Here is a 101787-nt window from a genome sequence, read left to right on the forward strand (position 1 = left end):
TGATAACAAGCTACGATGTCCCTTGCACTCAGGGGCTAGGAATGGAGTTACTCAAGAAAACTCCAAACCATACTCCACCAGGCCCAATAAGCTAGTTCGATCGTTGATCAACATGTGCCTTTGGATTCTGGAACAAGGATTGTGGAGCATGGAACCAGGGCAATCTACCTCTCTGAAGCGAGTCACTACATAACCGCCGTAAATTATGTATGATCAAAGAACCTTTGCAGGCAAGTTTTCAAGGAAAAAAAAACTTTTTGCAGCAGAAGGCAACATATTTTTTTTTCCCTTCAACATCCTAGCACCATTGCAGGCGTAGAGCCATGGAACGAAGACAAACATTGCAGTGATTACACATTCAAATTCAGTAGTAACAACAGTTACATGATAATTCATTACACTTACACCCTCAACTGGCCTTGCCGGAGAAAAAACAACAGGCGAAGCAACCAGGAGATCACTACATACACTGATGACAATAATGAATAATCTTAACGCAACACTTGGATGTACTACTCCATGACCAAATGGAAAAGCTTCAGCTTAAACCCTCTCCGCTACGTTTCGACGTGACCCTTAAACCCTGCTCGCAGCCGCGGCGGCCGATGTCTAATATTCCATCGGATCCGCCGCGGCTGCAGATTAATAATTAATTGAATCCATTGACAAAAATTACAGCGCGTGACTGAGCATCTGCTTGCTGGCTTGATCACGAGAGGATGGAGTCCCAGTCGATCTCCCAGGACGGGTATTTGTTCAGGTGCAACGCGGCGGACTCGTCCCACGGCGCCTCCGTGAAGTCCAGGCTCGCCATCTCCGGGAGCGGCGTCGCCTGCTGCTGGTGCTGCTGCGGGAACGCCGGGAGGGAAGGAGGCGAGCCGGCGGAGTGCACGGACTCGTCGCCCTCCGTCGTGGTCGTCGACGTCGAAGCCTTGGGAGAGTCCGGGGCGGCGGTGGTGCTAGCGGTGGCCTTGGACGCGGGCGCGGCGGCGAGGCCCTGGCAGATGGCGGTGAGCTTGGCGTCGACGGAGGCGTCGAGCGGGCCCGCGAGGTGCGCGCCGGCCCGGCGGAGGGACGGGAAGTTGAGGCGCGCCGCTTCGCCGCGGAGGCGGAAGGCCGCCTTGTCGTAGGCGAGCGCCGCGTCCTCGGCGGAGTCGAAGGTGCCGAGCCACAGCCGCGTCCGGTTCCTGGGCAGCCGGATCTCCGCCACCCACTTGCCCCAGTGCCGCTGCCGCACGCCGCGGTACAGCTTCGCGGCCGACAACGGCGCCGCCGCCCCGGCCTGCTTCATGGGCTGCGCCCGCGGGCCGAGGAGCGACGCCGCCAGGCACCGCTGCTGCTGCTGCCGCAACATGAACTGCGCCTGGATCTGCTGGATTTGCGCCGGGCCCAGGTGGTTCAGCGCGAGCCCCGCCGCGACATCCACCGTCGACGTCAGGTACGGCGCCGCCGGCGTCGCGTACGACGAGGAGGAAGGCGGCAGGGGCGGGAGCTGCGAGAAGGAGGTGGCGGTGGGAGCAGGCGGCGGTGGCGGGAGCGCGGTGTAAGAGGCGGCGGCGGCAGGGTAGTAGTAGTACGAATCTTGAGGCAAAGCAGAGGGGTAGGGGTAGGAGAAGGGGGAGGTGGTGGTGGAGGTGGAGGAGGTGGGCGAAGAAGCACTCCGGATAAAAGGTTCGAGTGCTTTCATGAGCTCCTGGTCCGAGGACGACGACGAGGAGGAGCTCAGCTGGTTTGTGTACAAATCTATGGCTGCCATTACGAAGATGAGCTAAAAACAGGAAAAGAAAATCGAATCTTTTTTTATCCAAAAACTGAACCGAAAAGAGCTAACCGAAAAAGAATTTGAAAAAAAAGTGGCCTGTTTCTTCTGTAAAAGCGAAGAACAGGGATGGTTCGGTTGGTTGGTGCAGCCTGAAAGGGGGCTTAAAAACAGCCCCTTTCCGGCTTGCTAGACGAAAGAGACAAAACAAAAAAGGAAGCTAAAAGAAAACCTGAGAGTTCTACGAAGAACAGACAGCAATCAATCCAGGAGAGAAAAAAGGTTCCCCGGATCTCTGTTCTTCCCAACTGCGAGGAAGACGAAGACGAACAGTTGGAAATGAAGCTCCAGTCCTCTCCGGGCCACGCTTCCTTGCTCGATCAAATAGCACCAGCAAGGAAGGCTCCCGGAAAAGGCCTCCTCTTCCTAGCTTAGCTCCTACGAGAAGGGTTCAGAGAACAAACCTGTCGCCACCGTGCCCGCGGTGTCTCGCCGTCGTAGTCGTCGCCGTTGTGGTGTGTGGTGGTGGTGGTGGTGGTGGTGGTGGTGGATCGCTCAGCCTCACCGGGGAAGTGGAGTGGCTTCTGGGTTGGGTTGCTGGAGGTGGAGGGAGGGATGGGGAGGCTTGTGCGTGTGGGAGTGGGTGGTGGGGGCGGATGCGTCTCTCTTGGGGAATGGAGGCCTCCGGCGCCGGGGTTTATATAGCGCCGGGAGGTCAGTCGCCGGGGCTCGGCAAGTGGGCGGGCGGGCGTGGCGTGGCGTGGCGTGGCGGAGCCGTGGACGAAACTTCCCGCGGTGAATAAATGCGGCTGTCGCTGGCGCGCGGGCCCGGCCTGCCGTGCTGGCGTGCTGCGTTGGGGAGTTATCGGAATGTATCGAGATGAAAGCACTCCCAGGTGAGAAAAGGGAAAAGGGAGGAGCGCGAGAGAAATTCCGGTGGAACTTTCTTTCATAAGAACCATGTTCGTGAACCTACGTGGGCCGTCTCATTTAAAGATTTCTTTTTTCGGTACTTGTATTGGGCTATTTTATTTAGTGGAGGCGAGATGCCATTGATTTGCTTTGTGCTAAAGAATATATGATTTACCCTTTACTAGTTTCAGTAATACTACTGCCCTACGGTTTCATCTAGAACGAATGCTTATGCTCTAACCAACTACCATACATAAAAGTAGCTTGCGACACCTTAGAGAATCCATAACCGTGCACCACCAAAGGAAAAAGAAAAAACTCAGAGCTCCAACGAAAGAAATTGGCACTGGAATAGGGTGGAAAGAAATTGGCACCGGGAGTGGGCGACGCCGAAGCTAGCTAGCTAGCTAGCTAGCGTCCAGCTCCAACGAAAGCAACGCCGCGCGCGTGAGAGCTCACGCGGAAACTCACGGGGATCGCCACGCGCGCGCGCGCGCCCGCCGGGGCCCGAGCATGACCCGATCAACCGAGGTGGATGGCGTGACGGCGACAGCGGGGGGGCTCGGGCTCTGACCGGAACCTGAGGCGTGGATGCGTGCCACTTCACTTGCCGTAGCTGGTAGCTCCCCGCGCGGAACACGAGCGAGCGGCAGCGGGAGGCGCGCGGTTTCCCTAGCCTCTCGGCTCTCGGTCGCGGTGCACGCCCCCCGCCGCGTACTCGCGCCCTTGCAACGGCGGTCCGGCGGGATCCACCGTCGGACGCCACGGCACCCGGACCCGAGGGATCGACCGCCGGGGCAGGCCGGCCGCGTGGGGCGCCATGACGGAGTGAAGGCGGGAAGGATCGGGCCGGGGGAGCGCGTCGTCGTGCATGGCCGCGGCGTGGGCGCGATGGAGCGAGCGAGCCCCCGACCCGTACGTGACGCCGGCACGGCGCGGGGGTACGAGCACGACACAAACGGCGGGCGCGAGGATGGGAGCCGGATGGGCGCGCGACGCAAGTGCGCGCGCAAGCAGCGACGCGATCGGGGAGGTCCCGCGCCGATGGCGAGAGCGCCGCGTTGATCATTTCCCTATCCTATCCCCGCGAGCACGGCGCGGCGGGGCCATCCTCCCGCGGGTTATTGGTTCGTGCGTGGCGTTGCTGCTGCCCGGCGGATCGGGGCGCAAGCGCAACGACGTTTGGATCGATCACGGTAGTCGGTAGGGGGTTAGCTAGCACGCCGCCGGCATGCATCGTTGACGACGGGCCTGCGCTTGCACACCGGCCGGCTCAGCGCTCCCCCGGCGCCGTCAACCACGCGGTCAGCTGCTACAGGGCCGCGCAGACCAGCGTGCTCGTGCCCCGCAGCCAGCTACTGGTGCTCCTCCCCCGTTGACGCGACTGGGCGGGGCAGGTCGCTTGCCGTCCGGGCTCCCTCCCTGCACGGCTGCCGCGGTGGTGGAACTGCAAGTGGAAACCGGGGGTGGGGTAGTGGGGGTCTCCACCGCGAGCTCGGGACGAGACCGGTCACCTATCCAATGTGGCCTAGCTTGTCCCATGCGGCTCGTCGAGACCGAGCTCAAAGCGTGCTAGGACAAGAGGCTGTGGGGGCAGCCTCTTCCGATCCAAACGTAACACGCTGGACCCTATTTTCTGGAAGGACACGCGTTGGCGCTTAGTTTTTTTGGCTGGTTCCTGCTTCGTCTTAATCGTTATGAACCTTTTGGTGCTTGTGATTGAACCTCTGCTAATCGGGGTACTTTCCGGTATGCCCCCATAAGGCCATAGCTTTCTTTCTTTTTTTTTCTTTTGCTTTTTTTGTTCCAACGCTTAATATGGTAACTTCGACTCCAGCTTTATAAATTCTAATAATCGACGATTAGTGTATCCAAGTTACACGAACATATTCATACATTGATTCCTAGCAACTGATGGTCAGAATATACCTTCAAAGAGTTTTTCTAATCCTGATACGGCTAGTAAAAAGGAATTTATTTGTTGTTGTTTTTGAGGAAATAAAAAGGACTTTTTTTTTGTTGTTCCAGCTTTGCTTGAAGCCAAACGTTCCTACCTTTGACCATCAACTCCTAACAATGATGTAGTTTGACAACATGCAAATTATATATTATGAAAGTATTTCGCATGGTGAATCTAAAAACATATCTAATTTTGTAATGTTAAACAGTACATTTAATTCTTTAGAAATTTATGGTCAAAGATAAAATAAAGAGGATTTGACTTAGAACAAGGTTAGAATAAATAATATATTATCTCGCGGCCGCATTAAATCGGCGGTTCCAACTATGATTAGGTGGCGCAGTTTCAAGTTCTGAAACGGTTGTTAGGCTGCTCAAACCAGGCCTAATCAACTGTCACGACCTGTGCCCTGACCTATCTCACACCTCCCATTTACATGTGGGATGCAGGCCAAAGCACAAACAGTAGCGTGCTGTGCCCCTCCTCTCAGGGAAGCTAGCTGAATCATACGTTAGACCTCTAGCCCAAAGCCATCAAGCAACAGCGTGCTCATTTAGTCGTACCTAAGCTTGACGACGACCTGGTGCAGATTGTGGCATCCTACTTTGCACATTGATCCCCATCATCATTCATGTTTGTGCAAGATAACCGGCCGAAGCCTCTGGAACCACAAAATGTCTCCTGCATGCTACTTTATTGTGCACACATTCGCTCACCAACATCCTCCACTCGATGATCCTGTGCAAACGGATTTATTATCTATAATATCTTTGTTAGCAACAAGAGGTTATGTTAGTTGAGGAGATAGGGATGGAACAGTTCAAGGTTGTGTCATCCTCTCATCCTGAAACTCCAGATGAACCAGCTGGGAGCTGTCTGCAGTTCTGCACGTTCCTTTATTTTGGTTTCTTTTGCTTGTCCTGTGCTCTTTCTCGCCTTTTCTGGCTGAGGTGAGCCTACTTTGCCACGAAGGATCAAATGGATGGTCAGAAATTGTTCGAGGGGTCACATCAGGGGTTGCATGATATGTTTGCATAGATAAACTATCCCTCATAATTTCTCCAGAATAAATTATCTCCCTCGCAAGTCTATGTTGTTTCCAATGGACAAATATACGTTGAACTGGCTGTGTCGTTTCATTCTAGATCAAGAGGCTAGCAGCTAGCACCCTGAGAGTTTTTTTTAATCAACCACCAAAAATCAAAAAAAGTTTGAAGTTCGATGCTATATATAATCAACTACCATGTCAACCATAAAGAAATTAACAATAATCCATCATAATAAAAATGTATATGTTATTCATGCTTTATATAGATATTGTTTGTTTAGGTGTCTAAATGATTGAAAAAAAACTTAATGGAATTACCAAAATTGGCTCTATAAGACCATATAAATTATCTCTGCGTCATTGTCTATTTGTTTTTTGTTTTTTTCTCCCATTTATAGTTTCACACAGTTGTACGGGGAATCGCTTTGAGCAAAACTTTTGTAAAAAAGGGATAATGAAACAATGATGGGTGGCTCCACCAACCAGCAAGAGCAAAATAGACCTTTACAGTCACTCTTCTCCTAGAACCTACAATATCATTGCAAGGGTCGCCATATCCTACGTCAAATAGCTACTGTTGTAAATTGAACCATAGCAAAGCCACGACAATAACCTACACAGACGTCGCGAATTGATGACATCCTCTAAGCCAGTTTTGCTAAAATAATCATTTGCTACACATTAACCCTTTGGTTTCCACTTTATTATCTGCTCATAGATATAAGTCCATTTAGGATTGTCACTGGTCAAACTTTTTGTAGCTAGGACTTTGACCACCACCAGTAACTAAAATTTAGCATACCTATATTGAGAACAATTCATATTACATAGCTCTTTTTTAAAAGGTAATACCTTATCATATATAGATATCATATTGAAGTTCATGTGAATGTTCCAATGAACTTTATCTTGTGTGATAAGAGGAGGTAAGGAAAAAAAATCGGTTAATTAGAACTAGAGGATCGAGATGTAGAGTTTCATATCAAATACAACTGCATGTAAAAAAAATGTTTTTACGTCCTATTGCATCCAGCCCACTGAAATTAGATAGTTGATGCAGAAAACACCATACGGAATAATGTGTCGCTGACTCTACCTCTAAACTACCGGCTCTTGTTCCAACGAACGTATGGTCAGGTCAAATGGAACCCCACAACGACAAGCATGACGCCGAGCAAGGACAATTATATTGTGCGCGAGCTCGATTGGGAGCTGCAGGCAGCGAGCGCAAGCTTGAGGAAGACGGGGAAGGGGAGACGACGTGGAGAAGGGATACGGCAAAGGGAATGATTTGATCCGGATCCGGGAGCAGGAACAGCTAGCGAATGCCAGCCAGTCCGCCTCCGATCCATGCACCCCCCTCTCTTCCTCGGAGCTCGCCGCCCACGTACCAACGATTCCTCCGCTCCCCCGTCAATGTTCTTCCTCAGCTCGCGCCGCGGCAGCGCCTGACACGATCCCACGAAATCCGTGCGGAGTTCGTAGCGGCAGGGCAACTGGACGCTTTAAGTAGCGCGAAAGTAAGCGCCATGGCGAGACATCATTTGCAAATTGCAACGCAAGTTGGAGTACATGTATGAGCTTGTGAGTGCATGCTTGTTGCTGAAGCAGGTCAGAGCTCTTGTTTCTAACAAGTTAAAAATCCATGGTCAAGATCCACAGGGTTTGAGTCCACCCAGAAGGAGCTCGACCGGCGGCAATGGAAGTCGCGTGAGCTCCGCGACTTGACTCGCTGCATTTCTCATCCAAAGACCGAGCCGAGCGGTAACCAATCAACAAGCCGCGGCAACGACCGATCGGCTCGCCGCTGGGCAAAGTCAAGGCAGTGTGCCGCGGCTGCTCCGTCCCTGCACGCAGCATCGCATCCCCTCACGTGCGCGAGATCTCCCTTTCTGGCGACTCGCCGGCGCCGCAATCCCATGCGCAGCTGGTGAGCTGGAGCACCGGAATTCTGTCACCCTGACGAGGACAAACAGTTATACAAACGCTGCAAGGTCAGAGCTCGCGGATCAGGCAGACATCGCCGTCGTGCAGACCGCGAAGCTCCGATCCATGGCTCGCTGCATTATGTGCATTGATCATGCGGGCGGGGTATTTTAATCCTGCGACCGGTGGTTGCGAGCTCTGAATCCTGAAACCTCATCAGACGATCAGAGAGTCAGAGCCGTGCCTGTGCTCCAGCTCTCTGACTTTGCGACAGTATTTTAGGGCGCCTAGTTGGTTGCAATGCACCTTGCATGGGTGAGGGCGCGCAGTTCGTTGGATCATCGAAGCGTTTACCGCGCGAGATTCTTCCGGTTCCGCGGGCCGGGAGCAGCGCATCGAGATGGCGCGCCTAACGCCAGCTCGGATTGGCATCCAGTATCGGATTAGGGTCAGAGACTCAGAGTAGTGGTGTGTGTACGAGAGTAGCGCAGGTTCAGTGTTTCTGTCTTTCTGACGAAGTTCAGAGATCAGAACCCTACGTTGCGGTGCTGATAAGTTCAGAGCAATGGCACGTTTCAGCGCAATTCACCGACACCTTTTCCAGTGCGGAGCAGTGGCTCGGAAAGTTTACTTTGCTCAGTAACGGCGTTCCACTATCCTTTTACATGTCGAATGTCAACTACTTACCAATCATGTGTGGCGTGCAGCATGCAAGCCATTACTTAGGTTTTCTTTTCTTTTTTTTTTATCATTGCGGTGTCCTTTTTCAGAAGAACCTGACTCAGTGGACACGGCAATTTATCTGATGAATAGCTCAGGTAGCCATAATAGCATCAGTTTACTGAAGTTAATAACAGTGCATATACGTAGTGACTAGTAGGTTCCAAAGCTTAGGACACTACAAAGTACAAACCCCACAAATTGGTCCTGGGATGTAGCTAAGGCCGGATATCGAGCCAGCTCGGCTCGGCTCGGCTTAGCTCGAGCTGGCTCGTTAAGATAATGAGCTAGCTCGGCTCGGCTCGTTACCGTAGCGAGCTAGAAATTAAGCTCGGCTCGTTATCATAGCGAGTTAGAAATCAAGTTCGGTTCGGCTCGTTTGCCAGCTCGAGTTAGCTCATTTAGCTCTTGAGCCAGCTCGAATCAAGGTCACTGGGCAAAGTAGGGCGTCCGCCTGTGCCGTGTGGAGCCAGGCGCGCGGGTCCACCGTCCGCGGTGTGGAGCCAGGCAACGTGCGGGGCCGCCGCCGTGGCGCGGAGCCATGAGACGGGGGCAGGGGCGGCGTGCGGATCCGCCACCGCGGCGCAGAGCCACGGAACAGAGCCGAGTGCTGGGGTTGGCTGTGCGGCCAGGTATTCGGGAGTCGGGAGGGACTGAGGGAGAGCTGATATAGTTAGGGTTTTAGGTGGATTCTATACCATTGGCTGAACTATGCTGACATGGGCTGAATTAATTTTGGGCTCGAGTCCTGGCAGCCTTTGGCTCGTTTTGGCTCGCGAGCTACCCGCGAGCCAGCTCAAGTTGGCTCGTTAACGAACCGAGCTAGAACTTTGGCTTGGTTTGGTAATATTTTCCAACAAGCCGAGCCATTAATGAGCCGAGCGAGCTAGCCAGCCACGAGCTTTTCGTCCAGAAGTGTAGCGCCAGGTTCTCTTCGACTGCAATTTGGTTCCCACTAATATTTTTTTCTAAGAACTGATATTGAAGAAACTCCATGTTTTAAGCCCCAGAAATAAATTGTTAAACAAATCACTCTTTTTAGAAGCAAACTGAAAGCTTTGTATATATATATATATCTCTGATTTCCATTTTTTAACTGGAGTTTTCAAGGGTCTTTCTTTCAACCAAGGAGGAGGCATTTCCGGGCTTTGAAATTTTTTAGTTAGAGTAGTACCACCGAATGCTGGTTGTCCATGATCACGCTGAAACCAGATTTTGAAGGAAAGTACCTCTATGGTGAGCGTGCCGGTTCAAAACTGGGTGGGTGTCCTCTCACCTCTCAGCTGCGGCTCTAACAACCGGTTCAATTTAAAACCCGGTTCTCAAGTCTTTGGTTTCAAGTCTTGACAATGATAAACCAATATTTTCATCTGACCGAATCCGGTCACGCATAATTGGGTGTGCAAATGAATCCACTACTAACTTGTCGTGGTCTTGAGTAAATGCGCAAAGCTATCTTGATCAGTTTCATGTTCATGGTAAGCAATGGATCATCACAAGCTACCGGAGCGATCAGTGAAGACTGAAGAGGAGACTCCAGCTTTTATAAGCTTATCTTCCCTGGAGGGTCCAGCACGTCAAGGTAAAGAATTCACACTCACATCCCCGACACAAAGTCTTCTTCCCCATCTGCAAGGATTCTTCCTCTGGGTAACAAAACAAGGTACCCTTGACGAAACGGCACGAGAAAGAGCAGTACAAATTGACGAACACCGCTTTGTCACCATCAGGTCACACTGTCACAAATGACTATGAGAGAGTAGGGTAGACTTGCCTAATGTGATGGGCCTCTTCAACCTGCCTCCTTGTTTCTACGAAAAGAAACCGGGGGATCTACTGCATCTCACAAGCAATTTAGCTGAAACTTACTGCAATAGTTGGTGAAATGGTGATGGCGCATTGCTTCACAGCTGAAGTGAAACCCTATAAGTTTTTCCTGATGTTGAGACCCTGTGTGTGTTTGTTCTGCTGTTGCTCACTTCAGAAGAATCACCTAGTGTACAACAGCTCGCAGCTACCAGATTGAATAAGCCAATTCAACCAGTTATGATCAACCAGCAGCTGCCTCACCAGTTTAGTTTACAATAGCTCTTGATCATATCAGCCTGCCTACCATCTCACATGCAACAGAGCATTGACACTCTCAGTTGGGGGATACAGTAATACAGGATGAGTCAGCAAATCGCTCGACATGCACTCAGCTCAAGTGAGTTCATCATAGTGTACCAAGATTCAGAACTAACATACCAGGTACACAAGCAGATTGCATCCAACTGATGCAACAAGCCTAAAAGGGGGCCAAGCAGCAACTTAGTGACAAAAACTAAATGGGTCAAAAAAAATCCAGAACAAGACAATGCAGAATAGGTGATCTCTGCGTGCTTTTGGCTTCTAGACAGCTACAAAACTATGCTCTTTTAACTTAACAGTTACTGGGATAATCTGATAAGTGGATACTAGATTTTCCTAGTAGAAGAAGCCAAGGACCTTCCCTCCCACATTCTTTCTCCTCGCTTCTTCATGGTCCATGATGCCAGCAGAGGTGGTGAGAACGATGTAGCCAAACTGCAAAACAAAAAAAATGAGGTTCCTAGAAAACATGGTTCGAAGGATTAAGCTGCATAGTTTATTGATGTTTGCACAAAAGCTATTAGTCACTTCCAATGAAATACCTGACGTGAGGGAAGCAGCCTCGCTGTCCAGGACTCAATTTCCTTCACACCAACATCAAAGCGTGGGCTGATCACACCACATTTGTTGAGCCTTCCATTGAGTTCAACTACTATCTTACCAGAACGATGATCATCAACAAACTCAAACTCCCCAATGTATCCTGCAGTGAAAAGAACAGCATCATCAGTTACAGTGAGTTGGCAACAGCCTTACCATATAATTTAAAATCCTGAGCATGAAAAGTAGGCGCATATACGATGAATGATATGTAACATACCGTGCTTTTGCATGACGATGAGGAACTTAATGATGACCTTCGATGATGGTCTGATCATGACCTGGCGCTTGCCCCGCTTTTCAGCATTGTACATGCTCTTAAGGGCATCATTGAGCACACTTGCTCTCACCATTTCTGCCACAAATATGAGAAAAGAGAAAGAGCATCAGACTACATGATAATTGGTGAAGTTCATTATCAGTGTCAAGTGAGGCCATTGCAGCTATCAGGTGCTTCTTTTAGGAATATAATGATGTAGTGAACAACTACTATGTGACATATTAGGCAGAACATTAGTTTTGTAATGAAATGGAAAGATTTGTGTCAACAAAGACAGTAGAAAGCTGTTGATTTTGGATCGATATTAAGCAGGAGTACTGGCACCTAACAGCCTCCTGCTCAGCTCAAGAACATGTGTGGCTATCTGCTAGCCAATTCAGCCCAGGTGCCATCAAGGCCATAACTACTTATACTCTATAAACTCGAAGGAACAAGATTCAATTGGTGAGGACCAATAGAGGGCTATTGCAATCAAGCGAGCCTATCAAACATCATGTTCTAGTTGCAACTTGTAAAGTGAACTCTAAGTCGAAAGGGTTCAAGTTCTGTAGAGCACACATGCCCCCAAGAAAAGCTTGATTTCGCCGGCTAACGACAAAGAACGAAGCAACAACACGCTGAACAAAAGCACCATGCATGACCAAGGGAACCTTAACAAGGTTTCTCCTAAGCGATACAGCCATAGTTGCGCGCTCCCGTACAGCTACTACAAGAACCTTGCAAACAATCTCACCTCTACAGCTCTACTACGGAATAGCTCCGACAGAAAAGATACACACCTACGACGAGTTCATACCAGAGGCGGAGAAGAATGGGGGACAGAGAGAGGACGTACCTTCGAGCGGGGCTTCGGCGGCGGCGGCGGGAGGAGGGAAGGGCGAAGAGGTTGGGGGTCTCGGGGACTCGAGGGGTGGCGGCGAAGGGGGTCGTGAAGCTGGGATCTAGGGTTTTCAGTTTTCACTCTTGGATTTTATACGGTACGCATGGGCCCACCTGTCATTCTAAATATTGGCCTGGTGGGTTGGAGAGACAATGAAAATGGGCTCGTTGGGGCGAGTCTTTTCTTCCGTCATGGCCCACGAAGGGAACGAGAAATGGGCCACATTGTCATCTCTACCTTCATCGTCATTTTTAAGTGATTGCGATTTTCCTCTCTTTTCCCTTTTCTTTTCATTTTTCAAGCTCTATCAATCAGGTAGTTCAATATCAAGTTTTTTTAAGTTTTTTTTAAAGATTACAGAGTACAGCTCATACACTCACAATGCACGCATACTTATCCCTATGAACATACATACGCAAACTCTACCCCTATAAACATCTTTAAAGACTAAACCGGCAAATCCTTGAAATTAACAAAATCATCGCAGGCGTCTCGCTGTCGACGGGATTAAGCTTTTCAATAAAGCTGGTCAGGATTGATTGCCAAATAAAAAAAAGTTGGTGAACAGTGCTACTTTCATTCGTTTAGCTAGTCACACCATGCAAAACATGGCGAAGCCTGCATGAAGTACAAATTGTACAGTATCATAGGATTAGGAGTATGAAAGAACGAGAACACGCAGCTCTGCCAGGGATCAAATCTGTTATCTGTGACTTCGTGTACTACGAGAGTTTGTTCATCACACGCTACAACTACAAATTATAACCGCAGATCGATGATGTGCACAGCTACAGGCACCAAGTACAAACATCACCATGTCTGTTCTAAAACAAACACTCTCATGTAGAACCAGGTAGCCAGGTTCCTCATTCCTAGTTGCATGCATGTAAGAGATACACAGGAGCAAGCATGCGCCTACTTCTATCAGGTCTGAAGGGAACATTTCAACTCTCCCTCATGCGCGCAGAAGTTACCTGAGAGACTCAAGACAGGGGCAGAGAGCTTGTGAAGCATAAACAAAGTGCTTTTTTCGATTCAAGAACTGCATGGGAGAACCTGAATGCCTTCATTGCTGACATAGGTGAGTCATATTGGTACGTTGTACATGCTGGGGGCGACTTTCCTGCTAAATAAATTGCTCAAGTGTCATTTGCCACATTTGTTAAATGCTGGGATAAAACAAGAGGGCTTCTCATGATGCTTACCACTTCCAGAGGCCGTGCTATCAGCGGGCAAATGGCATCACAAAATTGTAGTTGACGGCATCAGGAGTCACACATGACACAAGGGTAGACCTGATTTGGTACCCCCATGCAGCGGAGCCGATCCATAGCTACAATTGCAGATGAAGCAAGTAGCCACTGCTCTTGGTCTGCGGGACTGCAGGGAGTCTCTCTGGACCGCCACAGAAGATGGCAGCGATCTATACACCAGTTTTCCAGATTGAGCTGGAGAACTTGCCATTATGTCCTCCAAGCAGAAAGTCTGTTAAAGGTATTGTGCTCCATGTGAGTAACTTCTAACTTCCCTACAGTAGTACCAAAACCTATAATTTCCATCATGAGTAATATGCATCACACTAAATCCATGTCTTAATAATACTCAATCTTGAGCTAAAAGAATCACACAAAAAAGAACTGCTTAGATAAATCTTGTTTGAGATAGTTGAATACTTTATGTGCAACTGCTGAGAGGTTAACCAAAAAAAAACTGTGCTGGCTGATCCCACCGACTACTGTGGTGCATAGTGACTTTAGCAAATGCAGAAGCTTGGTAATGGTATTATGGTATAAGCTATGGGACTAAAAGTATCCTCCTCACCTCATTTCAAGGGGCAGGATGCCACCGAACATGAGCTACACAGGCAGTCACTCAGGCAGATGTCAGACATGCAGCATGCCCTCTGATCATACATGGAAAAGGTTGGCTCTTTACCATGTGAACACCCACCCCCCCCCCCCAAAAAAAAAAAAATCTTTGCTCTCTTGCACTAGCTGGATACAAAGAGGAATAACCTCACCAGACCGATCAAATGGGTTCTGGTTCAAAAGTATGTGTATCAGGACACGACAAAAAGATCGTATGGAGTTAAAGCTAAGCTTGAGCAATCGTTCCTGCTGAGCATAACTAAGATGGTCAAAATATGACACTTGAATTGCTCTAGAAACTATTGATGTTTTAGTTAGATGGCTGCAAACCAGACAAGACAAACACATCATGGAGAAAAATTAATTTATTTGCAAGGATCAAAACATACCTTGAAAAAAGATTCAATCTCTCATTCCAATTGATGCGACAATTTAACTGCAAGAGCTGTCAGGCACAAGAATGCTAAGTATCCCATAATTACATGCCATTCCTTGGCTAACAAACAACAACTAAGAGTCACAGTCCCTTTAGTATCAAATGTAGTAATGACAAAACCAGGTACACCTCTTGTCTTCCATGTCATAGCCGGTACTGTTACTTCACGTGTCCCATCAGCGTGGAGAAAGTCTGAGAAGCTACCAGTATGAGCATTAAATATAATCCTGTACAAACAGAAACAATATTAGAACATCAAATGCCATTCTGAAGAAAGTAAACTCAACAAAGACTTTTATGCTAGCCACTAAAAACACATAACATAAAACATAGTCAACTTATAACAAGTAGTTCAACCCAAAAGCAATACACTTGTGAGGTGCAGCTATCAAGCCTCGTGGTAATATGGAAGGCTAACCTTGGTTTAAGTGCCTGAAGAATATACTGAGTTGAATTTGCTGGGAGGGTATGCAGGCGATCGTATATCCCCCTGATATGGTAATCACACAAATTCAGGGTCACATAGACAATACTAAGGTAATACTGGTGATTTCATAGGAGGAATGGACTAAGCATCTAATCATAATACACATGCTATCGATGGTTACCTTTGTTTTGAACTTGAGAAAACTGATGAATGATCTGAGACTATTGCCTCTGCAGATGTGGGAACACCAGTAACTTCTGCATCAAACCTATGCAGTGGAAAATGTAGCAAAATGACAGGACCAGACCCAGAATCCATGCTGTTCCGCCTCCAACTGATGTCAGTGGAACCTTCTCTTTTTTCACATCCCAAAGGGTAACATTCTGCTTCATTCAGACTTTGGAAATGATGGCTTTCCCTCTCCATAAACTTCTCAACACCAAACCGCAAGTTATTGTTGCCACAGAGCAGTGCAACCGCATTTAGTGACACAAAACTCACATTACTAATCTCAAAAGCACCACACCCACAAGAATCCAATCCAGGCAAATGTTTGGCCCTGCGGTGTACAAATTTTCCCTCCAAATTGGCACAATTGCCAACATCCTTATCACCTAGTACAGTGAGAAGAGGAAGACTAGAGTGCTGCCCCAACATCCCCTCGAACTGCTCAATAACAGATATCCATTTGCGCTCTGTCAACTCTGAACCCTTTGCTGAGATGTCCCCAAGGACTACAATCATGTCTGGCTTTAATGTTTGAATAGAATTCTGGAAAAAAGGCATGATAGCGAATGAAGGTTGTGCACACAGCAATAACCAAAAGTTCATAATCATCAGACTTCACAGCATTACAGTATCCACAATAGTTTAGTTTTTTCCCCAAATGAAGCAGAGTACATTACAAAGTGCAAACTATGACTGTTGATTAGCTTCCAATAAAACCAAATCAGTGGATATTTAAACAGTCAAACTTATCGAAGCTAAGGGCCAGCTAGACGAAATGTGGCTGGCCTAAATCTCTGCAAAACAAATTTAATTGTGAGGGGACTCACTGAATTCACATAAAGGATATGCAGCTCCACTACATTTAGCACCCCAGAGCAGCAGATTCGCATATGCATTAGCCCATCAAACGGCTATAGAAGACTAACATTTCAAGATATCTAAGAAATTCGGGACAGCCGCTCGCATCTGAATCTGATCACTCACAGCGAAGAACTTGTACATGACGTGGTCCCGGAAGAGCCTGTCGGCGTAGGTGGCGTCCGACCCGAAGAGCATCAGGTCGGCCACCATCATGGCCCTGAGGTCGCCGGGGCCGTGACGGGGCGGCCCCCCGGAGCAGGAGGGCGTGGAGAGCCAGTCCTCGAACGCGAGCAGCGCGGCGACGAGGAGGAGCGGAAGGGCCGGGTTGGGCCACGCCGCCATCGTCGACGAGGAGGAGTGCTGTGCCGCTGTGTTCCCTTCTGTGTCAGGGTTTGGGTCATTGGATGTGGTCGCCGCCGGCCATGGACAAGCAGTTGCTTGCTTGTTTACGGCTCGCGGTAAAATTTTGACCGGGTGCAATATTTAAAGATTAATGGCTCGTTTGGCAGGTCGGGATTAGCCCAGAAAGGTTTAGATTCCATTTTGGATGCTTTCACATGGTTCAGGCTGCAATGCAAACGAAATTTCTTTGTCTTGTGATCTACTGTAGCAACCAATGCATCATCGGATTGCTTCTTGCCTACAGTGTCCCATTGGAGTGCTTCATATGACCTGGCAGGCGACAAATTCATGGAGCCTACCTTTCTGCCCCTCACGGCCAAATATGCTTTTAAACAAAATCACTGAACTCATTCAGTAGGTGTTTTGGTAATTTCTGCAATCAGTAGGTGTTTTGGTATTTGGGGACACAACTCATTTTTTTATTCATCTTATAAGAATGAGCTACGGGTCATTCAAAAAACAAAGCTAGTGTCAGGTACTGAACATCAGCTCAGATATAAACATGCTAAACAAAAATGCTTGGGCAAAACTGAAAGCTAATACCATCATGTTACTAGCATCTTTAGTACTGCTGTAGCGACCATTCTGCTGAAGAAGAGCTAATTTTGAGGATAATTCAAGTCACGTGCTTGGAAGAAGAATGACTAGTATACTATACTCGTCAGCAAGTCTCTAGAACAACTCAAACCAGTTCCTCATAGACAATCACAACTTAAACTTGGACAATGACCAGTCAAAGATCGGTAGTAGTTCTATTGCTGAAACAAACCATGGACAGTTGCACTTCTACAATCCACCATCCACCTTATCAAGAATATTAAATATTTCAGGAAGATAGTGGGACTTTGGGGGGCACATCACGAGCAGAAGATGTAGCATAATAACCTGCAAGGCCAGGAACAGACCTTGCGACAGTCAACAACTTCAATTTGAAAGCCTCCTCTCCAATTTTATCCAATGAATAAAAGCTTAATTTGCGATACAACAATCCCTTTGCCTGCAGGACCTTCATGACAAAATGCCGGGGCACTAGCCGCTTAAACTTGGACTATGAGCAGCCAGAGATCAGTAGTTGTTCTACTGCAGAAAGAAGACTTGAGAATGCCTGCACCATCAACAGCTGCTAATGAGTGTGAATTGCACTTGCACCATCCAACGAAAAGGATATGAACATTTTCAGATGTTATAATTTGATTCCAGAGGGCACAACACCAGCACTAGCTGTGGCGTAAGCATCTGCAAGCCCAGGAACAGAGTCCTTGTGATAGTCGATATACTTCAATTTGAAAGTCTTCTCTCCAATTTGAGCAAATGAGAAAAAGCCCATTTTACTACTCAGCAATCCCTTTTCCTGCAGGACCTTCATGACACAATGCCGGGGCACTAGCCGCTTCTCCAGGCTGAATGATAACAGGATAGGCCTTTCAACAATGTACTGAGGCTCCATTCCAACCTCTTTTATCAAGAAGTGAATCTTGCGGAGAAGGAGCTCCTCAGACAATGGGAGAATACTTGGCATCCTGGACACTGCAATAGCAACTTCACTCTCGGAGCAACCAAGAGTACTCTTCAAAAACTTGAGCTTGGGAGCGACCTTCTCTTTGTTGATATATGAGAGAGATTTGATTGTGCGCTTGAACATCGGCGAGCTGCGGTGCACCCCAAGCTCTTCCGCGCGCAACACGAACTCCTTGACTTGCTCTGGGTTGAAGGTAAGCACCCGCGAGTGGAAAATATCTCGAACATTTAGACCGCGCTGACAAAGCAGCGCGATGTTAGGCTTGATCACCCTCTCCAAATCCGAAAATAGGATGGCTTTGTTCTTCTTCATGACCACGAGGAGCCGCTCAAATGAGCCATAGAAGGAGATGAAGAACTCCAGCTTGGGAACGATATCGCAGCCGCGGAGGGCGGGTGAGCCGAGAAGGAGGAAGCGAGCGATCTGGGGTGCGGACAGACCGAGGCAGTCGCGGAGGGCGTGGAGGCGAGGGCCGACGTTCTTCACCGAGGAGCGGAGGAGGAGCGGGTCCGCGGCGACGATGGAGGCGATGTCGGTCCGGGTGAGGCCGACGCCGGAGAGCAGGGCGAGGATGGCGTCCGGGTTGGATGCGGATCTGAGGCGGGACTTGCAGAGCTCCTCGAATGCCTTCTTGTTACTGGCTTTGGATGCTTTATCTAACGCTTTCTTGGCCGTCTCGCGGGCTTGAGCTGGGGCGAGGCCACAGGCGGCGACGAGGTATTCCTCGAGGGAGAAAGGGGTGGCGGAGGCAGAGGTGGAGATAGAAAGTAGGGGGCAGGTACGGTGGTGGATTGGGGAAGGGAGCGGGGAGATCGCGTGGAGCAGAGGTAGGAGTTGCCTTCGGAGGAGCAGCATGGCGGCGGCGGAGGAAGCGGCGGCGCGGCGCCAGTTCGGGAGCGCCGGATCCTGCCCAGTCGGGCGGCAGCGCCGATTCTCCGAGCGGTTGGCGGCGAGGGATGCGGCACGGCGAGCGGCGGGCCTCTTTTCCCCAATCTAGAGCAGAGCCGCCTCCTGCTCTGCCAATATTTTGGAATGCCAGTATTTCATTTAATTACAACGGCTCGTTTAATTACAACGTGGGTGGTTAAACAAACTCATTTTGGAATGTATAAAGAGTCTGATTGGTTAGATGCCAAGCTAAAATTATGGAAAGCCAAAATATCAAGGCATGCCAAAGTGTTGGCAAAACATTTAGGTATTCATTTAGTTTAGTGCTAAAACATGGCAACCAATATTTTTTTCCTTTTGTAATTGTTGAGAAGTTTGTAGTAACTTGCAAGTGTTTCGGTCACAAGTGCCAACTTTTAGATACGAACTAATCGGTAGCCAATTTTTATTGACGAGCCCTGATTTTAGCTCGGTAAAAATTAGCATCCAACCAATCAAGCTCAAACTTGCAATAAACTTGTTACTTGCGTGTTGATTCAGGCTGTCAAAATGCTCATGACCCCTGACATACTCGTGCTTAGCCTGCTTTAGTTCTGACCTAAGCTTGGTTATTCGAGCATCAGCATTTCTAGTACTCAACACTGCGGTTAAGGCTCATCCTTTCTAATATGCACCATTTGTTTCTCTCTCGAAATTTCTCCAAAATGTTTTATATGAGTTATTGTATTGAAGGGTAGTTGCTGAGTTCTGTAAATCGAGCTGCACCTACTTGATCTTCAGTTGAGTCTTTACAGCATATTTTTCTATGGAAGAGTAGCACTCAGCTCCCATGGCTGAACTTGAGCTTACTCGAGCTTTGACTGAGCCAAGCTCTAGCTCTTAATCCACCTATGCTCGTCTCGAGTCGGGATTCCATCTAACGATTGAGCCTCCACTTTCAATGGATTGTTTCAGTGACTCGTTCTTGGCTAAGTAGGAACTCCCTACATTTAGATAGTTATAGCTACCTTCCTGAATTATCAATGCTGACATTTAGTGATGATTTGCGAACGCAAAAGGAGGTAGGGTATACTTTGTCGAGTTTTTCATTGTGGGCCTAAACCTGTTTGCTTGTATGAACGACTACTGAACCATTTTTATATATGGCATATTAAACAGACTTCTAGAGAAATGCAGTTCGGAGGGAGGGGGGGGGGTGTAGGAAAAGCTGTGATGTGCCTGTGGGGATGCGCTTATACTAGAATATACTCGTTTCTTTGTTATTTCAGGTTCAGTAGCAGGTCAGTAATGATATGGATCAGTATGGGTTGGGACAGGGATCTGGAGTTCTTGACAGTCCACAAATCAAATGTCACAGGTGTGTGCCCAACTGAATTTTATTCATCAAAGTTCAGTGAAGAATTTATTCTAAAAAATTTTCTCTAAAAAGTTGTCAGGAAAGTTTTCTAAGTAAAGGCTCTTGTAAAAAGTTTTTGGTCCATGTTTTCTAGGTAAGCTGTTAGAAAATTATTCTAAACAAATTCCACTTACTATGTCATCTTCACAAATTTATTAAAAAAACATTTTTCGAAGAAATTCCTAGTGATAAGTTTGTGATAAGTTTTTTATGAAGAGCTCCATAGTAAACTTTAGTACCCAAGGTCAAGAAGAAAGTTTTACTTGACAAGTTTTCTAGTTAGGTTCTCTAAGCAAAGTTTCTTACCAAATCTTTTAATAAACAAAGAAGATATCCTTCACATACAACAGAAAGGTGTGAATATCATATTTAGTATGATTTCTTTATAAAGAAACATAAATTTCCTAAGAAATTTTTTCTTGATGAGCTTTTCATATAAGTTTTTTAACTAAAATATTTTAGTAAACATTTTCACAAAAGGATTATGTGTCAAAATATCTGGTTATATAGAATTTTATAAGAAAGTTTTGTTACTAACATTCCGAACAACTTTTTTGGCAAAACTTTCGTAATGAACTTTTTGCATATAATATTTCTAGATGGCATTTGTATAAAACTTTGTCTAGAAATTTTTCTTTTGTGTACATCTTTATACATAACTTTTTTCTACTAGAAACTTTTCATTACTCATATACTAAACTTATCATAACAAATTTTTTGTTAGGATTTTGTTTCTTGAATTTTTCTCCTTAAATTTTTTGTGTCCAACATTTTTTATCCAATTTTTTTGTTACATTTTTTTGTTTTAGGATCTCTTATGTTCTCCTTTCTTTATTTTGCTTATGTTTGTAACTTTTATGTCTAAAAAGTTTTGCCCCCCCCCCCCCCCCCCCGCTTTAACTTTGTTCTCCAAATTTTATTCTAAATATCTCTCCCAAGTTTATTCCCCATTTTTCATCCAATTTTTATTGCAAAGTTATTGTGTTTGTTTTTTTTGTAGTTTCTGTAATACAAATTTTGTTTTAGATAATATTGTTATTTGTCATAATTTTTTGTAAACTGATCTCATTTGTGTTTGCCTTTTTTTCAGGGCAAGTGCGAAATAACGGACTCAAAACAAAATCCATTGAAAATTGTGAGAATGATTCTAGAAAAGTTCTTTTTCAGAAGGTTATATAAAAATTTTTGTAGAAAGTTCTCTAGAAAAAAGTTTTATCTATAAACTTATGTAGAATAGAGAGAGTGTGTGTTTATCCTTTTTGCGCTGTTTGTTTTTTTAAAATTTTGTGTATATCTTTTGTACTTATTTTTATCTTTTTTTTCGACTCGTCTGAACCAGCGAGGTTTCTAAATCTTTTATTCCAATCATCATTGATGCAAGCGCATATATATATATATATATATATATATATATATGTGTGTGTGTGTGTACGAGTTTTATCTACACTCGCATGTAGCTACTCTCACCATCAGTATACTACTATGTGTATGTCCGCATGCATTTATCACTTTGAGTATGTTCATATACTAATTCTAAGATAGTTCAAAAAAGAATATATACAAAAAAATTCGAAAGCACACCTATTTTTTAAATATATTATAATTATACCTTAATATTGGTATATAAAATTAGTATGTCCACATACTGTATGTATGGTCACATACTGTCGGTACATACGTATAGGGGTACCTCCTGCTAGCGTGTCCAGGCCATTGGCTTCCCATAATCCATGCTCCCCCTTGGCTCTGGGCCATGTGGCACACGGCCTCCGGGCCTGACAGCTGGGACCACGGTCTCCGGACCCTCCCCGAGCTCCATGAGGTCCGAGGCCTCTGCACATCCAGGTGGGGGGAGAGCTCACGGGTAGCCCCTGCGGACCCGGCCTCCCCTGGGAGGTCCGGGGCCGCCACGTGTGATGGCCGGACCATCACAGACCAGCCCGTTCCAACCGGTCTCGGCGGCCCCGGGCCCCCCTTTCCCTGATTAGGGGTCCGGCACCACCACGTGTTGCCCAGCGGGAGGAGCGGGGCTGGCCCCGCCGCGTGCCTGCGGCCTGAGGCCCCTTACGGGTCGCCTCCTCACCTACCCACATTCAATGCGGTAGCTGAGTTGGGCGCGCCAAAGTCAAAAGGTGTGGCCTGCCACTGACACGCGGGGCAGGTAAGCTGACACCACGGTAAGCCTGCGTGATCTGAAGGCGGCGCGTCGCATCACCGCGCACAGTGGGCGGACTGTGTGCAGTCCCGTCGCGGCGCTGCGCGGGTGATGATGGCCTGTAATAGGCGAGCCAAGGCATGCGCTGTAACAGTGCGCGCACCACAGGACAGCCCCGTCTCGCCCTCTGACCGAAGGTCCCATCCCAACAGTGACAGCACGGCTTCACTGTTGGGTAACGCTGACGCCGGACACTGTACAAGACAAGGCTGTACACGGCCATATCCTGGCTGTGGATACGCACATCAACTTCTCGATCGAGAGGAGCTCGAGGAGAAGACCTCCTTATCTCTCGTAGAACGGCTCCTGTTGGCCGGGCCCACCTGTCGGGGTCCCGCACAGTGTAAGCACTCCCCTTGAACTATAAAAGGAGAGTGCACTCGTTAGAAAACATCCAAGGTTGCACACACACAAGCTTATGCTGCTTTCCATTCAGGCTCACGCAGCCAATACAACACCAAAGTGGACGTAGGGTATTACGCTCCGGCGGCCCGAACCACTCTAAATCTTCGTGTCCTTCCTGCGTTCATCTGTCCACCGATCGAGCGCTCCTAAGTCTCCTCCAAACCCATCCTTAATTAGGATTAGGCGGGTGCTTTCCGCCACCCGGCTGGAGAATTCCTCCGACACATACCTAATGTATCGTTGGATCAGATACGTCCTACGTCATGAGATACACATGTGGAAGTGTGTGTGTATATATATATATATGTATGTATGTATGTATATATATAAACACACACGCACGCGCAAGTATGCATGAATGCACGCACACGATCGCTGCATCCATGAGCTATTTATTTGTTGTCTAAATTATATATATATATATATCTTCTTTTAACCATTCAGAAACAGAAAAATAGTTTCTCAACCACATATATAACAAGTATTTATCTGTCCAAATTATAAAAGAAGATGGTTATCTACATGTACTTTTCTCAATGCTCGTAAATCTAAATATTCTACTATACCTAAAAATTTCATATCACTTCTATCTTGAATAATGAATCACCGGTTGCAGCAAGGCGGACTCAGGGCTCAGTGACCCTGAGTGTCCACCGGACTCCGGTGCAGCGGCACAATGGTCACAAGAGGCTCTGGTCAATGACCATTCAAGCCGAAGATGGAAAGACAGAGCTCTGTTCTGAGTTTCCACCACGCCCCCATCAGTTCTTGCGTCGCCAATGCAGTGTCTGGAGTTTGAGCCAGCCACGGAATTCAGACAAAATACACAATCAAACAGTACTACAAAGCCGTAAATGGCCTCTCCAATCTTCTGTTCAACCTGCCTACACACAACACTCCGCTACGAACGAGGGTTCGCAGACGCCGCCGCGCCTACGCCGGCCTGTCATACCCGATCCGCGCGTTCGCGGAGTAGTAGCTCCTCATAATCTTGCTCCCGTCGTCGGCGTCCACCTCGACGGCGAACACGCCGCAGACCGGCCGGTGGTCGGAGAACCTCGACTCGCCGCGCAGGTACTGCAGCTGCTCGATGCCGTCGCCGTGCCACAGTATCCGGTCGCACCTACGCTGACACGTAAGGCCTGCGGTAACATACGCTACACGGGCTGCAGAAGGAGAACGCTGGGGTGATCGATCGGTTACCATGCGGGCGTCCTCCGCTTCTTCTTGGACTTGGCCGTCTCGCCGGCGTAGGCGTCGGAGTTCTGCGTGTACTTGTACGTCGGCGCGAAGTTGATCTTGCCTTCCTTCCACCCTCGGAACACCCTTCCAGCTTCTCTCTCGATCATCAACTGCACGAATTATTGTTGTGTTAATGGTGAAAATGGCTGATCAAAGTGGCTGTTCATATTCTAGTTCATACCTGATCTTTCTCCAATAGAGTGTCCCAATCATTCTCCTCCAGCAAGGTTCTCGTCTCTTCGTAGCTCAGCGACACTCGATAGTTCAGATCGCCGAGCCATATGATCCGGCTGCTTGAAACCCAGATTAATCCAAGATTAAAGATTGCATTAGCAGTTCAGCACTGCAAGATTGTGGCGGTTCAGGCTTCAGAGGCAATTGTCAAGCTTACTCGTGCTCAAGAATCCTCTCGGGGATTCTGTGGCTGGCCGGCGACTTGCATGCGCGCGGGAAGTGCGCGCTCCTGAGGATCTCGGCGACGTCGGCGTTCCGGCGCAGCTCGTCGCCCTCCTTCTCCCCGGAGGCCAGGTGGCTGCAGACGAAGCAGAGGCTGCTGCGGTGCAGCGTCATGCTGATGGCGATGCAGCCCTTGTTGCCGAGCCAGCCCATGATGCCCCTGCCGACGCAGTCCACGCGGAGGTGGCCGATGTGCTCCACCAGCTCCCGCTTCACCCATACCGACAGGAACAGCCCCACCATCTGCTTGCTCGCGATCAGGCAGTAGCTCATGCCGCCGCCGCCGCAGCCGCCGGGCTCGTACTGCGATGTCGGCGTGGTGCCGTCCGCGTTGTCCGCCTCGGCGTCGCCGCACCCGCTGGTGGACGTCTCGCCGGCGGCGGCGCTCGTGGACGGCACGTCGGCCTCGGCCTCGGCGCGGTACACGGAAGCGCGGACCTCCGCCGCCTTGCGGCGCATGGAGGACGGCTCGGCGGAGCAGTTGCACGTCTTGACGAGCGCGCTGTCGACGCGGTAGCTGTTGCTGAGCACCTTGAGCGACGGCGTCTGGAAGAAGAGCGAGGAGTCGCGGCGGCGGTGGTGGTGGTGGTGGCGCCGGCCTTCGGGCGGCTCCGGCGGAGGCGGGTCGTCGTCGTCGTCGGGCTGCTCCTGGGGCTCGTTGAGCGCCTGGTGGATGATGGCCAGCCACCGGGATGCCGGCTCGTTGTCCTCCACGACCAGCACGTTGCCGGCCGTCAGGGGAACTATTTCCTGAAACCTACTCATGTAGTGCGCAGTCAAAATTCAAACAAAATTTCGTTTCAAAGAAGTTCAAACAAAATCACATTAAATACTTTGAGATGAAAAATGTGACCGTACCCCAAGACGTAAATGTCAGGGGATTCTTCAACTTGAAGAAAATCCTGCAGGTTAAGCCGATTGTTCGGAGTCTTCCCTCCAACATTCCAGGTAGCCACAAACATCCTGCATCCATGCAGTAAAGGTCATCGCCGTATCATCTTTTTGACAAGAACTGATCAACATCACAAAAGGTTCAAATCATAAAGAAACCAATTGGGCATTGTGAATTACTGGTACTGGCATGTATCATCGTTCTGCCTGTTGGGCAAATCCACGTAGTTCAGGCTCGCGCTCTTCAACCGCGCCCGTGCTGCACTCAGACTCTGTGGATCTGAAACATCAAGTCGTGAAAATTACCGCACCATGGTAACTCCCCCTGGATGAAATTCTTGTTTCACTATGGTGCTTAATTATCTAAAGTATTTTATGACGATTCCAAATGCATTAGCACATATTTTTTTGACAACGTGCCTTGGCACGCGTTTCATTAAGAGGGAAAATGTACTTGCACATATCATGTAGGCAGTGTTGAATGCAAATCAAATAGCTTTTTTTTTGAAAGATTCAAATAGCTGCAAAATGAAACTGAAAGATCATGCAAGAAACTAATTAATTAGAAAATGGATAACCTGAACCATTCAAGTCCCTCCCTTTCATGGCGAAGCCGCTGGTGTCGCGCTGGGGAAAAATTGGGGACAGAGGCAGCATCAGACATGCGCATGAGCAGTCTACTAGTTTCCGCCATGGTGCGCGGCTGTTTGTTCGTAACGACAGGAGACCTTGCTCACCTGTTTCCTGGCTGCAGTTTACGTGATCTGCTGCTTGAGGACGAACACGGCGGTCTCCGGCATGTCTGCCGCTCCGGGTTTGACGTGAAGGAAGCTCTGTTCATCCAAGCGCGCGATCGGGAGAGAAATGTGGGGGCTAGCAGGTGGTCGATGGAGAAGGGGCAGGGGAAATGGAAGGTAATTGGGTGGCTGGGAGGGACTTGTGTGAGAGGCTGCTTGAAATGCCAGGAAAGAAGGGCATGTGTTTCTTTGCTCGGTTTTTCTCCGTCCTTTCTCCTGCTCTCAAGGCCAGACAACAAAAAACTGTTTAGGGCCAAATTCTAAGATTCCGTACAAGTTCGAACAAAATTCTTAGAATAGTTGGCCTCCCTCCATCCAAAAGGGCCACGAGACAAAGTTGCCAGGATTAGGATTATAAATATTACCTTCCTCCATCCCCAAATATAACCATGTTTTCAAATTTATCCTAGAATACAGCTACAAGCTGTGCTTCGGGGCATGGATTGCCAAAAACACCTCTCATGCCAAAAACATACTATACCATGCAGGTTTACTTTGTTCGCATACAAATACATTTGACAGGATGTTGGTAGTAACTAACAAGATTGGTGGGCATGCAGGTGTGGCATGCATGTTTATTTTGGTTGCATGCAAATAAATTTGAACTTTAATCACTATGTCCTATTTCATAGCCATTGCATTGCATTAGGTTTCAGAAATTAGTTACTCTATTAGAAATATTTTCCGTCTTGATAAGCCTTTAACGTTGCATTTGCTTAAAAGAGGTTTTTCAGTTTAAACTAATAATTAGATAAAAAAAATTGTAAAGGGGCCATTCCTTTTGAGATCCTACTTATGTAGACGATACAGGAGGAGAAATTAGTTACCAAATAATAAAATTCTCGCCTCGGTTGTTTGTATAAGCTGTGACATGCTCGATTTGATAGGGCATTAGCTGGTGATTTATATCTTCATATAGGAGTGTTTCCTCATCCTAACACAACGGGGTGGTGGCGCAGTTGGCTAGCGCGTAGGTCTCATAGCTTGCTGAGTTATCCTGAGGTCGAGAGTTCGAGCCTCTCTCACCCCAAATAATACCAAGTGAGGATGATATGCTCTCGTGACACATGGGTCGTCACCTTCATCTGACCCATATCAGATGGCTGGAGCCTTACTGAGCTTGGACTTTTTTTTCCCTTTTCCCTTTTTTATTTTTTTATTCTAATCTTGGTTGTATGGAAAGCCCATGCGAATCTATCTTGGTTGATGCTAATGATTTGTTGTGGCCAAGCGGAGCTACGGATCCTCACACTATATGGATTCCAACTGAGCTGTCGTCCCTGCCGGCCGGAGAACGGAGGGCGCGCAGGTGAGGTGACCGGAGGGGAGAACGGACTCGGGCGTGCAGTGCAGGTGCGCGCGGCGCCGGGAGCACGCTGGCGAGGAAGGGTGACCGTCTCGGACTCGAGCTCGAGGCCCTCCCGAAGTCCGTGTCGGACGTTGGATCAGCGATTTCTCGGACTCACTCCGACTCGCCTGCGCTTCAGCCTCCACCACCGCCGCGCCGCGCCGTCCTTAAATACAGCTTCACTCCCCGGGAAGATCGCCAGCGGCGTTGTTGAAGATAAGAAGACGCCTGCCCTTCGCTCGCAACAGGCAAGTGGTTCGCTTCGATCAGACGATCATCGCCCGCCCACCACGTCGCGCCGATGAGTTTCCAGGACGTCGAGGCGGCGGGCCTCCCGCCGCGGCCCCCGCCGCCGCCGCAGGCCGTGGTGGCGCACTGCGTGTTCCAGATCAACACCAAGGTGTCCGCGCTCCGCCGCCTCGCGGACGAGCTCGCCTGCGGCGGCCGATGGGGCGACGCCCGCGACGTCCGGGAGCGCATCCGCAGGGCGCGAGCCGAGGCCACGCGCCTGGCGCGGAACACGGCGCGGAGGCTGGCCGACCCCGGCGCCGCGGCCGCCGTCGGGCCCAGGCTGGCCATGGACTTCCAGGCTGCGCTCAGGGAGTTCCAGTGGGTGCAGGGCCGGATCATCGAGGCCGACCGCCAGGAAACTGCCGCCGCCGCCGCCCGCCGTGCTCGTGCGCCGCCAATGTTCCGTCCCCCGTCGCCGCCCAGCTACGGCTCGTCACAATTGAACAATGCCGCTGCCGGCCCGGGCACACGCGGCGCCGATCAGCAGCGCGACATACAGATGCAGCAGCAGCAGCTCGTGGAATCACGGAGGACCCAGGAGCTGTCCCTGCTGGACAACGAGATCACCTTCAACGAGGCTCTCATCGAGGAGAGGGAGCGGGAGATATGCAAGATTCAGCAGGAGATCAGCGAGATCAACGAGATATTCAGAGACCTTGCGAAGCTCGTCCATGACCAGCAAGGGGCCATCGATGTCGTCGAGTCCAACATCGAGACGGCCGCCATGGAGACGAGCAAAGGGGAAGAGGAGCTCTCGAGGGCCGCGCAGACGCAGGAATCGAACTCGTCGATGAAGTGCTTGCTGGTCACTGTTCTTGGCTTCCTAATGCTGATCTTTGCGTTAGTTTTTATAGCGTAGTATGATACTGAAGCTTGGGCTGAGGAAATTCTTTTCGTTTTGGGGATGTAAAAACCACGCGCAATTTTTTGGTGCAAGAAAAACAGCCTGAAGTATGTTACTGTAGGTATGTTTTCATAAATGAATTGTCCAGAAAAGCAGCCTGAAGTTTGCTTCAATTGACATCTTCTACAGTGTTTTTTGGTGCAAAAACATTTGATGAAATAAATAATCTATAAAAGCCCTCCGATTAGCCTTCTCTGTTTCCAAAAGAAAACAATAAAGAGTAAAATAGTTTATTTTTTCTGAAAATGTATTCTGTATGTGTGTAAATGGTTCTACATATTTATGCAGAATGTCTATCATCACGTTTGGGGAAACAAAATTTGGAAAACCAATGTACATCGTTCCACCTCAACAAACTCAATTCAATGTACAAGATATGAAGTAGATGTACAACATATATACGATGCTGCATATACCCCATTCTAAACCAATTACATGGGCTTCGCTGTTGCGAAAGAAGCTCCTAGTTGACGCATCCTCTCTCTAGGTCAAAAATTCTGCTGATGCCAAGAGTTCGCTAAACCATTTCTTCAGAAAATAAAAGCATATTCGGCGAATATTTGAGTCACTACTGAAGTGGAAAATCTAGAAAGTCATGAGAAAAGAACATATGAGTTTCACTACATTGTGGGGATATTTGATGGCATTTGAAAATTTCTACATTTTTCACTGACCTTTTACTGAACCATGTTATCAAGCTTTTGTCTGTATTTAGCCAAGGTCTGCAATCAAGTTAACACAAACAAAACTTGTAAATTATCAAATGGTGATTTTTTCAAAAGGTAAATGGACAAAACACTTACAATAAAGTAATATGTAATACAGTTAATAATATAAGGTAGAAAATAATAGAAAAATATTTAGTAAAAATCACGACTCTTACAACAGATTAAATTTCCTGTTAGTTAGAACAATTGATTTGTTTTAACATGCATTACACTCAGCAAATTGATTCGTCTAACAGTTCTAGGTTGGGAAATGGAGTTAAGTTCTTTCTTTAGAAAAAAGACTAAAAGGAGGAAAACTCTTACTCTGGTATATGCATAAACGCTTGCCTCAGAAGGTCCTACTGGGCTTCCCCGTCTAATAAACTTTCCTTCCTTGAATATGTAAAGCATAGGAATGCCCGTAGATAGCTCAAGGCTTATTACCTGAGGGCACAACAGTCTCATTTCGACATTCAACATAATGCAACTCTCTTTCTTTTCAGGTTTTATTTCAAGAAAAAAAAGATGTCAAAGTTAGTACCTCCTGAGAAGTTAATTTGTCCAGATGCATTATAATTGAACGAAGTGAATTCCCGTGTGCAGCAACCATTACATGCTTTCCAGCCACAAGTTGAGGAACAATCTATTAGGCAAAAACAAAAACAGGTTAGATGGAACTAGCAAAACATTTTTTGAGGTTGAGGATAAATCAAAATGTTCTAGCCCTAAGTAATGAGGAGCTAGCACAATAGAAACAAAAATAGACACACACAATGCACAATTGAGGAATTTATTAATACAGTACATATATAACCTCACCATAGCTTTGGCAACTCATGATAAGGAAGCTCTTCATAGTACAGTAGTAACATAAACAGTTACCGGAAAGGAACCCAAGTATTGCATCGTTCAATTAAGTTGTCAAATGTTTATGACCTTACCTGCTCTTTGAAATAAGCAACAGCTCTCTCAGCGCACATTTCTAGGCTTTCACCATTTGGGGGAGGAATATCATAACTGCGGCGCCACTCATGAACTTGTTCTTGGCCAAATCGATCTGCAGTTTCTTGTTTATTAAGGCCTTGTAGCTCACCATACCTAGACATTAGACAATGCGATCGGATGTTTCCAGGGATGAAACTGTCAAACAGCTACTATGAGTTATATATAATTAATAAATTAAGGATAAGCAGGAGAAACAATTACATTCGTTCGTTCAATTGCCAAGCTGTTATGACAGGAATGGATTGTTTATTTGTTTCTTCACTGTATATCTGACTCCATCTGTGAGCTTGTTCATTCTCATTATGCATGATGATTGGGATCTGTTAAAACATAATATCATCAACACAATTTCTCAGCACAGCTGATGCACATGATAAAAGAAATTACTGAAACGTTTAACAAAGGAATGGCACACAACCTTCTTGCGCCGATGCTGCATCATGGCAAGCATTGCGGTCATCTGAGCACGAATCAGTGACGAAGTATATATCACATCGATCGGGATATTGCAAATCCTTTTCCCTGCCTCGATGGCCTCCTCAACACCCTTTGGTGTCAGGGGCACGTCAACGCAGCCAGTAAACAGATTTTTCTCGTTCCACAGCGATTCACCATGCCGAATCAATATAAGAGCACTTTCACCTGCGATGACAGAGACAACAGCTTTACAGAACTATTTTTATGCCCCAAAGAAACTGCTAATAGGTAACCACTATAAGAGTTGATTGCAACGGAATTTGTAAAGTTACTTGATTTCTTGGGGGTGTGGCTACTGTTGCCATCCGATGGTAGCTTAACCGGCTCAACGACAGAAGATTGCGAGCCCGATGCGCAGACTAAACCAAGTTTCCGGCTGCCAGAACGGCAACTTCCTTCATAAACCAAGCGCACATTGCCCGTCCTCTTCTCGAATCTAGAGTTCTGGGCGCTCCACCCGCAGGATTGCGTAGATGCTAGCGCATGATGAGATATAGCCCCAGCCATTCTAAAACAAAGAACAAACAAGCAGTTAGTCACTAGGCAGCTGATTGCCCTTGTGTAGGGAATTCAGGGAAAAGATTGAACAATACTCTATTTTTTTAGTTAGTTTTATCATGAAACAGATTGCATTAGCCCCTCAATTCGACCATTTAGCCATGGATCCAAACTGTTCCTGAAACCCATACAATATTGACAAAGTCTTCGCTTACAGCCTACTGCCTTTATTCTCAAAAGAACACAGCAATACCAGAACATACATGACCAACAAAAAAAAAAGGGATCAACTGAGTCCTCCAAGAAGCGCACCTCAAGAACTCAATGCAGCACCAGGCAGATGGAACCGGGGCCCTCCTCTTTATAGTCTTGTAGCCCTGGTTCTTGGAGACCTGGACTCCAAGAACTCGGCGAAACCAAGTGCGGAGCACGTCGGAGAGATCTAGAGCTTCGGGGGTGGAGGGGATCACCGGGAGCAACGAGGAAACGGAGGAAGAAGACAAGAGAAAAGTCTGTTGGTTCTCAGGGCTGGTCCCTTTCCCGAGCTCTTCGGCAGGTGCGTGCGTGTTGGTTTGGCTGTTGCCGGAGGAGGATGTTCTATTTGAAGTGGAAACACCTCAGAGAGGCGTATTGGGAGAGGTTGGCTTGTCTCCGCTGTGCTGTTAGGGAAAAGAGTGTCACGTGGGTTGGTGGCAGGAAAATGTGGCCATTTCTTTTGGTGTGCAAAACACGGTTTGGATCCCACACGAAATTACGGAGTGCAAAAATAGAATTGTTTTGACCGCATTATTACGAAAAATCCTTGCATTTGAAACAAGCAATCAAATAATTTGAACCTAGGAGAGGATGCGGAAATGGTATACCGTCTATAAGAGATAGCATAAACTAATTTTTCGTGATGCAAAGGAAATAAAAATAAGAGAAGGAAAGATGGTGTCCATTAATTAAGGGATGATCTGAAGTATTTTTCTATATGCAATATGTTAACCTCATTTTCTCTCATGCTACTAACTCATTATGTATTATGTACTCCATCCGTCTTAAATTATTAGTTATTTTAATTTTTCTAGAAATTTTACTATGCATCTAGACGGATATACGCAATAGCATGTCCATGATATTATCCATGATGGTATGAAAACTGCATTACAGGCATTTCACTACTGATACTGTACGTAAAAGAGAATAAGGTATATTGCATTTCGTGCACTTGACCACTGTACATAGAGGAGTAATAGTTATGGAAAAGAAATTATTTTTGACACCATGGATAAAGGAATTATTGCCGAAAGAGACCACCGTTGAACCACGAGGTCATGATTAGCTGATGCTGTAATTAGCAGCAGGTTAGTTGGACCGATGCAGTACACCTCGACAAAGACGACGACCAAACAAGAGCAAATGTCCGCGCTTGGAGAAGAAAATATGCCCTTGAGATCTCTCTAGTCCTTGGAGGGTATTTTTTTTCAAAAGGACGGCAATAGATTTGCCGAATTTTTATTAGATGGAAAAAAATTTTAAAATTACAACCATACTCACTCCAACTACGCAATACCTCCGCTGAGAAAAAAAAAACCACCAAGCAAGCAGCATAAGCAGCAAATCGAAGAAAAACCACAACGCAAAAGAGACACACCACTGTCAGATTGGAGTAAAACTGTTGATTACTTCCGTCGCTTGCTGAAACCGTTGGATCTCTTCCTTAATTAGATAAGGTATCTTTGTCACGGTCTTTTCTTCCTGTTTGAATACTCTTCTGTTACGCTCCTTCCAAATATTCCACAAAAAGTAAACAACGAGACCGTCAAAAAAGGATTCGCTATCTTTCGCAACACTAATCCCAAACTGTTCAAGCAATATTATCCTAGACGCTAAACGGTAAACAGACGATCATCCTAAGACGGCGTTTAAACGGAGTTAAACGGTCTAAATGGTTTTATACTATATCGTAAAATATACATATTTATTAAAAAATCTAATACTTAAATAAGATCACATATTTGTGTAGGTAAAACAATCAAATATTCTAATAAAACACTTATTTATGCCGGTAACAAATCAAATATATATTTATACATGTAAAAATTCAAATATACATATTAATGTATGTAAAATATACATATTTATGCCGGTAACGAATTAAGTATATATACCATATATGTAAAAAAATCAAGTTTATGCATATTCTAATGCCTAAATAACCTGTTTAGGCCGTCCAGACCCGTTTCGGACCGTACCGTACCGTGTAGCCTGTTTAGGCCTTTTTGAACTTTTTGACCGTTCATTGTTTAGCCGACCGTTTAGAGTCTAAACAAGACAGATACACTTTATTTACCGTTCAATTTCCGTTTAGATGACCTTTTAGGCGAACACTGGGCACAAGTGAATGGGCAATCTTTATAAAGATGCTTCGACGTCTCTAGTGCCGTGCTGCATAGTTTCCATAAAGGATCATGGGGCCAACCTCTTTTCTCCAACCTCTTGGAGAATATTTAGAGCCCATTTGGGAAGGTTTTTACCTGCTCCAGTTTCACCTGCTTTGCGCAAATCGAAATACTGTAGTGTGAAATTATTTTCTAAGTCGAGATAAAAATGAACTGGAAGATGGATGGAGCTCCATTTTTTTTTCTTTTTGACTTCACTGTCTGCCTGCCTCTTACGTCGCTTGGTTTGGACTCTGCTCAATTTTATTTATTTCCAAGATGATGTGTGCTAAGTGATGTAGTATTTAGCAAACGGTGGAATTTGACCAAGCGTGGATGCCACTATTGGCAAATTGACCGGCGACTCCTGGATCCTCGCGATTCCAGCTCGTTTCCGCTCTGTCGTCCAGCAACATTAGATCACCAACCAACGAACCCAGCCAGTCGCCAACCAACCTGGCCCCCACTTTCCCGTGGTCAAATGCCACGAGCGGCGCGCCGGGTCGCCGGCACCCAACCTGGCGAACCATTCGATCCTGGCTCCGGCCGGGAAAGCTGGGACGAGCGGGCCGGCGGTGCTGGATGAGAGGGGCCGGCGGCGGCAGCAGGAGGAGAACAGAGCCCATCTAACACAGCCTCTCAGCCCGCTAACGCTACGTGGGGCAAGCCTCGCCTCTCTCGGCCCGCATCTTCACGGGCGGCCCGCCCGGCTCGCAGCAGCCACGTGGACACCGCGCCGCGTGCAGCCCAGGCGCACGCACTCGTTCCGTACAGTACCCACCACCGCGCCGGTGGTTTGTTGCTCGCGGTTACCGGCTGACCGGTCAGCCCCGCCCGACAAACTCTCTCCTCCGCCCACCAAAGACCACCGCGACCTCCCCCGCATGCGCTTAACCTCCGGCGGCCTCGTCCTCTCGCGCCTCGCTCGCTCGCCGCTCCTCCCTCCTCCGCCTCCGCCTGCGCCACCCGCCGCCGCCGCCAGCCATGGGGCGCGTGAAGCTGCAGATCAAGAGGATCGAGAACAACGTCAACCGGCAGGTCACCTTCTCCAAGCGCCGCAACGGCCTCATCAAGAAGGCCTACGAGCTCTCCGTCCTCTGCGACATCGACATCGCGCTCATCTTGTTCTCGCCGTCCGACAAACTCAACCACTTCTCCGGCCGACGCAGGTACGTACGGTGGTGATCCCCGGCCGGCGCGTGCTCTTTCCTGCGCTGGATTCGGTGGCGCGCGTACGCGTGAGCGAGCTGACGATCGAGAGGCGAGAGTAATGGCGGAATCATCGTCACAATGGTTGTTGGTTTTGTAGTATCGAGGACGTGATCACCAAGTACATCAACCTCCCGGAGCACGACAGAGGAGGGTACGTTCGTGCGCATGAAGTGCCAATCTCCCTTTATTTGTTTTCGATCTCCTCGCAAAAGAACCTGACTCTCTTTTAAGGCAACAAACGAACAGAAGTTTGTGTTATACTTACCTATTCATTCTCCCATTGCTGTACTGCAGAATAGTTCGGAACAGAGAGGTGACGCATCAACAAATTTCTTTCATTTCCTTCTGTTTCATCGTGACTTGAGCTTCAAGGATGAACCTCGTTAACTACTGACTGTAACCGTCGTGTTGATTGTTCACATGCTTAATTCAGTATCTGATCAAGACGCTCACGCAACTCAAGCGCGAGAGTGACATAGCCGAGCAACTCACACCCAAGTATGTCATGTGAAACAGTTTTGGAAATTTCTTGTGTTAACTAACCTAGTCATGTGATTCTGAATCCTCTTTCGGATTTTAATTGGCTAATTGCTTACTTCTCTATGCTGCATTGCATTACTTGCTGATCTTGCATTGGGGAGCAGTAAAGGGCCAGTGGACTCCAACATAGAGGTAACCTATTCATCATCTCTCTAGTACGATCCAACAACGTACACCACAGATTATTCCTGATCATGCGCTTCCGTGTAAATTTGCGCAGGAGCTCCAGCACGAGATCAGGAAATACCAGCACCAGGTGCAGGCCTTGGAGGAGCGCCTCAGGTTTTTCTACTACAAAACCTTCCCAGCCATCTCCCTCCTCCAAACAAACACTTGGTTAATTTCCTCTCAACACTACACCTCGCGCAATCTCTAACCTCATCGATGGCCGGTATGGGCATGGGTCGTCTTCATCTCAGGATGTTCGAGCCGGACCTGGTGGCGCTGGCGTCCATGAACGAGGTCGAGGCGACCGAGAAGTTCCTCATGGAGACCCTCACCCGCGTAGAAGAGCGCAAGGTCAGTGCCCAGATCGTCGACCTCGGGTCCCTTCTCAATTTTCCAGCTCGTACGGCATCGCCGCCTTAAAACCCTAGCGTGATGGCGTCAAACGAGCAGGGTAAATAAATGGCCCGGATCTCTCGGCGCGATCGAATTCACTGATCCTGCTTGCGCGCATTCACTGCAGAAGTATCTGCTGTGCAACCACATGGGCCCGTTCGACCCCTCGCCCGCCGACATGCAGCAAGTACGTGATCGTTCGAGCCTCACATTTAGTGGTGATGATCGTCGATGGATCGAGCCCGTAATTACTGGAGCTGATCCGGTTGGATTAACGAGTGCGTGGTAATTGCTCACTACTAACATGGAGAGGCATCGACGCCGCCACGTATGGGTGCAGGTCTTCGGCCTGCTGCCGGCGCCGCCGCAGCAGCACGAGCAGCAGGGGGACATGGGCGTCAGCGCGTTCGGGGTCGGCGGCGACGTCGTCTCGTGGTTCGCCGACGCGATGCCGGGGGCGGGGCCGTCCATCTTCGCCGGGCCGGACCCGATCTTGGCCTTCAGGTGAGGGCCGGGCCAACCAAGCAAGATTCAGATGGGCTGCTCCCTCTTTACTAGGACTAGCATATACGATGGACCGGGCCGGGCCCGGCCTAGAGTGCTGATTGATGATGCCGGCGGCGGCCTTGTTATTTTTTCCTTGTTTCAGAGACCAGGCGATCTTCGACTCGCTGCGGCGGGACGCGGGGGTGGACCCGGGGATGGCGGCGATGTGCCACGTGGACCAGCACGGCGGCGGCCCCAGCGACGACTGGCAGCAGGCGTACACGTCGGCGGAGCTCCTCTCCGCGCTCATCCCGTCCACGCCCTTCCCCCTGGACGACCAGGTGGCGGCGCGGGACGACGAGCTCGACAAGACCTCCACGACGGCGCTGCAGCCCAGGTTCAGCGTGCACGAGCTCGAGGCCGTGATCCAGGACTCGATGGCCCCCGTGCTAGCGCCCCCGATGGTGCCGCCGCCGCCGCACGTGCACGAGCAGGTGGAGGCGTCGGCGGGGAGCTGCTCCAACGTCCCGCCGCCGGGCGGGGACTCAGCCGCCGCCGCGGCCCAGGAGCAGCAGCACGGCCTGCCCGACGGCGCTGTCAACATCGGCTGATGACGCGCTCGATCAGTCCATGTATTTTATTTTCCTCCTGAAATAAGAATAATTTGAACTAGGTTTGATCGTTGAGCAACTTACATATAACTGACGGGAGTGTTTTTTTTTTTTTTTTTTGAGATGCGCTGAAGACAGTGTGTTTAGCATGCAATGCAGCCAATCAGATTAACTTTTGCTTGTCATCCCAGCTATGTGGCTCACCTTTTTCAAACCCAATCTTAAGGAATCTATCGCATGGCCACTGCCATGCTTGGATCCCTCCGATGAGACACATATAAATTAAGCAACAAAAAAAGGGTCAAGGCCGGCTGCTTATTATTCCATTTTCTTCGTAGTCAACACCAAATTATTACCAAATGTTTAGAGAGTATTTCTTACTTTCTTAGTCCTTAGGACCACGGAAGCCAGCAGTAAATTGTTGCAAATTGATCACTAGATATCATTTTTTTTGAAAGAAACTAGATATCATATTTTGACATTCACAGTGTTAACAAAGTACTCAATAAAAGTCCATGTCGTCTCACGCTAACCAAAATACTCCGTAGATAGTAAAAAGGCTATAAAGATTGAAAATACAAAAATGATATTAGTTTATTCGTAATGAAACCAACTATCATAACATGTAATATTTTCTAATTTTGACCAAGTCTAAAAATTGCTATATTTTAGGACAGGGTAGCACCTAGATTAGTAAAATTCTGACCGAATCTCGCAGCTGACATATCGATGCATGCACATGCAAACATAGAAAAAAAACTTATATTCCCTTTTTGAGATGTGCATTTGCAAAGCTGGCACCCTCGTGACATCTCTGATCTTGGGAGTATGGAAGATCAAGGGCATCAAGGGGCTGTTTGGAGTTCCGCCTAACCTGCCACAGCCTGCCTAACTTGTGGCGCTCAAAACGGCCGCCACACCTGCGGCGGAAAAAGTGTGGCGCGCCGTGGCGGGTTAGACGGCACTCCAAACAGCCCCCAAATGCATCTTTTTTTTGCCGTACTGTTAAGTTCATCGGCAACTATGAACCCTATGATACGATGACAGTGAGAAACGGGGTAGAAATTCTTCCATTGTCACATCGATGTTAATGACATAAATCATGGAGAAGATTGCCAGGTTTGTCGTGATCAGTTGGGTTGCGAAATGGCCTCTAGAAATTACTTGACAATATCTTCATTTGTTACTGTCAAATGATTGTGATCCGACAATATACAACCTTTTAAGATCCACATCAAGCGACAATTATCTACGCATTAAAATTAAGAGATGAATGCGACACCCTCATGTATGCATCTCTCTGCACATAAGTTTAGGCTCCATATGGTGCACGGACCTTTCTACATTCCCACGGTAAATGAATTGATTCCAGTGAAAATTAATCCTATAAAATTCGCATGTAAGTTTCTACTCCAAAGGGGCTTTAACGAAATCTTAAACCTTTTCTGGGGTATCAAGTGCTATTTCCAAGAGAGTTTTGGAATTACTTCAGATGCTTTCCCCCTTGAACTCTGAGAAAGTGAAGAAGGATCTTGCACTCTTTTAGCGGAAAATAGAAGAAAGCTATTGGTAGTTAAAGTTGAGTCTTTTCGGGTCCCACCTAAATTCTTCCTACAATTTATAATCATGGATGAAGAGGAGGAAGAAGAATAGAAAGATGAGAGGGAGGAAGATGAGCCCCCCTCCCTCAAACCCTGGATCTGCCCCTAGTCACCCTTCTCCTCCCTCTCGCGATGTCATCCTGCCAGCCTCCATCCTAGCCTCCCATTTTTCTCTGTAAGCATAAGGATTATGAAGAGAATCCCTTCGCTGCTCCTCCCATGAAACTTACGGGCAACATCGATAAGCAAGTCTATGATGTTATTAATCACACGAATTCGAGGTATAGAAAAATATAGAGAGAGCAAGGCCAGCTCAAAATATGTGTGAAGGTTTATTTAGAAAACATAAAGGAAAAATCAAAATGAAAATATGAAGGAACCATAACCTTTAGAAGAAAAAAGAGACAAAGACAATGAAAGTAAGAAAATAGAAGATCAATGTTATAATTTTTTTGCATTATTTCCTTTCCGAGATATGTATATGGAAAGCTGGTGCCCCCATGCCATCTCGGATCTTGGGTTCATGTCAGATTAGGGCATCAAATAATTTATTATTTTATCGCACTGTTAAACATATTCACAGCACGCGATGAGTGCTACGAGGACCGTGGAATGTGGAGAAATTTCTCCGTTGTCACATCAAGATTAATAGCATAAATCATTGAGAAATTGACAGGTTTGTCAGGATCTGTTGGATTGCGAGATGCCCTTCTGAAGTTACTTGACAATATTTTCATATATGACTATCAGATGATAGTGATCCCACAATCTATCAGTTGACAAATCTCTTAAAATCAAATTTAGCCCATGTATACCAACTGGCCTCATGAAGTCCATGAAATAATTTTAGGTTATGTTGGAAACACGGGAACTTTTCAAATTCCTTGCAGAAAAAAATAAGTTGTTGTTCCTATGAAAGTCCTAGAATATTCACACACTTTTCATTACGGAGGGACCTTGCAAAATCCCGCAGAACATTTTGGTGGAGGACACCATTGGCCGTGGCTATTTTAATGAGAGATTTCCTGTCAGAAAAGTCAATGATAAGTTCGGATGCTCTGCCCCATGATCTGTGAGAAAGGACACAAGGATCTTGCATGCACTCTTCGAGTGCCCTTTTCTCTGGAAAACAAAAGAAAGCTATTGGTGGTTAGGGTTGAGTCTTTTCAGGTATTAAAGATCTGCAGACCGAGCACTTGAACTAACCAACCAACCAACCATATTGGATATAGCCAAGTGGAGACATCATATATATTGCACAATATCCAGGGTGATGGAATCATATGAGAACTTAATTTGTGTGATACAGTTGTACAAGCTCGTATGACTTGGTCAAACTCGAGTCATGTGCCGATCTTAATAAAAAGCTCTTTAATTGTAGCTATATCCCAATAACAAAAAAAGCTAGGCAAGTCTGTAACTTGCTTGGCTACCGTACTTGCGGCGTGCAATGGAGAAGGATATGGTACACCGGTAGGATTGTGCAGAACTTGACCATAAAATGGTTATGGTGAAGAGTGATTCAAAACATTAAACGGGTAGAGAGCCGTGCATGCCTGACATTATTTCTAGTGTCAGGGTAGTATCACTATCACCAAGGAAATGACACAGAAAGCACTTATATGCTGCCAATTGCAAGTGGCAAAGTTCAGCATGCAAGAACGGGATCGTGACGAAGCAACAAATAAAATCTAACGCTGAGCTTGTAGCAGCAATGTTTCCTCTATCTCTCACAATCACCCATCCATTTCTAACTGCCCATCGTTTTGCTTGCAATATAATAAGCAGGACCAGAGCGGTCTTTGGTCTAAATTTCTAACCGCCCATTACCAAACCTCTCTCTCAGGTGAGCGAAATCTGCGCCTCGATCTGCATGATGCATGTACTAGCAACCAGTAGATATGAGAGTTTAATTTTACACCTTAGACAAGCAAAGCAACTGCGAGCCTATTCCATGGTAAAATCACAAAGACTATGCAAGATTCAGCTCTAGAATATGTAGATGCTGTTTAGAATGTTCAAAACCTTATGTTAGAAACTTATTAACCACTGTACATGTAAACTACTAGAATGCACCATCAGATAAGGCCAGTTTGTTTATAGTGGTTTTACCATAGTTTTTAAGAACCTATGCCAATAGAAAAATCCTCAAAAGCGTATATATTTCGAAAGACAAGGGGAAGAAGGGAGCGATGAGTGCTAGGAATCATGTCGACATGCCGTCCTAGATAATAACAAGAAAACAAAGACGCATACTTCACACGTACAAGGAAATGCAAGACTGCAGGTGCTGCGCGCCAACTTGTTTCTACGCGATTTGTCGCCACGCCATGCCACATCGGACATGTAGACTAGTAGGAATTTTTAAAACGGGGTCCATGGCTTCCCCATCCACGGCAGGGCTCAGCTCCTGACTCCTGAGGGGGCACGCACGGCACGAAAGCCATGGAGCACCGAGCACTCCACGAGCTGATGACGCTGGCGATCGATGATGATGCCAAGTAAAGCTACGCTTAAGCTAATCATGTGATTCCCATCAAAGTGAGTGCCGGTAAGCAATCGCAGTAATCTAATCAGGTTTCGAATTGCGAGGTTCATCTGCCAGCAGTGTCCTGCTTGTGGTGTGTGATCGCTCAGGAGATGAATGCAACCAAGCACACGTTTCAAGCCCGGATTGGCACTGGCACCTCTCCCGTGGCGTGAGAGTGAATCTGTCCCGGCGAGAGGGGAAAGCATCGTCAACAACGCCAGCAAAGTGCTCCAACTTGCCGGGTTGCATCGGCTTCCTGCATGCTGCGCCCTCCTTTAGCTAGCTAGCTAGCTGCGAGACAGTAGGAGTATAGTGAGATTAAAAAAAATTGTCAAGAAAGGGTGCACAAATCTAATGTGCTATTCGTGTGCTAGAATTCTAGAGGGTTTCAATCTTTAGGAGAGAGTAAATAGGGGATGAGTGCCATTTTATCATTATATTCCGCTCATGAAAAAAGTTAAAATAGAAATATACTAAAAGAGGTGCTGTTAAGAATCACTCTGTGAAAATCAGCATGGCATGCACAATGTTGTTCTAGCATTAGAGCTCACCGTTAATCAAACATACTTACACATATTATTTGCCTAAAAATGGTCGTTTAGCGCATTTAATTAAACACTACACGATGGCCATCCATTCCCGTTTTATTTAGACCGTACATCCCATTTAATTAATTAACCATTTAGCCCACTTAATTGTAGCATCATTATTATTATGTGGTTATATTCAAAAGAAATATGTGATAATAAGTTTGCTGTAGATAGAAGCCAACCACAACCACTAGATCATAATTTTATACCATGGTATACCATGAAAAGTAAGTTGGGTTAAATTGTTCCTTGTGAATAGAAGTGCCTCTATATGTGATATACTATACCATGTTGCAAAATTAAACCAATAAATTAAAAGAAGCTCTTGTTGCATCTTAAAATGTGTTAATGGCACCTGATTGAAACATCGTGTGGCATGTTTTAAGTTTACGAGAATTAATGTTGGAAATGCAGGAAATAGCTGACTCTTGGTGATTAACATTTAACTGCAAAATTACCTCAATACTAATTTACCTCTATGATCAGAAAGTTGGTAGGGGGTGTAGTAGTCGAGCCTGAACATGTTGGTCGACTCATGAACATGCAATGCATAACCAGTGAGACTAGATATATTATTTTTACCCAATTGCGTGCAATGATAGAATACGAGATAGTTCTAGCAATTCAAATAGCAAAGTTTAACAAAACGGGACATCAAGCAAACAACAACTAATGTCTAATGCAGAGCTTACGATAGCTATGTTTCTTTGGGGGGACTTCAATATATAGTAGTAGCTAGAGCTATGTTTCACCACAGTCATTCTCCATCATCTCTTCAATTTTTAACTGTCCAATTGCCCATTTTATACCAACCCTCTCTTTTAGGTGAGGTCACTATGCATGATGTTCTGAACTACCGGGAGCCAGTAGAAGTGGGAAAAAAAACCCACACACAAAGGTTAAAATAATGAAGGTGTAACCGTTCGGGGTGGAAGAAGGTCCTTGTCTCCCATCCGCAAACCAAAACAACCACGAGTCTTTTCAATGGTAATATTCATGCGATCCTTGGTTGTCTAATAATAGATGATATCTTAGAATGTTAAAAATTCAAAATTTCGAAAGCTTCACCTAGTAACATATAACTAAAAATATTACTGTTGGTACAAACGGACAGGGGTACCTCCTGCTAGGGTGTCCAGACCCTTAGCGCGTCGCTGCCGCCTCACAGGTAAGGGCGCGATGGTGTCCGGCTCCGGCGTGCGCGACAAGCGCATCGTGGTGGACACGCGCCACCACATGCTTGGCCGTCTATCCTCCATCATCGCCAAGGAGCTGCTCAACGACCAGAAGATCGTGGTGGCCCGCTGCGAGGAGATCTGCCTCTCCGCGGGCCCCGTCTGTCAGTAAGTCATCTGACAGGGTCTCCAACCAGATGGGCGCAGGGTTATCCGTGACCTCGCCCTTATCCTATGGGTAACGGGGCGTACGGCCCGGGCCTGATAGCTGGGATCATGGTCTCCGGACCTCCCCCCGTGCTCATATAGGTCCGGCGCCTCCACGTGCCCACGAGGACAGGGTGCTCGGGGATGGCCTCCACAGGCCCGGACCCCCCAGGGGGTCCGGCGCCGCCACGTGTGGGAGCTAGACCCCTATGGGCCTCTCCACCCGAACTGGCCTTGGGGGCGCGGACCTCCCTTCCCCCCGGGAAGGGGTCCGGTACCGCCACGTGCCGTCAAGGAGGTGACCGCAGGGCCGGCCCTGCCACGTGCCCGTGGCAGAAGGCCCTCCGCGGGATACCAGCCGAACTACCGCATTAAATACGGGTAGGTAGGCTGCGCGCGCCCAAGGCAGGGCATGGTCTGCCCACTGACACCCTGGGCAGTTATGCTGATACCACGGTAAGCCCGCCTGTTTCCAAGACGGCGCGTCACTGTGCACGAGGCTGTTTCCAAACGGGCCATTCGTGGTAGCCAGGGAGTTGCTCCGCAACCCGCCTGGTGAGGCAGCCTCGCCTAATGCGCAGAGGCAATGGCGTGACGACGTCGACTGCCTCCTCAACTTGGCATAGGTTCCCCAGGCTCAGCGGGGGGATCTGCGTCCAGCCAGCGCCGTCGTCAGGGCGGTGCATCCGGCTCTGTGCACTCTCCATCAGTGAGCAGTGCATGGACCGACGATCTTCGGGCAGAGCTTAACCGCAGACGTGCGGGAGAGGATGCCCGCATTTCCATCGACCAGGCGCGCAACCGCTGACTGATCATGGAGGGTCGGGATCTCGCGCCCGAGCTCAATGCGGCTGTGGCGAGGCCACAGGGACCTGCTCAGGCACCGGTGTCTGGGTGGGCTGCACAGTGCTCGCAGACCACCTTCGTGCGGTAGCCTAGCCGTCCAAGTTCCGGCCGCACCTGCCGAAAAAGTATGATGGGTCAACCAACCCGTCAGAATTCCTGCAGGTCTACATCACCGCCATCACGGCGGCAAGGGGTAACGATGCCGTCATGGCAAGTTACTTTCATGTAGCCTTGACCGGGCCTGCCCGGACCTGGCTCATGAACCTTACTCCGAGATCCATCTAGTTCTGGGGTGAGCTCTGTGCGCAGTTCACGGCACACTTCACCAGTGCGTACCAGCAGCATGGTGTGGAGGCCCACCTTCATGCCGTGAGGCAACAACCCGGAGAAACCCTCCGGGCCTTCATCTCCCGCTTCTCCAAGCTACGTGGAACCATTCCACGTATCTCTGACGCATCTATTATCGCGGCTTTCCGTCAGGGGGTCCGTGATGAGAAGATGCTGGAGAAGCTGGCGACACACCAGGTGGAGACCGTCACCACCTTGTTTGCCTTGGTAGACAAATACGCCAGGGCTGCAGAGGGCCGTGCATGGCACTCTGCCCTTCAAGGAGGACCCACTCAGACGAGCGGGTCCAGTGTCGCTACCCTTGGCAGCGGCAAAAAAAAGAACAAGAAGAACCGTGGCTTTGATAAGTCACGAGTTGGGGGTCCGGTCGCTGCAGCAGCAGCGGCCGAGGGCCAGAACTCTCATGGCAAGCGCCCACGTCAACAGTGCACCGACCCCGGGTCGTGCCCTGTTCATCCTGGGGCTCGCCACAGCGCCACCGAGTGCCGCGAGATCCAGAAGCTCGCGGAGCACCTTAGTAAGAGGCGTGACCAAGCCTCCAGGGAAGGCTCCTCCCCTCCGCGGCGGTCCGGCAAGGAGATGGCCTCTGATGCTGATGCAGCCGCGACGGAGAGGGAGTTGGGGTATCAGACCCCAAACAAGGATCTCAAGGGTCTCTTCCACCAGTCCGACTCTGAGTCCGGTGGGAACGAGCGTCGCAAAAAGCTGTACGTCATGTACGGCGGCAGTTCGGAGCTCGTCTCTCAGCGGGATGTCAAAACCCTTCATCGAGAGGTTCTCTCGGTGAAGCCGGGGACGCCAAAGGCGGCGCCCCACCAGCGGTGGAAGAGCACCACCATCTCCTTTGGGCCGTCTGACTGCCCTGAGAACATGGCGGGCGCTGGGGTGCTGCCGCTTGTCACAGCCCCCACCATTGCCAACGTCCGGCTCCACCACGTGCTAATCGACGGAGGCGCTGGCCTAAGTGTCATCAGCTATGCAGCGTTCAAACACCTGCAGATCCTGGAGTCCAAGTTGGCCCCGTCACGCCCATTCTCCGGAGTGCGCCCAAATCCCATTTACCCGGTGGGGGCCATCTCCCTACCTGTCACATTCGGGACGGAGGAGAACTTCCGCACGGAGAACGTGCAGTTGAAGTTGCGGAGGTTAGCCTCCCCTTCAATGCCATCATAGGCAGACCGGCTCTGTACCGGTTCATGGCCGTTGCCCATTACGGGTACTTGGTCCTCAAGATACCGTCCCAGGCACGCGTCCTCACCGTGCAGAGCGACCGGACCGCTGCCGTCATGGCGGTTGAGAAGCTCCATGCGTTGGCAGCAGGGCTTGCCCCGGTAGCTGGCGCAGAGGGGTCCGACCCCTCATCCTCACGTGCCAAGGCTCCGGCCAAGGCGCCCAAGGTCCATCCGTCTGATACGGACGATGTTCCCATGAAGACCATCCAGGTCGGAGCGGAGGCTTCCCAGACCACCCGTATTGGCGGGAACTTGGGAGAGAAATAGGAAAGCGCGCTCATCGTCTTCCTCCGGGCAAATGTTGACGTGTTCGCCTGGAAACCGTTACAGATGTCCGGAATCCCTAGGGAGGTGATTGAGCACCATCTGAAAATCCACCCCGATGCCAGACCGGTCCGGCAAAAGCCACGGAAGCATTCCATCGAGCGGCAGAACTTCACCCGTGAAGAGGTCCGCAAGCTGCTGCAAGCTGGCTTCATCGAAGAGGTCTACCACCCAGTGTGGTTGGCCAATCCGGTCGTTGACCAAAGGCTAACGGGAAGCTTCGGATGTGCATCGACTACACCAATCTCAATAAGGTATGTCCAAAAGACCCTTATCCACTTCCTCGAATAGATCAAATTGTAGACTCCACCTCCTCGTGTGACTTGCTGTCGTTCGTAGATGCCTATTCTGGTTTTCATCAAATCAGAATGGCTAAAGATGATAGGAAGCATACTGCTTTTATAACAGTGGATGGTCTTTATTGTTATATAGTAATACCATATGGACTGATTAATGCTCCACCCACCTTTGCTCATGCAATGAACATCACTTTAGGTGATTTGGTTAGATATATAGTAGATGTGTGTGTTGATGACATCGTTGTCAAGACTAGAGAATCAAATTCCCTTCTAGAAAATTTAGCTCGAGTCTTCGACAAGCTACGCTCGACTTCTACAAAGCTTAACCCCGAGAAATGCATCTTTGGCGTTTCGGCGGGAAAGCTCCTCGGGTTCCCGGTGTCACATCGGGAATTGAGGCGAACCCGGATAAGATATGGGCAATCGAGGCAATGAGACCCCCTGCGCGCCTCATGGATATGCAGATGTTGACGGGGTCCCTTGCAGCCCTCAGCCGCTTTATATCAAGGCTGGCAGAGAGGGCCCTTCCCTTCCTCAAACTGATGAGGGGTCCGGTCCATTCGCATGGACTGAAGAGGCAGAACAAGCCTTCCAGGAGATGAAGTAGTACCTCACCTCGCTGCCGATCCTGGTAGCACCGGACCTAGGTGAGATGCTGTTTTTTTACCTTGCAGCGACGACTGAAGTGATTAGCATGGTGCTGGTCGCTGAGAGGTCCGAGCAGCTCCTGCAGGGGGCCCCCGTGATTCCCCCTGTAGGAGGTGGAGGTCTGGCCTCCACCAGTGTAACAACCGACCCTACTTCGGAGGGTCCGGCCGGGACCCGGGGCAGAACCAGAAGACCTGGGGTCCGGCAAGTCCCCAGCTCAGGGTGAAGGACCCAGCCTTGCTAGCAAGGTCAAAACTGTTCAGAAGCCGGTCTAGTATGTCAGCGAGGTCCTTCACGAAGCAAAAGCCAGGTATCCTAAGACGCATAAGCTCTTTTATGCTATACTCATTGCGTCCAGGAAGCTCCGCCATTACTTCTAGACCCACAAGATTGTGGTGGTGATCTCCTATCCTTTGAGGGCCATACTCCATAATTCCAACGACACGGGCAACATCACCAAGTGGGCAGCATAACTTGCTGGATTTCAACTCGACTTCCAGCCCCATCATGCCATCAAGAAACAGGTCCTTGCCGACTTTGTTGCGGAGTGGACTCCGACACCAGGCGTCCCAGGAGGTCCGAGCCAAGGGTCGGACCTCACACCAGAAGCCAGGGCTCCAGTGTTCACCGGACCCCACTGGACGCTCTTCTTCGACGGGTCCGCACGCAACAAGAAGGCTGGGGCTGGCGTGGTCCTCATTGACCCACATGGCGAGCAAGTGAAGTACATGGTGCACCTCGACTTTGAGGCCACCAACAATATGGCGGAGTATGAGGCCTTAATCTTCGGACTCACAGTGGCCCTGTCCCTGGGGGTCCGGGAGCTCCCGATCAAAGGGGACTCCCAACTCATCATCAGGAAGGTCTGAGGAGAATGTTGCTGCAACAACCCCCAGCTCGCAGCATACCTCATCCATGTGAGGAAGCTGGAGAAGGACTTTGATGTGCTGGAACTACAATACGTTCCACGTGAAGGCAACTCAGCGGCTGATGCACTCTCCGCGAAGGCATCGACTCAGGCACCTGTGCCAGAGGGTGTTTTCCAAAGACGTCTGCTGAAGCCTTCCGCCCAGCCTGCCGGACTAGGTGAAGGGGGTTGGACTAGCACCACGAAGCTAGCGGTCTCGGCGGCGCTCCATCCGTTTAGCCCGCCAAGGGTTGTGTGCACCCTCGAGGGTCCCGAAGACCTCCGGGAGCCACGCCTGGTTTCTTAGGAAGGTCCCGATGCATGGATCTCCAAGGTCCGGGACTATCTGAAGGATAATTTCCTTCCTGAAGACTAGGCATCTGCTGAGCGCATAGTGCGGTTGGCTAAACGATACATGGTGGTGGAAGGGGATCTCTACCACCGTGGCGCCAACGGCATCCTCATGCGATGCATCACCCAGGAAGAGGGCTGCGACTTACTCGCAGAGATCCATGGAGGCGAGTGCGGAAGTCATTCTTCATCCCGCACGCTGGTCGGTAAGGCCTTCCGGCATGGCTTTTATTGGCCGACAGCGCTCCAGGACGCAGCTGAGCTGGTAAGGTCCTGTAAGGCATGCCAGTTCCATGCAAAGCAGATACACACTCTAGCTCAGGCACTGCAGATGATTCCACCCTCGTGGCCCTTTGCTGTATGGGGGTTGGATATCTTGGGACCTTTCCCTAAGGCCGTCGGCGGGTACCGGTACCTCTACGTCGCCATCGACAAGTTCACCAAGTGGCCCGAAGCAACCCCTGTGGTCAACATTAACAAAGCGTCAGCAACAACCTTCCTCAAGTCAATTGTGTGTCGGTTCGGGGTCCCGAACAGGATTATCACTGATAACGGGCCTCAGTTCACGAGCCAGTACTTCCAAGAGTACTGCGAATATATTGGCATCCAGCTCTGTTTCGCCTCCGTGGCACACCCCAGGAGCAATGACCAAGTCGAGCGGGCTAATGGTGAGATCCTCAGAGGACTCAAGATCCGAACCTACAACGATTTTGAGAAACATTGCGCAAAATGGGTTGACCAGTTTCCAAGTGTGCTGTGGGGGAACCGGACCACACCCAGCCGGGTGACTAGGGAGACCCCTTTCTTCCTGGTCTACGGGGCCGAAGCGTGCCTTCCCCAGGAGATCACCATGGGCTCGCTACGAGTCCAAGCTTTTGATGAGGACTTGCAGGAGCAGCAACGTCGCCAAGACGTAGACCTCGTCGACGAGCGAAGATGGCGAGCAGCAGTCCGAAATGCACGGTACAACCAAGCGCTCCAGCGTTATCATCAACGGTTCGTGCATAGTAGGGAGCTCCGGGTCGGGGACCTAGTCCTAAAAAGAGTCTTAAACCGAGAAGGGTTACACAAACTCTCCCCCAGCTGGGAGAGGGTCCCTACAAGGTAACAAAAGTGTGCCGGCCCGGATCTGTTCTCTTGGCTATGGAGGAAGGCATGCAGCTATCCAACCCGTGGAATATTGAGCACCTCCGTAAGTTCTATCCTTAGGGGCCTAGCTGAGAGAAAATTCTTTCCTTTGTAAATGGTAGCATCCCTGTGCGGACTAGGGTGGTGGAGGTCCGTTCTCGTAAACCCGACCTCTGTTGTCCATCGCACACTCTGTTTGTACCAGTTTATTAAGGAAAAATTTATTCTCAGTATGTCCTTAAGGCTTATGCGATTCTGTTTTTTCCTTGGTTCCTGCTTCGCTAACCCCCACATGGTCCCTTATTCACATGCCGAGCCCGAGGCCTGCTTTGAGTTGCTACTTTGCATTTCTGCTCCAGGACCTCTGCTTCACAGGGGGGAAGGTTCCGGCTTTCTGGGGATTGGCTTCAGGGAAACGTGCTCGTCCTTTGCTGAGGTCTAGAGTGCTGTAGCCACTTAGCCTGGTTCCGTACCCTAAGCCTACACACTCTACCTCCCTAGGATAAGCATCGTAGTACCTCGAACCACTTACCCAAGAGACCAGACCCCTTCAACTCTTGAACCCAGGTCCTGGTGCTCTGATTCGCTATGCAACTCAAAGGACCCTCGTTGGCAAGATCCGGGACCCCATGGGAAAGATCGCTAAGCACCGATTCTAAGTCATGCGCAGGACCTCGGTTTAATGGTAGCTAGTCCCTATCCATTGCGACTACTTCCCAGGGGGCCAAGGGACCTCGGCAGACCTAAAAGGACATAACAGAATCGGCAATCGGAAAAATGGCTAAGTTTTCTTGCAAAACAGACAAGTCTTATTATGTACAAAATATTACAAGTTTCACAAAATACTACATTACATTACATAAAAAAGGGAGCTACTCCTATTGTCTTGGTGGTCTGGAGGGATCCCCTCTCCTTGCAGGTCCGGGACAGCGCTGGATGCGGGATGCCACCATGCCCGCCGCCTCCTGCACTCCTTCCTGGGCAGCGGTTGCCGTTGCCTGAACGGGGCCAACCAGGACTGGAGTCAGTGGAATGGCGGGGTTGTGGCTCCGGAAGCAGGTAAGAAGGTACTCCGCCATCGTCCGGTCAACCGCTCGCCCTTCGGTCTCCAGGCGGTCGAGGACGGTGGACTCCATGTGCTGTAGTCGCTCGGCAGCAGAGTCCAGCACTGGAAGGATGGACCCAAGTGAAGGAGGGGCCTCAGCGATCTGGATGGGACTTAGCCCGAGAGCATCCAGGGAGGAGTTCACTTCACTGACCCATCTCACAACCCGGTCGATCCCGGCGCTTCGCTCCGCCAGGAGCTCCTCCCCTTGGCCTCCTTTTCCCGGAGCGCCACCTCCCTCTCCTCGAGCGTCGTCCCTCTCTCCTGGAGGCCCATCTCCTGTTCCAGGAGGGCGGCGCGCTGCTCTTCGATCAACTTTAATGCTGCCTTGGCGTGGTTGGTCAGCTCGAGAGCGGCCTTCGTCCTCTTCTCCGTCGCGAGCTCCCACTCGATGACCACCTTCTCCCGCTAGACGACCGCTTTCTCCCGCCGGGCTGCCGCCGCCTCTCGCTCGAGGACCTTCTGCAGCTGTACCTACAGGGCGTCGCGCTCCTCCTCGAGCTGGGCTCGCTCCTCGGCGTGGCGGGAGGTGACCGTCTTGATGCAGTCCCCCAGGCGGTGCTCCTAGTCGGAGAGCCGAAGGCGCTCCACCTCTAACCTCTCCCAGTCCCGTCGAAAGCCCGTCTCTGCCTCCTCCATCGCCCGCTGGGCCTTGACCAGGAGGCGGGGAAGAGGGATCTCCACCGGGCTCGGAAGAAGCTGTCTCCCGCGCACCACTTCCGGCGCGTTCCCTTGTGCAGGCTGCCGATCGGAGCTCGGGACCTCCTCAACCTCCGGGGCAGCTGCCTCCGCCGTCGCCGCAGCCTCCTCTGCAGCCGGCTCTGCAGAAGGGGCCTCTGCCCTAACAACTGGTGCCGTCCCCGCAGCTGGCTCTTCGGCCGTCGTGGCAGGTCGAGCTGCCTCCTCCTGGGGTGCAGCTTCGGCTTCTTGAGGTGTGGCCTTGGGCTCCGGACCTCCGGGTCCGGACCCTACTGGTGCTGGCGGGGGCGAAGACCTTGCTGGTGCTGTCGCTGACTTCCCAGCAGGGGAAGACGGACCTGGCTGGGGGTCGGACCCCTCGGCCGACGAATCACCAGCAGGTGCAGCAGGCGTGTCTGGAAAAAGGGGCCTGGCACACACCAGCGTGGTTAGGACCCAGAAATTGAATGGAACAAAGGAAAGTATGAGTAAACTGCTTACTCGAAGTCAGGCCACACCCAACCTCCCTGGGTGATCGGGGGATCCTCCTTTCCTGTGGAAGACTCCCCGGTCGTCTGGTGGGGCCCTCCCACCGAGGGCGCACTCGGCGGTGCACTTGGCGGTGGGGGTGGAGCCTGCGGCCTTGGCTGTGGCGGAGGTGGTGACGGAGTTGCCTGCTGCTGCAGAGTTGGCTGCGACGGTGGTGGTGGAGCCCGGCTGCTACCATGCCTCGCCGGCGCCGCTGTCCTCTGGCAGTTGGGGGTGCGGCTCCCCCACGAAGGACCCGTCGCCACGCTGGAGCCTCCGTGACCGGGACCCCTCCTCCTGGCCGCTCCGGGTGGTGGCCGTTCCCTGGGCCTTGTCGTCCTTCCGGGTCGGGGTGAAGCCCACACTGTGCTTGTGGCGCAGCTCCGGCTCCGGCTCCTTTCCTTTCCCTTTCCCGGCGGGGCCCGGACCTCCGTGGCTGGACCCGCTGGGACTCTGGTCGGTGCGTTGCTGGCGGTCGGGCAAGGTGCCGGGGATCTGGATCCCACGATTAGGGTCACTTCTCACCTACCGGACCGCCAGGCCGCCCTCGTCGAGGGTCGGCATCGACGCTAGGACTGTCGACCGCGATGCCTGGTCCTCGCACAGGGCCTTGATCCCTCTTGGGAGGACCAGCGACTTCAGGCTGTACGCCTTGCCGGTCATCGCCCGGATCGCAGCCTCCAGCTCCGCGCAGGTCAGATCCGTACCAGGTCCTACAGTAGTTTCCTGCAGCAGTCGTTCGACCCCGTGTACATGCAGGCCATCCTAGACCGCTGTTGCAGGGGCGCGATGCGACGCCTCAGGAAGTCGCCTAGCACCATCATGGAGTTCAGGCCGCCCCTTGCCAGAGCACTGACCCAATTCAGGACCGGGACGAGCTCCTCCGGCAGTGACGGCTTGGCCTTCCAGGAGCTCCGGTCACTAAGGGGCCCTTCCGTTGGCAGCTCCAGGCGGTCGTTGGCGTCAATCTTGGCGATGACCCAGCCGTCACACCAGTCCTCCCACTTGGCGCTGGAGAAAGCGCTGATGTAGGAGTCGGCCGTCCCTTGCCGGAGCTGGAAGTAGTAGGCGTCGATCGTGCGCTTACTTCTCCCTGACCCGACCAAGGCGTAAAAATGCCTGAAGATGGCGACGTAGGGACGGACCCCCACGAACATCTCCATGAAGTGGGCAAAGATGGAAACGAGGAAGATGGAGTGGGGGGTGAGGTGCTGAAGCTGAAGGCCGAACTCCTCCAGGAGTAGGAGAAAGAAGGAGGAGATCGGCTGCACTAGCCCGCACATAGCGCAGGAGTTGAAGAGGACGAACTCTCCTGCGGCCAGGTCGTTGAGGGGAATCGAGCCTGCCCGAATCCTCCCGACGAGCTCCGGCGTGGTCCACCGCAGAAGGCGGCACACCGAGTCCAGCTGGCTCTCACGCTGGAAGCGGCAGGGGTGGCGGAGCAGAGACATGGCGGTGGATGCCGTTTTGCGGGGACTCGGATCGAAAGGAGGCGAAGGAGGAAGAAATGCCGAGCGCAAAAAAGCAAGTCACAAATGAGCGGATGGAGACGAAGGGGCGCTGCGGCGTCTGGAGAAGGCAAGAGCGTAAGGGTAGCCGATCTCTGCGGCGCCCCCCTTTAAGCAAAGCTGCTCACCTTTTCGAACTCCACGGCGACCGAGGAGAAGCCGAAGGGTTGCCTACACCAGGCTCCCGTCTCTCACCCTCTATGGTCGGTGGGCCCTGGCCCGCCGGTCAAAGGAGCGATCGCTGGAGGCGGGGGGAAAAGGCGGAATCCGAACTGTCAGAGCCGCGGGACGGGCTCGAATAAAGACAAGAACCTGAACCGTCTGGCACGCGGAGCCCGGGTGGAGGATGGGCCCCTAGGGGATCCGGCCGAGGGGGAAAGGTCTTTCCTGCCCCTTCTCGACGGGCGCAAACCGTCCACCCGGCGCAACGCCAGGATATGGCCCCACCTGCGGGTTCATATCTCACCCGAGGTGAGCCCGGAGGCCTCTGTCGGTACATACGGATAGGGGTACCTCATGCTAGGGTGTCCAGACCCTTAGCGCATCGCTGCCGCCTCACAGGTAAGGGCGCGATGGTGTCCGGCTCCAGCGTGTGCGCCAAGCGCATCGTGGTGGACACGCGCCACCACATGCTCGGCCGCCTATCCTCCATCATCGCCAAGGAGCTGCTCAACGACCAGAAGTTTGTGGTGGCCCGCTGCGAGGAGATCTGCCTCTCCGCGGGCCCCGTCTATCAGTAAGTCGTCTCGCAGGATCTCCAACCAGATGGGCGCAGGGTTATCCGTGACCTCGCCCTTGTCCTATGGGTGACGGGGCGTACGGCCCGGGCCTGACAACTGTGAACATGGTCTCCGAACCTCCCCCCTCCCCCCGTGCTCATATAGGTCCGGCGCCTCCACGTGCCCACGAGGACAGGGTGCTCGGGGATGGCCTCCACAGGCCCGGACCCCCCAGGGGGTCCGGCGCCGCCATGTGTGGGAGCCAGACCCCTTTGGGCCTCTCTACCCGGACTGGCCTCGGGGGCCCGGACCTCCCTTCCCCTCGGGAAGGGGTCCGGTACCGCCACGTGCCGTCAAGGAGGTGACCGCAGGGCCGGCCCTGCCACCTGCCTGTGGCAGAAGGTCCTCCGCGGGACACCAGCCCAACTACCGCATTAAATACGGGTAGGTGGGCTGGGCGCGCCCAAGGCAGGGCATGACATTCCCATTGATACACTGGGTAGGTATGCTGACACCACGGTAAGCCCGCCTGTTTTCAAGGCAACGCGTCACTGTGCACTGTGCACGAGCAGGAGGCGTGCAGTCAACTCACAACGCCGCGCGCGTGAGCAAGGGGTGATGATGGTCTGTTGTAGGAGAGCTGAGGCGTGCGCTGCCACAGTGTGCGCGGAGGCAACGGCGCGGCGGGTCAGCGTAGCCCCTTCACCTGTCAGAGGGTACTAGTCCAACAGTGACAGCACGTCTTCCATTGTGCGTAACACTGACAGTAGGCACTGTGCCGGTAAGGCGGCACAAGACCATATCCTGGCTGTAGATACGCATATCAACTTCTCGATCGAGAGGACTACAGGAAGGAGCTGGAGAAGAAGATCACATATCTCTCATATTACAGGCTCCAATCGCCGGGCCCATCTGTCGGGGCTCCGCATAGTGTACGCACTCCCTCTGAGTCTATAAAAGGGAGAGTGCACTCGTTAGGACAACAACTTCTTCTAAGTTCAGGCCCAACAATTTTCCAAGCTTTCTCAATCAATATAACACACAAGTGGACGTAGGGTGTTACGCTCCGGCGGCCCGAACCACTCTAAATCTCTGCGTCTTTCCCGTGTTCGTCTACCATTTGATCGAGCGTTTTTAGGTCTCCCCCAAACTCTTCCTAAACCAAGATTAGGCGGGTGCATTCCGCCACCCGGCTGGAGATTTCCTCCGACAATTACAATTTATCACATAAAAATGATAGGTCTATCTTGGAAAATACTTTTAACTCACTATATATTTTTTTCATAAAGTTTTATAACCATACACTAAGGGAGTTAGGGGGAAAATATCCATAGGAACTTGGAAGCCATCCCCCGATAATATTCCAAATAAACGACAAGTAGAGAGAGAGAGAGAGAGAGAGAGAGAGAGATGTGCTAGGAATCATGTCGACATGCCGTCCTAGATAGCCGAGGAAAAACAAGTATAAGCCGTCAACAATGGCACACAAGTCGTGCACTAGCTTGTCGTGACGCCATTTGTCGAGCACAAACTATACCCATAATCAATTTTAAAAAGCTGTAGGGATCATCGATGGCTTCCCCCATCCACGGCAAGGGGGTCCTGGGCTGGGGGACAGGTTCCTCATGACGAAAGCCACGGAGCACCAGATCGACACCCCCCACCACCACGAGCTGCCGATGATGATGATGCAAAGTAAAAGCTGGAGAACGCTTAAGCTAACTAATCCCATGATTCCCATCGAAGCGAGCGCCGCTAGCTAGCTAACCATCCAGATCTAATCCGGCTCCGAACCGCGAGGTTAGCGCGTGTTGGATTCCGGGTGACTAAATCCATCACATCAGATGCTAGGATACCAGTTAGGAGTATTAAGTATAGATTAATTACAAAACTAGCTACATAAATGAAGTCTAATTCACGAGATGAATTTGTTAAGTCTAATTAATTTATCATTAGCATATGTTTACTATAGCACAACGTTAAATTATAGGCTGATTAGGTTTAATGGATTCGTCTCGCGAATTAGTCTTCGTCTGTGCAATTAGTTTTGTAATTAGTTTATATTCAATATTTTTAATTAGTATCAAATATCCGATGTGGTAGGGATTAAAATTTACTTAAGTTGATCCAAACACCGCCTTAGTGACGACGCCACGTCATGTACCTGCCGGCTCTCTATTGATGCACGTACGATCCGGAACTGTGTCCATGTGGTGCGGTGTGACCGGCCGGTCGATCGAGAAGATGGCGCGAGATGAGCACACGTTTCGAGCCCGGATTGGCGGCCGGCTCCCGCGAGGGAATTTGTCCCGGCAACAGGGGTGCATCCGCGAGGCAGCAAAGGGCCCCAACTTGCAGGGTTGCATCAGCCTGCTGTGCCCCTCCATTGGACGAGCTAGCCGGAGCATGGTGAGAGAAAAATGCATGCGTGTAAAAGGGGAATAATAGTTCACAAATCTTGCGTGTTATTCGTGCTAAAAAGGCAAGTCTAGTGGTGGGTTTCAAAGGAGCAGGTAATTAGGCGATGAGTGTTCCTTTAATGCTCCCTTCAGAAACCAGATTCGGATTGGAGATCCTAAAGCACTGGGGTTAACTAACACTCGCCCAGTGCAGGGCACCTTGATTGGCACTCAGCCAGCAATGCCGATGTTCTTTCGGAAGAGCCTTCACTTTTAGCATTAGAATCAGTCACTACTTCGCACCGAAAATTTCCCGGGTGACTTTTCGAATGGCTCGTTCGCATTTTCTTATCAAGTAGCTAGCTTGGGCATTTCCGAGAGGGCAAAAGGATCGGCAACCAAGAACTCTCTGTGTGTGTGTGTGTGTGTGTGTGTGTGTGTGTGTGTGTGTGTGTGTGTGATCGATTCGTGTACAACGAGCAGAGCACAGCTAACAGGATGGTGGTACAGCCGGTACGCCGGGGCGCTGCGGCGCTTACGAGCCCGTCAACTCTTTTCCCTTTTATGGTAGCCTCCTCCTCCTGGGGCCGGTCACTCTCCGACACGGCGCGAGCGCGTGCCCATCAGCTCAACAGGCAGCTCGCCTGCCCCGTGGTGACAGGCCCATGTGATCCAGCTGCTCCTCGGGCACGCGCCGCGCTCCCTGCACCGGCGCTGGGCATCGTCGCACCCCGCGCCCGACCAAAAGCGACCCGGCCGCTCAGACGAATCGCGTCGCGTCGCGCGCGCGCGCGGCCGTGGGTGTGCCCGCCCGCCCCGCTCGGCGCCGCCGAGGCGTGCGCGCCGGCCGGCCGGGATTCGTTCGCCGCCGCGTCTCCCACTGGTTTCCTCCGCGGAAAAGAAAGAAAAAAAGCACACGCGGCGGGGATGCGCGGGGATAGTGGCCACCGCCCACCGGCGCGGCGGATTCGCGGGGGGTGGTGGATGCACCGAGGTGTCGGCCCCTCGGGCGCTCCTCCTCGCCACCCCACAACCACAGCCACGGCTCCTGATTCCGTTCCCTTTCGCTTTCGGTTTCCCTTTCCGTTTCCCCCCTCTCGACTTGGTTTCTCCGTAGTTTCTTCGGATTCTAATCCTCCCTGAATCTGACGGACGGACGGACTTGGCGTGAACTGTGAAAGGTTTTGCACGATGTCCCTGTCAAAAACTGAAAACCCAAGGATGTGCAGTGCAGGACCTTGCATTGTGAGACTGTAGATTCTAACCCTGGCTCCGTCGCAAGCTGTGTGCGTGCGTGAAGTAAGCCAGACCGGATCATGCTTCTTCACCTGCCGTCTCTATGGAGGTCTCTTCCGGAAACACGGCCAGGAGATGCTCTGAAGTCGCTAGGCCGCGATGAGATCTCAGGTATGGTGGCCGTCCTCACAGGATTCAGATCTTGAACAACTGAAGAACCTGTTGCCTTGACAGTATTTTAAGTCGAGTGTCTGTCGGAGCTAACCAAAACTGCAGCCATCTCATCGCGAGCCGCGGGGCTCTTGTCAACTGCAAGCTACATTTGGTAACCCGGAGCTGGCAAGGCAAGCCCCTTAACAATCCAGGGGTTAACATTAATCCAGCTGTGAGATTCTCTCGTAGGTTGCTTCATGCCCAGATCTTGATCCAACAAGGAGTTGCTACCTAATTTGGCAGCGCACACATGGACTAGCCTGGGTCAATATCAAGAACAAGCGCGGCCAACATGTCAGTGTCAGCATCCTCTAAACAAAACTCGCATCAAATATCTTGAAAAGTTTAAAAAGAAGCAAGCAGATTCGCCAACAATTTGGAGAACTTGTGTTCTTCCTTCAGGAAAATTTGACAAAACAGGAGCAGATTCCAGGTCCTAATCTGCACCAGGATTCAACAGTCCCCCATATGCTCAAGACACATCCCCACAGGCACAGATGCACTGCAAACCTATTGCAGACATGCATGCCTAGTTCCAATCTCTACACCCTTCCCTTCCCACCAATATACACACAGTAACTCCACAAATATAGGATATACATATGCTGATGGAGACTAATGCATTTGGGCCCTGTACAAGGGTTCCAAAATTTTTCTTCATCTCCTCCCTGTGACCATGCTATGCAGCCGCTATGGTGCTGCTTTTGCCGGACGGGTCTGAGCCGCCACCGCTTCCGCCACCGGCCGGAGTGGAGCACTTCTTCTCCCTGAGCTCGTCGAGGTTCATCTGGTGCTGCCTACACTCCTGGCTGCAGAAGGCCACCTCACCCCTGAGCAAAAACAAAAAAGTTTAAGGCCAAATGATGGTTGATTATATAAAACATTAGAATCTAATCAGTTTCTGCTGGATGAGAGATATTTTGCTAACTAAGCAGATCAGCTAACACTCTTTTTTTTTTTGCGTCACAAAACAGGGGGGCAGATCTTGAGTGTTGGACTAGTATTATGTTGGAGACCCATTCACATCCCATGAATCCGTGATGTTGAGGTTGGTTACTAAGCAATGCCACTTGCTCAGGAACTCAACCACTCAGAAAAGGAAACAAAGACTTGTTTTGTTTCTTGTCATGAAAAAACGAATTCTCTTTCACCCACAAAGTGGAAAGTAGTGCGCAAGAGATGTTAATACAAAAGTGCATCTGTGATTTCCAGCAACCGAAAGGGCAGCTGGCTCTTAGTTTCTCCTCAACTTGTTCATTTCATTTTTCATTCTGTCGACTTCGCCCCCTGAGCGTGAGTGAATCATCATGCATCACCCAAGCATCTGCAACAGCGAAGACAGAGGGAATCTAACGCGATAAACACGCAGAATATTCTCCAACGTCAGGGCGCAACCAGATGAAATTTTTATCTCAATAATATTCTTACTCTCTGTTTCAGAGAAAAGAGAAGAGAACTACTATATGCTGTCTCTAAAATCAAAAGGGAAGCCAGATCATCCAAAAATATCTGGTGATCAAAAAGCACCAAGATCAATCAGTTCCCATATGCCAAGATCACGAGAAACTAGTTGCACTGCAACAATCTTGGAGAGGAAACAACAACGAGAAGCAGACTAGCTGAATCTTCAGGACGCAGAGCAGCTGAGAGACTCGAATATTTTCAAACAGAGGCCTACGGGAATCTGAATCTCAATCCCAGAGATAGATGAAGAGGGAAAAAAAACGCGAAGGCTTACGCACATGTAGATGAAGGTGTCGCGTCCGGGACCGAGGCCGCGCTTGCAGAGCCCGCAGGCCTTGAGGAACGCCGCCTCCGGCACGGTGAAGCAGTCCGCCGACGCCGAGTGCCGCCTCATCCCGGCGCCCAACGCGGCCGCCTCGCCCCTCGCCGGCCGCGCGGGAGCGCGCCCGGCCTCCATCTCCTGCGGCTGCGCGAGGTCGGACAGGCTCGTGGTCCGCCGCATCGCGGACGGCGACGTCGTGGAGACGCCGCCGCCGCTGCTCCGGGACGCGGAGCTGCTGTTCCGGGGACGCTTCCTCGTGGGCATGGTCACCTCGGACGGATCTCCCGGTGGTGGCGGCGGCGGCCTGCCCTCGACGTCTTCTTGGGGAGCGAGAGGGAGAGGGGGAGTGGCGGGGCTACGGAGGAGGGTCAGGGCTCGGGAGGTGGTTAAAAGAGGAGGGAGAGGGGAGGGGGAGGGGAATCGGGGGATCCCCGCCGTCCATCGGAATCTAATCAACGGATACCATCCCTCACCGGCGAAGCGATTCCGACCGATTTATTAATTTATTACGGGCTCCTTTAATTAATACGTTTCCTTTTTTAGGGGGGATATGAGTTATGACGTCAATATTTTGGGTTGGGTGGCGTCGCACTCGTGTAGGCCCTACGTGGACACCTCTTGTATCGCTCCAATGCGGGGCGGAGTCGCCGGTGGAGTGGAGGGAGATGCGGGAATGTGGGGCCCGCTGTCAGTGACGGAGGGTACGATCGTGAGAATATGGCTTTTAACACAGAAAAATGGCATAGTGGGGGGTTTGTAGAAAACCAACCTGGTAAAAAGGTTGCAAGTTCCTCGCATGGCAGCTCTCCGCCCACTTTTGTTGCCAAAGCAATGAGATTTTTACACATTCTTTCAACAGGGTTTCATCTTGAAGCAACCTGGTACAGACTCCGCAGCCTGCAGCATCCACCAAACCAAAGCTGAACCTGAAGAACAGGATACAGCGAGGCAGTCGTACGACGAGCTCGGGCCGTCGCAGGCGCGTGATCTGGCGAGGAACACGCCAAAGCCGTCGCTGCCAAAAGCAAGCTGAGGTTCGCTCCGATCTGCAATCATTCAGGCTCACATCCCCCTCCGAGCATCACCCATCTGATTATCTATCTGAAGCATGGCCGGTGTTGACAACAGAGCTGCCTGAAAGGAACAGAGTACTCTCGGCTCTCAAAAAGGAGAGCGCTCTTTCTTCATGAGGTCAGTTTCTGGTTGCGGTGTTCTGATGCTCTACGAAATCCATGAAGTTACAGTTGCGGAAATCTTCGCCAACACTAGTAAGCTGATGGTTCGGACAGCTATGGCTTGCACTCGAAAGCATCAACTAGTCCTGACCTAGTAAGGTTTTGCTGTCGTTGGTGCTAACAAAAACAAGGTCCAACCTATAACGGGGGTTTTCATTAAGAAAAAACGTTTGGAAAACATGGTTTTTTTATTATGGTTTTGTAGTCCAAGATTTTTTTCCATTTAAAAAAACAAGCAAGGGTGGCCCACCCAAATAGCACGGGAAGCTAGTTTTTCTTTTTATTCTTCCATCTCCGATTCCTAAATTTTATGCATATATGCGGATGGCTGCTGTATCTTTTCCCCCAACATGTGACATGTATGTGCTCTACAGATTTACAATTGCAGTTGGCAAGGTACAACCTTCTTCTTTATGTTCGCAATCCTCTATGGTTGACATCTCTCTCTCTCACTCTAAATCTGACTCATGTTAACTTTTTTCTCTACTTTATTTTACTCATAGTTTTTCCATGAAACTAATGCTATTAAATTGTGCTTCTCCATGGCCATGCTAATGATTTTTTTAAGTTGCTAACACACTTTCTAAATTGCACATTAACGACTTGTTTGGTTGGGCCTTATCTTCTTCTAAAATTGCTTTAGTTTTGGCTTCAATGGTGAAACCATATTTTTCCTAAAGTCGAAACTGTTTTTCAAAAATATTTACCAAAGTAGCTTCTCAATGGTAATATGATAATTCTAAAAACAATTTACAACTTAAGGAGTGAGGAAAAGCCAGTGAAACCATTTTTTTTCTCCTCCTCTCTATTGTAAGCCACTTTGGGATTTCATTTAGATTTCTTGGATGAAGCTATTTTATGATGATGTATTTGGTAGAACTTTACCAAAATCTATTGGAGAAGCCCAGCAATAAACCCTAATAATCGTCAGGTTACTTTGTTATCGTCAAAGATACTGGTGTTTGAGATATTGATAATATGTTATAGTCAAGTCACTACTTAACTTTCAATACATGATGATTGATTTGTAACAATGAATGTTTATTTATTTATTTATTTGTAACTTCATTGAAAGTAGAAGCATGCATCTTTCTAACGTTTTTCAAATTAATATCATAGGAAAATTGAACGTTAAAAGTGAGATGCCCGTGGGGCTAGGACCTTGTGATGAGTGATTGAACAACACAGTGTGCGTGTGACGTTTCTCTTGGTTGGTGTCGTTGCAGGTGATAGGTGGAGACTGAACATGCGGCGACGTGTGAAGAATGAAGATATGATGCCACGCCGATGGACTGAGAGCGGTGAAGGGTGGATCAAGACTTGCGTTCGAGGGATTTGAGATCGTGCGGTGTATGTCTACTGTACCTGACGACACAGCGAGAGAACGTTGGTGGGCGGTTTCTTGGTTAAGCCACAAAACCAAGATCCCGGACGTTCGTTGCGGCGGACGTGGCCGAAGACGGGGACAATTGTCGATCGCGAGAAGATTCCGGATCATCGTGCGGCGAGATCACGGGACGCCATGGTGCTAGATGGAAGGATCGCGGACATCGAGATTGTTTGCCGTGGAGGATGATATTGCGTGATACGCGCCGATTACGTTAATTTAATTTACGTAATGGCAAATTTGTAATTTACGTAGTGCCACCCTATGGGTTATAAATATGTGGCACCTAGGATTGAGGGGTATGCGTTTTTAGGGTTTCTGGGTGTTTGCTACAGTAGCCGCCGTGAACAGTTCCGCCGTGAACAGTTCCGCGCAACAGTAGCCGCCTCCCTGAAGCTCTTCTTGCGTGCACTCCTCTCTCCAGTCTAGCCTAGGGTTTAATTCCTAGTGAGGGATTTTTGTTGATCTCTCTAATCAAGAGAGGGAGGACAATCGGGCGGAGGCTAGATGCAATTTTGTAAGAACAATTACTTGGTTTAATCATTAAGTATTGTTCCTCGTTTCATTGCATCGTGCTTATTTGTTTTTCGTCAGGTTTATCGTCGGTTTCAATCTAGGTTTTCTTGATCCGTATTTTATACTTGATTGTCTTGCATAATATTTTGGGAATAGCTTTCTAGTGATCTTGTGAACCTATGTTTCGAGTTTCCTCGCATTTGGATCTAATTTGTTAAAGTTCTTGAAATTTGGGAGTTTGATTTGTTTGCTTCCGTGCGAAATTATTTTGAGTTGCTCCCATTCACCCCCCTCTGGTCGCATTTTCCGGTCCTACAATTGGTATCAGAGCCGGTTAAGGTTTTCTCATACCTAATCTGTTGTGAAATCCACTTGTGGCTATCATGACTTCGTCTTCACATCCACCTGCTTTTGATGGAACCGATTACCCATACTGGAAGGCTCGCATGAGTGCCTTTCTCAAGGGGAAAGGGATTGCGATTTGGAATATTATAATTGATACGACTTATGTGATTCCAGCTGATCCCTCAAATGCAGCTCACGCTACAAAATATGAAAACAATAACAAAGCTGTAGATTTTCTCTTTGCTGCTTTGAGCAAATCTGAATTTGATCGTGTTTCTGACAAACAAGTTGCTCATGAAATTTGGTCTACTCTACAAAATTTTCATGAGGGCACCAATGCAGTGAAGATCCGGTTATTTGAAACTTACAGGCGCGAATATGATAATTTTATGCAATCGCCTGGTGAGTCTATCGAAAATCTTTTCGCTCGATTTTTGAGTCTTGTCAACAAAATGAAAGCCAACATAACGGTTATGCCGTATGATGATCATGCAAGGGCTCTCAAATTGTTGCATGCACTCGACTTGGATGTTTGGGGCACAAAAGTGGAAGCGATTGTTGAGTCTACTAATTATGAGACTCTTACAACTGATGAGCTTTTTAGTAAGCTTAAATCCAAAGAGATCGACATCCAATTTCGGAAAAAGCTTAACAATCCCACAGCTGGTTCTTCTTCAAATATTCCAATGGCTTTGGTTTCTGGGAGTACTAACACTAATGCTAATCTTTCATCTACTCCTAGTTTTGCTTTGTCCTCCTTGTGTCATATTGCAGATGATGAGTTGGAGGCACTTGATGATGATCAGCTTGTTTTGCTCACCAACAAGTTCAAGCGGGTATATGAAAACAGGCGAAATAGAAGGCGTTCAGAAGGATGCTTCAACTGTGGTGAGCGTGGACACTTCATTGCTGATTGTCCAAGCAAGGTGAAGGCACCGGAGCATGGCAACAGCTACAGGCGCCAGGAACAACCAAGGGACAGGAAGAACAAGAGTGATAGACGTGGGAGAAAGAAGGGACAACACAAGTTTACTGACAAGCAAATCAAGAAGGCTGCACATGTTCTCTTTTCTTCGCTGGGTAGCTTTGATTCAGATGCCTCCTACAACTCTAGTGATTCAGAGTCCGAAGATGAGAAGCCCAAAAAGACCAATGATGGAGGACTCTGTTTTCTTGCTGACATCAAGGGAGGCATGTGCACTATGGCTTTAAATGAGGGTGATGCATATGACTGCAGCAACGACTCTTCTGATAATGAGGTACAAAATTCTGCTGAAGAAGAAATTGAAGAGTTGACTAAACTTGTTGATAAACAAAATAAAATTCTAGCAAGACTTAAGGCTGATCATGATAGAATATCTGCTGAATTAAAAACACTAAAAGATGCTACACCTGCTGCTGTAGAATGTGAGGAATGTTCTATTCATATGGTTTCTATTTCTGAATTGCAATCTAAGCATGCTATTTTAGTTGATAAATTTGATTGTGCTAAGATTGAATTGGAAGAACTTCGCTCTCGTTCTGTTTTACTTGGTGCTTGTGCTACTTGTCCAATTTTGCAAACTGAGTTGAATGTTGCTAAATGCCATATTGTTCAATTGGAAAAACACACTTGTCCTGTTTTACCTGAGTGTTTGACTTGTCCTACTTTTGTTGCTGAAATTTCCATCTTAAAGAAGGACAATGCTGCTTTAGAAGAAGAAAACATTCATTTAAGAACAATCCTTGGTTGGTGTTCTGTGCGTGAGCCCCAGATTGGTATGACTATTGCACAAATTAAAAGGGGTGAGCATTTTGGTGTTGGTTATGATTTGAAGCGTACTTTTGGTAAAAAGAATGCAGATGGTGAGAACAATGGGCCTACTCCCAGTGAGAAGAGTCCACCGGTCTCACCTGAAGGTTTTGTGGTAGAACCTCCCAAGTCTGTTCCTAAAAAGCAGGTTTGGAGGGTTAAACCCAAACACTTCAAAAGCCTGAATAACACATGGCCACCAACTTGTGAACATTTGGATAACCTTAAGCCTGATTTTTCTGGTTCCACTTCTAAGGCTAAGGTTGTCGTTGCTCCTACTCAAAATATTTACCATTGCGATTTTTGTGATCGTGATGGTCATTTGGCGGAGTTTTGCTTCCGTAGGAAGCGTGCTGAACGACGTGATCGGTACCCTGCACATGGTGCCTATGATCATAGTGACTCTAGACGTGCGCCAGTTGTTCGCTTTTCTAGTTTTCGCTCACGTAATAATGCCCCTGCGCCATATAGGAATGACATGCCACGTTTTCCCCCTCGTGGGCATCGTCGTTCTTTCGAGAGATTTGATTTTGCTAATGCTTCTTTTGAGCAAATGGCCCAGCACTGGTTCTCATTGCATTATCCTAACCCCAGTGTTGAGTCATTAGCTCACTCTCGTGTTCGTTATTGATTGCAGGATGGAGGCGAGGAGAACATATGGATAATGGACTCTGGTTGTTCACGTCACATGACCGGAGATGATAGATGGTTCTCCAGCCTCACCCCCGCGAGCGGTAAAGAATACATTACATTCGGGGACAATAGTAAAGGAAAAGTGATGGCACATGGCTGTATCAAGGTAACCAATAAATTCATGCTAAAGGACGTCGCGAAGGTACGGAACTTACATTATAACTTGCTTTCTGTCTCACAACTTCTTGATGATGGTTTTGAAGTGCGTTTTAAGAAAGGCAATTCGCGAGTTCTAGATTCTATCGGTAACCTTGTTTGTCAAATCTCCCCCTTTGGACGAATTTTCATGGTTGATTTCTCTAAATCTTTTGGACAAGCTCGTTGTTTGGTTGCTCATGGTTCTCTCCCCATTTGGAAGTGGCACCGTCGTTTGGGTCACTTGAGCTTTGATTTACTATGCCGTTTGAGTTCGATGGGTTTGATAGATGGTTTACCGAAACTCAAGTTCGAGAAAGATTTGGTTTGTGCTCCTTGCAAACATGGCAAAATGATTGCGGCTTCTCATGCACCTGTGACTCAGGTGATGACAGAACGACCGGGTGAGTTGTTACATATGGACACTGTAGGTCCAGCCCGTCTCCGTTCTGCTGGTGGGAAGTGGTATGTGCTTGTCATTGTGGATGATTTTTCTCGTTATTCATGGGTGTTCTTTTTGGAATCCAAGGATGAGGCTTTTCAATTTATTCATGATCTTGTTCTAAAGCTGAAAAATGAGTTATCCAATAATGTCGTTAGAGCAATTCGCAGTGATAATGGCACAGAATTCAAGAATGCTCGAATGAAAGCTTTTTGTTCAGAACAGGGTCTTGATCATCAGTTTTCCTCACCGTATGTCCCCCCTCAGAATGGTGTTGTTGAAAGGAAAAATCGAACGCTTGTTGAGATGGCTAGGACAATGCTTGATGAACATAAAACCCCTAGACGTTTTTGGGCTGAGGCGATCAATACCGCTTGCTATGTTGCTAATCGTATTTTTCTGAGAGCTTTTCTGGGGAAAACTTCTTATGAGTTGAGATATGGTCGTTGTCCAAAAGTTTCTCATTTTCGCGTATTTGGTTGTAAATGCTTTATTCTGAAAAAAGGAAATTTGGACAAATTTGAATCACGTTCTTCTGATGGGTTGTTCTTGGGGTATGCTTTGCAAGGGCGAGCTTACCGGGTTCTTAATCTTGATACTAATCGCATCGAGGAGACATGTGAGGTCACCTTCGATGAGACGATGCCTTGTTTCTCTTCTGCTTTTGAGTGTGCAGGTGATGATGAGATTGGACAAAACATTTTTGAAGATGAGGTTGATGGACTTGACGATGATGATGATGCAACAGAGGATCCAGCTGTGCTCGAGGCAACTCCCATTCAGACGCCTAGCAGCACGATAGACGATGGGCCTTCAGAGCTTTTCACATCCACAGCAGATCCTGCAGCTATACCTACTGTTGATCATGAACCAGCTACCATTGAGGGGGAGGCAACTTCTGTTCGAACAGCACCTCGACATATTCAGCGTCGCCATCCACCTCAACAAATGATAGGTAACTTGAATGAGCGCACGACAAGGTATAAATCTAGAAATCAATGTGTCCTTGCGCATTCTGCATTTGTTGCCTCTTTTGAACCCCGTGATGTTGGACATGCGCTATCTGATTCTAATTGGGTCAATGCCATGCATGAGGAGTTAGAAAATTTTGAACGGAATCAGGTTTGGGTTTTGGTTGATCCACCTTTTTCTTGCAAACCAATTGGTACTAAATGGGTTTTTAAGAACAAACAAGGGGAAGATGGTCTTGTTGTCAGAAACAAAGCCAGATTGGTGGCTCAGGGTTTCTGTCAAAAGGAGGGTATTGATTATGGTGAAACTTTTGCTCCTGTTGCTCGTTTAGAAGCTATTCGCATTTTGCTTGCTTTTGCTGCTTCACGTGGTTTTAAGCTCTATCAAATGGACGTGAAGAGTGCCTTTTTGAATGGGTATATAGAAGAGGAAGTTTATGTTAAACAACCCCCTGGTTTTGAACATCCTAAATTTCCTAATCATGTTTTCAAGTTACAAAAGGCTTTATATGGGTTGAAGCAAGCACCTCGTGCTTGGTATGCTAGACTGAAAACTTTTCTACTTGAAAATGGGTTCAAAATGGGTTCTGTTGATAAAACTTTATTTCTCCTCAGACAAGGCAATGATTCTCTAATAGTTCAGATATACGTGGATGATATCATTTTTGGTGGTTCGTCTCATTTTCTTGTTGCAAAGTTTGCAGAATCAATGAGTAAGGAGTTTGAGATGTCTATGATGGGTGAGTTGACCTTTTTCCTAGGATTGCAAATTAAACAAACACAGGAAGGGACATTTGTGCATCAGGGAAAATATACAATAGATGTCCTGAAGAAGTTCGGCATGGCTGATGCTAAGCCAATTTCAACGCCCATTCCGACTAGCGCAGCTTTGGATGCTGATGAAGATGGAGAATCCGTGGATCAGAAGGAATATAGAAGCATGATTGGGTCGCTTTTGTACTTGACTGCGACGAGACCAGATATACACTTTGCTGTGTGTCTGTGCGCTCGTTTTCAGGCGTCTCCCAGGACCTCTCATCGACAGGCAGTGAAGCGCATAATGAGGTACCTTCGTTTCACTCCTGAATTTGGCCTTTGGTACTCTGCTTCTTCGACGCTTAGTTTGTGTGGATATTCGGATGCTGATTTTGCTGGGTGTCGTTTGGATAGAAAATCTACATCGGGTACTTGCCAGTTTTTGGGTTCTTCTCTTGTTTCTTGGTCCTCTAGAAAACAATCCAATGTTGCTCAATCTACTACAGAGGCCGAGTATGTTGCTGCTGCTAGTTGTTGTTCTCAGCTTTTATGGATGATAGCTACCCTTCGCGATTTTGGTTTGTCGTTTTCTCATGTTCCTCTCTTGTGTGATAGCACTAGTGCCATCAGTGTTGCTAAGAATCCTGTGCTGCATTCTAAAACGAAACATATTGATGTTCGTTATCATTTTCTAAGAGATCATGTTGAAAAGGGTGATATTGAGCTTAAGCATGTTGATACTAGTCTGCAGTTGGCTGATATTTTAACTAAACCACTCGATCAAGCCACGTTTGCACGTTTGCGTGGTGAGTTTGGGGTGTGTTATCCTTTCTAGTATCAATGTTTTTGTCGCTTCGGTTACATATGCCTTATACTTGTTTCAGCGAATTTGTGATAAACGCCTTTGGAGAGGTTGTGATGCTTTGGGTGACCATATTTTGTTTTAAAAACAGCACACAGATACTTCATGATTTTATCAGGCTTGTTTACATGTTCTTGTTCTAGTATCTGGTTGAATACTCGACATATATCTTGCTCACGGTTCGGTTTTGGCTCCTTTCAATGGGTCAAAGACCGGTTTGTCACTGTGAATGTAGCTTCTTTTGGGCCTATGAAAGAACAAATGTTCTTTGTGTCGCAAAGACACACATGAACCGGGCACTCTATAGTCCAGGGGCTGTCAAAAGATCCCAGATCAGCAGGGACAACAAAAGAAAAATGGGTTCAGTATTCAGCATATAACATTGGGAACAATATATATATATATATATATATATATATATTATGATGCTGAGATTTGGGTTTGTATATACAGACTTGTGCTTTAGGCATGGCAGCCTAAGTTGGTTACTCACAGCTTGCCCCAGTCGCAGGTGTTGTGTGTGCCACGGGTTTGTCTTTCATGGCATAGACCTGATTCAAGCATTTGCAGTGAACTTTGATTGGAAGCTTTGTTACCCGTCGTGTGAGCTTGCTATATGTCTTGTCTTCAGCTTGATACTGGCTTTGAATTTGTTTGCATGGTCTGACTAATTGGTTTTCAAAAGGTTCAAATTTAAATTTCTATGGTCATTGCATAGTGCTGCTGCTTTTCTGAACGGCTGGTTTTGCTGGTTCGCTGGTATAAGTATTTGATATATGTCTCTGAAGCTTCTATCTGTGCCGTCCCCTCATGTATCTTTTACTTGACGGAGTGCTTTGTCAACAAGGGGGAGAATGAGTGACACAAATTCATTTTGCAGGGGGAGTTAATTATTTTTCTTGCTGAGATTATGCTTTTGAAATGTTGCTGAGTCTCAGGGGGAGGTTGAGTTTGAGCATTTTGATAGGGGGAGTTTGTCAGCTTTGGAGCTTTTCAGTTACTCTTGCATTTGTCTTGATTGTGTCGAGCCTAGCTTTTGTTGCTAGCCCATGTCCGTGGGGATCAAGTTTGTTAGATTATTTTCTTTTCTTTCTTCTTTTACTCTATTTTTGTTTGAATAAATTTGTGTGGTGTGGTGTTGTCAATGCACTCATCAAGGGGGAGATTGAGATGCCCGTGGGGCTAGGACCTTGTGATGAGTGATTGAACAACACAGTGTGCGTGTGACGTTTCTCTTGGTTGGTGTCGTTGCAGGTGATAGGTGGAGACTGAACATGCGGCGACGTGTGAAGAATGAAGATATGATGCCACGCCGATGGACTGAGAGCGGTGAAGGGTGGATCAAGACTTGCGTTCGAGGGATTTGAGATCGTGCGGTGTATGTCTACTGTACCTGACGACACAGCGAGAGAACGTTGGTGGGCGGTTTCTTGGTTAAGCCACAAAACCAAGATCCCGGACGTTCGTTGCGGCGGACGTGGCCGAAGACGGGGACAATTGTCGATCGCGAGAAGATTCCGGATCATCGTGCGGCGAGATCACGGGACGCCATGGTGCTAGATGGAAGGATCGCGGACATCGAGATTGTTTGCCGTGGAGGATGATATTGCGTGATACGCGCCGATTACGTTAATTTAATTTACGTAATGGCAAATTTGTAATTTACGTAGTGCCACCCTATGGGTTATAAATATGTGGCACCTAGGATTGAGGGGTATGCGTTTTAGGGTTTCTGGGTGTTTGCTACAGTAGCCGCCGTGAACAGTTCCGCCGTGAACAGTTCCGCGCAACAGTAGCCGCCTCCCTGAAGCTCTTCTTGCGTGCACTCCTCTCTCCAGTCTAGCCTAGGGTTTAATTCCTAGTGAGGGATTTTTGTTGATCTCTCTAATCAAGAGAGGGAGGACGATCGGGCGGAGGCTAGATGCAATTTTGTAAGAACAATTACTTGGTTTAATCATTAAGTATTGTTCCTCGTTTCATTGCATCGTGCTTATTTGTTTTTCGTCAGGTTTATCGTCGGTTTCAATCTAGGTTTTCTTGATCCGTATTTTATACTTGATTGTCTTGCATAATATTTTGGGAATAGCTTTCTAGTGATCTTGTGAACCTATGTTTCGAGTTTCCTCGCATTTGGATCTAATTTGTTAAAGTTCTTGAAATTTGGGAGTTTGATCTGTTTGCTTCCGTGCGAAATTATTTTGAGTTGCTCCCATTCACCCCCCTCTGGTCGCATTTTCCGGTCCTACAAAAAGGTGGCAATTATCATTACGTAGTTGTTATACTCTAAACTGCCAGAAAACTGCTAAGCAAGCCCCACCCATATGTAATTGAGACAATGGTTAACTTAAAGGAAGTTGCGTCAGTAGTGACAATAATATAAAAAAATTTGGTATCTGTGCTCTTTATTTAAGCAATTTTCTTCCAAATATTATTGAAACTAAATAACAATTTTTATTTTCCCCCATAAATTAGTTATTTATTTACTTGTTATTTATCCGAGATGATTTTTGTCATATTACAACGATATATATTCACGTATCGGTTCCTGTGCATCACATTTCAAATATGATTGCATACTAACGTGTCAGAATGCACTTAACATACACAACGAACATGTATGTCTTTCCGATCCGATTCCCTTGCACGCATCTCATATCTCTCGATCACCTTTTGTTTCGTTCCACAAACTAACCGGCCGGGCACCTCCTATGCCTCCGACATCTTTGGCTTCGGTTGGGACAGGCAGACATTGGCGCCACATCCTATGTTCTATTGCTTGGCACTATCACTAGGTCTTCTAGAGGTAGCTAGCGCTGATGATGTTCCTTCGATCTAATAACAAAAGTGAGATGCAATCTTAATATCATGCTTGTCATCTTTAAAATATATCTCCTCATCTTTGGCATCTAGAATTTTTTGTTTTTCTAATTCTGAATTTATTTATTTACTAATCGTATTGGGTTTGGACTCTTTGAAAATATCCTAATTTTTCCTTTTTTTAATTCTAAAATTAGCTATTTAGTAACAGTATCTTATAACTCTTGAGTTAGTTTGGACAGTTAGATCTTCATAAAATCCAACGATACAAATTTTTCTCCCTTTTAGATTAACGTGAGAATTTCTAGACCCTCTCGGCGGCCTCTGCAAGCTTGATGCACGCAGTGATGTTGCGGTCGACCCGGTCCACTCCAACGATCAGATCGTCAGCATTGATCTATGGACCTGGGATCACTCCGAGGTGACTCGCGTGGTTTCCAATTAGATCGGAAAATTGAATTCCGCCGAGACCGCCAGCGAGGTCGTCGGCATCGCGACATGATGGTGTAATAGGCACCTCCAGCTCCTTGGTATCAGCCATGCGCTGTTGTAGTCACGTGAACCATTAGCGATGCAGACTCAGGAGCCGAAAATGAAAGTTATGCCCTCATCGAGCACGGTTCTGGTGAAGTTGAAAGATGCCATCGAGTTCTCCGCTGGATGCTCGATGAACACCCTTGCCTGGCACGCGCAGCTATCAGTGTTTTACCTCCAAGCCTACCAAGGGATACCCCCGAGGTGGTGAATTGTAGGTGGATGTCACCGAGATTAGGAACTCAAAGGTGCAAGGAACACAAAGTTTAGACAGGTTCGAACCGCCGAGAGCGTAATACCCTATATCCTGTGTGGTGGTTTGTATTGCCTTAAGTTATGTCTGTTTGAAGGGGGCCCTGCCCGCCCTTATATAGTCTGGGGGGATAGGGTTATATGGAAATCTTAGCTAGATACGAGCTAAAGAGTCCTACCCGAGTACTACTCGGATATTTTCCTTCCTTTCCGACTAGTTCTACTACGATATGAATAGTTACAACTGATGTAAGGCGTGGGCCATATCCCATCCCTTATTCTATAATATGTACGCTATGTGCACAGTTCGATAACCCCGGGTCTTGACAAACGTGATGATTTATTGTAACACTCCCTTATTAGTATAACTAGAACGATGGCCCGTGCTGATAGCGCGGCTAGGAGATATATTTTTATCGTAATAATTTTTTATTCTAAATAAATATAAAAACCATAAATTGATATCTATTTTATATATTTAATTTTTATAACAGACTAAGTCAAACATATTGTATAGGACTGCCACTGCAATTGTAAGCTACACGATCCAAATCTGACTTACTACGATGGCCATTGATTTTGTAATGAATTTAATCAAATGTTCTCTAATTGATTTAATCCAATATTCTCTATTGAACTTCATTAAATGTGTGCTCGAAATCATTACAGTGCAGTTGCTATGACCCTATCGGGCATGGCACCCGACAGCTCAAACCCCAAAACAGATGGAATGTGATTCTTTTGGAGTCCTTTTCACTTCCCCTTCAGTTATCACTGCAATTATTTTTCATTTATCTTTTACTAAAAGAAGAAGATCGTATTTCTTTGTTTATTCGCCTTCTGCATGATCTAGTTTATGGATTGACTATCATTACCGTCCTAGCTCATTGTTTTGCTTTATTTTTTGCTATGTTTATTCTAGTAATGCAGATGCCTAGAACGTGGTTCAAGGAGTCTACATCAACCTGATGTAACAATATTGAATTTAACAAATTTTTGCTATAGAGAAAAAATGATATTGCTTTATTCACCAACCATGTATGATCAGTGGCGAATGCAGAATTGAGTTAGGGGGCTCTCTTATTCTTCTTCCTCCTCTTGCCTTCCCTTCCCTCCTTCTTCCTCCTCAAATTTGTAGGAGGGGCTTAGGAGGGGCTCCATAGAATTTCTGAAGGCTAGGAGGGGCTCGAGCCCCGCCAGACCCACCGCTGGATCCGTCCTTGTGTATGACCCTCTCTTTCTCGTTCCATCTCTTCCTATTCCTCAACTCCATGAGCCAGCACTACCATTCCACAATCTAATGTCCACCGCAGTTTATGTTGTCCTCAACCATCTCAAATCAGTATCCAATAATGTTCCTATGGGTGCTTTTCCCATGTGACTTTAGTACTACAAAATGAGAACAAAGAAAATTTATCTCAACGAAACTTCGTTTTGCAATCATACTCTGAAAGTGTACAGCATGACATGCATATGCTTGGCTTTCAAATTTGATCAAGTCGATTAAGGTTTGCTACTACCATTTAGCTACTGAAAGTATTTCATAAAAAAAAAGCTACTGAAAGCATATACAACGCGCATGTGAAGATTCTTATTATAGTCTAGATGTTGAATGCCATGCACTTACAATTAAGCCAGTAACAGTATCAAATTACATAGCAACCCGTACATGACCTTGTCTGTATTGTGCCAGAGATAGGAACTGAACTGATCTGAACTCAGTGACAATCACCTCCGTTGCATGCTTTCGTGTCCGGAACGGCCTTGAGCCCAGCAAATGCTAGAGCGCCGCGTGCACCGCGTATGATAATCAGTACTGTAGTGTCGACGTGGACACCCAATCCGAGCTAGCAAGATTCATGAAGCGCACCAACGCATACCTCATAACGAGTAATACTGCTCAGTCTTTGCCCTTGAGCACATCTTGGTCTCGCGTGCAGGGAGCCTTTCGATGACACAACTATGTATGGCTGAGACTTTGATCGGATCACCATGATTGCTTCTCTCGACCTCCCTGCCATGGTTCTGTGTGCTAAGTCAGATTCCTCAGTTGCTGGATTGAGCTTAGCATCCATGTTCAAATGGTCGCCGCTATTGAAGATTTGAGCTTCACCCTGCATATCCTTTCTTCTGTCGAATTGAGCTCGCCCCCATCCAAAATAAATCTAGTTTGCATATATTTACCGCGTACTTCTAGAGACAGCACGATAAATGGAAGGTCACTATACATGGGTCTATTATTTCTATGACAAATCGGTCAAGATCTTCTCGTATATTTATTGTTTTGATTCAAAATTTAACTATATGTTAGATATATTTGATATTTATCCGTATCAAACTGGTTTCAATTTTTTTATATTTTTTTACTAATTATATTCGGCATGGACTCTTGATTTAGTTATTATTTGGTTTCCAAGTGTAGAGAAATATCTTTTAATTTCCTAGCTTTTTATTTCGAATTTAAATATATTATATATCGTATTCGATATGGACTCTCCAGGTTAATTTACGGTATAAATCCTTCTCTTTTTAAATTAACATGGGAATTTTTAAACCCTGATAGCTTCTTTTAACATTTTTTTATTAATAATATAATAGATAGATAGATAGATAGACCGATACGTGGTTTTTTGGGAACATGATGTGCCTCAATCAGGCGATGCTGTCACAGCAACTACAGTGGAGTAATGTCTGCCTCGTCAGTGACCACGACGCCATGCGAGCCTTGGCTGCTGCCGCGATGATGCGACTAAGAGACGCTGGACGCGACGCCATTCGCGCGTCGTGAGGGCGCGCGCACAAAGAGGCGATCGCATAGGCGGGACGAGGACCAGAGCCCAGAGGCCGGAGCCATGACGCTGAGCTCGGAAAGCTGGCCCGGCCACCACCGGAAGGAAAGATGGGTGAGCTCATGCCAGCGGCTGCTTTTGGTGGCCACTGGATCCTGATGGTGTCACCATGAACTCCACTACTCCGGGGGCCGGCCCGGCCGGGAGATCATGCGTGCACGAGAAGAACGCGCCGAGGCCGATCTGCTCGGTGAGCTTGCTGGTGATCTGCTGCGCCCTCGGTGGAGAAGATGGCCTCCGCAATCCTCGCGTTGCCTAGCTGTGCTCCATGATAAGTGCGCAACAGCCAACAGTGACAGAGCAGGACCAAAGTGGAATACGGGAGTCCGTGCTGTGTGTTTGTAATGTCCCATTTGGTTTCAGAGAGCTAAATTTACTCCCGTCATATTAAAAAAAATTTATCATTCAAAAGTATTAAATAAAATTTGTTTATAAAATTTTTTCACTGATGAGTGCTAATTCGTGAGACGAATCTAATAAGTCTAATTAATCCATAATTTGCAACAGTGATACTACAATAACCATTCGCTAATAGTGAATTAATATACCTCATTAGATTCGTCTCGTGAATTAGTTCAGAGTTCAGCAATTAGTTTTATAATTAGACTTTATTTAATACTTCTAATGATAAGATTCTCTTTGGTGTGATAGGGCTAAAATTAGCCCTCCGGAACCAAACACATCCTAATAATGCTGTAACAATATCTAATCGGTCGCTGCATCGAAATTTGCAAATATGTACCTAGCATTGAATCCACCTAGACTGTGAAATCCACCTAGAAATTCAAATAACCTCGACTATAATCCAGTTTCTACAGTTCATCAACCTTAGATTGTGAAATCCCTATAAGATGACTCACAAAATCGCAAAGCTTCTATGTTTATGAGACAAGACAACCACATCCACAATTAGAGTGACTCCAAATAGCTCTATGTGAAATTTAGATTTTAGATTTTAATAGTGACAATCTGTATAGGTTACCGCAAACTGAGCGTGGTATAACTGATAAGGTTTCTTGTAGTGGAATCTGCCCATCCGGATTCGAGTTCTAGATTCGGTATGGGTGTTCGCAATTTTCTGAATTTATTTCAAATATAGGAGTAGAATTGTGTGCATATACTCATAGAGGTTAGTGTGCGTGCGTGTTTGTAAGCATGTGCGCCTATCATGTTTCGGAAAAAAATCTATATACGTTACCTTGTAAAACTTAGGGTGGATCTCGCCAAATAGACATTAGAGATGCGCTTGTTCCGTCTCGTAGCTATCCTCACCTCGCACGGTTGTTTTTGGTTGTGTATTTCTCCCCTCTCCCTCCCTGCTTCAGTTAAGGTGGTTGGTCTTAGGAGTGGGCTCTGAGTTTGAGAAAGACATCTCTTCAAGATAGCAACCCTTGATAGCGTAAGAGAAAACTAGCTCACCTTAAAACATTTTGTTTCAACTCATTGGTGCATGCAACCCCTTATAATATAAGACTTGGCTAGCATAATTTGAATCTTGGCTGGCGTAATTTAAATAAAATGTTGCCCACTCTTATTCTACACACGAGACATGTGACAATGTCAAGTATAAGTAAATTACATGTCTTTTTTCAATAATCTATGCTGGTGAGAAGAATGTTTTTCAATTAAAATATTCCGCTCAACTTGATAGGCTGTCTATATTACCATATCATTAAAATAACATCTTTAAAAACTATACTCTACAACCCATGATGTCTTGATGTAGATTTTAGTTAAACTCACTCTCTTTTCTCCGCCTATCATATTTGTTCTCTATTTATTATAAAGACACTATCTCACTTCCAATGCACAACTTATAGTGTCTAGCGTATTGGTTCACGTGTTGACATTGGATCTTGCATGAGTATCAGTTTCTTTCTCTCTTCATTCTCACATAATAAGTGCATATAAGCTAAAAGTCCTATGTGATGGTATAACTAATACTATAGAAACCATCCTACATCGAGGAGGGTTGAGGATGCCCTAACACCAGTCTCAGTGGGGGTTTTATAAGGGGTTTTATAGGTATTAAATATCATTCCACATCAGCAAATTTGCTGACATGGTAGGGTCATTAAGAGAAGAGAAAATGGGAAGTTTCATGGGATATGAGGGGAGTTTCATCTCCATGACACTCCTCCGGTACAGTTACCAAGTTCTCAATCTTGGTAACTGTGCAATGAAACTATGCATTGAGACTAACCTAAGGGTAATCCCAACGTATAGTTTGCATGAGTACTGTCTATATTGCCATATCATTAAGACACCACCTTTAGAAACGACACGATATAATCCATGATGTCTTGGTGTGGATCTGTATTAAACTCTCTCTTTTCTCCGCCTATCATATTTATTTTCTATTTATTATGAAGACATCACCTCACTCCCAATGCACAACTTATAGTGTCTAACGTATTAGTTTAGTGTTGATATTAGGTCTTGCACGAGATTCAGTTTATTTCGCTCTCCACTCTTTCATTTATTATAGTGCTAGGTAAACTAAAAGTTGTATGTGGGAGTATAAGAGCATCTCCAATAGGAGTCCTAAATTAGGTCCTATCTTGAAATATAGGGCTTAAGAGAAAAAAAAATAGCCTCCAACAGGAGTCCTATTTTACAAAAAGCTGGCAAATCAATTTATGACTCAATCTCCCGGGTCCTAGATATAGGAATTAATTGGTTGGGTCCTATCTCTCTTTTGCCACGAAATCTAACTGACACAGACTTCTTTCCCCAATACCTCCGCTCCAATCTTGCCCCAATTAGTTGTAAATGACATGATTTGAGACCCCGCTGTTGGAGTATAAACTTTTTTTAGCCTTAAATATATTAAATATGTCCCTAATACAAATTATAGGATCTAAATATAAGACTCGTGGTCGGAGATGCTCCATCCAGTGCTACGAAAATATCTTACCCGCCCACCGCCCAGCTAGCGCCGGCCCAAATCGAGCCAAAGCGTTCCAAACTCCGAGTCCACCTGTGGGCCCTACGCGCCGACAGAATAAAGTGCCCCGAACTCGAAGGGTTGAATCCCCGATCGAAGCCATCCAGTGACACGCTGACACGAAACTCTCGAGCTCCCCCCACCCAAGCGCGACGATGCTGCTGCCGCTGCTGCTGCTTTTCTCCGTCCGCGTCGACCCGGCCGACCCCGACCTCGTCGCCGACCTCCAGGATCTGGTCCGCGCGAACGCCGCCGCCGCGGCAGCACCACCTCCGCCGCCGCGGCCTCAGCCGGAGCCGCCGGCGCCTCGGGGCCGGCCGCGCTGGGCGGAGAGCGAGAGCAGCCTGCCGCCGCCGATCTCGTCGCTGCGGCGGCGCCCGGCGCTGGTGCGCACGCGCACGGGCGACGGGCGCCTCGTCATCGCGCATCGCGGCGAAGGGTCGGTCGGGCGCGGCGGCCTCGTCTGCACACGGCGGCGCGAGGGCGAGGGCGAGGGCGAGGGCCACCTGACCATGCGCCTCCTCTAGCACGACGGCCTCCACCTCCCGCCGCGTTCGTCGAGCGCGCGGCGGCGTGAGCCACGCCCAGGCCAGGGCTCGACCTCACGGCCTAGCTGCCGGACGGCTTAGGATGATGTGATGTGTTACTGTGCTTGTGTAACTGTGTATGTGTCTCTAAGCAAGATTATCATGTTGGAAATAAAACTGATATTTCGAGGAACCATTTGTCATGACCCAACAATCTAGTCCTTGTTATGGTTGCTGTGATAGATCAGTACATAAACACTGAAACTACACTCGAATCGGTCGCAATAGCATGATCAATTGAGCATTCAGTAGCCATCTGTCTGCATCCTCACCACGAGAACAAACATGGCCAAGAAACTTGGGAACAGATATTGGTTATGAACAGCAGAACTCCATTCCGTATGACAGAACCTAACAGCATATATTTATTCTGTTTACACCCTTTACAAAGACAAAATCCCGGGGTAAGAAAAAAAATAAACGAATGAATCCTGTTACAATCAGTACAAAACATCTGCGAACTCATCTGTTTATATCTCACTGGAAAAAGGTACGGCAAATGACAACTTTCTCTGCCTGCTATTTACAATGATACACAAACTGGGTAACCTTTAGCAGAGGACAAAACAAGAAACCACCCTGGATCTCTTATAGAACTTTTAACTTACACAAGAACACCTAAATTATGTAGGTATACAGTTATTTGTTTGACCACTGGAACTCGATTTCCAGGTTCCTATTGGGACCGCTTTTGCTCTCAGGTAGCAGGGTGTACTCACCCGCGACTGAGCCCAGCATGACAACCCGGTCAATTTGGATAGTCACTTTCCCGAATGATTTCTGCAACCACAAATCGGAGAGATTGAGGATCCAATGAGAATGACATGGACCAGAAAAGGAATCTAAGATAGTCAACGTAATAAATCTCCGATGTTTTCATACCTTTCCGAATTTGCTGTTGTTTTTGCAGGAGATATGGAGTTTCTGGCCTTTGGGAGGGCTGTCAAAGGCCCATGCAAAGGCTTCATCCCATTCAGGAGTTGCGCCAGTGGATACAATCTGTGTATGAAGTCGTGCAAGTTAGGTCAACAATGCTTGCATGCAATAAAACTAGAATGTTCAAAGCCAGGTGTAGTGTGAGGTGAATGGCTTGTCAGGTCACTATTAAGAAGAAAACTAGTAGATGCGTCGATTATAGGCGCACACTATTCGTATAGCAAAATGGACTACCATTCAATATGCTTTGCTGCAGGCACATCGTAAAGGCACTGAAACTATGGAGTTATCTGACTATAAATTTTATTCCACTATGATGCTGTTCACAAGTTAAACTGCAACTTCCAAAGAAGGTCGTTTTAAGGTGAACTGGAGCTTTAGTTTATTCCAAGTCATGACCTGGTACAACCACATCCTTAAATTTGAATACTTCACAGTTCACAGCAGTGTTTTAAAGGCAACAAGACGACCCAAGGCGAGCTGGGTCCGCCTGGACGCCTAGGCGAGGCCTTTAAAACACTGGTTCACAGGCCTAAGAATCAGGAGCAGTAGGACTAAGTAATGAAATAATATGCCTTAAAAAGGAAATTCCAGTTAGGCTCATCACATAAAGCACAATGAGAACACTATTCTCCGCACAGCATTGTCTGAGCTTGATAGCCGACTGTCGGATTTTGCATCAGTGGCCCGGAATAGAAATGGAGATAAAACCAATAGCAAAGAAACATGCTGAGAAAAAATAAATGTAGGCTGTAGCAAGTTATTTTATGGTCAGAGATGTATACCTTTGTCAGCCTCGGCGTATTATTTCCAAGAGTAAGCTTGCAGAATGCACTAGGATTTCCAACCGATTGTCTTAGATTGTTGCCGCGCTTTATGGTAACTGTAAGTGTCCCAGGCAAGCATTGAAGAAGCAGTTCTGCTTTTTCTTGAAACCGGGGTGGGCCAGACTGTATCAAGTACTGAAGTAAAGGAATAGCCTCAGAGGCAGCCACTGACTGAGCTTTGAATACTTCAGCTGGGCAAGCTGACCAAGCTTGCCTGAGAAGATATAGTGAATCCAGTGCTGCTTCTTGAGTTGCCTCAGAACCAGTTTTAAGGGACGTTACAAGATGAGGAATGCATAACGTAGCAGGTTCAGTGACCCTTAGACGAGGGAAGTTGCTAAGTAAAGCGTTAAGTGCTTTAAGATACTCCTCATTAGCACTTCCAGATGCCCATATATCCTTCTCAATAGAAGCTGCAAGCAAACATCCACATTAGATGCATACACTCAGGGTATCATGACAAAATTATGTTCCAGGTTGCCAGAAGAAATTTAGCTTACTTTTTAGCCGAACTAAACACAAAACCAACTGTTCTGCTTAATAATTGCAAAAAAATAATCTCAGATTCGAACTGGAAAAGTAACTGTGAACTTCACAAATATGAGGACCTTGATTCCTGTATTTGCTATATATTACCTAGAACTTACTTATATTCAATGCTGAACATGGATATTAACATCTTTATTATGATAGGCATATTGGATAATAATGAAGTTAATATGCAAAATGAATATGACAGATACAAGAAAGAAATATTATTTTACCAGTTATAACTCTCACTGTTTCACTGGTTGCATACTCTTGTATAGTGTGATTATTGAACAGAAGTTTGACAAACATTGCTGCCTGAACGGAAGTGTCAGGATTGCTAGAACTGATAAGGTCAAGCAGGACCTGGACACCACCAGATTCTGCAACTGCTCTCTTATTTGCTCGGCTGTACATAACTAGATTCTGCAAGGCACAAATTGCTACCACTTTCATCTCTTCAGTTGGTTGATCTTCGAGGAGATTAACCAAAGCACGGCATGCTGCAACAGCATCAGTAGAACGAGCAAGACCTTCGTTTTGGAACAGATCTCCAAGAGCAAGAGCAGCAAGCAATCTTCCTTGTTGAGACTGTGTCTGTGGATCCAGAAGGTACATGGACAAAGGTGCAATAGCATTTTTAGCAGCCTTCGCCTCCCTTATTCTTACATTGTTAAGCAAAGCCTCAATGAGTCTGGCAGCAGTTTCCTCACATTGATGACTCCTCAGGAGATCTAGCAATGCTTCCACAGCACCACTTTCAGCCATTGCTTCTGCACTTGTTGAATCATCACTCTCCAATACAAGCAGGGCATTCAAAGCACCAACAACAGTGCTTTCCGTTCCTGATCTGAGCAACTGCACTAGTACTGCAACAGGAACCTCAAGGAAAAACTCAGTACTGTACTGCAAAATGCTAGACAAGACGGATGCTGCAGATTCCCACACAACATGAGGCAAAGGTGGGTCAGATTGCAACAAAACCTTGGACAGCTCGAAAACACCACCCTCCTTTGCAATTGTATTTGGCCAGGCTATTGCCAGGTTGGCAAGAGCTTTTATAGCTCTCTGCTGTAGATTTGGCAAACCTGATGAAAGAACTTGAATAAGAGGAGTAATAGCTTGCTCTGTTATTGTATCCTTCTGAAGGTGATCTTCTAAAAGAAGATGGGATAGGAGTTCTGCAGCTAATTGTTGCACAGCTGGTGGGGATGAATTCAATAGGGTAATGACTGGCTCAATAGTTTGGCGAGGTGTCAAGTTATAATCAGCGCGGCATTCAGGATGCTCCAAAATATTCACAAGAACCTGCAAAGCGCTATACTGCCCTTCAGGACCCATGTCTGCCTTAGAGAGCAAAGAGAAAAGAGGCTGTACTACTTTGGCTGCAGATGGACCTTTTGCTATGCTAGCATTGTTTGTCAAAATCCGAAGCATTTCCGCCAATGCAATGCAAAGAAAATCCGGAGCATCATGGAGAATATCAAGAATACTCTCAATTACACCAGCTTTCACCATTTCCAATTTGCAAGCTGGTCTATCCTTTCCAAGTTTCACCAAAGCTCTAGCAACCGCCTCATGAAGCATGTAGTTTCTGCCATACAAAAGACCGACAAGAGGAACAACAGCTCCATGTGCTGCCACTAATTCTGCTAGCTGCTCATCATCTAGAACCCTATCCAATGCACGAACCACAGAAAGCTGGGCAGGGTTCGCTTCGCTAACCAGTAGACCAACCAGGGGTTCCACAAAAAGTGCTGCCGCCATTGTTGAACGGATCCTTGTATTTGCAAATAGAACACAGCATAGTTCTGCAGCATCTCCTTTCAACTCCGCTGAACAGTCGGAAGAAAGAATACGGCACAGAACATCCACAGCATTCATCTCAACATCTGCAACCGCAAGTGCTCTCGAGGGATTGTCACAGAGAAGCCTAACAAGGGCTGATATAGCTGCATGCTGCTCCCTCTCCATGCCAGTACTCAGAATCTCCACAAGTGGTTGAATAGCCTGCCTAGCTGACTCACTGTTCCTCACATGGTCAGCAGAAAACAAGCTCTCTAATGCCTTTGCAGCACTGTAACGTGAATTCCTTGCTCCTAGACGGAGGACTGCCACAAGTTGGTTAACAACACCAAGTGCTGACTCATGGTGCCTTATTTCTGCACTACTGAAGAGAATGCCCAGCAATTCAGTTGTAGCTTCTTCAGTTGCATCTTGTGGGCTAAGAGATAGATATTTGGTAAGTGCTTCTAGGATTCCAGCTTCAGCCATTAGCAGCATGTTTTGGGGGCAATCAACTGCCAACTGAGTCAGAAGACCCAAGGCCAAGAAAGGAGCACCAGGTCTTTCAGGAATGGGTTTAAGTAGATCCACAAGAAGAGGAATAGATTTTCTGGAAGTTGCACCAACCCTGATATCATCAACTCTGAACAGCCTCTCTAATGCAATTTGATCAGGATTAGGCACCAACATGAATTCCTCTGATAGCTCCAAAAGATCAGCTATATCAACATCAGCGCATCCAAGCAAAGATATAAGTCCAATGGCTGCACCAGAATTAGCAACAGCCAGAAGAGTTCCTCTGCTACCATTGCAGACCAGACTTGACAAAGCTTGTGCAGCAAAGTACCTGTATGCTGGCTCATCTGATCTTAACAAGTTTGAGAGCACAGGAATGGAGTGTAACGCTGAGTCTGATCGAATTATTTCTCTTTCTTGGAATAGCAAAGCAAGAAGCAAGGAACAGACCCATGAGGTGCTATCTTCTTCACCCTGACAAAGAACATGAACATATGTAAGGGCAGTCACAGGCTTGCAGAAAATCTAAAGAAACTTAAAAAGCTACATGCAGGAAGAGAATAAATAGTGGATAAGCAAAAATGACAGAAGAATATGAATTCAGACAGATTCTTGAAGCATGGATATTCCATATGAAAATGATTTTAGGCAATTCCAATGTTAAACTTATTTTTTTATATATATAAAAAAAGATACTTAATGCCCTTATGTGCAAATGCCAAATAAGTAAACATGCGGTAGTAGTGGTATCCAACCAATAAGATGAAAGCAATTCACACAATTCAAATTTACTTCTGGTCATGTCTGATTTTGAAGTGTTTGACCAAAGGAGATATGGTGACTTATAGAACGAATAATGAAATGCCAAATAGAACTTCATCGAATATTCAGATGTCATTGCAGTACTGAATATATCATGAGTATCGAAAGAGTGGAATAAATAAATCAGATTGACCATCATGTTATCTGTGCATCGGCTTATAAGACATACTCCCTCCATCCCAAATTACAATTCGTTTGGCTTTTCTAGATACATAATTTTTGCTATGTATCTAGACATAGTGTACATCTAGATGCATAGTAAAATATATGTATCTAGAAAAGCCAAAACGAATTGTAATTTAGGACGGAGGTAGTATAAATGTAATCAAGACCAGAAGTAGAAGCAGAATGGTTGAACCAACCAACATAATATCTGTTTGGCAAAGATTGTGCACAGACAACACCAATGACTCCCCCAATTATAGAGGTAAGTAAGTACAATCCCATGTTTCATGGTTAAGTATCCAAATTTATTACACTGTCCAAATTAAACTATTTTTTCTATGTAAAATAGATGGAATCCTTACAACCAATTTGGTCAAATGTGATACTCCAGTGTACCAATAATTACTTTAACTTTACCTTTACCTTTACCTCTTAGCGAGGTTCTCATAACTTGATTACTCTACATAAGCATCAATGAGTTTCTGAAACCAAAACTTTTTTTCCACGTAATCTCTTGGAAAATTAGGACATTAAAGTACTCCCTCCATTCCAAATTGTAGGTCGTTTTAGCAAATCCATATACATAGTTTTTGCTACGTATGTAGATATAGCATATGTCTATGTGCATAGAAAAATTTATGTATGTAGAAAAGCCAAAGTGACCTATAATTTAGAACGGAGGGAGTATAATAATATATTGGTGTTACCAAATTAACCAACAATGTAAAGCAGAAAGACTGTTCTACGGAGCTAACTAAACTATACTAGCTATAATCATAGTTTGTGTAAAATTATCGAAGCACAGGAGACACTAGCTTTCATGCAAAGGATTACAGAAGTAATGGAAACAAACAGCATTAACATACCACATATTGGAATGCATTTTGTGAAATCTTCTCAGTGAGCATTTCAACTGCTCCAGCTTCTAGGATTTCTGCTCTTGTTTTGCTGTCATGACGAGAAAAGACAGCAAGAAGCCATAGTGGAATCATGTTGCCTGAGATTACAGCAGTACGGCACACAGTTTCACCATCATTGTTGTTTTCTTTGGAGTGTCTGGATATCCTAATATCTGATATGCTATCACCACTGCCACTTTCAGCAGGCGTGTTTGCCATATGGATCATATCAATTAAAGAATGAATTAATTGAATATATAGACTTGAATCATTCAGAATCTCTATCTGCTTCTGACAATGCTCTTTTGCTGCACAAACAAGAAGAGCACATCCACCAACTTTAACTTTAAGCACGTTAGAGCCAATGACTCGCCGTGTGATTGATGACATGCAACCTGGAGTTTCAGAAACCAAACCACCCACAACATCATGTTGGTCGGAACACAGTCTTGCCACAACTTCTATGGCTTTATCTTGTAAGGAGGGAGCAGCATCAGCTATACATGAAACAAGGGGAAGTATTGTGTGGGGATTTTCTGCAAGAACTACCCAGGGAGCCTTGGTGTGCCCACTTGATGCCTTTGATCGTGATAATAGCACCAGTGCATCAAGAACTTCTGATGTTGCAGCAGCTTCACCATTGGCAGCTTCCAAGAGTCCAGCTAGAGCAAGGACACACCCAGAGCGGTTAATAGTATCTGAAAGCAGCTGGTTAATAGTTCGACACTGCAAAAGACGAGCTATTGCTGCAGCTGCATGAGTTCTTCCATCAATAGTTCCCTCTCTTAGCACACGTGTTACACGGAAGAGAATTTCTTCAAAAGACACCTGTAGAGATAATCCCTGATCAAGAAAAAGATTAGCCAAAGCTCTGGTCGCTTGTTCTGCTACTTCAATAACGGAAGAGTTTGCAAGTGAGGCCAATGGAGATAAAGCATCCTGTCCAATTGCAGTAACCTCTTTGTTTTGCTTGATTGAAAGAAAAATGGCAGCAAGGCAACATGATGCACCCATTAGTATTTTGTCAGACTGAATATCAAGCAGCTTCATAACTGACCCAAGTGTCTTCACAGCAATATGAGTTTCTCGCAGGTCCTTGCGGCAATGGAATAGACCAGCAAGAGCAGATGCTGATTTAGCCTGAGTTTCTTCCTTGGGTGAGCTAAGAATTTTAATCATTGTCTCAACCGCGTCATTTGCAGCACTTCCCTCATGTAGAATATCATTGAGTGGTGCAACAGAGAGCAAGCTTTTCAAAGCATCCAGAACATAAACTTTTGACTCAGGCTGTTCACTTGTCAAAAGAGCAGATAACTGACTAATAGTTCCTGTATCTGACTTGTGGATGAGATGATTCAGTGTTTTAGAAGCTATCTCCTTACCATTATCACTTCCATTTTTCAGAAGCCATAGTAAAGCAGGAACAGCATCTGCACTTTCAACACATGCTCTTATGTCTTCACTGTGATTGCATAAATTGCCAAGGATGATCGCTGAATCTTCTTTAGCTTTTGGAGATCCAGTTTCTAAAATTTGTACAAGAGGAGGTATGCCACCAGCAGCAGTGATAGCCCATTTGCTCTCATCATTCTCCTTTGATAGAAGAGCAAGCAGAGCAACAGCACATTCCTGCTGCTGTTCTGAGGAAAGACCAAGTAAAGAAATCAATAGCTGAACACCTTCACGACCTTGCAGAGCTTGCCATAGATCACAGTCCTTCTTGCAGAGAGCAAAAAGTGATTTCGTGAGGTCATCTTGCACCTCAGTACCTGCCATGGTTATTAAACCAACAAGCAAGCGTTTCGCATCAGAATCTGCTAGCGTCTTGCAGAGAACCGGGTTACTATACAAGCTAGCCAAAGCTTCAATTATGCGCTCCTGCACAAGGAAGGGCACCTTAGGCTTAAACTGCTTCAACAGTGTTTTCTCAATGTCAAGAGGATCAGAAGCACTGATAGATTCCGCATTTGCGTCATATATCATCAAGGCTGAGGCCAATGCACCAAGAGTATCTGCAATCTGTGCAGGTGAAGAGCATGACTCGAGACTCTCACCAAGGCTTGAGATTACATAAGATAAACCACCAGATATATTTGCCAATGCACACATTGCATTCTCTTGCAATGCCTGAGCAGATTCACCTTGCATGAACTCTTTTGATGGAGCGATAGTAGCATTTATAAGAGCAGGAATACCATTAGAATTAGCTATCTGACGCCTGGCCTCTTTACTCTGTGCAGAAAGGGACTTGAGAGCCCCAGCAGCTTCAGCTCTTATGGAAGTTTCATTTCCAGGACCAAGTAACTTTAGAAGCTGCTTTGTTGTTTCTCCAGATAAAACTTTAGAACAAACAGAAGAGTCTTCCACCATCAAAGACCCAAGAAGATAGCAAGCATTTGCAAGGGTGTTTGTATTTCCCGAACTGACCAGCTTTACAAGTATATCAACTCCGCCACATTGCACAGTTGCTGACCAAAACCCCTCTGTGTTTTTTGATAAATTCTTCAGCGCTCCAGTTAGAAGGCCATCCACCAAACTCTCATTTTTTAGAGTAATTTTAAGCTGCTCCCATAGTACCGGAACAACATTTTCCGTTGAGAAAATCTTTGATCCAACATGATCCCTTATCCCACCTTGTGAAACAGCATAGATGGTTTTGGCAGCTGCAGTTTGGCTTTCAGCTGACTTTGATCTGAGAAGAGCAAGCAATGGTGGGATGCAACCACCAAGTAGGACTTTCACCCTTAATTCCTCTTCCTTGCAAAGAGACCCAAGAACAGTGGCAGCCAGCATCTTAACTCCGGATGGTCCAGACCTAAGAAGAGATACAAGAATTGGAACGGCCTGTGAATGTGACCCAACAGCTCCAAATGCAGTATCACGTGTTTGAACAAGATCTAATAACTGCTTCAAAGAGCTCTCTTTCTCTTGAGTGGATGAAGAACTCTGCCGTAACTGCTCAATACAATGAGCAACACTTGAAAGCGTCTCCTCATCCTCCACATTAACTCGGTTCCTGCAGGTACAGAATTATAAGGCTCTGAATCTCAAGCAGCTCCGACGCGTTGTGTGAGCACAATTTTAGGTATATTAGGAAAAATGATACTAAAAGATGCATGATTGAGGTGAATTCCTTAAAATATTTTTCTGGAAAAAAAAAACTCATAAAGGATTGGCTGATAAAAATAATCACACAACCCAATGTCCATTCCAACACGATCCAAGAGATTATAAACTAGCAATCCCCAGATTAATAATTTCATTATTATTAGTACTGGTAAATTTGCATTGCATATAGAGTAATTATAGCATGGCAATTAGTGTTTCCCAATAGTATTCTTAGTTGGCTATCAGTATCCTGTAAAATCTAGTTGATAGACCACTGTAGGTATATACTGCCACCATTCTCTTGTCATTCTAGAATTAGGGCAACTAACCATTACAAACTTTGACAAAAAGACATGAATAAAGTTGTTCAATCTGTGAAATGAAAATCATACTGGCAAATTTCTCACCAAAGAGCACTTTGATGCCAGTGTATTTTTTCATACTCTTTTGCTAGAACATAATAAGAAAAATCAACGGCAGGAGCAGTTAAGTTTTACTCGACGCAGCAAATATTGGTGATGTGTTGGAGCAAGTGTTGCAAGCTCTCCTACAACTATTTATCAAATTAAATTGTTATAGAGAGCAGACAATCACATATCTGTTAAGTGGACGAAAAGAAAAATCGAAATATTTACTGGATCACTCTTGAAGACTAAGACTGTATTGAATGATATGAATATATACTAAAGAGAAAGTTATAGAAACTTTACAGTCAAAAATCAACTACTCTATTTTTTAAAAAAAATAACAATAGGGGGCTTGTGACAAGTGAAACTGCCATGTTAGAGATCAAAATCTCCAGTCTCGTTTCTCTCTTAATAACGTAAATTTGCACTGTGCGCCGCGAAACAGAGTCAAAACTTACTTGCCCATTTTCATGACTGACATAGGAGTTGGTGGCTCTGATTCTTGAACTTTGTCCACATGTCTTTCCTGTTAATGGCAACAGAAGCAGTTATTATCAAGAATTCATGATGTGAAAATTCAAAGATCACTTCTGAAATTTACATGAGTTCATATCTCATCACGGAATGCACTGGACCATACATACATTCTATATTCCAGAAAATTGACACTTCAATCACAAAAATAGAGTGCAATCCTAAGAGGTATCAAATAATGGAAATAATGCCTTATGAAATAGGTGGATGCTCAACTTAAATAATGTGTTATCAGATTGATTGCATGTGTTTGTTTTTCAAATTGTAAACTAGATACAAGAGACTCAGCATCTTTGAAAGCAACATGAATAACAGCTATCTTGCCATTTCAAAAGCCTGCTACATCACAATATGTGCCCAAGGTGCATATTAAACTACTCGTCATTACTTAATTTTAACTAAGATAAACTTGGCAGATAATAGAAAAACCAAAATTGAAACAATAAGAAACTTATTTTAGAGTCAAGTTTTTCCCCCTGATTATTTGGATTTAAATTTCTGGTTTGTGCTATCAAACGTATGACACAGAACATGATTTTATATGCAAAAAAAGTAGGACTGAAGGGAATAATGATGGAACGTAACAAAGGAGAGAGGAAAAGGGTGCATTTTCAATCCGAAACAAATAGCAAACCTGAGATTCAAAGATTAAGATGATGCAATGATGCAGTAATGATATGTGTAATCAAGTAAGCATTTTCCGGGTGCTATCACTTCATTCAAGTAGCTTAAATTACATCAATGCTAGTTTCCAATTCTTTCCAGTGGTCATAGATGCCAAAAGGTAACATACTGAAGACACATGACATGACTTTCAATTAAAACAGCACTTGTGTTATTTGTAGAAAGATCTAAGATCTTTTCAACGGTTCAACCCATTTTAACTGAAATCATTTATAGAACAGGAGATGTCCTTGTTTTCTTATTGAAAAAGGATAGTTCATAGGGCATAAGAGCTTCCAAGTTTCTCAAGACGGATTTTCAAACTACTGCTCACTATCAAGCTGGATTAAAAAAGGACCCTTAAAAATACATAATGAAAACCCCACTTCTTAAATATTTCACAAATTCGCGCGGGAAATACTTTTCTCCAGTGGACTGAATACTGATCTCACTTTCAAAGCATATCATACTGTAACACAACGTACAGTTAAATCCAAAATGGATGCCGCAAAACCTCACATGAAACAACCAATTCCTTCCAAGCAACAGGAGGACAGAATTTCGGCTGATGAACATGAGAAAGTGACAGGCCACCAATCGACAAGCTCAGAACCACAAGAATCCGAGAGGAGACCAACCAGATCTGCGCCGCCATGGCTGCCGCCATTGGTTCCATTGAACCGCCACGCCAGTGCTGCCGCCATTGTCAGCTGTCAGAACTCCGCGAGACTAGCAGATCAGGCTATCCGCTTCCTCAGTGCCGAGCTCTCAACCTGAAACAATTGGGAATCAGATCCACCTCAAAGACGACCCAATCAAGCGGACCATACATCAAATTAACCCCCAGATTTCGCAGCGAGCTTAAGCGGCTAGCGATGCGTGATTCCAGATCCAACCATACGCGAATGCGAGAGCCACCGCTACTACCCAGTGGAATCGGACACTCCCCGATTGCGCAAAACCATCAGACCAGCTCCCACGAATTGCAGCATTTGGCTGCGATTGCCCCGCGAGCTCCTCACTCACCCAGCTAGATCACGCGTCCCCAGCCGCTACCAACCACTCGCGACCCCCGGAGCCTGCCACCGAACCCCGCACCCGAACCTGCTGCGCTGCGCTGCACTGAAGCGGTTACTACTGCCCGCCAGTCACGGCGCCGCCCAAGACCCCAACACCGACAAAAAAAAACGCCCAGAAAAGCCGCGAAAAATCCGGGGAACTCAGACCAGTTCCTCGAGAGGGAGAGAGTGGCCGACCTCTCATGGAATCGCCGCGCCGGGGAGGGAGATTTTGCGAGCAATCTCACGGGAGCCGCCCTGCTATCTCGCGGCCGCAGATCCAGCGGGGAGGGAGGCGCCCATTCACAGACGCCGCCCAGCGCGTCTGTTACTCTCTCCTTTTCTTTTCTGGGCGATTTAATTTCGCTAATTTCCGCGGCGTAAAAGGGCTTGGCGTTTATATAGCAAGTGAGCTCTCCTCTTCCCAACGACTGCCGACAGTGGCAGTGGGGAAGCAAGTTGGCTTGCAGCCAGCCATGGTGCGCCACTTTTGCAGTTTCACCCCTCAACACAATTTTATTGGCTACACGCCCCGCGTGACGGCATAAGGAGTAGAGGCCCATATTCAGCAGATTAAGGGACTTAGCTGGGATTATCATGTTAACGAGGGTCAATATGCAATATTGTAGCTTTTTTTTGTTGTTGTTGGGCTTTCGTGATTAGATTAAGCAGGGGGGATTAGTTAATTAGGGAGCACGATACGCTGGATGAGGGTGGTGGTTGGTCAGTGCCAGTCTGCATGGGCTGGCCGCGGGGAGGGTTTTTTGTGATCGCCCCCCAGAAGACAAAAAATCAACAGGTGGGAGAGGTATTTGCCAACTCCCGAATAGCTGTAAAATCAGTGATACCCATGAGAGGATCGAACACCAACAGTTGGGCATTTCCTTAAAAATTGTAATGTTGGGAGAATGATTGTGCATATGACTGTTTTCTTTCCTGCAAGACGAGTGATTAATTAATTCCCCGTTGTGTCTTGTCCAGGATGTAAAATATTTTTCCAAATTAGGAACAACACTTGTTGGATATGATTTCTAGTTCGAGACAAGTAAAAAGAAAAAAAATAAATACATCAGTCATACCAGCTATAAACCAACAAACCGGGTCCAGGAGTCATGCATTTTACCTTGCCGTGTTACCACAAACGATGTCATCTATCAAAAAGAAAAAAAAAAGACACTATCAGAGGTCACTTGAATCAATCGCGTACACGTCGATCATGTAACAAGGCCTTGAGTGGGCAGTAAACAATACGATCCGTGATGGAATTATCGTAGAGTACGCAGGCACGTTCGCGACTCTGAGTCTCTGACAGTTCTGAAGCGGAAAAGCAAGCTAGATCCTTCCTCTGCTCGGGATCGCCCTCCCTTTTTCTTTCCTTTTTGTGCCGGGGATTGCCTAATCAGTAGGTTAGGGTGCTGGACCATGCCTGCGGCTGCGAGCGAAAAGACAGCGCAGCCCCTCGCCGCTGCACCCCCCCAGCTCTGCTCCGGCGTGGCCATGTGCACGATCATCACTCCATTGTTGACTCCGAGTTGATTAAGCTCGATTGTTTGTCAGGTTGTTTAGTAAACCCAAATGGTAGCTCCAAGCCAAGGAACAGTAACATCTGAACTAACGGCGGATGGCCTCATGGTCCTTTGCATGCACTTATGTTATGCACCCAAAGGAGTATTCGGTGTTAATCTTGTGCTAGCTAGCTAACTTTTTTTTTTCCTTCCTGACACGAGACGTTGGAGTCAAAAGACAAAAAAAAAGGGGAGAATTCACTGTGAAGCCTTGGCTCGGCGGGGCTCGTTTTTCCTCCGGATGGATGGCGATGTGGACGGCGCAACTGCCGGTGGTGGCGACGGCGTTCTTTGGGTGAATGGGACGGCGCAACCGCATCACGGCCGCGCCCAGGACACCACTCGCCGACGATGAGGAGCTCCGACGACCCTAACTAACCCATTCTCGCGGAGCTAACAAATTAGTGCGTGCGCGTACGCTGCGTCGTCTGAGGTGGGCGGCGGCTGACGACTGCGACGCCGCACTTGTCGTGTCGCTCGCTCCGGTCGATTCGAAATCATGGTGTTTCGTGTTCGTGCTCCAACGTCCATCTCCCTGATTCCCCACTTTGCAAATTTACCCATGCATTTAGATTTAGATGCTCTCGAACAACCACATTTTTTTAGAAAAAAAGGCGCTCGAGCATCCACAGTTGACGACAACAGATTGTAGCCGGCCGGGAGAAAAGATGGAAACCATCCGCAGATCAGAGACCCCAGGGGGTGTCGTGCTCTTCTTCCTGCTTGTTGTTTCACCGCGCACGGAAGCCCAGCACGTGGCACCGACAGTCGATGCTGGCGTGGCTAAAGCTGAGCTAGCTGCCCAGCAATCTCCCGGCTGGAACGGCCTCCTTTTTTAATCCCCTCTTCCAGCTGACGACCTGCTGCTACTCCTCAATCGCTCACCTCACCCGGGCTCTGCTCGCCATGGGCGCGCCGCGCCGAGCACTCATCTCCCGCGCGGTCCCCAGACGTCAACTCTGTTCGCACGACGGCCACGGAAACCGCCGCGGCGCGCGCGAGCGCGACGGCGCAAGCAGGATGCGGCGACAGCAACCGGAGAACGACGCCCGGACGGCTCGATGTAACAATAGCAATTCTTTTTTTTTTTAGACCCATATACCAATAACAATTCGACCCGCCGTCTCGCTCAACAACCGAAGCCCCGCCGGTGGAGCGGCGCGACGGGATGCTGCTCCACCCAACCGACCTCAACGGCCGCTTCCTTCGCCGCCCGCGTCCACCGCCTCCGCGCCATTCATGGCGCGGCGGACACTAACCAACTCCACGACACGCCTGAGCGCCGACGCGCCGGGCGCCGAGGTGAAACTCGCCGTCCCGTGCTCGGAAGCGCACCCACCGACGGGCCGAGCCGACCCTGGGCGCCTCTGAAACGTGGCCGGGCTGTTGGGCTTTGTCCCGTGGCGGCGGCGGGATTATTGGGTAACTCCACCGCCGCCGGCTAATCATTCACCGGCCCGGCGATCACTGATTAGCGCCCATGCGCCCGGCGATCCAGTGCTGTGCAGTCACGCTCGCCCGGAGTAGCTTGGCTCTTTCGATCCGCCTCCGTCTCTCTTCTTTTCTTTTCTGCGCATGTGGCTTGGGGCCTCCCCTGCTCCCGTCCCCCGGTGGTAGGTGGGCGCCCGCCCTCGTGGAACGTGCGCGTACAGTTGTCGCCCGCGCCGAATAGAATCTTCCGCCGCGTGCTCCTCCACCCGGCAGCCCGGCGCTGCGCTGTCCGGAAGCTTTCGCCATTCATGGGGGAGGCGACGCGCCGGCAGCCGAGCTGAAGCTGACGTCGCGCGGAAGCGTGCTAACAGAACCGAAAAACCGAATGCCCAGTCCCTACTAGTGCTAGGTAGCCTAGGCTTAGTAGTTGCGCAAATGTGATGATACGATCTCAGCTGTTTACACGCACTGCACAGTGGGGATACTCTGGCTAGCAGCTTACGAGTACGAGCTGTTCGCCTGTTCCTGGATCCATAAAGCAACAACATTTTCGCAAAAAAAAATTCTGAAAATTAACATTCTCACAATTTTCCAACACTGATTTGCCGAGTCACTCCAAAGATTCTCCAAAAAGGAAACAAAAAAGGAGACGCGTATGGTGTGCTCAGAGAATTGGTGCTAACTACCACAAACCTCTGGGCTTCGGCCCAGGAATATCAACGTCGGGTACATATGGGCTCAGTATTGTTACACGGCCCTTTCTTCTAGCAATAAGGTTACTTGCTTGTGCAGTATGTCCTCCCAAAAAACCTTGCTTCTACAGTAGTATTCGGTTCTAAAAAAAGTTTTTTAACGTTAAGAAGCTGATGCTAGATGATAGGTGACAATTTAACAAGTACATGGCCATAATCTACACTGCTTCCTTCTGCAAAACAAAAAGAAGAAGAGAAAGATAAGATACATCTACAGTGTTTCCTCTAGGCTTGCAAACATGAGCTGCTTCCTCTTCATAATGACTGATTCCAATGCATGCCTAGTACATTTTAGTCCAACTCATTTGCAACGGCAACGTCGACTTCAAATTTACATTGACATACCCAGTGGGAAACAACAACCAGCGCATTTCATTACCACCATATCCATGCAGAGTACCAGCTGCAAAATTCACAATAACTATGCAGTAACGAAGACTCGAAGAGCATTTGGGGTTTCACATCTCCATCTCATCAAAGTCGTATCCATATCAGCACATTCAAGCCGTTGGGTTCTGGGATTATTTGTCCTTGTGCAGAATCTATGGCACATTAGGATCCAAGAGTTTCTTAAACCCTTCTCGTGCCATATCCCAGGTATCCATGTCTCTTCGCCGGAAATAATCCAGCCGCAACCAGTAAAAAGAGAATTTCTTGGCACACTCCTCACCACCAATCAAAATTGATGGACACTGCTATGATTCTCTCGCTATAATCCGGTATTGATCGCACCTACGAATTCGACGACGACGGCGACTACAAGAATTCCGTCCTCTCCGGTGACTACAAAATTGTTCCTACGGCCGCAAAATTTTGCTCGAGGCGCATGCGACAGCTGCATGCTTGCAAGCTTGCAAGACATGAGATTCATTCCTCTCAATGCACCATCCTAGGCAAGCTCATCCGCATCCCGCGCCGCGACGCCGCGCGGATCGCGCCCTCGAAGCACGCCTCGGCCGGGACCGGGGACGCCGCCGGCGCCCGCGCGGCGGCCTCCTCGCCCGCCGCAGGCTTGGCTTCCTGATGCCCGTCCAGCGGATGCGACCACCGCCGCGGACGCTGCTGGTGCGCGGGCGCCGCCGCGCCGCCGTCGCGCTCGTCGACGAGCTCCAGCACGAGGCGGCGGTCCTCGACCTTCCTGGCGCCGACGCGGTGCGCGGCCCCCTCCCGCGAGATCACGAGGCGGCCGTCGGCGGTGCGCTCCCGCGCCAGCGGCCGGAGCGACGGGATCGGCGGCGGCAGGCGCCGCGGGCGCCGCCGCCACCCGTAAGACACCCAGCACCCGCCCCCCTCCTCCCCCTCCCTCCCGTCGCAGCCATCCCCCACGCCGCCGCCGCTGGCGCTGGCGAGGCAACGCACCGCGCGGGCCGAGGCGGCGATCGTGCGCGTGGCCACGTTGCCGCCCCACGGGGAGGACGAGGAGGAGGTGGGGGCGTCGGAGTCGGCGGCGATTAGGGTCTGGAGGCCGAGGGGGCAGGCGGTGGCGTCGCGGGCTCCGGCGGCCGGGAGGAGGAGCATCGCGGATTCGCCGCGTACGGTGGCGGGGCGGATAGGGAGATCTCTCCCTGGCTATTTGGAGGTCGCCCTCCGAGTTGGACTCGGCGCGGCGTCCTTGGATTGGCTCATCCGTTTGGACGAGCTATTCGGTGGACGAGGATGACGTGTACTTATACCCGGACGGGGGCCGTGGCCCGTGGCCCGTGGGCGGCGGCGTGCCGGCGTTGGCGAGGGTTTGGTTTCGAGTATCCCGGGATCGGACGGTGATTAGGCTAATCAGCCGGGTTCGCCGAGATAAGGATCGTTTCTTCCCTTATTATCTATGCAGGTTTTGCGTTTTCACTGCACAACTTGTTGAAAATTGTTTCTCCTTTTTTCTTTGAGACCAGTTGAGATTTGAGATGCGCGAGATAAGGATCGTTTCTTCCCTTATCAATGCAGGGACGTGCCGTCGCGCGCCGGCGAGGCCGGGACCGTCTACAGCTGGATTACGGCCGGCCCCGGGGCCGCCGCCTGCGCCATTGGAGCCCGAGCTCTTCGCCCACCGGACAACTTCTGCTTCTGGCCGCAACTGAGCCCTGCATCTCGCCAGCGTGACCCGTCGCGGTGGGCTCGGAGTCGCCTGCAACCTGTTCGACGAAACGCTGCAAGGTAACCAGCCGTGGAGCCTGGCACTCTGGCTGCTTCTTCGACAGTTAGGTCACGGAACAGATGGTTATGGAGTGTGGATGATGGTGGTCTCGCCGCCGGTTCTGCATTCTGTGCGGCGTTGGCACAATTGACCTGGATACAATTTATAGGGAGCATTTTCTGCGCGAGAAATTGGACAGATTACAACAGCAGCAGAACTTGCTCTGGAGTCGAGGGCTCATGCTACTGCTATGCATCACCCTAGTCTATTTTAAAAAGTGCTTCGGATGTCTGAAGAAGACTGTGGTGTGTCTTTAGTTTTTCTATTAACTTCCATGTTAATGAACACCGAAGACGGGAACCTTTTTCGCTGTGACCTGGTAACAGCAGCATCTCTGAAAGCATGAAAGCTCATTTTTGGAAGCTCATGGTGCTGACAGAAATGAGGCGCAGAGCTTCAGGATCAGCTCGCAACGTGCGATGGATTCCTAAATCCTAAATTCTCTGCATGGTCATCGGTTCCATCAATCTCATTACACATCAGAGGAACTTGCATATAAATAGAATCAGAAGGGAGAGGAAATTCAGTAACCAACTAGTCACAGAAGTAAATTCTGAAGATTACCAGCTTATAAAAAAACAGATAAACACAACAGGGATATGTTAACTATCTCTTCTTCGTGGTACAAGTCTCCATCGACAGGTGTCAAAATTAAGCTAAGACCTAAGAAGTTTGGAGGAAATCAATAGACATCAGTTGGTCACAACAAGTTCAGGCTTCTCCAGTGCTTGATCAACAGAGCTAACAGGCTGCATAGGATTGGTTGGGCACAGTGTCAAAATTAAGCTAAGACCTAAGAAGTTTGCAGGAAATCAATAGACATCAGTTGTCACTTCAAGTTCAGGCTTCTCCTTGCTTGATCAATAGAGCTAACAGGCTGCATAGGATTGGTTGGGCCCAGTGAAGAAGGCATCTGCAGGCTCCATGCAGCCGCGACGCAGAGAAGATGATGCCACCTGACCGGTGCCGACGCCATTGTACGGTGATCCCATCTGGCCGAAGAAGCTTGATCCCACAGCATCGGCATGAAGATATGCTCCCGTATCCGTCACTGCTGGCAAGACGCACGGGTCGGTTGAGGGCAAGTCGCCGAGGGAACGCATGAACTCGTCGATGTCAAAGTTGTCAAGAAAGCCCAAATCCAAGGAGGTATCGACGGTGATGCCGGGGTTGAGGTCCTGGTTCGCCGAAATTGACACCGGCGCTGCTGCGAGCTGGTCTGCACCAGTGGGACAATTACCATCGGCGTGATCCACCATCACCATGGAAGAAGAATAGCTGGGCTGCGAAGTTGACATGTCGAGCGGAGCGTCATCAGCCACACGCCGCCGGGCCGCGGTTGGAGCTGCTTCGTCGGCGAAGGAATCCGCTTCTCCCCTCTTTCGCTTCTTGCCGTGGCCGCTGAACCGGATGCGGTAAAGCCTCAGCTGTGACTCCGCCAGGTGGTCCGGGGCGGTGATCGCGTACTCGTGCATCACCCACCCCGTGCTGCCCTTCTCGCCCCCTTCCTGGAAGCTGAGAGCTTTCTTGCGCCACGCCACCTCATCCGCGCCGCCGGGGCCAGGGATTCGCAGCTTCTCACCGTCAACGCAAGTCCTCTCGCCATTCCAGAACCCACCGCCTGCGCATGTCCGCTTCTGCCGCGAACCCTTGCCGCTCTTTGCCTGCCCCAGAGCGAAGAAGAATGCGTCGTCTTTGCATCCGTTACGCTCGAGGAGCTCCCACGGCGGTGCGCTCAGTGGGTCGTCGTCGAGGATGAGGCCGTCCAGCGGGAGGGCCTGGCCCAGGATGCGGCGGAGGAGGTAATGTGCGACGACATCGCCGTCCTCGGGAGCAAAGAGGAAGCCCGGCGGGAGACCGAGCGCGCGCGGCACCTCCATGGCGCCGCTCTGCTTCCTCCCGTAGCTGCTGCGTCGGATGTGGTACAACCTCAGGGGCGAGCGGGCCAGATCCTCCGGGGCGGTGACCGCGTACTCGTGCATCACCCATCCCGTGCTTCCCTTCTCGCCGCCGCCGCCGCCGTGGAAGTTGAGGGCTTTCTTGCGCCACGCGGCCTCCTGGTCGCCGCCGCCGGGGACGCGCAGCTTGTTGCCTTCCGCGCACGTCTTCTGCCCCTCCCACCAGCCGCCACCAGCGCAGGTCCGCTTCTGCCGCGTCCCCTTCCCGCACCGCGCCTGCCCCTCCGCGAGGAAGAAAGCTTCCTCCTTGCGCCCGTTCCGCTCGAGAAGCTCCCACGGCGGCGCGCTCAGCGGGTCGTCCTCGAGGATGAGGCCGTCGATCTGAGGCCGCCAGCCCAGGAGGCGGGGGAGGAGGTAGAACTCCACCGCCACCTCATCCTCGGGAGCGAACACGAGGCATGCCGGCAGATCGGCCACGCGCAGAGCCGACTCCATCTCCATGCGCCGCGCTCAGGGTGGTTTAGGGCTCAAGCGCTAGGATTTGGGGGAGAGGGAGAAGGAGAACTGGCGCGTACTGGCGGCGCGTCCCTTGGCCCATATATATTGGGATTATTGGCGGCGTGAGGGAAGCGGATCTGGGGCGGGGCGCGCGGCCGCCGGTCGGACAGGGGGACAGCTGTTTTTTTCTGTTCGGAGGAATCGGATTCGCTTCAAAATATGGAAATATTTTCCTTCCTACTGGCTACAACTCGAATGAATTACTGGGATCGCCACTCATAAATCTCTTTTCTCTGAGAACATGTTTAAAATATTATCCAATAATTCAGAGTATTGTAAAAGAAGTATACATTCATTTTATCTACTAACAGTTTTTAGGTAAAATATTTAGAGGTGAGAATCAGAATAATATAGTAATATATGACTTTGAAAACAAATGATATTATTTATTATTCTGTTTCTTCCAATGATCTTGCTTAATTTCTGTGTAATGTTAAGAATTGGACTTTGTTCGAATAAACAAAGATAGATAGATCTGAAAAAAAGTAATTTTAGGTACATACTTCCTAGATAAAAAAAAAAGAACAGATCCACTTTTTTTCACTTGAAAAGCGGCCAATGCTTTGCCCCATTTTAATTAAACAAGATTGTTATCAAATCAGTTTTCAGCTCATACATGTACTCCTAGTTCAACATTACAACTGATTCTTCAGAATCTGAACAAAATCCATGAAGTTACTACATTCAGCACGATGCTGCCTTCAACATTCCAAACCACCATGTCCACCGCACCAGAACTGATCAGGTACTGATAAAAATAAAAACGAACAGTAGAAGAACAAGTTCGATCAAGGCATGCATCGATCATTTGATAGATTGCTTTAGAGATGAGCGACGTCTTGTTTCTCTAATCTCTAGACCCCACGACCTATCTCCACATGCTCCATTGCCTGATGATCTGTTGACACAAGGGCAAAGGGCAAATTCGAATTCAGTCATTAGCTCACGACCTATCAGACAAAATGACTGCCCAAAATGGAAAAGTGGGCTCTATCATTGTATAACTTCATGCTAACTAGGGATGCAAGTTATATTTATTTTGGGTTATTGGATCAACCCAAAAATTTGATAAAATAAACTAGGATGGCACTGTGTGTAATTAATTTAGAAGGAGAAATAAACTACGATGGTCATCGTAATTATTTAGTTGATCCATAAAACACCATTGGTACCGCATCCCATTGCTAGCTCATAAAAATTGGTGATGTTTCCTCCCTCAACTTCACATCAACCAAAGGACTTGCATTTTCTGCTGTAATTATGTACACTACTTCATGTCTAGAATTATTAGACAACAAGAATTTGACACTGATGATGTACTTGTTAGTTATTGCAATGGAGACAGTGCTACTTGGCTAGTAGTCTGAGGAGTTCTGAATGCTTTGACACTGACACTGAAACTAGGATGGGAACTCAGAACTTGCCCCAAGTTCAGAAGGGAATGAAGCCAAAGTGAATCAACAAATAACATCAGGTAACTGGTGTATGGTACTTAACACTTGAACCATACTAAAAGGAGAGCGCGTAGAAACATTAATCTAAACAAAATCAATTGGTGCTCCAACCTCCAAGGCCAATAGTATGGACTGGGTAAGACTAGCAGTGGAAGAGAGTGCTACAAAGATCGGCAAGGATGAATTCCTCCGGTAGGGTGGCAGTGTGCAGTGTGTACTGCTGGCAAACAGAGTAGTGTGCACTGACACTATAGGTGTAAGCGGAGCAACCTTTACACACGGCTTGTTGCCCGGCACCAAGAATTGTGCTCCGCCTTCGATCCCACGTTGTGTTCAGGAAGTGTAAGTATTAGAACGCTGCTGCTACCCAATTGATTCAGAACTCTGACCATGGCAGCATGTAGCTAGCCGAGAATCAGCTTAATTAAAGATCACTCCTCTTTGCCCTCCCCTCCACACTTCATGCGAAAAGGGACGCGTGTTGTTGGGCCTGGACTTTGGTACTTTTGCAAAAAAGACCTCTGATTTTCTAAAAATCACAGAATAACCTAGCTTGTCCGGACCGTACACTACCACGTTCGTATATTTTGCACGCAAAACCTCATACTAATGTTTATTTTGACACAAAGAAGAAAATATCGATAATGCTATTGTGAACACCCCTGTGAGGCAATTTTTCATTTAGCCCTCCCGCAGCCCCGAACCCTAACCCCCTCTCCCTCCTCCTCGTCTCCCTGCCGCCCTCTCCCTCCCTCTCCTGCTCCCCGCCGCCACCCTCTCTCTCCCGCTCTCCTCTCTGCCTCCCCGCCGCCGCCTCCCCTCCCCTTCTCCCTCTCTGCTTGCCTCCGTCACCCCTCCCGGCCGCCGCTCCTCCTGTTCTCCGCCGCCGCCGCCCGCTCCTGCAGG

General features: G+C 48.0%; 13 protein-coding genes and 1 non-coding gene across 20 annotated transcripts; 4 read left to right on the top strand and 10 right to left on the bottom strand.

Annotated features, from left to right (window-relative positions):
* Positions 1 to 331: 331 nt before the first annotated feature.
* LOC112890192 (ethylene-responsive transcription factor RAP2-13-like) lies at positions 332 to 2422 on the bottom strand. Its single transcript, XM_025957072.1, has one exon. It carries the CDS (start codon positions 1754 to 1756, stop codon positions 710 to 712), a length of 1047 nt encoding a protein of 348 aa, XP_025812857.1. The 5' UTR covers positions 1757 to 2422; the 3' UTR covers positions 332 to 709.
* Positions 2423 to 10472: 8050 nt separating this feature from the next.
* Positions 10473 to 12320, bottom strand: LOC112889477 (40S ribosomal protein S15a-1-like). The gene is made up of 4 exons (XM_025956147.1): positions 12171 to 12320; positions 11276 to 11410; positions 10998 to 11158; positions 10473 to 10890 (listed from the first exon to the last, which is right to left on the bottom strand). The coding sequence occupies exons 2-4, from the start codon at positions 11406 to 11408 to the stop codon at positions 10792 to 10794; spliced, it is 393 nt and encodes a 130-aa protein (XP_025811932.1). The 5' UTR covers positions 11409 to 11410; positions 12171 to 12320; the 3' UTR covers positions 10473 to 10791.
* A 518-nt stretch (positions 12321 to 12838) lies between these two features.
* LOC112889663 (metallophosphoesterase 1-like) lies at positions 12839 to 16763 on the bottom strand. 7 transcript variants are annotated; one of them, XM_025956407.1, is made up of 7 exons: positions 16159 to 16763; positions 15128 to 15717; positions 14938 to 15009; positions 14649 to 14746; positions 14473 to 14528; positions 13421 to 13743; positions 12839 to 13341 (listed from the first exon to the last, which is right to left on the bottom strand). In XM_025956407.1, the coding sequence occupies exons 1-5, from the start codon at positions 16375 to 16377 to the stop codon at positions 14494 to 14496; spliced, it is 1014 nt and encodes a 337-aa protein (XP_025812192.1). In that variant the 5' UTR covers positions 16378 to 16763; the 3' UTR covers positions 12839 to 13341; positions 13421 to 13743; positions 14473 to 14493. The 7 variants fall into 7 exon arrangements, with proteins under 7 accessions (XP_025812192.1, XP_025812193.1, XP_025812191.1 ...); XM_025956408.1 differs by having other exon boundaries at positions 13421 to 13761; XM_025956406.1 differs by having other exon boundaries at positions 13421 to 13700; positions 16159 to 16759.
* A 193-nt stretch (positions 16764 to 16956) lies between these two features.
* LOC112889662 (transcription termination factor MTEF1, chloroplastic-like) lies at positions 16957 to 18959 on the bottom strand. Its single transcript, XM_025956400.1, has one exon. The coding sequence runs from the start codon at positions 18809 to 18811 to the stop codon at positions 17621 to 17623; it is 1191 nt and encodes a 396-aa protein (XP_025812185.1). The 5' UTR covers positions 18812 to 18959; the 3' UTR covers positions 16957 to 17620.
* A 4834-nt stretch (positions 18960 to 23793) lies between these two features.
* LOC112890544 (type I inositol polyphosphate 5-phosphatase 5-like) lies at positions 23794 to 26621 on the bottom strand. Its single transcript, XM_025957419.1, has 7 exons — positions 26612 to 26621; positions 25630 to 25729; positions 25417 to 25521; positions 24494 to 25315; positions 24284 to 24392; positions 24064 to 24212; positions 23794 to 23983 (listed from the first exon to the last, which is right to left on the bottom strand). The coding sequence occupies exons 1-7, from the start codon at positions 26619 to 26621 to the stop codon at positions 23794 to 23796; spliced, it is 1485 nt and encodes a 494-aa protein (XP_025813204.1).
* A 569-nt stretch (positions 26622 to 27190) lies between these two features.
* TRNAM-CAU lies at positions 27191 to 27276 on the top strand. Its single transcript is given in 2 exon segments — positions 27191 to 27228; positions 27241 to 27276. It is a non-coding gene; the product is annotated as a tRNA-Met (tRNA).
* A 619-nt stretch (positions 27277 to 27895) lies between these two features.
* LOC112890545 (syntaxin-22-like) lies at positions 27896 to 28744 on the top strand. The gene has a single exon (XM_025957420.1). The coding sequence runs from the start codon at positions 27896 to 27898 to the stop codon at positions 28742 to 28744; it is 849 nt and encodes a 282-aa protein (XP_025813205.1).
* A 324-nt stretch (positions 28745 to 29068) lies between these two features.
* On the bottom strand, positions 29069 to 32063 carry LOC112889636 (2,3-bisphosphoglycerate-dependent phosphoglycerate mutase-like). Its single transcript, XM_025956367.1, has 9 exons — positions 31789 to 32063; positions 31251 to 31486; positions 30920 to 31143; positions 30703 to 30821; positions 30438 to 30594; positions 30038 to 30139; positions 29821 to 29940; positions 29464 to 29511; positions 29069 to 29374 (listed from the first exon to the last, which is right to left on the bottom strand). The coding sequence occupies exons 2-8, from the start codon at positions 31483 to 31485 to the stop codon at positions 29467 to 29469; spliced, it is 1002 nt and encodes a 333-aa protein (XP_025812152.1). The 5' UTR covers position 31486; positions 31789 to 32063; the 3' UTR covers positions 29069 to 29374; positions 29464 to 29466.
* A 2820-nt stretch (positions 32064 to 34883) lies between these two features.
* On the top strand, positions 34884 to 37309 carry LOC112890547 (agamous-like MADS-box protein AGL104). The gene is made up of 11 exons (XM_025957421.1): positions 34884 to 35068; positions 35209 to 35262; positions 35406 to 35424; positions 35545 to 35609; positions 35756 to 35783; positions 35872 to 35933; positions 36071 to 36170; positions 36340 to 36399; positions 36523 to 36716; positions 36862 to 37045; positions 37130 to 37309. Exons 1-11 carry the CDS (start codon positions 34884 to 34886, stop codon positions 37307 to 37309), a joined length of 1131 nt encoding a protein of 376 aa, XP_025813206.1.
* Positions 37310 to 58213: 20904 nt separating this feature from the next.
* Positions 58214 to 60016, bottom strand: LOC112889481. The gene is made up of 2 exons (XM_025956150.1): positions 59624 to 60016; positions 58214 to 58711 (listed from the first exon to the last, which is right to left on the bottom strand). Exons 1-2 carry the CDS (start codon positions 59929 to 59931, stop codon positions 58561 to 58563), a joined length of 459 nt encoding a protein of 152 aa, XP_025811935.1. The 5' UTR covers positions 59932 to 60016; the 3' UTR covers positions 58214 to 58560.
* A 3607-nt stretch (positions 60017 to 63623) lies between these two features.
* LOC112890548 lies at positions 63624 to 67164 on the top strand. The gene is made up of 4 exons (XM_025957422.1): positions 63624 to 65090; positions 65580 to 65676; positions 66889 to 66980; positions 67087 to 67164. The coding sequence occupies exons 1-4, from the start codon at positions 63624 to 63626 to the stop codon at positions 67162 to 67164; spliced, it is 1734 nt and encodes a 577-aa protein (XP_025813207.1).
* Positions 67165 to 79098: 11934 nt separating this feature from the next.
* Positions 79099 to 91413, bottom strand: LOC112890007 (protein CELLULOSE SYNTHASE INTERACTIVE 1). The gene is made up of 8 exons (XM_025956834.1): positions 91234 to 91413; positions 90616 to 90750; positions 89239 to 89306; positions 85233 to 88281; positions 81315 to 83853; positions 80509 to 80963; positions 79670 to 79786; positions 79099 to 79567 (listed from the first exon to the last, which is right to left on the bottom strand). Exons 2-8 carry the CDS (start codon positions 90679 to 90681, stop codon positions 79427 to 79429), a joined length of 6435 nt encoding a protein of 2144 aa, XP_025812619.1. The 5' UTR covers positions 90682 to 90750; positions 91234 to 91413; the 3' UTR covers positions 79099 to 79426.
* Positions 91414 to 95068: 3655 nt separating this feature from the next.
* LOC112890224 lies at positions 95069 to 96809 on the bottom strand. Its single transcript, XM_025957121.1, has one exon. The coding sequence runs from the start codon at positions 96299 to 96301 to the stop codon at positions 95660 to 95662; it is 642 nt and encodes a 213-aa protein (XP_025812906.1). The 5' UTR covers positions 96302 to 96809; the 3' UTR covers positions 95069 to 95659.
* A 974-nt stretch (positions 96810 to 97783) lies between these two features.
* Positions 97784 to 99602, bottom strand: LOC112890817. The gene has a single exon (XM_025957678.1). It carries the CDS (start codon positions 99368 to 99370, stop codon positions 97841 to 97843), a length of 1530 nt encoding a protein of 509 aa, XP_025813463.1. The 5' UTR covers positions 99371 to 99602; the 3' UTR covers positions 97784 to 97840.
* Positions 99603 to 101787: the final 2185 nt, after the last annotated feature.

This window comes from Panicum hallii, chromosome 4 (genome assembly GCF_002211085.1).
Source record: "Panicum hallii strain FIL2 chromosome 4, PHallii_v3.1, whole genome shotgun sequence".
Taxonomy (NCBI): domain Eukaryota; kingdom Viridiplantae; phylum Streptophyta; class Magnoliopsida; order Poales; family Poaceae; genus Panicum; species Panicum hallii.

What these genes read in the sequence shown, in the direction of transcription:
- LOC112890192 (XM_025957072.1), bottom strand. Translation starts at nt 1,756, where the DNA reads ATGGCAGCCATAGATTTGTACACAAACCAGCTGAGCTCCTCCTCGTCG.
- LOC112889477 (XM_025956147.1), bottom strand. Translation starts at nt 11,408, where the DNA reads ATGGTGAGAGCAAGTGTGCTCAATGATGCCCTTAAGAGCATGTACAAT. An exon ending in CATCGTCATGCAAAAGCACG is followed by an intron (nt 11,159 to 11,275) that starts GTATGTTACATA and finishes TTTTCACTGCAG; the next exon opens with GATACATTGGGGAGTTTGAG. An exon ending in GGCTGCTTCCCTCACGTCAG is followed by an intron (nt 10,891 to 10,997) that starts GTATTTCATTGG and finishes TTTGTTTTGCAG; the next exon opens with TTTGGCTACATCGTTCTCAC.
- LOC112889663 (XM_025956405.1), bottom strand. Translation starts at nt 16,377, where the DNA reads ATGGCGGCGTGGCCCAACCCGGCCCTTCCGCTCCTCCTCGTCGCCGCG. An exon ending in TTCTCAAGTTCAAAACAAAG is followed by an intron (nt 15,010 to 15,127) that starts GTAACCATCGAT and finishes TTACCATATCAG; the next exon opens with GGGGATATACGATCGCCTGC. An exon ending in CTTCAGGCACTTAAACCAAG is followed by an intron (nt 14,747 to 14,937) that starts GTTAGCCTTCCA and finishes CTGTTTGTACAG; the next exon opens with GATTATATTTAATGCTCATA.
- LOC112889662 (XM_025956400.1), bottom strand. Translation starts at nt 18,811, where the DNA reads ATGCTGCTCCTCCGAAGGCAACTCCTACCTCTGCTCCACGCGATCTCC.
- LOC112890544 (XM_025957419.1), bottom strand. An exon ending in GAGAGGATTCTTGAGCACGA is followed by an intron (nt 24,393 to 24,493) that starts GTAAGCTTGACA and finishes GGTTTCAAGCAG; the next exon opens with CCGGATCATATGGCTCGGCG. An exon ending in AAGCGGAGGACGCCCGCATG is followed by an intron (nt 23,984 to 24,063) that starts GTAACCGATCGA and finishes GTGTCAGCGTAG; the next exon opens with GTGCGACCGGATACTGTGGC.
- LOC112890545 (XM_025957420.1), top strand. Translation starts at nt 27,896, where the DNA reads ATGAGTTTCCAGGACGTCGAGGCGGCGGGCCTCCCGCCGCGGCCCCCG.
- LOC112889636 (XM_025956367.1), bottom strand. Translation starts at nt 31,485, where the DNA reads ATGGCTGGGGCTATATCTCATCATGCGCTAGCATCTACGCAATCCTGC. An exon ending in CCACACCCCCAAGAAATCAA is followed by an intron (nt 31,144 to 31,250) that starts GTAACTTTACAA and finishes CTGTCATCGCAG; the next exon opens with GTGAAAGTGCTCTTATATTG. An exon ending in ACAAATTAACTTCTCAGGAG is followed by an intron (nt 29,941 to 30,037) that starts GTACTAACTTTG and finishes TTGTGCCCTCAG; the next exon opens with GTAATAAGCCTTGAGCTATC.
- LOC112890547 (XM_025957421.1), top strand. Translation starts at nt 34,884, where the DNA reads ATGGGGCGCGTGAAGCTGCAGATCAAGAGGATCGAGAACAACGTCAAC. An exon ending in GCCGAGCAACTCACACCCAA is followed by an intron (nt 35,610 to 35,755) that starts GTATGTCATGTG and finishes ATTGGGGAGCAG; the next exon opens with TAAAGGGCCAGTGGACTCCA. An exon ending in GCCTTGGAGGAGCGCCTCAG is followed by an intron (nt 35,934 to 36,070) that starts GTTTTTCTACTA and finishes TCTTCATCTCAG; the next exon opens with GATGTTCGAGCCGGACCTGG.
- LOC112889481 (XM_025956150.1), bottom strand. Translation starts at nt 59,931, where the DNA reads ATGCCCACGAGGAAGCGTCCCCGGAACAGCAGCTCCGCGTCCCGGAGC. An exon ending in CGCGACACCTTCATCTACAT is followed by an intron (nt 58,712 to 59,623) that starts GTGCGTAAGCCT and finishes GTTTTTGCTCAG; the next exon opens with GGGTGAGGTGGCCTTCTGCA.
- LOC112890548 (XM_025957422.1), top strand. Translation starts at nt 63,624, where the DNA reads ATGCCGTATGATGATCATGCAAGGGCTCTCAAATTGTTGCATGCACTC. An exon ending in AGTCTGTTCCTAAAAAGCAG is followed by an intron (nt 65,091 to 65,579) that starts GTTTGGAGGGTT and finishes TATTGATTGCAG; the next exon opens with GATGGAGGCGAGGAGAACAT. An exon ending in CAGCCTCACCCCCGCGAGCG is followed by an intron (nt 65,677 to 66,888) that starts GTAAAGAATACA and finishes TTGAGTGTGCAG; the next exon opens with GTGATGATGAGATTGGACAA.
- LOC112890007 (XM_025956834.1), bottom strand. Translation starts at nt 90,681, where the DNA reads ATGGCGGCAGCACTGGCGTGGCGGTTCAATGGAACCAATGGCGGCAGC. An exon ending in GCCATGGCGGCGCAGATCTG is followed by an intron (nt 89,307 to 90,615) that starts GTTGGTCTCCTC and finishes TGCCATTAACAG; the next exon opens with GAAAGACATGTGGACAAAGT. An exon ending in AACAGTGAGAGTTATAACTG is followed by an intron (nt 80,964 to 81,314) that starts GTAAAATAATAT and finishes GTTTGCTTGCAG; the next exon opens with CTTCTATTGAGAAGGATATA.
- LOC112890224 (XM_025957121.1), bottom strand. Translation starts at nt 96,301, where the DNA reads ATGCTCCTCCTCCCGGCCGCCGGAGCCCGCGACGCCACCGCCTGCCCC.
- LOC112890817 (XM_025957678.1), bottom strand. Translation starts at nt 99,370, where the DNA reads ATGGAGATGGAGTCGGCTCTGCGCGTGGCCGATCTGCCGGCATGCCTC.